The sequence below is a fragment of the Anoplopoma fimbria genome, chromosome 23 (genome assembly GCF_027596085.1).
Source record: "Anoplopoma fimbria isolate UVic2021 breed Golden Eagle Sablefish chromosome 23, Afim_UVic_2022, whole genome shotgun sequence".
Lineage (NCBI taxonomy): Eukaryota > Metazoa > Chordata > Actinopteri > Perciformes > Anoplopomatidae > Anoplopoma > Anoplopoma fimbria.
The window spans coordinates 7,992,226-8,136,404 of NC_072471.1; the positions used below are offsets into that span (position 1 = coordinate 7,992,226).

The 144,179-nt window shown below is 40.7% G+C and overlaps 5 protein-coding genes across 6 annotated transcripts in view; 1 reads left to right on the forward strand and 4 right to left on the reverse strand.

Annotated features, from left to right (window-relative positions):
* Positions 1–8,650: 8,650 nt before the first annotated feature.
* gnai1 (guanine nucleotide binding protein (G protein), alpha inhibiting activity polypeptide 1) lies at positions 8,651–24,783 on the reverse strand. The gene is made up of 9 exons (XM_054624480.1): positions 24,533–24,783; positions 16,243–16,285; positions 14,937–15,078; positions 14,458–14,615; positions 13,077–13,205; positions 11,566–11,695; positions 11,225–11,378; positions 10,294–10,523; positions 8,651–9,928 (listed from the first exon to the last, which is right to left on the reverse strand). The coding sequence occupies exons 1-8, from the start codon at positions 24,648–24,650 to the stop codon at positions 10,333–10,335; spliced, it is 1,065 nt and encodes a 354-aa protein (XP_054480455.1). The 5' UTR covers positions 24,651–24,783; the 3' UTR covers positions 8,651–9,928; positions 10,294–10,332.
* Positions 24,784–32,104: 7,321 nt separating this feature from the next.
* cd36 (CD36 molecule (thrombospondin receptor)) lies at positions 32,105–37,516 on the forward strand. The gene is made up of 12 exons (XM_054624479.1): positions 32,105–32,227; positions 32,620–32,780; positions 32,906–33,050; positions 34,933–35,088; positions 35,205–35,296; positions 35,537–35,586; positions 35,710–35,779; positions 36,072–36,259; positions 36,378–36,496; positions 36,584–36,657; positions 37,179–37,233; positions 37,343–37,516. The coding sequence occupies exons 1-12, from the start codon at positions 32,105–32,107 to the stop codon at positions 37,514–37,516; spliced, it is 1,407 nt and encodes a 468-aa protein (XP_054480454.1).
* An 889-nt stretch (positions 37,517–38,405) lies between these two features.
* On the reverse strand, positions 38,406–87,786 carry sema3c (sema domain, immunoglobulin domain (Ig), short basic domain, secreted, (semaphorin) 3C). Of its 2 annotated transcripts, none has more exons than XM_054624476.1 (18): positions 87,733–87,786; positions 71,067–71,228; positions 57,319–57,479; positions 56,600–56,662; positions 53,513–53,632; positions 50,848–50,938; positions 49,717–49,836; positions 49,440–49,582; positions 49,239–49,353; positions 48,612–48,681; positions 47,296–47,440; positions 46,645–46,867; positions 44,776–44,864; positions 44,147–44,188; positions 43,758–43,915; positions 42,749–42,816; positions 41,274–41,404; positions 38,406–40,331 (listed from the first exon to the last, which is right to left on the reverse strand). In XM_054624476.1, the coding sequence occupies exons 2-18, from the start codon at positions 71,194–71,196 to the stop codon at positions 39,906–39,908; spliced, it is 2,295 nt and encodes a 764-aa protein (XP_054480451.1). In that variant the 5' UTR covers positions 71,197–71,228; positions 87,733–87,786; the 3' UTR covers positions 38,406–39,905. The 2 variants fall into 2 exon arrangements, with proteins under 2 accessions (XP_054480451.1, XP_054480452.1); XM_054624477.1 differs by lacking the exon at positions 87,733–87,786 and adding an exon at positions 75,753–75,797.
* Positions 87,787–100,499: 12,713 nt separating this feature from the next.
* Positions 100,500–107,120, reverse strand: LOC129112397 (protein FAM180A). The gene is made up of 3 exons (XM_054624481.1): positions 107,045–107,120; positions 101,166–101,263; positions 100,500–100,829 (listed from the first exon to the last, which is right to left on the reverse strand). The coding sequence occupies exons 1-3, from the start codon at positions 107,118–107,120 to the stop codon at positions 100,500–100,502; spliced, it is 504 nt and encodes a 167-aa protein (XP_054480456.1).
* Positions 107,121–140,324: 33,204 nt separating this feature from the next.
* Positions 140,325–144,179, reverse strand: part of mtpn (myotrophin) — a 12,286-nt gene continuing 8,431 nt past the window's right edge. Inside the window, exon 4 of the mRNA XM_054624482.1 lies at positions 140,325–141,700. Within this exon, the coding sequence (XP_054480457.1) occupies positions 141,614–141,700 (87 nt within the window). The 3' untranslated portion in view covers positions 140,325–141,613. The remainder of the gene's footprint in view (positions 141,701–144,179) is intronic.

Sequence of the window (144,179 nt, forward strand, 5' to 3'; positions counted from 1 at the left end):
GCGATCACCGCGCATTGCATGCTGGGTAGATTTTTTTTTTTTTTTTTTTTAAATTCACTAACTTTATTGAGACATTTGTTCATACATATAAAACACAATATATTTATATATATATATTATTTAAATTTTCAAGTTCTTATTTTTAAGATCTTAAGTTGATGCCACGAAGGCTGCAATATCATCTATTATCTTTATTTAATGTTTTATTTTCTTTATTTAATGTTTCATCTTTATTTAATTAATGTTTCATTATCTTTATTTAATAATTTTATTTTCTTTATTTAATGTTTAATGTTTCATTATCTTTATTTAATGTTTTTTCTCTTTATTTAATTAATGTTTCATTATCTTTATTTAATGTTTCATTTTCTTTATTTAATGTTTCATTCTCTTTATTTAATCTTTTATTTTCTTTATTTAATGTTTTATTCTCTTCATTTAATTAATGTTTCATTATCTTTATTTAATGTTTCATTTTCTTTATTTAATGTTTCATTCTCTTTATTTAATGTTTTATTATATATATATTTTTTTAAATTCACTAACTTTATTGAGACATTTGTTCATACATATAAAACACAATATATTTATATATATATGTATATATTTAAATTTTCAAGTTCTTATTTTTAAGATCTTAAGTTGATGCCACGAAGGCTGCAATATCATCTATTATCTTCATTTAATGTTTTATTATCTTTATTTAATGTTTCGCGTTTGTCACAGTCGCGGTGCAGTGACGTCACGTCATGATGTTTTCACGGATGTTTATCTGGACGGCTCAGCCTCCTGTATACCGGTGTGCCGGATTACCGGCGTTTTTCACGGTACCGGTACCGGTGGACCGACCGGCTCAACCTCCTATAGCTAGCATAGCTAGAGGAGGTTGAGCCGTCTGGGAGCTAGAGGAGGCGTCCCGGTAGAATCCCGGTGACCGGGAAATAGGTTCCGGCGATCACCGCGCATTGCATGCTGGGTAGATTTTCTTTATTTAATGTTTCATTCTCTTTATTTATTTTTTTTATTTTTTTTTAAATTCACTAACTTTATTGAGACATTTGTTCATACATATAAAACACAATATATTTATATATATATATTTAAATTTTCAAGTTCTTATTTTTAAGATCTTAAGTTGATGCCACGAAGGCTGCAATATCATCTATTATCTTTATTTAATGTTTTATTTTCTTTATTTAATGTTTCATTCTCTTTATTTAATTAATGTTTTTAATGTTTTCTTTATTTAATGTTTCATTTTCTTTATTTAATGTTTCTTCTTTCTTTATTTAATTAATGTTTCATTATCTTTATTTAATGTTTCATTTTCTTTATTTAATGTTTCATTCTCTTTATTTTTATTTAATCTTTTATTTTCTTTATTTAATGTTTTATTCTCTTCATTTAATTAATGTTTCATTATCTTTATTTAATGTTTCATTTTCTTTATTTAATGTTTCATTCTCTTTATTTAATGTTTTATTATATATATATTTTTTTAAATTCACTAACTTTATTGAGACATTTGTTCATACATATAAAACACAATATATTTATATATATATGTATATATTTAAATTTTCAAGTTCTTATTTTTAAGATCTTAAGTTGATGCCACGAAGGCTGCAATATCATCTATTATCTTTATTTAATGTTTTATTTTCTTTATTTAATGTTTCATTCTCTTTATTTAATTAATGTTTCATTATCTTTATTTAATGTTTCATTTTCTTTATTTAATGTTTCATTCTCTTTATTTAATCTTTTATTTTCTTTATTTAATGTTTTATTCTCTTTTATTTAATTAATGTTTCATTATCTTTATTTAATGTTTCATTTTCTTTATTTAATGTTTCATTCTCTTTATTTAATGTTTTATTTATATATATTTTTTTTAAATTCACTAACTTTATTGAGACATTTGTTCATACATATAAAACACAATATATTTATATATATATGTATATATTTAAATTTTCAAGTTCTTATTTTTAAGATCTTAAGTTGATGCCACGAAGGCTGCAATATCATCTATTATCTTTATTTAATGTTTTATTTTCTTTATTTAATGTTTCATTCTCTTTATTTAATTAATGTTTCATTATCTTTATTTAATGTTTCATTTTCTTTATTTAATGTTTCATTCTCTTTATTTAATCTTTTATTTATTTTCTTTATTTAATGTTTTATTCTCTTCATTTAATTAATGTTTCATTATCTTTATTTAATGTTTCATTTTCTTTATTTAATGTTTCATTCTCTTTATTTAATGTTTTATTATATATATTTTTTTTAAATTCACTAACTTTATTGAGACATTTGTTCATACATATAAAACACAATATATTTATATATATATGTATATATTTAAATTTTCAAGTTCTTATTTTTAAGATCTTAAGTTGATGCCACGAAGGCTGCAATATCATCTATTATCTTTATTTAATGTTTTATTATCTTTATTTAATGTTTCGCGTTTGTCACAGTCGCGGTGCAGTGACGTCACGTCATGATGTTTTCACGGATGTTTATCTGGACGGCTCATCCTCCTGTATACCGGTGTGCCGGATTACCGGCGTTTTTCACGGTACCGGTACCGGTGGACCGACCGGCTCAACCTCCTATAGCTAGCATAGCTAGAGGAGGTTGAGCCGTCTGGGAGCTAGAGGAGGCGTCACCCGGTAGAATCCCGGTGACCGGGAAATAGGTTCAAGCGATCACCGCGCATTGCATGCCGGGTAGATCATCTATTATTTTATTTTTTTTTTATTTTTTTTTTTTTTTAAATTCACTAACTTTATTGAGACATTTGTTCATACATATAAAACACAATATATTTATATATATATGTATATATTTAAATTCCGGCGATCACCGCGCATTGCATGCCGGGTAGTTTTTAAAAAAAAAAATTTATTTTAAAATTCAATAACTTTATTGAGACATTTGTTCATACATATAAACGAAAGATCATTATCTTTATTTAATGTTTTATTCTCTTTATTTAATGTTTTATTTTCTTTATTTAATGTTTCATTATCTTTACATTTCTTTATTAAATCTTTTATTCTCTTTATTTAATTTTTCATTATCTTCATTTAATGTTTTATTCTCTTTATTTAATGTTTTATTTTCTTTATTTAATGTTTTAATCTCTTTATTTAATGTTTTATTTTCTTTATTTAATGTTTTATTTTCTTTATTGTTTTATTATCTTTATTTAATGTTTTATTCTCTTTATTTAATCTTTTATTTTCTTTATTTAATGTTTCATTATCTTTACATTCTCTTTATTTAATGTTTTATTCTCTTTATTTAATGTTTTATTCTCTTTATTTAATGTTTTATTCTCTTTATTTAATGTTTTATTCTCTTTATTTAATGTTTCATTCTCTAAGTGCTCTTGTGGTGTCATCCGCAGTTTTAGTTGAAAACGCTCATGTGACCGGGCTCTGGACCGGGCTCTGGACCTCGACTGTTTCTCAGTAGTGGGCATGCAGGAATGTTAAGATGGTTGAAATGTGCTGTTTAATCCCAAACATCCTTATCAAAGCCTGCAGGGCTGCTTTAACTGGACCATTGTTCAGACTGCGAAGGAGGGAAAAAGAGAGCATGGGGGTAGAACTGCTTTGAAACTCAGTGTGTCCTTTACTTGTTATAAATAAGAGAAGCAGTTAAAATAAATACATGTAGACCTGTTGCAAAGTTGTAATGGCAATGTTTCCTTCTCAGATTGTGTCTTTTGAAGATCTAAATCGCCTGATATTGCCTCACATCATTATCCAGTTTGACAATGATTCCATGTTAGCCAATTTACGTGTGTAAGGCATTGTTGAAAGAAATAACACACTGTTGAATTGATCTAAAAAGCACAACAACAACCTGTTAAGTTGTTCCTAGATCATCCATACTGTGGTTGTAATGGATTCTGGCTCGCATAAATGACACCTACATTCAAAGAACAATGAACAACAAACATTTCATCGTACTTTCTTTCACATTCATGTGTTTCCTTAAGTGTTGTATTGATTTATGGCGTCTTTTGTTGGTTTCTTCTGTCTCTCAATGCTTCACCAAACACCGACTCTGTTGCGTGGCAATAATAAAGTATCTCATAGAATCTTGCGTAGAAATTTTGCAGCCGAGAAATCGTCTGTCAGTGAACACCAGAGATATTTGAATTGCTGCAGAAATTGAAAAGGTCTATAACGAGGCCAAAAACGATGCAGTATTGAATATTTGCTTCAAAACGCAAAAATGTGACAAAGGTCAGAGAAAAAATTCCATGTAGCAGAACTGTTTTTTTTTTCTTCGTTCTTTTTTTTTTTTTGTTAATCATCTTGCCACACCTCAGATGTGTCTTGTGACGCCTTACAGAGCTCCTGGGCTCCAGGCTTCAAAAACACTGGTCTAGACATGTGAGAAACACAATCAAGTGACTTCAGCTCAGAAAGAGACGCTTTCAGAGAGACTGCACACCAAACTCAATGCAGGCAGGAGTGGAATCAAAACTAATCACATGAATACAGAACAGGGAATGATTGAGGACGAAAGGAAGAATAATGAAAGTTATTAAATGAATGGGTATCCATGCAGCCAGTGAAGCCATTTTTAGCCCATTCATCCTCCCATCGCTTTCTGCTCCATCACATTCATAAAGCTCAAAAATAACAAGCCTATTTATGACGAAAAGTTCCTTTCTAAAAGAGCCAATGGACGACTGGCGTCACTCTGAGTGGTTTGAAATAGCCACTTGACAAAGACACAATGTTCCCGTGTGAAACGCCTCATCCCCGTCGAGCACCCGCGCCGCTCCGAGACCCACCCACCTCTCTCGTCGGACACCTAGAAAGATCAGGAGCTATTTATAACAGCTCCATCCCATCACTATGAAGGAATATCTCTCTGTTTTGCTTCACCCCCCCCCCCCCCCCCCCCCCCTTTTCATCCTCGCTCACTGTTGCCATGGAGCTCGGAATCAATGACATCACGGGGAAGAGTGTGTGTGTATGCTACTGCTTATGTGTGTGTGTGTGTGTGTGTGTGTGTGTGTGTGTGTGTGTGTGTGTGGAGATGAAAGCTGGAATCTGCTCACTGAATGAACACAGCCAGCGAATATCAGGTGACGAGCAGGAGCACAGACAACAGGCTTCCAGCTGAAGCGTGCACACACACACACACACACACACACACACACACACACACACACACACACAACACACACACACACACACACAGCATCCTGCACGTAACACACGGACAAACACACACTCTGTCGGTGGCACACAGACGTACACACATCAATCTCATGCAGCCTTCCACTCGCCCGCTCGCCAACCCACTCAGAGCCGATCTGTCACACACTTGCATGTATGAATGTGAAAAAATAACAATCTAATTGGGTTAATGATAATGGCTGAATTAGCTTTTTCCCAAAATGGCTGCTCCGTCGTGTCACAACACAATTCTTATTGGTGATTACACGGAGCACATGCATAAGGTCTTCAGCTGCGGTCATTTTCCAATAATTTGCATGACACAGAAATGATAAATGAACTTATTAGACGTGTGTGTGAAACTATATGGTTAACTTCAGTGAATGGACTCTTTAAATATCTCAGACAGGCCGACTTTAAACATCACCAGCAGGGCGAGAGAGAACACTTCATAGATAGAGGAGCTATGCGATAGAAGAGTCAACCATAAATAATCATCATGCGTGCTCGGCCCCAGACACAGACTGCCGAGCGCCGACGCATGACGTCTACTCTGCTGTCAGATATCCGGCGTGTGGAAGAATGTGCAGCACAGACCAAATGTGTGTGTATGTGTCCTTTAGGTGTCACAAAGCGTCCTGTTCAACATGGCTGCAGAGCTGATAAGCCAGTCTTATCTCTGTTGCCAAATAACTGCTGCCCCCAGAGTGACTGAGAGGAGAGCAGACAGTAAACACGGCGATTGGACCAACACTGAAATAATGCCCTCCATTGTTCCATCTATTTACACCCTCCTCATCTCCCATCGCACACACACACACACACACACACACACACACACACACACACACACACACACACACACACACACACACACACACACACACACACACACACACACACACTTCAACCCCCCCATCTGTTTGTTGCTGAGAGAAACCTCAACAGTGTCACCCGTGTTGCTTTTACACTGCTACAGCATGGCCGCCCCCTTGTTTACTCCGTCTTCTTCTCTTTCTCTCATCTTTAAAAGGTGCTATTAATACAGCATATGCCCCCTGCAACCCACCCAACCCACATACACACCCTTCAGCTCCTAGAACTGGTAGCACCCCCCCCACCCACCACCACCACATCACACAAACCCAGCCTCTTTTTCTCTCATTTATCTCCCTCAGACTTGCTCCACCTTTCTGTCGAGCTGTGACAGGAGCTCAAACACGGGGATGCCAGGGTTAACGCTGCTGTACAGGAGTGAGCCAGACGCACATGCAAATCAGCAGCATTCATGTGTGCAGACAGCCCCACTCATGCAAAGTATTCGTGGTGCCAAAATCACTGAAAAGGTGAAATTCAGTAGGGACTTCCCCTTATGGAAGGGCGGTGTTTGAACACTATACTGTCTTTATGTTTCTCAAACAGTGAACTCTGAAACTTTCTTTGAAGTGAGACTTCGTTACTTACACACTGTTACTCTTACAAATAAAAGTTGGATGGATAATTAATAACACACATTACTAAATTAAATATACAAAGTTGCTTATCTAAATTGTGATTTAAAGCTGCTTTAATCCTTTTTTTTTTTTGCAATAAATCATATTGTAGGTGTGCATAGAGGGGGGCCTACACCTCCAACACCTCTAAGAGTGTGCATTTAATTTCTTTATATATTTTTGCAACTATCACTACAATGTTTTGTTAAAATTGCACGCACCAGCTACACACAAACTGAAGAAAAATCCAAATATCTGATAGCTGCATCATGGCAACACTAACCATGAACATATGCTGTTTGCAGTCACACAAACCGCAGCCACATACGTCTGTGGTACAGATACACAGGTATATAAAGCCCCAGCAGTAAAACACAACATAAACCAGCCCACCTGACTGGCACAGCGGCCAAACGACCTTATTAATCTTAGGATTAGATAGAAATCGGGGACCCAGTTCTGAGTCAGAGAGTTCTTTATGAACTTTATGAATATATTTCAGATTTACAACATCCCCATGGGCACAATGTGAAGGACTTGCTAAAATTATGCAACTCGGAGTATTGCCGCCCCAGTTTGCAGTTCTCCGCAATTTTTTTGTTGTTGCCTATTTTAACAAATTATTTTGGTATTTATGGCCAACAACTTAACTGTTTTGGTTGATCTTAAATATTAAAGTTAGCAGTTAGCAGTTAGCATTAGCGGATGAACACAGTGGGGCATTTGGCAGTTTACAAACCAGACATTTTAATCTATAGCAGATGGTATGGATGAAAATGAATGAAAATGGAGAGTTAATATTACACTAGGTAACCAGATACACGACTCCAAACGAATGATAATGCAGATTATAACTGTGTGCTAACAAAATCATCTATATAAAAAGGTAATGGACACGTTACAGCTTGTTCCGCTGCACTCACGTGGCCCAAATAAGTTGATGCAAAATGGTGTGCATTATAGATAGCAATATAATTGTCCCTTTCATTTTACATAAGTTGAAGGTCACCACTGAAGAGCCATTGTTAGAAAGGGCATCCGAGATGACACACACATATTTACAATGCAAATTTTGTTAGGTGGACACAAGTCAAAGACACGCATCGATGAGCGGAGACAACCTTATGAGTGCTTTAGGTCACAGCCATTAGCAAACAGGGAAATTAAACAATGGTTTCTATATCGGCACGTGCAAGTTAACCTTTAAGGTGTGGCCAAATGTTCATACATGATACATTTTCATCCAAACAAACCTTTTCTATTGAGTCCTACTGAAGGTAACGCAGCCTTAAAGGCCACGGTGGAACACAGATGTGATGGAGGTCGTGCGCAGAACTGACATTTTCTCTAATTGCGTCTGCCGGACTCCCTGTTTGGTGATCTAAAGGTACCTCGCGTCATGGGAAATGCATACACTATGTACTATAACAGTACTTGCTCTGTATGCCAAGCTTGCCATTCATGAAGATGTGAAGAGGAACTCAGTCTGAATACTTTCCGTACCCACTAACAGTACTTGCTCTGTATGCCAAGCTTGCCATTCATGAAGATGTGAAGAGGAACTCAGTCCCGCTTCACAAACAGAAGCATCAAAGCAAGACCCATTACTGATAAAAGCATCTTCAAATGAAGTGGAATTTGCATTTCAGATCCATGATGGAAGAAAACAATTCATCTTTGAGCATACACAAAGAAAAACCCTCTCAGGTCATTAACACCCATTACATTACAGTCTGAGGTATTTCTGCATTAGAAGAGCATGTGATAGCAGCGGGACATTAAAAAGGAAGACTGGAGGGGGGGGGGGGGAGCAGAATTAAACAGATTCATCCTGCTTTGTGCTTTAGCAGCTAATTATAATAGAGCAGTAATTTAGTTGTACTTGGTGTAAAGATGCTTCATTAACTGCCGAAGACACACATATGACACAGCAAGGCCACATGGTTTGTAAATGGTTTTTATTAGCAAAATAAGGGAGATGAGTCTACAAAGGTTCTCCATCCGCGGAGAACATATACACACACACATCGACAATTGTGGCAGTTTCTTTATATGAACAGATCCAGGACCATATTTGTCACTCCTGTTGGCAAAGTAGTACTGATTTAAAAAAAAATCACAGACCAGGCTCGCTTGACCGTCTCAGTTTCCCTTCACCTGACTGAAAGGCTTCATGGATCCTCGAGCAGCGCCTCTGCTCTCAAATCACCTCTATACAGGACCCAGAACGTCGTCTGAACCTTCAAACATTTCAGACCTCATCCTCGCCTTTACAACCATCTTTCCTGTGGTTCAGTTTTTTCCTCACCTTAACGCCAAAAACTCGCCTCCATAAACATTTAAATATACATTAAAATGTGCCTACCTTGGTTCTTTTGTACTTTAAACACTTGAGCGTATTACGAGCTCAATGCCTAAAACTAACCATTTTCCGAATTGGGAAGAATGGAATATTTTTTGTACAGTTTAAAAACCAGAACCCCAGATCCGCGGGGCAAATGTAACAATATACATCTCAGTATTGTACAGCGTGATCGGCCAGAGGCCTTCCATTGTCATGGCTGGTGGGGGGATGGGGTGGGGTGGGGGTATGGGGGACTGTGGAGGCTACACGTTGGTCACCATGGAGACCCATGTACCTTCAGACCAGAGGGATATCTTCCTCCTCCCGATAGCTCAGTGGTGTGCACATAGAAGATAGCAGGGACACTAAACATATGAAAACAGTTTACCTCTTTATGTTAAGAACAATTCAGCAGGCAACAGAACAAGCATTGGGACTACGGCCGCAGTAAAAGGCATGCGAAGGCACAAGTACCAACAAACTGGACTCAAAGTTTAACCCCTTTTTCTTCCCTTTTCTGGTTGAAGTGAAGGAAGAAAAGAAGTATTTTCCACCAACAACAAAGTTTCCTTTTCCAGAGACGGCGGCAGAAGGAACAGCAAAAAATAGGAATTCCTCCACCTCCTCCTCAAAAAATAAAAAGTAAATAGAACGTTTTTTAATTTTTTTTGTGTGTGGAAAATGTTGCGGTGACGCTCTTACAATGATACAAACATCTTACACAAATGACGCGACGCTAGTTTAAAATGTCCCGAGACAGAAAACATAAATAAAGCTGTTAAAAGTGGCATATAGTACAGCACTGGTCCGTGACTGGTCCTCCCGACTCTTCTCATCTTCCCCACCAAAGATGCACAATAAACTGGCTCCACTGCCTGAGGACAGAAGAGAAGAGAGAAAGAATGATTTTACCAATTTAATTATGCATTTGATTTTGATGGATAACGCTACATCTTTGTGGTCAACTGCAGCTTTTCTCCTCCATGATTCTGAATGCTTTCGCTCTGGAAACTAACCGCTTGAAGCCAATTTGTTAGACACATTCAAAAGAGAAAAAAAGCCAGAATGCTGGCACAGACTGGAACCAGGCTCCCGTGGTTTCCTCATGTTATGGTGAACACACATTCAGTCAATGTGCATGTGCCCCTATCCATGACGCAGAGCCACACGTTTATTCACTCATGTCACACGGGAAAGGTTTAAGGATTGATGATGATGATGATGATGAGTAGTTCCTTACCAAGAAAAGAAAATAAGGTAATCTTCGTAGCCATTATCCTCAGAAGAGGCCGCAGTCCTTAAGGTTGTTCTTGATGATGACGTCGGTGACGGCGTCAAAGACAAACTGCACATTCTTGGTGTCTGTGGCGCAGGTGAAGTGGGTGTAAATCTCCTTGGTGTCCTTCCTCTTGTTCAGGTCCTCGAACTGACACTGAATGTAGGCAGCTGCTTCCTCGTACGTGTTGGAGCCTGGAAGGCGAAAGAGTCAGGAAGACAAAACAGGAAATTGTTATTTTTTTCTTGTTCTTCGTCCTGCTAACTGGACACTCTGCTTGTTCTTGTGAAAAGGAGGGATTAACAACTGTGTGAGCATTTCTTCTCATCATATTGTAACATATCAAAGCTAAATGCTTACAGTTATTTAATGGATCTTGTTCATACTAAAAACCAATATTTAAAATAGAGGGATTATGCAGCAAGCTTTGTCTTGCTCTCTGTTGAATGAATGTCAACACGATGTAATGTTTAGACTGTAGGAAGACACATCGCTCCATAAAACGATCTTTAATAGTTTTTTTTTTTTTTTTTTTTTAACAGATTAACAAATGACCTACAATACGATCATAAAAGAGCTCTAGAGGGTTTGGACAGCAGGATTTGTTTCCTTTGGACAGAGCCAGGCTAGCTGTTTTCCCCTGTTTCCAGTCTTTATGCTAAGCTAAGCTAAGCTAAGCTAAGCTAAGCTAAGCAGAGGCTGTTGCATTATATTTAGCAAACAGACATGTCAACGGTATTGAGGTGTCTCGTCTAACTCGTCAAATGTGTCTTTAATAGCAGAATGTTCACAACCAGCTCCACATCACCATATATTCGTCATTTGCAGGCTCTCATGTTGTTAACAAACAAACAACTAAATGGGCCATTTTTCTGTAAAAGGCTGCCAATCTTACCGGCGTATTCTGGGTAGCAGATGGTTAGCGGACTCTTCTTGATTTTCTCCTCAAACAGGTCCTTCTTGTTGAGGAAGAGGATGATGGAGGTGTCCGTGAACCACTTGTTGTTGCAGATGCTGTCGAACAGCTTCATACTCTCGTGCATCCGGTTCTGAGGTGGAACAAAAAAAAAAAAAAAAAAAAAAAAAAAAAAAAGGGAACGTAATGTTGATTACTGTGCTTTGGCATAAACACGGGGAAAAAAATATATCCTCCTCTGACCCAAAGTTCCCCGCTGTGTACGAACACAGAGTGCCTGCTATTATGTTATTCTGTGAGTCAGAGGCTGAAGCACTCACCATCTCCTCGTCCTCAGCCAGCACCAGGTCGTAGTCGCTGAGGGCCACGCAGAAGATGATGGCGGTCACACCCTCGAAGCAGTGGATCCACTTCTTCCTCTCGGACCGCTGACCGCCGACATCAAACATTCTGGAGGGAGGGCAGATGTTCACATGACCTCGGTGTTACAAACGTACATACACAAAACACGCAGTGTTTAGGAAACCCGAGGCTAAAATAAATGGAACCGAGTCGCTGTGGCTGCTCTGGTCTCGCTGCAGCGTTTGGTGATGACAGTAAGTGACAGAGGGGAAAGGAAACAGACATTTTTAGTCTATTGTTAATAGAAAACAATTTGGATAAAATCTAAGCTGCGCAGCGAATACTCAAGTGACCACTGAATGCCTCTACTGATTGTGTAATAGCAGAGGGAAAACAATTCAGAACTGGAGCAGACTTTTAGCTTTCACACTGTATTCCATTTGCTCAGCCAAAAGGTTTAAATGTGGGGCATTTCATTGCTTGCTTTAAACGGTTTAATGTAGGGCCATTCTCGCTAAATGCCCACCAAAGTGGCATGAACTCTACAAGTTAGACACAGTGTACATATCTCTACACATTTCTCACATTAAGAAACTATTTCCAAACAAGCAAACCAAAACAATTTAGAGCACTTTCAAATCAGATTCCAAAGGAACAATTGTATAAAATTGCATGCAGGTGAGGCAAAGGAACCAACAAAAGCCTCATTTAGCTCCTGTCATAGCTGCTATTGGATCTGGAAATGCTATTGTTTATAAAAGGCAGGACTGGAGGGGGGGGGTTTGTTAAAGAAAATAATGAATGTATAATTGTTGCGCAAATAAAATAAATAATCCCATTTTATCAATCAAAGGCTCTAAAAGGTCTGCCCCTTCATTCGGTTTATATCCGTATACAGTGATTTAACTGGAACCATGAAGAACTAATACTTTGCTTTTGATATTTCATATCGTTGATAAGATACTGCCGTGTCATTCCAACTTTAAATTGAGCAATGGCTATTTTACAGAAGTACTGTCATGTGTTGTAACACACAACTGTGTCATGTGTGTGTCATCATGAAATCACAAAAACAAAAGCAACAGAGTAAACACAGAGACGTTACTTAGGCTTTGCATTTGTCTGTGTGTTTATGGACAATATCAAAATGTTTTTTTTCTGTTCTGGTTTGTGGCCCCAACAGTTTTAATGAAACTCAGTGACACTGCCAAACTAGTGCTTTCATGATAACATCAGGCCTGCAGCCTCCAGTTCCTGTCTGTTTTTTTTCTATTTTTTTTTTAAACAGAGGGACCACAACTGACTCATCGTAGATGCGCACAACCCTCACAGTTTGTGTCACAACATACAGCTGTGTGTACACAAAGGGAATTTCTCTGGGAGTGAATGAGTCAGTGACAGGAAGCAACACTAATTATGCCATCGTGTAAAAAAAACAAAAAAAACCGCTTTGAGGCCAGGCGAGTTGTCGCGGTGAAGAAATTCTCACTTGAAGTGCAGGTCCTTGAATGTGAAGTGGGTCTCCACAATGCCTGTGGTTTTGACGCGAGTCCTCAGGACATCCTGCTGGGTTGGGATGTAGGTGGCCTGGGATATCCTGTCCAAATCGTTCAAGTAGCTGAGAGGAGGACACAAAGGAAAATGACATTAGGAGGGTGAAAAAAAATAATAAAAAACATCAGGCAGAGAAGAGAGTGAGAAAGAGAGAAGGAGGGGAAGCAAGTGGGAGAGAATGTGTCAGAAGTATCAAGGTCGAGCGTGGAACTAGCAGTTGAACAAACAACTCACAACGCGTTCTCAGTGATAAACCAGGTTGGATTCCATATTTCAGTCTGTTTGGAAGAGAATGCTTCTTTGTGGAGCACGACTTACAAGTTCAGCACATATCAGATGACTACACATTAGGATAAATTAGGACATACGTTTGTAAATTGTGTCATTTTATGAAAATGTATTTTTTTTTTAATGGGTTAAAAATGCGTTCTGAACAAATCAAATCTTTTTCGATTTCCAGACTAGTTTGTCAGACTAGAACCTTGTATTAATGTTGAAATATGTATATGTTTGTTGTCACAGTATGGCCACATATGCTGTATGTCACACATGAACCTACTACCACTCTGTGTGTGTTATGAACAAAGCAAATACCTCAAGGTTATTGCTGATAAATTACAGTAGAAAAATAAGAGATTAGTGACCTCTGCATTGCTAGCAGACAAACACAAGTAATCTCCCCTTCATTCAAACAAGCCTTTTGTTTGTCTTCTAAGGTATTATGGGAAGTTAAGAAAGCCACACACAAGGTTTACGCAATGGTGTTTTCCTATTCATGAAAAGCCCCTGGACAGCAGGATTAGAGGGAACTAATTAGAAAAAGGCCAAATGACTGCAGCTCCCCAGGCCTGTGACGTAACACAACAAGGCAAATGGCTTCTCTCCAAGCAAAACACCGGAGCTGCCTTGTGATGATATCATTTGTTTCAACGCCAAGGGGCTCATGCACAATAAAGAAGATTTTCTCTGTCGTGATGACACATGGCAAATGTTCCTGTGTCGAGGTGTAAGGTCAAAGATTAAGTTGTGTTTTCTAGCCACCGCTCCACAGGCCTGGTAGAGGAGGGTCAATATTGACAGAGTGAAAGTCCAGACAGATGCATGGTGCCGTTAGCTTCCTGCTCTCTGGCTCGGACAACTGGTGTTTGGCCAGTGGAGGCTGCAGCTTTCTGTGTGTTTGCAGCGGTCATTTTGGGCGTGTGAGGAACTACTGAGTCCTTTCAGCGGATGGCTCATCATTTCTGAGAACCATGCAACTTGTTACCTCGGTTGTTTGTGTGTGCGTGTGTGTGTGTGTGTGTGTGTGTGTGACTCACTATGCAGCCGAGTCATTGAGCTGATATTCACGGGAGCGGCTGAAGCAGGCATGAACACCTCCGTCCTTCCACAGCCGCTTAATGACACCGGCCAGCTCTCCCGTCATGAAGCCCTCCTCCGCCGAGCCGGCCAGCACAAACAGCTGCCGCGCATCGTCCTGGGAGAGGAGTCGAAATTAGTCAATATCATAAATCAAACAACCAAGTCATTAGACCGCCATTAACCTGCTACCAGGCTGCCAGTCGCAGGGTCAGAAGGACCCTGCGACTGGCAGACAGCCGCTGACCAAATGACCACAATGATTTGTTCTCAGGGGGGATATTGACCTGAAAATGCCTCGGCCTACATCCAAAGACTTCTTTCCCACGAGTGTTTGCTGACAAGACTCTTCAATGTTTTCCAACACCACATACTCACTTCAGGTTCCTACTCTAACAACACCAAATGACACCCCTCTCTCTCTCCCCCCGTCACTCACAGCTCTTGCGGCATCGCCAAAGTCGATCTTGAGGCGCCCCATGGCTCTGATGATGGCGATGATGGACTGGATGGTGTTGCTGTAGACCACGGCCTTGTACTGCTTACATTCCTCTTCTGAGTAGCCGGCCTCATGGATGATCCTGCAGGGGAAAAAAAGGGGGGAAAAAAAGAAACATGGTCAGCAGCTGAGCCATTTTCCAGCACTGTAAACGCTTGCAACACACAGTAACCAAAATGAAAGCTCATCTTCTCCGAGCTGAATGAAGTCAGCGGTTTCTTCAGCTTTCTGAGAAATGAAATATCTTTTCTCAATACTCCGACTTTTCATGCTCATTGTAATAACTTGATGGTCAAGCTGCAACTCACAATTTTTACCATTATCGATTAATCTGCCTATTATTCTTTTACATTAACTGTCTGATTTTTTTACTATAAAATGTCATAAAATAGGTAAAAAAAGCATGTCACGATTTTCCAAAAGCCCAAGGTGACATCCTCAAATTGCTTGTTTTGTTCAACTAACAGCCTGAAAACCCTTTAAATTCTATTTCCTACCAACATCTTTTTTTAAGACTTTGTGACAGTAAGAAAAATACAGAATATCGACTTTTCCTTTCATAGGGTTAGCTGTTGGGTTAGTTGTCATCAGCTAAAAACATGTTAATGTGATCTGCCGGCTGTATCATGCAACAATACGTATAAATCATTTCCTTAAATCAGACGGATACTGTGCCATGATTACTCAGCACAATGTGATTCCAGTGGATTTACAACATAATCATTGTGAGTAATATAACAACACTTCTGGAACAGTGTTGTCAAAGCTGTAAATATCCGTCACAGGTAAAAAAAAGAAACTATAGAAAAAAGCAATTTCATAGCTGAACAGCTGCTTAAGAAAAAAACAAAGAAAGAAGTGCATCTGACGTGTTTGTTTGCTGATTGATGAGTGTATCCATGGGGGTGCTTATTAAAAACATTATTCATGTGTAGGGTTGCATGTGGATGAGGTATAGGCAGAGCTTACACCAATGTATTCTACTTGGTTGTTGTCATGATCTATTATGCATGGTACCTGCTTCTCATGCGCCTCGCAGAAAATGATATTACTCAGAGAGACGCCATAAAAGCATGATTGGTGTTTGACACTGTTTGTGTTGTGGAAAATGAATACTCTCTCTCTCAGTGCCATTATGCATATCTGATGAGGCAAGTCATTGTTGATACACTGGAAGAACAAAAAGAAAAAAAGGTTTGTTTTGATTGTTCAGTGTGCAGAATGATCAGATGCAAAATTAACTCACTTCATCTGCTTGACAATTGTACTTTTCCCTGATTCGCCAGCGCCTGGAAAAGACAAAAGAGAGGTTTATTAGAGAGTGTAAATATTTCAAGGAGGTTTATGTTGCCTGTGACAAGTTTTTTTTTCCTCATTCATTTTTAATCCTTAGGTCACTCAGCTCACTTCCTTTATCTGCATTCATAATGTTACTATGATCTACTGTGGCATTACAAGGAACCATGAGTGTGAAACCTGAGCAAAACCTCAACCAAAGGAGAACTGTGAGACCACAGTGTGTGTGTGTGTGTGTGTGTGTGTGTGTGTGTGTGTGTGTGTGTGTGTGTGTGTGTGTGTGTGTGTGTGTGTGTGTGTGTGTGTGTGTGTGTAGCTTGTGCTGTGTATGACTTCAGTGTTCGAGTCTTTAAAACTTATGTTTGATATAGAGTAGAAGTACAACGGACATTTCCATTCAAATCTAGGTGGCAGGATGGTCAGAGAGACGGCCATCTTTATTTGGCCTGTTGTCCTGAAAACCATTGTAGCGAGCTAACTTCCTTATAAACCGACTTTCCTAGAGTCGGAGACCGACTCATGCCGGAGTGACGTGTAACACAACAGCGTCATTTTCTAATCTAGTCAAATGACCACTACAACCAGTTCAACGTCCGTTCTACTTCTATGGTTTGGCCTCTCCTCCATACAGCTCCTGATATACTGATTACTCAACAGCCACCAAGCTCGGTCAGATGACTTGCTTGATAAAGTTTGCTTAAGTTTAGGGTTACTGAATCCGGCATCGTATAAGGCAACTGTGTGTTTTATCAGCGAAAAAAAAACACATCATCAAAAGCTCTTGGCCTTAATGTGGCGCACAGCCAAGGAAGATATGGATTATTAGTGACAGGGCTGTAAACATGCCGTCACCTCAGGATGGGAGGTCGCTCGCTGCCGGCGACTGATCGGATTGACAGCGCTGTAGTTGGCCGATCAGACAGTACTAGGATGACAAGAGCCGGTGTCAGACAGGGAGAGCATGCTGTCCGCACGCCGTTTTGTCTTGGAGGATCTCTCAAACGTCACAGCGCCATGGCAACTGCTCTCGTTTTAATCATGGACATCTCTGGTGTGAGGCCACAGTCACCTGAGAAAGGCTTTGTGGTTGTGATCATGTGTGTGCACGTTGGCCTCAACTGGCACCACTATGTATTATGCAAGCATGCATTATGCTGCTCTTTTCCCCCCTCAACTGTAACCAGTCACTTGGAAGTGCCCTATTATTAAAACATGTATTTTCTTACAAATCAAAGCCAGCTGTGATGTCCTCATAAACCACATTCATCAGACTCTGGTCCTCTAATGGGTATTACCGTTAACTACATTAGATCTACTAATGTACACTCTTATAGGAAGACTTATAGGAAGGTTATGGCGAGGTAATTGGACCAGTTGTCGCTGACGTAGCACTTCTCTGACACTAGGGAGGATCTTTAGAGCCACTGGAGAGAGGCTGTTCTCAGAGTAAACACCCCCGGCTTGTCTCTCAGCTCTAGAAACATAATAAGAGGAACTGAAATCATGTCATGAAGTCTACCATTATCTTTTACCTCGCGGCCCTGTAAGCAGAGACAACATGGTTTGCTCTTGCATAATAAAGTCGTCGGCTTAATCTTAGTTCCACTATCCCTGATGTTGCATAAAAACAACAAAATAAGAAACTTTTGGACATTTTTTGACAAATGCCGTTAGCAGCCGAGGCCGCTTCCCCCTGATAGCCTGAGCATTTTTGACACAACACGAATATGTAAACATGCATCCCGCTGCAGCGTGCACACTCTCCGTCTGCATTCCTATAAAACTTTCCCTCGGCAGTAACCGCATGCTGATGGTGTACCCCTGGCTCTCCGCCTTCAGGATAATTGGATGTGATTCACCTGAGGACCCATTATTTTAATTACGTGTCACCTCTCGGGTGCTGGAGAGCCCTGGAGGAAGGTGAAGGTAACGTGGCAGCTCCCTGTGCTCTGAGGCCAAACACTGGCTGTGTGAATCCCTGAGGGCCGTGAGCACAGACGCTGCTCCCGGCCGGCCGGTGAGCTGGAACAGTTGCAAAACTTTTCCTACGGCCCAAGAGCCATGCGTTGGTACGCTTCACATACCAACGCAGCGTCTCTCTATGGGGGGACAGATTCAAATCCACTTAAGGTGGGCTGTGAGCTCACACTTAAATTCAAAATAGTAACTTTTTTAGCTAACCCTAGTTGTGTCACTGCTCAATGGTTTATGACATTTTTTAATGTCTTTGTTTGATAAAAAATAAAATAAAACTTGTACATAAAAATGCAGGAATTATACATTTTTGAACACTCTTTTGAGAATTGATTGATTTTCTCAATCATTTATCTTGAAACAATGCCAAACATTCCCTTATTTTAGCAGCACAAATGTTCTTCACATCCCTGTAACATGACGAGACGTGTGAAGATGTCACCTTGGATTATTCTTGGTGGTTACTATGAGTTTTTTTCAACGTCTTTTGACATTTCATAGACCCCATATTCATATAATCATAAAACGTATGTGAAAGTGATCGTTGCAGCCCTACTACTCACATCAATCTGTACAGTTATGTTACAATTCAAAATCAAAATTCCTCTTCGTCATCAGTTTCACTGAACTGGCAAATAAATTCCTTACATTTAAGAAGATAAAACTAAATAAACTCAAATAACTTGATGGCGTTTCAGTGATCTGTTGCTTGAATTCAATGAAAATCATAATGGAGAATATACTTGTACGTTGTGATCACCTTTTATCACAGTGATTGAATAAACTGGGTTTGATGAATCACTGTGGGAATCTGTTGTGGCAAGTTGTGTCAGAGAAATCGTTTGCCCTCATAGAAAGACCAGTTTACAGAAATTAAAACCAGAGGCACGACTTCTATGGTAACACGCCTACTAATTCTGAGCGTACATGGGTTAAAGTTGGACTACTGCCATTAATTATAGGCAAGTCTTCATCAAAAATCAACGGGACGTGAGCTCTCTGTGCTTATATAAGTGACTTGGCTCTGGCCTCTCCACACCAGTGATATCATTGGGGTGTGGATCTTGTCAGAGCCTCCAGGCCTGAGGAATACAAAACACAGAGTTGTCCTGATTTGGACTCACACACACACACACACACACACACACACACACACACACACACACACACACACACACACACACACACACACACACACACACACACACACACACACACACACACACACACACACACACACACACAAACACACAAACACATACATACACAGACCTTTAAGGGTTATATGGCACCACAGGCATGACCTATCGCTCCTCATGCAGAGTCATGTTACACACCCACAGCTTTGATACACCCACCCCATAACAGCTACAGACTCAAAACCACTGGAGCAGCTGGTTTCTGTTTCTGGCGGTTCAAACTATTTTAGGAATATCCAAGCTTACCCTTCCAGTGAAAATGGAGGGTTTTTTCTTCTTCTTCTACTTCAACAGAGAACAAAGCCGTTTCTATCTATCTATCAACCGCAAACACATATTTTCTCTTGGAACTTTGGTTGATCTTCCCAGGGTTTGAAACAATCGCAGTATAGAGACGAATATGATTAAAATGGTTTCCATGCCCTGGGCCTTCTACATGTCTAGATCAACCATATGTCACAGCTAATTTGTTGGTCCGGGATGCACAAACAGGGATTTATTTAATCGTATTAATTCTCATAAGGATTTAACCAAAACTAGGTTTTAAATGAGTTAATCCAGACTTTAATTTAGCCAGAGCTCTGTTGCTCAAATAAAAATGAATCTAATCTCTGAAGTCCAAGTTTCAACCATATTTAGATAGCATTTGATCAATAAAGATAAAATAGAGAACAGGACAGTAAGTAAAAAAACTTTTTTCACAGTACAGGAAAAAGAGACGGCCTGTCGGTCCAATCTTCCTGTTCAGCTCCATAAATGTTTCCTTGCTGAACTGGTGTCCTGAGAGAAATTCAGCAGCAGCGTCGTTAAACTGGATTGGGTTCGGTCTGCACTTAACTTTCTCTGAGGAACTTGATTATTTGGCCCAATCAATAAAAAAAAAAAGGCAGCCAAGTTGAACCTCCTCAAGTGTAAGTTTAAAGTTAATACTGGAATACATCTTGAATTGGAGTTTAAAGCTTTGGTGCAACAGAGTAATAACTAAGCTGAAGATTAAAGAGAGGTTTAAATTTAAACTTTTTAAATTCAAAGCTAGTTTTAAAATTAGTCAATGATTTAAAAATTGAATCCTTATTGGTGCAACCCAGACTTAGAGAATAAGCAATGTGTTCTTGCATACAAACAAAAGTTAAAGTAAGCAAAGGTGTCTCCTTTTCAGACACATTTGTTGCCGGCCAAACACGTCCACACTTTAAAACATTCTTGTTTTAAAACGCAAACCTCTGCTACGCTGATGCCGGCGTTTCAGTACCCGTTAAATGGAGATCTTTGAAAAAGCTGCTGAAGCCATTTTGGCTTGAAAACTCCTCGATTGAGTTTTAAGCCCTTCCCATTTCCTCTGCTCTATCGGTTCTCATGAGTCATGAAGTGTCCATCACTGACTTGTCACCTTCTCATCACATGATCCCTTCCCCCAGAAGAAAACAAATGACATCAACCTCGACTGTCAGTGGTTCATTTCAACACGGATAAGGAATCACAAGTGCTGCTGACCTTGTGGTCTTTGCTAGCAGCTGATGCAAAGTTAAATTCAGCATTTTGCAATGGTGCTACTGGCTACACGCGCAGGAAGCAAACTATGATTAAGCACTTTGCGACAAATCCGTGTCCAGCAGCAGCATCATCATCATCATCATCATCGGCCCTGGTCATGTGCAATGCGTTTTTAGGCGTGGTAGTAAAGACAGAGATTATTTCTGAAACAGCGCTTAAAACACTTGTATGAACAGAAAAAAAAAACTATTTTTGTTGTGAAACGCTGTTTTAAAACGAAAACCTAGCAGTGTGGAAGAAGAGTGCTTGGCTCAATTTCCAATCCGCATTAGTGATGCCACATTAGCAGCAGGAGCCCAACACCCTCTCTCTCTCTCTCTCTACTCTTATTCAATCACACACATCCTTCTTCCTCTTTTACATTCTCTCTGTGTCCTACAGTCATTTTCCCATTATGATATATGGTTCCTCTCACTCACCAGCCACTTCCTCTTTCTTTTACCCCCCTCTCCCTCTGGGGCGGGTTTAAGTATGAGTCACTCACGAAGGATTCCAGGAGCCTCCGAGCAGTGCTTCCCACTGGGGGAAACGACCAGAGGGATCGATCTGCCAACAAGCGGATCGATGGCTAAAAGATTGTTTCCCACACACACACTGACACCGAGCGAACTATTCACAGAGACGTCTAATGATGCTTACAGCGGTTTCGCAACAGGATTAATTTGCTACTTTGATTGCCCCCCCCCCTTTAAGATTAGAGTAACACAGCCACGCTGAACTACTTGTTCGGCAAAGGTGGTTACATAATTTTGAAAAAATTGGCTAACATTAAAGAGGGAGCGACGGCAAATTATAGACAAAGGCGAAGGATTATTAATAAAAATCTTCCCACAGTTGCGCAACAGCTATAGAAAGAATAATTAGGCTGGGGAGATTGTAATCTATTTTAGCATGTAGATATGAATAGGAGGATAATTAGGTCCTGGAGATAATGGACAGAAAATGAGAGCCAATTAAAGACTGAGAGCTAAATGAGAAATATGTTCAGTTTTCAGGGGGGAAAAAAAGAAGATCACATTCCCTCTCCATACAAAGACACCCGAGCCTGACAGCTAGCCTGGATTTGTACAGTGAGCACATAGACTCACAAAGATCCAAATGACTTTCAAGCAAATTGTGGAGTTTCTTTTTTTTTACGTCAGCGTAATGATTTCACGCCGGTGACCAGGAGCGCACATGAGGAACATGTGCACAACACAACGCTGGAAAACCAGGTGGTGAACACATTAACCTGCCGCTAATCACATCACCAGAGCTCTCCTGCATACGCAAATATCCACACATGTGTTCCTGGTCAGCTCCATGTGACACACACAAATACTTTGTTTTTCATTCTATTTGCATACTCTACAACCCAGCCAGCCGTGCACTTACCACGCCACATGTTTTGCTAACTTTTTATTTATGTTGACAGGGTCTGTTTAGAGAAAAGCATTCTCTAAAATTGCTTGATTGACAATTCCAAAACAGTATCTTTCCAGTGTTTGTATCAGCAAGGTAAACAACTCGAACTCCTAACTCAGGCCTCCCTTTCATTCTCTCTGCAGCAGAGCTTTTTCATTTTTAATGCCGTAGTCATTAGCGGCGTTCTCGTCTTACGGCCCCTCTTTTCCTTTCTCCTGGTGTCACAGGCCACCGAGTGGCTCAAACACAATCGGCAGGAAACGTTGCCAACCGAGGCGACCATGCGTGGGGGCCAACGCGAACTGGCGCACAACTGTCATGAAAGCTACTCTAGCAACAAAAAAACAAAAAACAGAGCAGGGTTAAATTGTTTGTGTCAGAGCAAAAACGTATGAAAACTCATATTCCAACCTGCAAGCAGCATAGCAGAAACTTGACCTAACTTGCCCACTTCAATCAGCAAGTCCCATCTGGCCTCCAAGCACCTGAGGAATGTGGTCTACCTTTAGCAAAAAAAAAATGTGTACATACTTGTTGGAACGACACAATACTAACGTCACACAAAAATGTATATGTATATGGCAAGAAATGTAAAGATTGTGTCCTTTTGATACAATGAATACCAATGAGAGTGGTGGAAACGGGTGGTGCTAAATTACACAAAGAACATGAGGAAATATTTATCTTGCTTTGGCTCACAAATCTGTCCACAAAGCCACTAACAGCTCTTATTCTCTGCCTTCTGTCAGATGTTTGCCTGATATTGGTATTGGCTTCAGACTCTGTGTCCTGGTAACCCACATACCATGTGTGTGCATGTCAACATTTCCCAAAGCTAGCCACCTAAGGGGTTGATGGAAAAGTTTTTCACCTCCGCTCTCTATTTACAAGGATAACAGTGTTTCCCAATATGTAAGTAACACCAGTAACTTGCACATGGCTGGTTTCTAAAAGCAAGCAGTGCACACGATTGTGCACATATGTATTGACAGAAGGAGGAGTGACGTGACAAAACACATGTAATGAATGCAAGACATTACAATTAGGAAGTATAAAAGTCTTGGATGAACTGAGCCATTCATAAATCAATATCGTGGCTGATTTTAAAGGGATATATCCAAATAGGAAAATAATGGCCTATGATGGATTCTTAAGCACTTTAAATACTTAAAAGATCAGTCAAAACTGGCTACTACTACTTAGACTAATGAAAGGGTCATGAGGCCACTATATTTACATCGGCATGTCAAGTTTATCGATGACAATTGACTTTAAATGGCTGCGATTTTAACGCCACGCTTGTAATGTTTCTAACTAAATTACACTTAAAAATTGTGATTTCCTGCATTTGTTGCGCAACATGTTTGTCTCTGTATGTTTCTCATTACTGAAACAAGAGAGGTATTCAATTTGAACTGGATTTAAAAGCTGCAAGAGGACAGAAACACATGTTCAGCCCCTCATTAAGGCTCAACTGTGAATCAATAGGACCTTTAAAACACCCAATGGTGACTGGACCCAACTAAGTTTTCAGTGAGGCCTGGGCCCCCTAATGTGCCAAAGGCCTCTTTAAACTGCACTGCACTGGACTAGACGAGAGGAAATGAGCCATTGTTTGAAGGGTTTAGTCAATACAAATGGTCTGCACAGGCGGCTGAATGGAACAAATGCCAACAGCAGTGGAGGGGGAAAAAAGAAAGTAAAAAAATAAATAAAAAATTGCCATGTTTTAATTCTGACTGAAAATTTTGAATTCAACGGTTATTTTTTTTAATATTTTTGAATATGTCGGTTAGAAACGTTTGGTACCAGAGTTGACAGTTGACGGTTAACTACATAGCGATGCGGGATTTTGGAACACCCGTTACACTTCCCAACTGACACCACCTGGTTTAAAAAAAACTGACCGTTAACCAGAGAAAAAAAAAAGAAAAATTCAACCGACACCGACGCTGTTACCATGGCAGGCTGCTTTCGCCGCGTGTACGCTGAGCGACCAACCAAACCGCCGTACGCGAACAAGCGAAGCGAAGCGAAGTTCGTCCAGCTACCGCGTCCCCCCCTCTCCTCCTCCTCTCACCCCCTCCTCCTCTCCTTCTCCTTCCTTACCGAGCAGCAGCAGCTTGACCTCCCGGGCCGCCTTCTCCCCGTCGTCCCGCAGATTCCTGTCGATCATTTTACTGCGCTCCACCGCCGCCTTGTCCTCCGTGCTCAGCGTGCAACCCATCCTCGACTGTGTCCTTCAGACCCAGGTGGTGTTTTAAAAAATAAAAATAAATGATATCTAAAACACCTTATAGACCCACATGAAACGGTCAAAAACACCGCCTTCACTCCGCACACACGCCCTTTTTTTTTTTTTTTTTTTTTTTTTTTTTTTTTTTTTTTAAATGACAGGCGAATCGATCTGTTCGGACGAAAATAAAGAAAAAGGGAAGCGACTTTTTTTTTCTCAAACAAAAATGGTGTGGCGCTTCTTTCTGCCCGCTTGACTTTTGTCCGGTTAAGATCCCACTTGCATTCGAGGGAACGATATCTCAACAGTGAAACAATTCATCAGTGATGTCTCCTCCATTCGTTGCGGCGACGACTGCCTGTACCGTGTGTGCTGCTTCCACCGGAGAGAGGGAGGCTCGGTGTGGTCCGTTAGCAGCGACGGCCGACCTCCGCTCTGGTTCTTCACAATAAAGGAGTCGTTTCTACAAACCTTAACTAAAAGAAACTAATATCAGCAAACATTCTCTCTCCAAAATGTTTAATATTAAAAACTGTTTATAGTTTATACTATACTATACTTACTATACTTACTATACCTTTACTCTACTATACTTTTACTATACTATACTATACTATACTATACTATACTATACTATACTATACTATACTATACTATACTATACCACACTATACTATACTATACTATACTATTCTACTATACCACACTATACTATACTATTCTATACTATACTATACTTTACTATACTATACTATACTATGCTATACTATACCACACTATACTATACTATACCATACCATACTATACTATACTATACTATACTATACTATACTATACTATACTATACTATACTATACTATACCATACTATACTATACTATACTATACTATACTATACTTTACTATACTATACCTATACTATACTATACTATACTATATTACTATACTATACTATACTATACTATACTATACTTTACATTTATACTATACTATACTATACTTTACTATACTATACTATACTATACTATACTATACTTTACTATACTATACTATACTATTTACTATACTATACTATACTATACTATACTATACTTTACTATACTATACTATACTATACTATACTTTACTATACTATACTATACTATACTTTACTATACTTTACTATACTATACTATACTATACTATACTATACTATACTATACTATACTATACTATACTATACTATACTATACTATACTATACTATACTTTACTATACTATACTATACTATACTATACTATACTTTACTTTACTATACTATACTATACTATACTATACTATACTATACTATACTTTACTATACTTTACTATACTATAGCCCAATCCTTCTCAAAAACTGAAAATGTAAAATATATATATAATATAAAACCCAAAAAACAAACAAACTTATATATAGACAATATGTAAGCGGTCCAATAACAACAACAAAAATCCCAGCAGGCCGATGGTACCAATGCAACCTTTAATAACAAAATGACTTTAAATGGGGCCCTTTGGTTAACTAGTGTAACTGCAATGTCCCTGATTTGATTCTGTCCGGGTCCTTTGTTTCACGTCATTCTACCCTGTCTCTCCCCTCATTGTCTGTCACCATATCTGCTGTCCACTGTCAAATAAAGGCTTTTGACAGTGTTGCGCAAAATGCTCCAAAAGTATAAGCAGAATGAAATGTGAAAAACAAATAAACAGGGCAAATATATGACAAAATTGTTTTCCAGGCCTTATCTTCAGTCCTCTTGACTGTCGTGGATCAAAGAACACTGTACTGTGTTTTTGTACATAATGTACCACATGTAAAGTATAACTGACTTGTACAGTCTGGTATTTTATAATCAATAAAACATGCTTGACTGCTCCTGCAGGCTTTGCGTGATTATATTACATAATGCATGCAAACATTGTATGATTTGAATTGTTACAGTGTCATTTTTCGGCCATTATGTGCAGTTCTTAGGTTCTTATGGGTAAAAAAAAGAAATATTCTGAGGCCTTTATTTTGGAGATAGACCCCTAAACCGGAAATGTATCTACAACGGGACGTAATTCAACCCTGCACACCAATAGCTTTACGTATGTCAGTGTGAAACACGTTTAGCATGTTTCCTTATTGATTTCTTATTTGAAACAGACCTTGTAATGTTTTCAATTAGATTAGCACTCCTGTTGCTTCACCACGCAGAACCCAGTGCTCCTCAAGCAAGATACACTAACAATATACCCTACATAATATAATATAATAATATAATATGAATATTTAAATAATACAGTAGTATAGAAGTTTTTGCATTTGGTATTAATCCCCAGTTAGACTACTATGATTCACTTTTCAAATAGCTGGCCTTTTGTAAACTTACCTTATGTTTTCAATCTCACATGGTCCTCCAATTTCCCTCTCCCATATCCATCAATCAAATATCAGATGAGCTGCAAGAGTAAATAGACAGGTAATAGTCAACAGATTCACAAAGCCTAAAATAACTCAAGCCTTCATTACGATTTTATTAGTGTTTAGAAGTTTAAAATATGCACTAAAATCCACAAAAATCTCTCTTTCTTATTATTGTGTAATGTTAACTTTATTTTAATAGCTCGTACTGGAAAATTAATATCTTCATTTATCACCTACAACCACAACTCTAAAAAAACACACGCCTCAATGTTATATTTCGCTAATATTATATAATATTTATCATTAACATAAAATCCTGTTTAGAAGCCGTTTCCCCTATCAACAACGTGAACACAGCATGTGCCTTTCATGTTGATACACAATAAAGAATATAACTTTTTACCTTGTGAGTATCACTTAGTGAGTTTAACAAAAATTCTTAGATAGATATATTATAATAAATTCCATTTAATCCCAGTATTATACACATATATTATAACTTCTCTGATCAAGTTAGCCCTTATGTTATACTGTACTGTGTAACCTACATTTATAGCATGTATTGTTCCCATGGGAACCGAACCTTTGCATGTGACAGTGTTAGTCTCATCCCCTACCCGTTCAGCTGTACACGACCATTGTTTGTGGTTTAAATAATTCAGCCTGTCGGACGGAGTCAAGTGTGAGTCTTCAAAGTCAACAGTCGGTCTTAACGTTGGTGGTGTTCACCCAAATCCTTGTGGTGTCAACAACCTTGTCTTTTCATGCAGTTTTTATTTTGAACGTTGCCTTTTTGGGAGTACATGCAAATTTTGTGGCGTTAACCTTTCCTCTCTAATCCTATGCTGGCTGGAGGTCTCCCTCTTTGTCATCCGGGCCTCTCTCCAGCTTTGAAAAAAACAAGAGCCAGAGGGTGTATTCATGAGGCAAAAAAAAAAGGTTATGTCAACACAAGAAATTCCATGTACATAAAATGCATTCATTTTCTCTGAAAAGGACAGTGTTTGCAATAAAATAAAAATACTTATGTATACTACTGGCGTATTTTTTGATTCCACTTTCATCTGATTACTCTCCAATTTTTTTTTTTGTGAGGCTATGTGTGCAAGTACATGAGGTTAGAGGAAACATCGATATCTAGATGGTAATATGCTGTACAGTTACTGTTTATTTATTCAATCCTATGAATATAGAAGATGGCATATCATCTTTTGTGTACACAGTGTTCTGTCCATATGAAAAAACAGGTTTGTTAAACATACATTTAACACGCAGGAGCAGAGATACTGGAAATATTATCATTTTTAAGAACATTACTTTACATTTAACATAATAAGACACAGACTAAAAATGTCAATAAACCTTTTTTAACCCCCAAATTAAGCGTAAGGTATTGGAAACAATAATTATGTTTCTTAAGAATGGTGGTCAAAAGAAAATATTATTTTTTATGTGAAATAGCCTCAGAAGTATCATTAATCATTACGTGTTTTCAATAAAGACATTACATAAGCTGGCAGAGAAACTAAAAGTGTATATGGTTTTAGTCTCTGCCATCACAAAGTGAAATCCAATCCAAATGTTGTAGTTGGAGTTGTAAAATCAACAGTAATGTCAGTCATGTGAGATTGAAACTGTTTTGACAAGAATGTTTGTTTGAACAGACAGAGAGTGTATTTGGCACAGAGACTAGTGGGACGAGCCACATGGGCAGGCCTTCTGTTCTCAACAAGCAGTGAGTGTTGATGGAGAGCTGGTGCTGCCCTCCAATGGTGATGATATGTAACTTCACAGTGCTGCAGAGCTGTATAATGGGCTGGAAATACTGTTGATCAACCCCCCACAGCACAGTGTTGTAGTGTGCAATGATTTCACAGGTGGGCGAGTTTACTCGTCACAGGGAGTCCAACACAGCCTGTGAAAGCAGTTTCACTTTTTTTTTTACGAGCTTTGTGAAGTTGGACAAAAATAATCCCTGATAATGTCAATGTAACAACAATAATAATGATAATTTAATATATAAATAAATGAACAAGTAAATAAATAAAAAACATCAAATAAATAAATGATTAAATGATTAAATGATTAAATAATTAAATGATTAAATAATTAATTAATTAATTAATTAAATAAATAAATAAATAAATAAAAATTCAAATAAACAAATAAATTATTTTATTGTTATATCACTTTTCAAGCTGGAAGCACAAAGTTCTCTCCGTAGAACATATTAAATAAGATAAAAACCATCAAGCACAAAATAAAAAACTGAAACAGTTAAAAGACGGTACTAAAGAAATTTACAGTTAAATCATCGAAAAAGGTAAAACAAGTGAAAATTTATGTGCAATCTGTAAAAATAAACAGAGTAGTAGAATGTAAACAAATAAGACTAAGTCAGTTAAAAAGGCAATTCTGTCAAAACATGTTTTAAGACATTAGAAAGCAGAAACAGTGTGAGCAAATCAAATACTAACTTAAAGACTGATCCAAAGCTGAGGTGCCAGTACAGCAAACAATCGTTCACCCTTCTCGGGCACTGAGGCGGGTAAACAAGGTGTAGCGAGGTTGGAAAGGCCTGAAGTGACTAACAACCCGAGACATTCATTTCCCCCCACTCTGATATTTCATCTCTACAGAGGAGGTTTCAATACACTTTAGGAGAGACACTCCCAAAAAACCCCACGCTATAAAGGCGTCAGGGCTGACACTCCACAGGCTGAGAGGAAGATCTCAAATCAAGATACGAAGTCAGCCTGGAAATTCCGAACAAATGAATAACCTTCGTCCTCTCCTCCCCCTCTTTTTTCTATCTGATAACTGAACATCTGGTCTTCCCAGGTCACATCATAAACTACTTGAGCCAAGGAAACAGGAACTGACCCTTAGTGTTTTGCAAATATTCTCTGTAACTCGGTATAACACTGTATACATCTTTGGAATATTCAATAACCCCAATCAAAGTGTTTCACATTTGATTTCCTAAAAAAAAGTCTTTCTCCCATAATTGTGGAGTGGAAAACAGAGTTAAAATCATTGTCAGATATTTCGGATCGGATTCATCATGTGACCATACTGCCCTCCAGTGGTCAATTGGGAATAAAACATATCTGACATGCATAACCCCTGTTTAATTCTGTATACCAAATGTATGTAACTGAAATTCCATCTCTGTATCCATACAAATGTGTAAGGTCTGTTAAGCTCATAGTGAAGAAAAGTATGTGGGATATTTGTTTAAATGTTAGATTAGTTAAGCTACCAAACCAGAACACACCGAAACTAGGAAACAAAGGAATCCGAAATCTGGGCAAAAACAAAGACATAAAATCAAGCCACCCCCTGGGACCCGACACCTATCCTGAACAGATAAAACCAGGTTGATTTCCTTTGTTAGCTCTCTTATTCCTCTTATTCCTCTTATTCCTCTTGTCTTTTTCGTTTTTGTCTGTCTTAGGTGTGTCTGTTGCATTCAACAGGGTTAGATTTTTGGGAGAAAAAAAAAAGTTCTGGTTTGTAGAAATCAAACTCAATGACAAAAGCTCTCTCCGATGCACATTCAACACCCCATTTGGAGGCTATTGATTCTCAGGGCTTCCATTTAGGATAAACTCTGCATCAGAGGTTTTCCAATGGACGATGAAGCAGGTCATTGAAGGACTTGATGGTGTGGAAACAAACATTGATGACTAAAGAACACAAGATGAGACCAAAATAAGTTTTGGACCAAGCCATAGCTTAACCCTGGTTTAACCCCGAAAGCTCACCTGTTCCCCATTGACACACTTGATTATATCTTTTTTCATCTTTATTGACAAGAAATTACATTCAAACAAACATCGTCGTTGTTAATACAGAAAAAACAACATCAGAGCCAGGGCGAATCTTTAAAATAATCTAAATTGACATAAACACTGTGGTGGAAATGTTCCTCTAAATAAAATATATAACAGAGAGAGAGACAGAGAGCGTGTGTCTTTCAGAGTTTTATTGCAGTTATAAGGTTCATAATTACAAATATGGATCTCCCGTCTCACCTGGCTTGGAGTATCTAGAGATGGCCTTCAAAATGAAGTTCAGATTAATAAATGCAGTTTAATTGTGATTGAAGGAGGCGGTGCTGACGGAGAGAGCAGGATAGTGCCAAGGGTTGATCCTTGATATCCCAGATGTTGACAGCGCAGATGAGGGTTTAAATTGATTGAGATAAAGGTCAATTCATTTTTACATCTCTTACGCAAGCACAAAAGCAGATAAGCTTTTTTTTTTACCGTCTCGGCGCAATAAGGAGATACTTCATAATTTATATTTTTCTCTTTTTCTTTCTTGTAAGCTTGGAGATTGGAGCAGAAAGTGGAGGATAAACAAGAGATGAATAGATAGAGAAGGACAGATAAGAAACAGAGCAGGAAATAACAGAATATAAATATATGAAATCTCTGTGAAGGTTGTCATCATCCAGGTCTTTGGATATCTAGAGCTGATATCTCACACCCTGATAAATCCCCCTTTGATGTGAATTCAAGTCTGTGTGGCATGTTCCGCCTTAATGTTAAGACTGCTAGATGTTGAATGATAGAAACCAAAAAAACCTGGCTATATAGGATCATAAATTACCTTTATTTCATGCACCACCTGTGCGTGTAAGCCAACCCCTTCTTCAACCTTTCTCCCCAGCCTACTATAGCCGTTATCACCTGGTGAGATACCTTCATCTGAACCTCGAACCTCTCTTGTAATTATATAACTTTAGTTTTCTATTTCTAGGAGGTCCATGGGTGGCTGCCAGATGTGTCTGTGCCTTTACCTGGCCTCGGCAATGCTCTGTCAGCTCCTCTGATGTTACAGCCTGTCTGTGCCACTGCTGCTGCTGCTGCTGCTGCTGCCGGGACACCAACACAGACAAGCTGCACATACTAGCACCCACCACAAACACAAGAGACAGAAGGAGAGAGAACAAGACTGCGAGGCAGACAGACGGACGCACAGAGTGACGGGGAAAGGAAACGCACACCACCATGGGCTGCTGCAACAGAAGGAGAGGGCTGATAGCCGGAGCTGTGTGCGGGGCGGTGGTAGCCATCCTTGGAGTTGTCCTTATCCCACTGGGGAACAGTATCATTCAGGGGACAGTGGAGAAGGTATGTTGCTCTGGGGGGTGGGGTGGGTGGGGGGGGGGGGGGGTTGGAGAATAGGGAGTGATAAGTGTGGGTGAATACATGTGTGTGTATGGGAGATCAAGGTGAATCAGGAGAAATGAGAGGGTGGAGGCGTGTGTTTTTGGAAAGCTGCTAAAAATGGTAAACAAGAAGCTGTGCAGAAAAGACAAGTGTGCCTTTTTCATCCTTTAAAAGATCAGCGTCTGTGATTTTAATAAGCGACTGTAGAGAACATTTCAGCAGTTTAGACTTTTTTTTTTTTTTTCAAATAACAGAGCATCCACCCTTTTTTCTGTATCAATGGGGCAGCTGGCCTGCTGGCAGTCTTGAGGTGATGTTATAAATAGACCGTCTGTTTGTCTTCGGGGGTTTAGGAATCCGTCATTGAGCCTGGAACGACAGCTTATGACAACTGGGCTGCTGCGGGAGCATTTGTGTACAGACAGTTCTGGTTCTTTGACGTGCAAAACCCCCAGGAGGTTATAGAAAGCGGGGCAACTCCAGTGGTGGTGGAAAGAGGACCTTACACGTACAAGTAAGGTTGATTTGTTGACCTCTTTTGTAACATTTTGATGAAAGAATGAAACAAAAGTCCTTTCCTAAACCAAAATATCCTCTAACAAAACTGAACATCTAAGTCACACCTTCTCCCCCCTTCAGGACAAGATATCTGGCCAAAGAGAACGTCACCTTCCACCCCAATCATACTGTCTCCTTCCTGCTGCCCCTGGGCGCCATCTTTGAGCCATCCATGTCAGTGGGACCCGAGGAGGACAAAGTCACCTCCCTCAACCTGGCTGTGGCTGTAAGTGAGTGTCACCACGCTGTGCGGTGATTCCTGACTTGACTCGACTCATCTCTGCTGTTAATAGTTACGGTACCTCTGTTCCAAGGCCAGGACAAGCCGGGCCAAATCAAGCTGTGCTGCCCTGTGGTGGGATGCTTTGGTCTGAAACAACTCATTTTATTTGTGGTTCACAGCCGCTTTTGGCTTGTGACCCTCTCTGATAGGTTGAGTGGCTTCCCAGGTTGATCCTTTGAATGTTTTTTTTATAGCCTAGGGCTGAAAACTATCCAGTGATTCACAAGAAAAGCAAGGATGAGAGAATATTTTGTACAATATAGACACTTACGACAGCAGAAATGCAGTGTTTCTTCTTTCGATTCTGTTAATCTGTGCCAACTGAGAATTAACTTGTGACCCCATGAAGGGTCCGGACCCCCAGGTTGGGAAACATTGCACTTTATCATAAATAGTTTTTTCATATGGAAATAAACTAAAATGTCTCCTTTCATTTATGAAAAAACTATTGAAATGTTAAAAAAAATTCAGGTATTTTTCAACCCAGGTTTTATTATTCTCACGGCGACCCAAAGTATAACACACTTAAACAAATCTGTGTGCGTGGATGAATAAGAAGCTAGATTGATTAACCGGCAAGTTTCCTCAGAAGTAGTATGCGGTAAACTACAATAATGTACTTTTTTATACGGCATGCAGAGCATTCATTTAGCTAGCTGCAAACAGCGAATTGCTATGTAAAGATATAAATCAGTAATGTCATGCTGAGCAGAGAATGAAGTCGCTCTCCCTCTGTGTGTGTTATTATCCAAGTTTCTCCCTGCTTTGTTGGCATAGCGGCCCGGCTGAGCATGATGTTAGGGCGGCTGTGGCGTAGTGGAGAGCAAGGTAGTTCTCCAATCAGAGGGTCGGTGGTTCGATACCCGGCTTCGGCAGTCGATGTGTCCCTGGGCAAGACACTTAACCCCAAGTTGCTCCCGAAGGCTTGCCATCGGTGTGGACTGGATGTTGCATGAATGTTAGTTAGAGTCTGATGGTGGCACCTTGCATGGTAGCCTGTCATCAGTGTGTGAATGGGTGAATGATATGTAATATACTACTGATTGTAAGTCGCTTTGGATAAAAGCGTCTGCTCAATGACTGTAATGTAATGTAAAATGTAATGTTAGTGTATCCTACTGGCTAGCTCAAGGCTGCTGCTCTGCACTGCTCTCGTATAGCGCTTACAGCTAATAACAACCACCCCAATTACCAGCCCAATTACCCCCTATTACTGTTAGCTGCAAGCACTGTTAGCTGCAAGTATTCTGACAGCTCAGCCATAGCCATGTTCAGATGAAATAGAATTGCTCCAAATCTCGTATTAAAGCGCCTTTAAAAAGCTTCTGAATGCGAATGGCGCTTGGGGTAATAGACATTGCTTTGCTGAAGTCTGTGTTTCTTACAACGGAGCTGGTAACTGCAAATGTAGCACGACCGACGGTCACATTAGGAGCGTCGAGAATCTGCTAATATTAACATTGGTGCATTTATGATGTTGTGTTAGAGCTTTGAAATTATGATCAACTGGGAAGTCATAGTTTTACAATTATGGTTTGTTTATGGCCACAGCGCTCTTTCTTCCAACTTTGATAAGGCTTAAACGATGACCATGAGCAATTTCAACTCTGTTTGTAAGTAATCATACAGTATCACAGTTAGGAAAGAGGGTTATTTTATGGCTTAACTCCTGAAGGCAACTGCAGCAGTTGTGTGCACAGCAGTTTTGCTCGTGTATCATGATAGAACCATACTCTTACCTTTTATAATTGACACATCACTGATCATTTTTATAATCTAAAGATGAATGTTCGCTTTTTTTTTTTTTTTTTTTTTTTTTTTAAAGGCAGCCTACTCACTGATTCCAGAAGGCCTTCACATTATGCTGGAGAATCTGATAAAGTCAAGCAACTCCTCCTTGTTCCAGCACCGTACAGTCAACGAACTGCTGTGGGGTTACACCGACCCCATGTTGAAAAACAATCTGGGCCTATTTTCCCCTGTAAGTAAACAGATTTTGCAGCCTTACACTTACACATAACAAACACAGAATAGACTAGATCTGCCCAGTAACACACGATTTTTATAAATATATTGAATCAAATTTGTTCTCCCTAGTACAATGGTACATATGACGGTGTCTTCAATGTCTACACTGGAAAGGATGACATCTCCAAAGTGTCAACAATTGACAGGTGGCGAGGAGAGAGGTGAGTCTGATCGTGAACAAAGTGAAGGCGATACCGAGTTTGCTTTGAGACCTTGCTCTTTTTAAGTGAGAATCCAGTTTTATTTTCTTTCTAATTGTGATATTTTAGGCTGTTTAATCAAATCGGGTTAATCAGATTGTGCAGATTCTGACATGAGAATTCAGCTTTTCTTTTGTAAGCTGTACTCTTCTAGGCTGTTAAATCAAATACTTTATCTGACAAATACATTTTGTTCAACAGGAACCTTACTTTCTGGGACGACAAGTACTGTAACATGATCAATGGCACAGGTGCGGCAAATGCAGCAGTGTCTTTCTTATTTTTTCTCCACCTCACTCATAACTTTCACTACTGCAGCTCTGAATGCAGATGAGTCACCTCGCTGACCTCATTTCTTCCCTCCTCTTCCTCAGATGCTTCTTCATTCGCTCCCTTTGTGGACAAGAAGACGCCGCTCTATTTCTTCTCATCAGACATCTGCAGGTGATGATGGGTTTCATTTTGTGGGATCAATGACATCTGAGGCAGTCTGACAGCTTTGCTAACATTAGGGTCGGGCAGTAAGTGTCATCAACAGGAGATTTAACATCTTAATTTGAGAACTGTAACCATATGGACTTTCCTTTCAGTAACCACTAGAGGTCAGAGCTTTCCAATACCAAAACCACACTTATGTACTGGAGGCTGAATTAAGATGCACCATGGATTACTGGGTACATGATGTTCAGTGTCTGGAAGACTTTTGATCTGACTTCCTTGTTGTTTTTGTCTTCAGGTCTGTGTCAGCTAGCTTTGAGGAGAGCCTTGATCTGAAAGGGATTGAAGTGTATCGCTTCGGCCTCCTGCAAAACACCCTGGCCTCCCCGATGGTCAACCCGGATAACAGGTGTTTCTGCAGAGATCTAAAGAGCACCAGGAATTGTACCATGGCAGGAGTCCTGGACTTGAGCTCCTGCCAAAATAGTCAGTTTGCATTTGTTTTGTTGAGCTCAACATAAGAAGCTCGTGCTACTTTCTTCTACTGTTTTATCGTTCTGCTCAACAGCTCTGTATTTGGTCTGTTTCTTTACTTTCTGAACAGAAAGACCCGTCTTTATCTCTCTGCCCCACTTCCTCTACGGCAGTCCGTACCTACAAGATGCCATAAAGGGCCTAAATCCCAGCAAGGAGCACCATGCCACCTTCCTGGATGTGGAACCTGTAAGAGCTTATTACCTTTGTGATTTTGTTGACTTTAAGGGGCAGCAACTCTAATGCTATTTATTTTTTGTGTTATTTTTCTACTAGACAACCGGGTTCACCTTGAGGTTTGCCAAGAGAATTCAAATGAATATGATGTATGGACCATCAAATGTCATCACGTAAGTTCTGATTCACCTTTTTAAAAGGAAAGGTTTGTGTGGAATAAGTTTATTCTCTTTCTTGACGAGAGTTAGAGACTAAAGATTAGTAGTTTAATTAATAATAGTTCAAACAAAAAAAGTTTTAGAATGACACGTTATTTTTGGCTTCGTATGGCCTGCTAAGCCAACTGCTAAGCTAACTTGCTGCTAGCAGTGGCTTCATATTTACTCACAGACAATAATAGTGTGGCCCTCACTCAAGGTAGATACCACAGCTATGATGCCTTGCATATCCACATTTTAATCTAACACTCGGAAAGAAAGAGAATGCCGGTGAGCGTTAATTTTCCAAAATGTCAAACTATTCCTTTTAGTTTGCATGTCATCCGCCTCTCTCTCTCTCTCTCTCTCTCTCTCTCTCTCTCTCTCTCTCTCTGCATTCCCTGTCTGCATCTCTTCTGTGATGTCAAATGAAAGGCAAACATTTTTTAGACACCTTCTCGCTTCTGAATACCAAGTAATGAAGTCTTTCCATGCAGGGTGCTTAAGAAAGTCAAGGATTACACCATATTTCCTCTTGCTTGGATGAACGAGGTAAGATAAAAAGCGGAGAGCACTGCAGTCATGAAGTGAGGAGTCTGTTAGCATGGGATGCATGATAATCAGTCCCTCTTTCTTTCTCTGTCTCCATCTACGTAAACAGACTGCTTCGTTGGATGACGAAACGGCGGCCTTGATTAAAGGGGAGCTGGTGTCGCGTATCAAGATGTTGGAGATCCTATGGAAAGCCCTGCTGGGCTCAGGTGTGGTCATCTTTTTGCTTTGTTCCATCTCCTACTGTATCGTGGGGAAGAACAACCAAAGCAAGTTTGTGTGAACAGATCATGCAGCAGTGTCTGTCCGGTGTGAGCTGCAGAGCACAGTGAATTTAAGCTGCTACAGGACATCAAACCTTTTGATATAGAGTTGCACTTTTTTGTAATTTCAGTGTTATTTATAACATCATACTTCCTTTGATACCAGGGGAAGGAAAACTGTGATTTTGTAAAGCTCAAGAGCTTTGCTAAGCATTATTTCAATTGCAAACACTGTAACATTGACTCAATCAGGGATCTTAAGAGGGAGGGCAGACGGAGAATCCTCCTAACTGTAAGGTTATTAATCCGCACAAAGAAGGGTTTGGTTTGTTTGACAGTCTGTAAAAGAAACGTACATGAATCTAATCTTACGCAAATGTTTGTATTCTTTGCTTAACTGTTGTGTAAATGAATAAAAGCTGAAACGGAGGTATAAATACTCACTTTTTTGTCAGGAGTTAGAGCAGACAATCCCTTTCTGAACGGTGATTGGTTACCTTCAGACAGAGCCAGGGTAGCGGTTTCCAGCCTTTGTGCTAAACTAAGCTAATGTGCTATTGGTGTGGCTTCATATTTACACTACAGACATGAGTGGTATTGATCTTTTTTTAATCTAACTCTCTGCAAGTAAGCAAATACGTGTATTTCCCAAAATTGTGTTAAAACAGTGTGACTGTTCCTTTCTAGCAATATAATAGGCTATCATAGTATATCAGAGAATCTAGGACAGGGGATGATGAATTGGCCGGTAACAGAAAGATTTAGTTCACATTTGAGAAATTATACTAATAAAAACATCTGACAATAAAATGCATGTTTTTTTCTGTAAAATTAAGATTCATCGGAACAGATTTATTCAGGTTATCACCACATTAATAAATAGAAATACATACGATTCATAACACTGAAGTTACACTAAGTTGGAGTTGACATGATGCTGGTCTCACAGCTTTATTTAAATGCGGAGCAGAGATAAGTTGAGAAGGTACAACTAGTCGTTTCTCAAAATGAAAATAATACTGTATGTCTCTGCAACTTGCAGATAGTCATAGCTGGTGAAATATGTTGAAATTATATACACATTTTCACAAACATCTGCACAACATTAAATTAAAAGGATGAAACAAAAAAATATACTATGTACACAAGCAACAATTAATCTCTATCTACATTTACTACGCCTCTGAAAAAAAGTCTATTCACAGAAGTCAATTACTTACTATTTCTGAATTAAAAGTGTCCACTTTGCTGTCGACAATGTGAAAAAACCTATTGTAACGTTTCAGCATCCATCTTAAGATGCAATCTATGCTGTCAATCTAAATTGTGCGAATCTGCCAGTTACTCAAATTTAATCCAGGCAAGGATTTAGATACCTCTACATAGCTGATGCATTTCTATGAACATGCTTCTGTGCCAGAAACATGAGAAGTTTGATACAATATGCGGCTGAATTACACTGAGCTAGATTCATGAAATGTCTGAGTAATAGGAATAAATACAGATAAAATGTTTGCAGCAGCTCACGCAGAATTTCATGTGCTTCTCTGTATTCTACTAATATTTCTGTTTGTGTAACATCAGCTCTGGATGTTAAGTTTGGCCTTTGAACTAACTCATTTTTTTAACTTACACAGCGCTGTAATGTAACACTTTTTATTGGAACCACTTGCCATCTGTGCTTTGTATCAACAGTGCTTTTGTAGACAGTATGAGTCAGTCGACCCATGAGAAAAAAATAAGTAGTTTTTTTTTCTCACAAATCGACTTTTTATCACCCTATGCGTGCCCACAAAGCCATTTCAGTCATTCCACTGAACAGAGACATATTTGTTAGTTTAAAGTAAATAGAGAAATGTGAGTAGAGTCTAATAAAATACTAACATTATACTTTGAAGGCGTTCGCTCTCAAGCATGCATCTGTCTCCCTTTTGTCCCTTTTCAATCTCCTCCATTTACGATCATCATTTCGAATTACCGCTTCTTTTTGGTGAACAAAGAACAAATGCATTGTGAGCTAATATCCGGCCAGTCTAGTTTCCTCTCTAATATCTAAAATATGATACGATCACTGACCTCGGCTGCATCTCAAGGTGTATTATCATAAGCAATATCAGCTTAGACCACAGTGTATTACTGCCATTCACAGCAGGGCCACCTCAGTCTGTGTTGCGACTGCGACGGCAAATTAATTGCTCGTGGGTGCATGTGGGTGTGTATGAGTGGATGTCACAGCCATCGGGTCACGGTACCTACCTCATGCAATAAAAAAACAAAAAGAGATATTGCCGAATAACAACTCCCCACACCCACCTCACAGTGCAGCTTTGAGATGAGATTTGGAAAATCAAAGGTCTGGGTATGGAAGCAGAGGGAGGTTGTTAGTGTCAGTTTCTGCACCTCCCTGTCTCAGACCTCTGGTAGGTGATTGCGCCGGTTGCGGCTCTTCCTCCGGTCCAGCAGGGGCTTCAGTTTGGCCAGGTCCCCCCTGAGAGGTCCAGGCGGCTGGATCTGTTGCTGCTGCTGCTTCTGCTGGAGGTTCTGGAGCTGCTTCCTCTCTTTGCAGTACTGTTGCACGGCAAGGCTCTCCGCCGGACTGAAGGCCGACAACAGGGCCTTGGGGTGCAACGAGGTGGCCCAGGCCCACGGCGACTGCTGCTTGTCCGTCAGCACGCTCACCATCGCCTCGCTCAGCACCCGCAGGCGGATCTTGGCGACGGTGCGCTTGAAGGTGTTCTCGGTGGTCAGGCAGTAGTAGAGGCCCTGGTCGGACAGCTGGACGGAGCGGATGAGGAGGCCGTGCTCCGTGGAGAGGACGCGGTCGCCCAGCTTCACCTGTGGTTGGCACAAATAGTTTATTTATTCATAATAATGCAATCTGCATGGTCCGTAATTTTTTTTTTCCGATAACCAGTGCGTGAAAAACAAATATATATCTGAAGGTTTATGGTTTACACTGACTTCAGGACTTTCATCCCTCCAGTATAGTTACACTGGGTTGTTATTGGAATAAAGAAAGATGGACTCTCTTATTTCGTTTTTTTTTCTTGTAGGTTAGAAAAGGATAGATTTTCTGGAGTAATTGCATGGAAAATTTCCCGATTGAACAATCCAAATAGTTGAAATACTGAAAGAAGATGAAATAGCAGTCAAAGCGGTGCTGCTGAAAGAAGTTCCTTCGTCGCCATGAATTTAAAATAAGGAGACTAAACTGATGCTGACACTCTAAATGCAACAGTTTATTCCTTTTCCAGCAACTACTTTAAAACCAGCGAGGCATCGGTTTGGAAAAAGAACTCCAATGATTACATACCATAAAACTAAAGTGATTTATTTTTAAGGCCAACTTCTACTCTCGTGGGGAAACGGCTATAAAACGGCCATTACTCTGAGTCAACTCCACAGAGGTGAGAGCTTAATCCATAAAAGATTTTTCATGCGGACGCACTCTTGCCCAGCTTTATTTAATCTGTCACAGCCTTTCAAGGGGTTAAAGGGGTGTCAAATATTTGCAAAACGTTTCACCGCTGAGAATCCAGCCATTAGTCAAGGTCCATATCATGTTTGATCTATATCACCGCTCATAATGACACCCCGTGTTCTCCTCAGGCGATACGAGCGTGTGAGCTCATGTGATTGCTATGACTTGTTTAATATTTGATGTGAGAAACGGACATTTAATCAGTTATATTTTCATTGTGTCACGTCAACTTGTTGCACACGAGCACCGGGCGGGCTGTGAAGTTGACCTTTGACCTCTCTAAATGTCAAACTGACCTCTTTCCTCCTGTCGTTGTCCCTGTGAATGAGCCAGCGAATGGACGCCTGAGGAGACTTGGGAAGGCACTCCAGGAAGGTGGTGTTGTTTTTCACGCCGTACTGCGTCATCTCCACTGCGTTTCTGTAGGCTGTGACACACACACACAACCACACACACACACACACACACACACACACACACACACACACACACACACACACACACACACACACACACACACACACACACACACACACACACACAGTCAAGGGAGTCACGTCAGACGTCACTTGCTGACAGACATAAACCCCACAGATGGACTCAAATCTGTCTCAACTCCCAACTGTGAGAGGGAAATGTTGACACAGAGCTTAGTCAAACACCTGCAGCCCAACCGATCCCCACCCAGACTTACTCAGACTGAAAAAAAAATACCATCAATACATCATTTACCGCATAGTTTCTTTTTTGTTGTTGCAGCTAAATGGTTCATCACTCAGCTGGATGTACGACGGGGGTTATGACTAATTAGTGGTAATGGCCATATGGTTGGTTCCCCAAGCTCGTTTTAATTTAGAGAATGAAACTGTTCGCGGAAATGGGACACTCTGGGGAGCGAATCCTCTCCTCTCATTAAAGTGCACCCTGCCGGTACTACTGGGTGAATTTTTCGTGATGGATGTGGTGCAGTACCTGGACTCACAAAACAAGCAAAAACACATCTGGACACACAGAATCATACAGTAGTTGCAGCTACAGCTACTGTGAAAACAACTGCAGTGTTTTTTTCATTGGTTGTATTTACAGTTTTGTCCATCAAATGTGGATTTATTTTTTACAATGACAGTTAATGTGTCAATGTCTGTGTAAATGTGAATCAGTTGTGGAAGTACAGTAACTGATTTGACGAACGTCCTTTTAAGAATACAAGCATAGGACAACATTTAAATGCATATTGCTGCATACTTTAGTTTTTTGCACACTTAAAACGGAACTTTAAAACAAGCTAAAACCACAACGTTAACATATTATAACCTTATACATTTCTTAGGGCTGACATGTGAATGCTGCTTACACGTAGCAGCATTCACATTCAATAGATATTTCGGTCCACCTGATGAAGGGGAGTTCAGTTTTAAATATCTTTATTTTTAGCCAACTCGTGAGAAAGATATCTTCCTTTAAAGCTGATTTTCTTTGTCAGCTACTTGCTAATTTTGTCTGCTGTGTGGTGCTGGGCAGGTAGCTTACAATGGGTTTTATCAGAGCTGAGAACAACCCGCCTGCTGTTGTGAGGCTGACGGCGGTGTAATTTGTGGGCCGTTAAATCGTAACAATGAACTAAAAGAGGCTAAGCTCTGCAGAGCTGAGGGAAAAATGCAAAGACGGATGAAAAATGCTGGTTTTGTCCCAATGAGCTCCACCTTTCACAAAAAACGGTCATTTGATCCTTTGTTAATATAAAAATATCGATCAGTGCAGCTCTAGTTACCTTTTAGATTGAATCCTCGGCATTGAGTGAGTGGATTCCCATGCATAATGTCCTGCCTTCTGCTTCTCCTAAAAAAGGGAAAGAAAAATAGCTGGAGTATGATTACACTAAAGCTAAATTCAGAACAAATACACAACCTTCTTCCTCCTCCTCACATCCGTCTCATTAAAACTGTGGAAGTAGCTGTCAGTGCCAAAACAATATGACAATCTGACTGTTATTCCTCTCAGTGGTGCATACTCATATAGAACAGCTTGAGGAAAAAAGAGCTCGTAAACCGCTGACGCATTTCAGACACATTTTCCTGCAGGAGAACAGTTGGCTGCTCTTTTGTTCTGAAACCAAACTAGACTTGACCCTACGTCTGACTGGAATTTCAAGAGATGACGCAGACACGGTCCTTAAAGAGAATAGAGCGGTATCGGTTTAGAGGCGAGGTGTCGCTCATACCTCCTCGTCTGTGTTATGACTAGGCGGATGGAGGGGAAACAACAAAGGCAGAATTAGCGACATACTTACAATGAAGTGTGCACTGAAGGATTCCAGTCGTGTGATCTTTTTGCCCTCACAAGTTGTCAGCAGCTCTGTTCTGTTCTTGTTTAACATATTGTTGCGCATCATCCGTTTCCCACATCCAATATGGTTTAATTGATTTCACATTTGTTGTATAACTAATGAATACCACTTCGGTTGCCTATTGGATGTCCAAAAGCTCACTAGATTCTCATTGCAAATTGGGAAAAAGTGAACGCAAGTGAACCGGAATACTGTGTGCTATTCAACTATGCTGATGTTTATTTAACACTTTGATTAACACATGTCAGCACTTATTAACACTGAAAAAGACTTGTATGGGGGCTTAAAGGCTCCTGGATAGTATTTTCCTTCGCTGCCATGAGAACAATCCTTGGGGCGACACTTAATACTTCTTTGCAGGAAATTTAAAAGATACTGGATAATGGCACCAGACCGCAGTTATGAACCCTGAAGCTGTAAATCTTTGTGTTACCTTTTGCCGGTGGGATAGAAGCGTGAGCAGCTAAGCCCGTCCCAGGCGCAGTAGGGGTCTCTGGCGAGGCAGCAGTCAGCGCAAGCCGAGCCGTAAGCGTGACAGCGGTGAAGGGAGACCTGCGAGACCCCGAACTCGGAGCTGACGTACAGCTGTTGCTGTAAAGTAAACAGTTCAAATATCAGCCGCCCTGTTTGTCTTCATAAGTGGCCGGCTGACAGGAAAATGATGCAGAGCGCCGAAACAATTATGGCTTATTATTTCCTGGCCTTTGGGAGGCGTATGGTGCACAGGGGAGCTCTGTTTCATGCATTACATAGCAGCACCAGACAATGAATAACATATTAAAACAATAAAACTGCACTTAATAAATGAGGTAAGTGGCTTACCTTTTTTGAGGATATTTTCAAGTTTGTAACAGGAGCTTGATTCTGAAAAAAATAGAACATACAAGAACCAGGTCAAGAGCTTTTAGAAATTATTCACAGTTGTTTATATCAAAGTCTTAAAGGAATAGTTGGGAACATGTTGGGAAATGGGCAAATAACAGCTTAGAAGACTTTTATTTAATAAAAAAAACAGTCTTAGCAGACATCTAGGATCAGCTTTTCTCCAGATGTATCTTTTTTTTTTTTAAAACTATTTTGAGAATAAATCTCCTCTGATTGAGGGACCGCTATGGTGCAGCAGAGGATCAAAGCAGAAGAGGCCTTTATATCTGATCACAGGTTGACCACACTTTTCGTGATTCGAGAAGATAAAAGAGCATGTGCGAGTTTCACTCGGGGCAACAAACAGACTCTTGCGGTATGTTAGGATGTTTCCCATCACTCTACGCTGCACTACTCTGCAGAACATCCATCTCCTGAATGCCACCCTGCTTCTGTCTGTCCGCCCCTGGCCTTTGTGTTGTGGCCAAGCTCGCTCGCTCGCCCGCCCCCCCCACTGCCCTTTGATTATAGGGGGATGAAAGTAAGAAACATAATGAAAGAAAGGGGAGAAAAAACAGACAGCTGACCTTAAACACTTCCAGCTCCTCCAGGATCAGATCTTCATGCAGGGATTGATTGCTTGGCAGCACAATCACCTTCTGTACTGTACCTTTGTCTGGGGGCAGAGAGCACACATGTCATGAGATGTAACTACAGGCACGCATGAAAACAACCGTGTGAAACAGATAAGGCTACTCAACCCAGACGGTGAAACTAGAAGGCAACGCATGATACCCACGACCAGTTTATAACAAAATCAACTGTGGCAGGGGTGGGAATGGATTTTTTAAAGCCCAAGCAATCGAGGACAAGGGCCACGCAAAAGGGCCACGGAAAGGTCAAAATGCAACGCAACCATCATTAATAAGGCTCTTTTTATCCAAGGAGTTGGATCGGTGGAGCAGGGAGACGGAGTTTCAGTAACAGCTCCTGGAAACGCCTGATAAGAGCGTCTCCCCCTCATCCTTGAGACAAAGCAGCGTTTCGGGGCTCAGGAATGGTCAGACAGCGCTGGCTTCTCTTCAAGAATCCAGTCAGGAGAAACAGAAAGGAGAGGCTGCCTGATAAACACAAGCAGCTGTGAGAGACAGAGAGAGAGAGAGAGAGAGAGTCCCAGAGCTGCTTGCTGAATGCAAACATGTGCACAAGTGGACACACACAGGCTCGAATGCACGCATTGTTATGTACGCAAGCAAACACATATTATTCTGTTTAACCACCATGTTGTGAGAACAGAGACAACAGATATAATTTATATTCTACCCTTGTGCTTTCTGGAATGTTTAATATCGTAATCAGTCTCACATTTTTAAACTTTAACCCACCTGCAGGCTTTCGGATATGATTTAATAAAAATAAAACCATGCAAGGAGGAAGTTCTCTCCGGAGAGGACCTTATCTTATCACACTGTCTATGATCGCTTTATGCTACATGCTGTGTCATGCTGTCCCGTCTGTGTTTTCAAATTAGCCACCACACCGACGGTGTACTATGCCCTCTGTTATCTGTTTTATCTGATTACCAGATGTGGCAACAGGACTCCCCCAAACAATCATTCACTTATTAAACACCTGCAGAGAAAGGTTCTAATCACTGTATATTTGTTATCTTATAACAGCCTGGTTACAGGATTTAGTTGATAGTTATTGCTCCATAACATGCTCATTAGAGCTTGAATAATAAATCTTCAGAGCCAATATTACTTCATATCAGATGCATCTGCATCAGCGCATATCTTAACTCATAAGGAAATAGAAAAAGCAGCAAAAAAACTGCAAAGATATAAGATAAATATCCGGCTTAGTACATACGTTCACAAGTCTCTGAAACAATTTGAAGGCATCCTAAATGTTTTTTTATATATAAAAGATTTGTTACAATTTCAAATATTGGTATGAGTATCCGCCTCAAAAATCAAAAAAGGAAAATGATTTTGATACGAAAGTAGCACCCATGTCTGCTAAAAATTATGTTCCCATACAACTAAACTGCATGCTTGATTAAGTTTCATGGGAAACTTATTTTTTGGGGGATCACAGTTGAAGTTTTAAACATGTGGTTAACGTGAATTGAAACAAAACAAGAAACTACTTGGTTAGGTTTAGTAAAACAATAGTCTTTTGGCTTAAAATAAGTTTCAACACATGAAAAGAGGTATCCCTGGTGAAAGTCCTGTGTTTATTTGACCCATCTATCTGCCCAAATATCCTCCCTATGTGGCTTTTCGTGGACTTTGATAAGTTTTACTTGAAACATAACCTAGAATGCAGTGTTGTTTTGTGGGAAATGTATTTTCAGGGGACCAGGCTTAAAGGAGTGATCTCCCATTTCATTTTTAGAAAATCAAGTCAGAGTATATAACAAAATCAACCGGCGGTCCTGTCTACATTCATACCTGTGCCCAGGAATAGCACTTGGTAGTTGCCGTCAGCAGCCATGACCTGGTCCACTGCCACTGATGTGTATTTGTAGTCAGCATTGGTCCGTACCACCAGAGGTCTCCGTCCCACTGGGTAGATGGGGTTGAACATGACTGGGTGGTTGCGTACAAAGGTCACCACGTCGTCTGGAAACTCCTTAGTTGTGTGAATGTCAGGTGTGAAGGCTCCTCCAGGACACTGGAGAAACAAAAGGAAGTCTAACGTCTCTAATTTACAACAGTTTATACATGTGCATATTAAGATAATAGACAATATGTACAGCTGATAATTGAAATAATTGCATGAAGGTTAAATATGGAGTCCAAGGGTCCATATTGGGGCCTTTGGTATTTTATGTATTTATTTGTATATGTCAATTTGAAAAGTGCCAAGGATGTCGCAGTTTCTTATATCTGTAGATGGCAAAAAAATATTTTCCTTTTCTTTTGGGAATGTTATGAAGTTTACTAACAGGCTGGTTATACAAGATAAGTGTTCTCCCTACTCCTTTTTCTGGCTTCACATATTTAAGGAGCTATAGTTAAGATTAATATTTTATGTGAAATTTAGTTAGGGAATCATGAACTGAAAGTATGAATGAATGAATGGCCCAGAAATAAACTTACAGTTCCAGGCCTTGGGTAAGGGATGCGTCCCTGGAAGGCCACCCACTGGAAGTTGGGCCCCTCTCTGTGAGCAAAGGGCCCGTTGAAGACGGTGAGGATGTCGGCCATGCTGTACACACACACTGCCGAGCCTTTAAACACGGAGCTGAGGAAATGAGATGCATACTTTCAATTAAACACAACGGTGGGAACCTACTAAAACCCACAACCTCGAGACCAACCCAGCTAAAGTATTCTGCACTTGTTTATTAAGATCTCTGTTTCTAAGGGTGTGGAAGTTATGGCGTCTGGGTGGAACCAAAGCCGCTCTCCAGTGGGGACAGCTCACCTATTTCCCCCTCAGTGATCTGCTTGGCTAAGTCATTTAAAACCACACTTCTTCACACATAAAAGAGTCTTTGTTGAAAAGGAGAACAGAAGCAAATTGTGTGAAGTGGAGACGGAGGAAGAATCACAGAGTGGAGAAAGGAATAACATCGAGCGTGAAAGACCTCAAGGACCTCACTGTTTAGTTTGGCTGTGTTCTTTGAGCCGGGGTACTCTACTGTAACCTTTCTATGATCCTGAGCTAACAAGTGGATCCAGGGCCCTGTGGCAGGATCTGGATCAAGTGACCATTCCTTTAAACCTCCCAAATTGCCGTGCAACCCTGCTGACTGGAACTTTCGGCTGATCGAGATACGTTAAATCAGCACCAAACACCAAAAAAAACCGCACAGACAATAACAAAACATGTGTCTTGTATTGTATTTGTCTCTTTCACTTTTACTTTCACTGGAGCTGGTTGGTCTAAAGTGTAGTAGGATCATTTTTAAACACGGCATACATAAATGACTTAATACAAAGTACTCTAAGATACAACTAAAAAGAGAAAGGTGACCATACTCCTTCTTGTTTTCTCTGAAATCCATCAAACAAGGCTTATGTTTTACCCATCTGGAAAATGCAACAGTGAAATTATCTCTGCACTCAAAAAATCCTGCTGTGTAGTATTACTCCGTCCAACAATATGTATCATGTAACATATTCTGTACCAATGCGTACTATTAATATATGTCTCGCAGCAAAACAATGCACTGCTTCTTACAATCATGAGGACCAAACATCAAAACGAAGGCCATATGGTGGAGCCACCAGGACGTCATAATTGATGGTTCATCATCTGAATAAGCCGTTCTGCAACATGACATATGACGTCTGGATGTATCAGGCCCTTTGACAAGCACATCCCCTCCCGCTGATATCCAGTCAGTGATTATCATAACCACTGAGGCCTGCAGGAATGTTACACTTGGCTTCATCGCCGCCGGCCTTACCTTGTGGATGTGAAGACTCCAAACACCAACAGGCCCTTGGGCTGATCGATTTCCAGCAAAAACACACTTTCTGTAAGGGAAAACACAAATGTGCACACATGTGTAATACTTACAGTACCTTCAACTAATTCCCTAAATCCCAGATCACCTCATCCTGCAGGCGAGATTGCCAAAAAGTGATGGAGGCATGAATTAATAACTGCACATGTTGACAGATTGACTGGTCCGATGAGCTAAATGGAAAAGCAGGTTTGCGAGCTGGTGTTTGTAGTTTTCAAAAGGTGAGGCTGACCAATAATGTGCTCATAAACCAATACAAGGTAACCAAAAACAACAGAACAATTGTTATGAAAGTTGATAAAGGGCTACAGCCCTAATCCAGACCAAACATAGGAAGTTCCTTGGATTGTTTATGGAGAAAGCAATCACTTGAAACCTTGGAACAAAAATAAAGAGCTTTCGGGAATTAGGATGGTCTCGAATTCTCTAAAACACAAAGTTTGTTTTAAACTTGTTCAATGGAACATGAATAATAAAAATGGAGCAGGGAAGTCACACAACCAATAAAGGAAATATTTGACATGTAAGAACAACACAATAGCGTTCCTGTTCCTTCATTTTACTCACCAAGTTCGTCAAAATGAGTTTCTGTGCCGTCCTCCTCCAGGACTGAACAAACCATCCGGGCCTTAAGGAAGGTGGTCCATTTGTTCACCAGGCTCCGCTGTCCTCCGATGTCACTCTGAAGACAGAAAGGTCCACATAAGCGACCTCAAAACCACAAAACATACAGTGTCCATCTATTTAGGCACATGCAAAGGCACTCACCGGACACACTCTGGCCACCATGGTGTGGATATTTTTTGTATTTCCACTGTTGTCGGTCAGCCTCTCACGGAAGAAAAAGTACAACTTGGCATCATTGGGGTCTGTTCCATCTGGTATCAGGTGGGCGTCAATGAAGATTGGCTCTGAATGGGAAAAAAAGGAATACACTGAGACTTTTAGAATGAACAATTAAAAGAAAACCACATTTTATTTGTGTAAATCAGTCTATGTATTTATGTATATACATTCAAAATCCTTAGAAAATGTTTGTTCTCACCACTCAGCCACTTAGAGTTGTGCTGATCTGTTCGCACTGCATTTCTCTTGGTCAGGCTCCTGAAGATGGCAGCATCTGTCCCCATGAAGTCAATGTACATGCCTGAGAACAGCTCCTGGTCTGGAGGAAACACAGAGCAAATAAACTATATGCTACTGTATCGCGCTTCTAGAAATCAAGGAAGAAACTTCCAAAGACATTTAAGATAATATCGATAAAACACACCTATATTTTTTTCTTTGACTGATAAATAATGTTCTATGAATGGGTTTAAAGTCGGTGTGTGTTCTGCTGCTACTAAGAGACTTTGTGCTCTCCCCAGCTGCTCATTATCTTTACTTCACTCTCACTTCATTATCCACCAGGTCTGTATCATATGTTTGCAGGATGTAGGACAAATTGGGGAAAGATTAAAGGAGTGTGGCCCGAATCCAAGCTGGCTCGCTAAGGAGGTAGTGTTGACGGCACGGACGGCCACAGAGGGTTCAAAACATGCGGATGGGAAGATGAAGAGCAGATCTTATCCAGCCAAGACACTGACTCTGATTCTCTGAGGCCTCGGAGAGCCGCATCACCGCTCCACCAGCCTTTCCCCTCTCTGACCTCCACTCCATTTGGCAGAGCACCCCTTTAGGTTATTCCACCCTCCCCTCCTCAGGGCATCTCTGAAGGCGCTCACTAGCTGGCAAAAGCTGCTGCTGACACGGCCATGCTCAGGTGTCAGAAAGCAGAGCTGGGGGTGCAATGCGTCGCCTTGGGCCGTGTCAACAGGAAACCCAACACTCCTCCAACCAATCAGAGAGAGAAGGAAAGAGAGGGCGGGGCCTTGGCCTGAAGGAGCGGGTGCTTTGGTGGTTTGTGTTTGATGTGTATTGAATTCAAGTCCTCATTTTTTGTGTGAAGATATTTAAACTACTATGATACTGGCATTTGATGGCTGGCGTTGCTAAGAGATGCTCTGCAGACCGGGGCAGATACTGAGCCAATCAAATTACAGTACCAACATTGTCACTGAGAACTCAAACACAAATGAATGGGCCCTAAAAATATAGGAAAAAAGAACAATTTGTTCTTTTCAGGTTTGTTGAAAAAAAAAAAGAAGTCATGAAAGTGAAGGTAGGAAACACCTACTGAGCATGACGGAGACTGTATTCACTTGAGGGTTGAAGGAGCACCTCCCTTTTCCAGATTCGGTCCTGGAGTCGATGTGAAATACTTGTTCCTGTGACGGAGAAAAAGAGAAAGTCAGAGATTGTGGAGACAGTTTTATATGATAAGCCATTCTGTCCAGTGGCCTCTATCACAATAAAACCTCAAGCAGGAGCATACTGAATGTCCCAGTAGGTAGCCCTGCTCACTTTTTCCCCACCCTTTTGGGTTCTAAGGCCAGAACCGGTCCTGTGTTAACTGGCCCATGTGGAGCAGTAAAAAAAATAAAAAATAACATTCCATTTGGAAGGGATTTCCTTTCAAATTTTTGTTGGATAGCTATCTCTCCATCTCAGGTGGAACGGCAGCCAAGTTTAAAACCCCCTCTTTGCGGTGGACTGGACGGTCCAAAGGCCTTTTACAGTATAACTTGGGGAAATTATGGAGCTTCCTGTCCCATCCTATTAGGTCTGGTCCTCAGTGGTGGTGGTGATTCCTTGAATGGAGATGAAGTGACATCAGCCAGGGGGAATTTTTCCAGGAAAATGTGTCTGTTCGCCAAGAGTGTCTGGAAGTGGACTAACTCCATCTGGTAAGCCATTTATTTAACCTCTACACTGTAAAGAGTATCCCTCTTAACAAGCAATTTGATGTTTTAATGAACCTTTAAAGCCCCCCCTCATGCATTCCGAAATATGTTTCACTTATTGTTGATTCACCTTGATGTTTGACCTTAAACCTGAAGTAAGTATGTGCAGAATTTGATGCTAAAAGCCTGTTTTCACATTCGTCTGCAGAAGAAGGGAAGTTTCATTGCTCTACTTTAATCTTAGTTTAATTGGTAGTTCATTGAACATTGAACAAAAAACTCCCTTACACTGTCTTCTTCACTTACATATAGATATATTTACAACAAAAAGTACTGAAAGAAGTTTTTTTTTGTTTTATATTGTCTACCTTAAGTATTCTCCTACGCACCTGTCGTCCTACTGGTGTGCAAAAGTTTTGCTCTTTTTAGTTTATTGAACATTAAAATCACAAAATCCGATAGGCATTAAAACATGTCTGGGGGAGATCTTTAAGATAATACACAAGTGTAATTGCTGAGTGGAGGTATCACACACTATAAAAGATTTAAAGACCAAATAAAAGACCAATTAACTCAGTTAGATGGCCATTTATTGCTTTTTGTATAATTAACTATGCATCCAAGGAGCATGTTTGAAAAACAAGACACAAAACCTGTGACTCATGCATATAACCTGTCTTTCTGCTACAGCCACTCCATCCAGTCTGAAAACAACATAATAGTCTTGGGCACGTTCTCCCATGGCAGCTTGTTATACTTAACAGATCCCTTTTCTTGAAACATGTTTGAGCTCTGAAGTTGCAAACAGAGCAGTCAGCCTTTCAAACAAAACCCCCCCTAAATGACAAAAGGCACCGCAGTGCGGAAAGAGCCTGGTCGGTGAAAGCTCACCCGCTCTGCTTATTAGTGTTTGGCAGCAGTCAGCAGTCTGTGGCTAAATGCTGTTCACTCAGTGAGCACTTTTCTCCTGGAGGGCTTCTACGCTTCCCACTTCCAGAGCCGTGAGGCCGGAGATGAGAGCGCAGGGCCCAGAAATCAGCCCTCCATGCCTGACACTAGAGCTCCATTTTCACCCTCTTATCTTCAGCAATCTCCTCTCATGTGGCACGAAACTGAGTATGTAAAAAACTATGCTAGTATAAAGTTATGGAGTCTATCGTTTCGTATGGTGATACTTCAAAACTCCTGGTCGCACAGTAAAGGAATATGCTATTCTGAGATACAATCGCTATCTGATGCCGGCAAGAATTTAATTTCAAAGATAAACTGTGATGAGATTATAGCAATTCAATATACACCGGTTGTCAAATACTGCATACATTTCCATTTCTTGGTGACTACTTGGTGATTTACGGCAATATTGTACTCCTTCCAGTAGAGAGTGTTCTAAAGAAATTATATTTCTTATTATTGCTGCAATCAATCAATATCTATAAATTATATTTTCGTTTTAAATCTCTAAATATCACATCCCTGGAGATTGTTTCAAATACTTAATGTCTTTCTCAGAATTTTTTTTGTTTACTTGCTCTGGGTGGCAGTATTCCCACTACTTTGACTTACGCTCAGGGGTGACATTAACAGTCAACACTATTTTTAGGGAATAACAAAGAATGAGAGTAATTAATTACTGTCTCAACCGAGTAATGAGCACATTAATTACACTAACTCAATTAGGTTAATGTAATTAAGTTTATGTTTAAATAGCCACAGGGGAACCACTGCATGTTGTATTTTGCTCATTATTTTTAGCTTTCCAAAATGTCCCACCACCAAACCACACTTCACATTTTTTCTAATTTTAAGTATAAAAACTTAGAATTTAGGATAAGAGGTACCAGATGTTCTTATTTTTACATTTTTTAGATCATGTATAAGTGGTGTAATATCATTCAGCAGCCTGCAGTGTATCCTAAAGTATTCTTATGGATAAGCAGAGGGAATAAACTACAAAACAAGAGGCCGATTTTGGTCTCTAGATTCTCAACTGTCACAGTGTTGATCACCAGGCCAGAGTTTGTATACATCAGTGCAGTGAATCCGTCGACATGTTCCCACCTCTGGTCTGCGGCCCCGGTTGATGTACACACAGACGGGACTGTAGGCTCCGCTGCCACACATGAACAGATGAGTCCTGTTGTAAGGCTGCACCACCCGGATGAAGTTCCCACAGCCATGCTGGAAAACACCGATAAACAAAGAGAGACACGTTCAAAGTTCAGTAAGTGAGAAACAACAATGAAAAACATCCCTAAGATGAATTATAATGAAATGTTAAACCTGCAAATAAACGTTATAATTAAACTTTTATAATGTGTTGGACTCTCACATCACTTCATGTAGCTTTTGAGAAAATAAATAAAACTGTTTTCCTTGCACAAAATACATGGAAATTTGAATTCTTAGCCAAAAAACCCCAGCATTCTTTAATTGAATACACTCAGAGGTTTTGCTGCTACAGCCTAATATGGTAATGATGGCTAATGTTTGCTAAAATACTGCTGTATATCCAGACACTTCTTAATTTGAAGTACTGTTAAAAGAACGTAGCATTTCAGTTTTACTTTTTACTTCAGTTTTACAGCCAAAGAAATAAGTACTTTCATAGTTTCTTGATCTCAGCCATGACTTAATGCATTGAACCAGACACAACAAAGGATAAGGTCCATTTCCTGAGAGACAGCCAACGTGAATACCGAATCCAGAACTTGTTTATCTCTCCTGAAGTATCCTATTCCATATGAGGGAGTAATTCAAACTTATCTCACTTCTTATGATGGTTATACAATCACACGCTGCACAATCAAATAGTCCCACTGCTCACTGGTCTGGTATTGAGGCCAGTGGAAAAAGAGTGTCAGTGGTATATGTGATGTATCTAGTTAAAGGCGGATCACTGATCCATCTCTGCTTTCACTTCCTGAACACGAATGGCAGCAGCGGTAACGCCAGACTTTGTGCCTAATTAAGCCTTAGCTTGCAAGAAAACGAGCAGGAGAAAGGAAGAGAGAGAAGAAAGGAATGGGGAGGAGAGTGAAAACACATCCAGGGAGCCGTCAGGAACTTGGCCATGGCTGCAGGAATGGCAGCTGCTGCAGCTCTTGGCCGGTGTGCGGCTCCACTGGGAGCTATCGACGAGAAAAAAACTGAATTTTCACCGTCACACAACCATCTCTGTTATTAATGTTCCTTCTCTTTATATCTCTCTGTCTGTCTTGCTATCTCCTCACTTTTATCACCGATTCATCTCATCACACCCTTCCTTCAAACCTCACATACCCACCTGCACCCATACCTAATGTCTGGTTTCACAGAGACACGTAGGAAATGAATAGGACACGCAAGAGAAAGATAAAAAATATGTAGCTGTATCCTGTTTTATTTTTCTCTTATGTTTCAAGCGCAGGGAGGCTTCCTGGCCCGTGTCAGATAAACAGCATCCAGCCAACCTTAAATTTAAGTGCTGATCACATTGAGTTTAAAGTGGAGGCAGCAAACAGACTTAAATCAACCTGGTTGGTCTATATTTTCTCCTTCTGTGGCATCCTTCGGTGCAAACAACGTGCGGTCGCTTTCTGGAACCCCTTATGACCGCAGATTGTATCGGGGAAGAGTAACTGAATATATACAGATGTGTAGGGTAACCATAACAGAGAGAGCTCTGATTCAAATGAAGAAACCCATGAAAAAAGGAGGAGAAAATGAAATATACTGTGGTGGGGAAGAGAACCAAGGGTTGGAAAATGTGACCAAGGATCGTGGAAAAAATAGAACGTCGAAAGAGAAAGTTTAAGAAGAGAAACAACTAAGTTGTGAGTAAAAAAAAAATGGATGACAGAAAGGAGAAAGGGCTTCTCAGTGACTCCACACAAAGATGTCTCACCCAAATATTTGTGGTAGCCTGTCTGCAGCAGGCGGGCTGTGACTCAGAGCAGCAAATAAAAAAAATAAAAAAAATCACTCAGTGGCTGGAAACAGCTTCCTCTCTCTTTCTGCAACAGCGTGTTGTACAAAACCCTGGCTCCATTACTTCAGCTGCTGCCAGTGGATGGAGAGATTGTGGAGAATGTGGGACAAACGGGCAATGCTGATGCTTTTTGATGGTAACTTGTACTGTGACTTTGAAAATGAGGGGTTCAAGTGATGTAAAAAGTTGCACAGGAGATTTTGTCTTTCAAAACTTCTCTCCTCTGCACTGCGGTGTCTACAGGCAACTGTGCATACTTATTCCAGAACAACCCAATTAGAGGAAAACAAAGGCGGAGGAGGAATCAGTCTTCTGAGTCCGACCGCATGCCTTCATTAAATCTCTTTGCAGCTAACAAGTGCAGCTCAGAATCAGGCCGGGTTATGAGATCTCCGCGTCAATGAGCTGCGTCCCATTTGCGAGCTCTGCCTCTGGTTTGTTTTCTCTGCAGCGCTCCGTGGATTCCCTCCCACGCCTCACTCTCGATTCCTGACAAACTGTGCCGATGCCAGGAGGACTCCGGGCCGTGTCTGTGACCCTGTAGACATCTGCTGCCTGTGGTTGGACCCTGACACAAGCTCTCACAGATGGAAGAAAGGGGAATCCCAGTACAGCAGAAGACCCACTTGGAGGAACGGATCTGGGAACAGCTGACAAGACCTATAGTCTAGATCTTGTTCATAATGGCAGCGACATCACTATTTACAGTATGTTGTCAAAAAGTGACTGTTAATGTCGCTGGTGTGCTGCAGCTAGATATTCCAGCCCTCTAGTTGAAGGTGCAGGTGATCAGATACGATGAAGAAATAACTTTCCACACACAGAAAATGTGCAATTAACCTATTTATCCTCCTTAAAGTTTCATACATTCAACTGTCGACAAACAAAGAACCACAACCCACTTCCGCTTTACTTTGTGTTAAGTCCTAATAAACTAAAAGACTTAAAAAGATGGTGAACATGGTAAACATTATACCTGCTAAACACATACACACAAACTGTAGTTTAAGACATTAATGATATTTAATGGTGGCAGAGTAACTGTCATCAGCTTCATGAGCTGACATGAATATTCATATCTGAATCTCCATTATTATTATTATTCATTTTTTTGGTTGACCTCTAAAAGGCCTCAGGAAATCCAAGAGGAGGGTTTTGAAATGTTGAGGGTTTCTTACCGTGGGATCCTTTCCTGCCATTTGGCATTCCTCTATCTTGCTTGTAGACGCAGGCCAAAACACCTGGCGGGTGAAAAACAGCACAGCATTCAAATAAGTGACAAGTGGGAAAATGAGCCCAGTAAGTCAGTAACAAATTGAGAGAGACAAGTTAACACAGACAGAAATCACAGGGAAAGATTTGCGGAAAATTAACAAAACAAATGTTAAATTTTCAGTTTCGATAAAAGTTTCTTTGTCAGTGTTTGGAGCGAGCTACCGTATGTGAAAAATGTGAGAGTTTTCAAACCTGGGAGAGGTGCTTGAAGGTCTGGCCGTATGAATATATCAAGCAATTTACTCGGGGAAAAATGGATGCGGTGCGGCGCTCCCTGGGGGAACCTAAATGCTTTCCCATCTGTTTATACACTTCATGCCTGTCAATTACACTGAAGATAACTCCTTCTCTGCATACAGAATGAGCTATCAGAGAGCTCGGGCATGTTTCTGCCTCGTTTGAATAACCCTAAAATTGTTCTGATGGCGTCAAATGTATGGTCATTTGCATATCATTGCACATATTAGAATAATACCAGTGCAGCAGTTTTATGATGTGCCTAACATACAGTTAAATTTAACAAACATTTTATTTTCTCCTTTGTCGTGACGAGTGAAGACATGCCATTATTGCATTAGAACAAAATGCTAATCATAGATCCTGATAATAAGCATCTGCTGACCTTAAGTGTGCTAAGGGTGATGTTGTTAATGTCCATGGAGAGGACGTTGTCTTTGCAGCCCACATACATCCGGTCCTGGTCCTCGTCCATCTGCAGGATCCTGTAGTCCATGGCCTTCTCTGATATACTGTAGTGTTCAAAGGACTGGGAGGCCTGCAGGTCTGAGATACACACAGAGAAAAAAAAGATTTAAGAAAAACATACAAATATTTTTTCTCCTACTTCTGCTTAATTAAACCCGAGAGAGAAAGCTACACACAAGACTAGTTAATCTCACAAACTCTCTAAATGAAGTCTTAAATCTCGAGAGATCTCAAAATAAATCTCAATAAGACTAACTTTTAGGATTTGGATGCGCCTCTTTTAACACGGCAGTTCAAACATTCTCAAATTTCCGATTGATTGTAACCAAAGTTGTCCAAAAGTCAGTATCAAACCTCAACGTTTTCGGTTACAAAACAAATGTTTGCATTAAATACATGGTCAGATGTGTGTTTAAGAAGTTTCCTTAGTTTGTAGTTTATGTATTTGTACTTTGACTTAATTGTTCTTGATTTAAATCATATTATTGTATTTAATTTAAACAATGTTCTTTAACAGTGACTTTGTTTTAGACATTTGAAAAGTTAAGCTGCTTTTGTTGAATGAGAATATTATGATTCCTTAACAATTGCAACGCAATTTTGTAAAATTCATGCAATTTTTAGCATGAAAGCAGACGACTGAATTACTATGAATCATCAACAAAATCATAATTAAATGAGGAGCATAATAAAATGCATCTGGTATTTATATTACAATGATTAGTTGCTAAAGATAAATTTCGCTTAAAGTTACAATCTTGAAGATGTTTTGCTCTCTTTGGTGACACCTATGGCGATAAGCGGTAACTGCAGGTGTGTTTTTTGGCTCTCACTTCCCAAAGGTCCAAAGAGTGTCACCTCTCCCATGATTGTCGCCACAGACACCCAGTTTGTTATACTACATTTTAACACTAGGCCATAGGATCAATCATCATCAGCTCATTCAGCAATAGTGACTCAACAGACATTCATTTAAAAGGAAAACTATCGAGAGTATTACTTCAGCTTTCATCCAGTCAATAAAAGAGAAGCTACGACTACAGAGTACTTGTTCATGGGAGACACAGTATGAAAAAGTGTTCCTTCAGAGTCTCTTCCACTCATTAAAAAGCGCATTCTGTTCACACACAAACACATTTCTCAGACAGTTATTTTCAGCCTATTTGCTCCAGAGATAGAGAACTCTCAACCATACCATCAAAGGCCCTCCCTGTCGAAGCCAGACTCATGCATATTTATCACTTTTTCAATCTGTGCTGAGAGCAGGGGGTGTGGGGGGGGGCAAAGTAGATGTACACCCTCCGTTTCCTCCCCTCCATTGACCCTCCCTCAGCTCTCTTTGTACTCCCTCCTCTAATCAACAAACAGGTTGCCTGCGTTTTGCCTCTACGCCTTGGGCTAAAGTCACATTTTCATTACTGTGTGACATACGCCATTGAGGCTGGGGTCTTTTATCTTGAAGAAAAGTGGCTTTTCTGTGGCACCCCTCACTCTGATCACAGGCTGTTGTTTGGGGCGTTCGCCTCGTAAAGACTGGAGTGTTTAACTAGAAATAAAGACGAGTTAACCACTTCAGTCACGGTAGAGTTTCCCACGATTCTCCACTCTCTTCATCCACCGTGTTTACCTTCTTTACCTTATATAGTTTATATCTCCATAATCGAGAACAGAGTATTTTGTAACTTTTATATTATCCAAGGTTAAAGCATCATGTGGCGCTTAATGAAGAACATGCACACAAACACGACTCTGTTTCTACCTGACTTGCCAGGAACAAAATCACAAGGTGAATGGGTCCTGTAAAGCAGATGTGTGTTTAATAAAGAGAAAACTGATCGCCTTCAAAGCTGAGGAGATAGCATCTCAGACAGCATCTCAGAGAGAAATCGTGCAGAGACAATGTTTTCCTAATGCTGAAAAGGTTTAAGGTGATATACTCCTTGCTCTGCCAGAGTGAGAGCTACCAAGGGTGAAAGACTCACCAGCAGCTAATTAAAAACATGCAGGGCTCAGAATTCTGCAAAAAAAATAAAACATTATACATCTTCCCAACAAACGGTCTTGGACGGGATTCAGGAAAACCTTTTGGACCACAATATTTTACCGCATATTTACACAGAGGTAAATCTTAATTTAAACACTCTTCCAGCAGATTTTTCATAGCTTCTTTTTTTTTTTTTTTTTTTTTTACAGTTTTTTTATAATGGATCGTCTGAGCAGGAGTTTTTACAATCGTACATTATAGCCTAGAGCCTACAGGCTCAGTGGTTGAGTTACCTCAGTGGGTAGGAGACAAAAAAAACACAGCTTTTTGAAATATGTAAGATTGGGGTGAAGAAAAAGGCAAGAGGTGAGAGAAGACATACAGTATATGAAGCATTTGCTGTACTGATTACAAAGTGTTATTACATCACAAAATGTCACAAAGAACTGTGGTTGTTAATAGACAATAGTTGAGTAAAACAGCATTAATAATCATTTTCAATTTCCACATTCTGAATTTAGGATTCAAGCCTAGTTTTTTTATTGTAAAGGCCAAAGTTTCCTTTTGCCATTCAAGTTTGTTTCATTTATGCTCTCCAAAATAAAGATTGTCTGACCTAACACCCTTCTGTTAATTGACTCGGACATCATGGTTCACTCCCGTCTTTTTTTTTAGCTCTTCTTCTGACAGCATCCCTCCAGAACATTCCACAAGAGGAACAAATTGTTCAGAGGGGTGTGGTGCAGGGGTGAAACAACCGTTTAATATTATGGTGACCTTTGTATTGTTTTCTCAGTGAGGGGAAAATAGGAGTCTTTCATTTTTTTTTCGTGAAGGTGGAAGGCCAGTTAGGCCGGGTGTTCTGACTGGAGGCAGTGGGGGTGTTCCACATGGATCCCGCTAATTCACTGAGAGACAAATCGAAACCCTCTGGAGCCCAACATACCGTCGGATCCGGTATCTTCTTGCTTTCACTCTCATACAAACATATGAGTCACGCCTGCACTGCTGCAGCGTTGAAGACCAACATCAAAAGTTCATACTGCCAGATGGTGCACCTGCTCCACCATGGAGAGGGGTGGGCTGCTTTCAACAATCGTCAAGGTTTTTCTGAGTCATGTAATATATCCAGTGGGACCATGTGTTTACAGACTCAATGCCAGCTCATAACCTTCATATGAGGTCTATGACTGAGACTGCTACTATTTAAATTCACTCCATCAATGGCAACTAATCAAGTTTTTTGGCACCACCACTTCACATTTATACTTCTTAATAAATCAAAAACAGAAAACAAAAGATGCAGCACATTCATTTTTTTGTTTTTGTGTCTGTGATGAAGAAAATTCTCTGGACCACATGCAGTTTGTTAGTCTGGATTTTATATGCATTCCTCGTTGTTGCGATCACACCACTTCCCCAGATGGAGGAGTGACAAAAGTGTTTGTGGACATCGTTGCTCAGGCGAGCAGCATGTTGTGGACAGTGTTGTTTTTGGGATGGAGATTTAAGCATTTTGTGGATACTGAAGGACAGAACAATAGCTAATAGATTAATGTCCAGCTTTACGGAAAAAAAAAAAAAAGGTTCTGCAGTTCTAGGGTTGATATTTTGTGTAAAGATACAAAGGAGGGGACCGTACACTTGATATCAGGATTGGGAAAAGCTGAGGTAATGTGAGTGACAAAATGTCTTATTTTGTGTTGTTGTGTCTTTCTAGCTGCTGTCATCATTGAGGGTGGAGAGAGAAAGAAACTTGAAAGAGAGAGAGAGAGAGAGAGAGAGAGAGAGAGAGAGAGAGAGGAAGCTAGGGTTGAGCATTGACAGTTGGTGGGTTTTCTATTATGCATGTGGGCAGACTGGCCTTACACCTCCCTGTGAGACTCAAAACAGTCCCCAGTGTCCTGCCTTTGACTTTGAGCTTTGACCCATACTGCCCCAGTGGTCAGATGGCAGACCAATGGGGATACAATCCGCCCTAATCCCTGGGCCGGACAGTGGGGTTAGCGGTAAAGGGCAAGGTGGCGTCTGGAGAGCCGAGACTCTCTCTTTGATGTGTGTTTTTTTGTGTGTGAAGTGGTCAAGCGGAAGAAGCACAAAAGCCTTTTGTTGGGCAGTGAAACGACGGTGGTCATTCAATATTAAACAGCAGGTTGCTTTCTTTGCTGCAGACGAGATCCTTTTAGCCGAAAACTTTCTTCCTCACATTTTGGAGGATGGGCTCTAATGCAAATGTAGAGAAAAGGTCAAGTAGATTGTAGAAAGTTTCTTGAAACGATTAGTTGATTAATTGATAAAATGATAGAAAAACCCGTCAACTATTTTAATAATGCAGGCTCTCTTTTAAAAAGAAAACCCTGTTGACAACATGAGGCTTATTCTATAAGAATTTAAAGTGCTCCCTTCAAGGCTACAAAAAAAAATCCTCCAAGTTTTCATAGAATAAACTGGCCTTTTTGTGTAAAATTGGTGGACTGCCCCTTTAAATCCAGCAAAACATTTCATAATAGTCCCTATTTTCAGCTTCGTAAATGTTAGATAATCAATTTACAATCATGTGAAACTAATAAAATCAGAAAATCCTAAGAGAGCGTCACAACAAGGTCCATTGTTGGCTATTCTGGAGCTTTCAATCGTATCACCTGACCTTCCTTGGTAGATGGAGTTTGTCCAGTTGTGAGGGAATTGTAGATGGCCTAAACGTTTAGATTATATTAGTATATATTGGTGGGTTCTGGATCGCAAACAGCAATAGTAATTTAATCAATACTGAAAATAATCAATGGTTGCAGCCCAAGGTCTCAGTCAGATCTGCAAATATGTTATGACAGGTGATGAATACACGCTCATCTTTAAACATGTATCCCATGTCTATTGATCCCCAACTGACATCCTTTATTGGAGTTTCAAAATGAAATACAGCCCTTTGGCTCCTCAAAACTGGCCGTGCTTTTTGTAAGTGCGGTCACTACAGCCTTGAAGAAAAGACATGTGAAGAAACTACAAGCTGTTATTATTGTTGCGGGTAATTCAACCTTCAGAAATCGTAGAGGAATTGATTGTTCATGGGTACAGACTCCGGTGTAATAACACAAAGAGACAACAAGTCACAGAGACTCACAGACAGAAAAAAACAAAAACAACAACATGCTCTTTTAATGTTATTATGGTGAAAAGAAGAAATGGAAATTACATGTAGGGGAAAGAAAGGGACCTGTTTTTCTGCCCCCCTGTTTGTCTGTCAGCAATTAAAGGAGATTGCAGTGCTCACTTTGCTCTGTTGTGAATATATAGCCAAGAGAGGAAAGGCAACAACCACAGGGAAGCTTCCCATCAGGTTTTCAACCCATAAGACTTTCTGACAGGCTCGGCTATTTGATCAGGCAAACAATCTTTGGAGGCCAAGTTCCACAGCAATGCCTCCGGCAGTAAACAACGCCTCCATGGTTCTGGTTTGGGATGTCCATACAAGGAGTGGTTTGTTGTAACGCTGCGTCGTAAAAATTAGAGATTCACTGTCACTGGAAAGTATTTGGGATCTTTATGAGAGAGGCAACTGTAGTTTTGGACCGCCCATGGCTGAGGTTTCGGGAGTTCGTGCCACTTCAGCAGCCTTAGGCTCTTCTTCCGACTTGATGGGAGATAACAAGGTTTGAAGAACATGAGAGGAAACGGTGTCGCATTGTGTTTCATTTTGTAGGAAAATCTGGTAAAAAATGAAAAAGATTCACCTAATGAAATCCATCAGACTTTTCTGTCTTCATAAAAAAGGTGATAAAATCAGCATGGGGCAACAATATAGTTTTATTTTGTCAGAACATAAGCTTAGCCTTTGTGAAGCACGGATGAGCAGCGTTAAACAAATTGACTGCATGTCTGGAGTGTTGGGTTTTTTGATTAACGCCAGTGTCTGAACGCAAGCCAAAAGGTCCCTGCACCTAATTAACACTTGAGGGTTGGACATTGGACCAATTACAAACCAACCTTGGTGTCTCCCAGGCAAATGCAGCCCTCATCAATTGGCTTTGTACCTGAAAGGCCAGCATGAATAAATTAACTCCATGCTAATGGGGCTTGCTTTCCATTCAGCTCAAGGAGAACCTGCTCAGGCGGTTGTCCGGGGCAGCCGGTGGGAAGACCCCAATCACCCGTCTTGATAAATATTGAAGCAGGGGCTTATACCGCCCCCTTGCAATTCGTCTCTCCTCACAAGATGGACTGGGTTTCATCACGGAGGCCTGACTTCAAACCTGGTGCCAAATACCATTGCTCTTTGTCCCAGACAATGCTAAGGGCTCTTCTGGTTCGGTTTCTGGATGGCTGCACTTACCTAACGCAGTGCTGGCCCACTCACGCATACTGCACCAGTAAAAGGCTTTATCCTGGCAACTGACAGGCCCCTCTAGATTTAAGTAATGGCTGTTGCCCGAACGAGACTACTATCCATTCTCCTTGGGGACCTGCCTGACGGTCTACAGTAATGACTGGTGGCGTATACATATAGCAGAGGGGAAGTTAAGGTGTCCTTCCAATGCGTGGAGACCACCCAGGGCGTCTGGCTGAGAGAGTCGTCCGATTGTCTGTCCAGCAAACATACTCCACATTCTCAGGCAGGCTGTGCTCAGCACTCCAAATGCAAACAGCATGCACAAACTTACTGTACAGCAACTACTTGTCATGGACAGACGCCAGCGTTGGCTTATATCTACTACGTCTCATTCATTTTCCAATTGTTGTCTGTCGCCAATTATCTATATCCAGATATTTTAATGGGAATCATATGGCTGGACAGAATGCCTGAGCTCTGATGTATCCCTTCTCTCACGCTGGCTTTCCAAAGCAGACGGCCGCATCTAAATATGACATGAGAGCCAGGAGTGTATTTTTCTCCCTTGGCTAAGTGCGTGTGTTAGCGTGGAGTGATGTTATACAGCACCAATGTCAACTGCTGGTTTCATTGCACGGCTGACCTGCTGAGGCATTGGCTAATGTTCCCAGTAGGAGCTGAAACCTGAGATGACAACTTGTCCATCACGCTGCCCCCGCAAGCCAGCTAGTTTGCGCTCCCCAACGCTCCAATTAGCACCTGGCCTCCCCTTCACATGTCAGTGGCGACCGCTCCTTCGCACAGAACCATCCTGTACCACCAGCCGCCTCGCCTCACGGCCGTGACCTCTCACCAGCCCACACCAGGAGCCTCTGGTTACTGCTAACCTCCTGCAGACAGTAAATCTCTGTGATTTTACAGTCAGGGAGGCTCTCGCAGTGACTCTCAGAGTCAGGGGAGGCTTGCAGGAGATACGGGTGAGAGGATTCTCAGAGTTGATGTGTTTACTAGTCATGGAGGACGGCCAAAGGATAATGGAAAAAAAAAAAAAAGGCTCAACCAGGTGGGACACCTCTCTGCCATCTTGAGGGTTGAGAAAGTTATATTTCCTCAGTGACACGATGTCTCTGAGGTCGAGGGTTTGTTTTTGTGGGGTTGAGTGAAGGTAAAGGTTGGATTTGAGGGCAACAATGACAAATGTACCTGTTAAAGCTTTTTCAGTTGGCTGTAGACTCCAGGAAAAAAAAGGTTGCTTAAATACTCTCTTGATCCATGTGCTTAAAGAAGAAATCCATTCAAGTCATAGAATATTTCTTCTTAAGCAGTTTATCTTTTACATCTAAAACAGCCAATAGAACAAGCTTCAATACAATTGTAGTTATTGAACAACTAATTAAAATAAGCTTACAAAATACACGACACAACAAAAGAAGGGGTTTAAATACATCTGCATAAATAGTTTCATCAGAATAGCTCATCGATTTGTGATAATGTCATCCTACAACTCAAGGATTTTCCAGTTGACCTTGGCTACCCTTGAAGAGACACCGTCTTTGTTGGTATTGACGGCCATTGATTACCTTTCAACATGTTTCGGAGGGGGAATAATAAAACATTCAACAGGGCTAACAAGGTCAGACACAGGAATGGCTAAACAGGGAGAGACGGGCTGAGAAAATACTGACGGGCTGATAGGGGAGCTGTCAAACATCTCACACGCCGCCAGCCCCGAGGCGGTGCAAGCTGGAGCTCACCGCTCTCCCTTAACCTCCTGCAGAATATGTCGATGCTGCAAGACATGCTTCTGGGAGACATGAAGTAGCTCCCTTCATGCCATGTAAACACAAGTATCCAGCCTCAGAGGACACGCACACATGCACCGCTAACCTATAGCTATTTGTAGCATGCCTGTGTCGCCGACAGATTGGACAGGCCTATGCTTTGCCCTGTCAGAAATTCCCTATAATCACAGTGCATCGCTGATTTCACTTCACAGGCTTTATTATGTTCACCACAGGAGAGGTGGGGATGCTAATGTGCAGGTCTAATGTGGAACAGAGAGAGGAAGCTGTCCTACGTTGAGAGGAATGAACATTTAGGCACAGACAGACATCCAGGCCTGCTATCACTATTGTTCTTTGACATTTTTACCTATCTTAAAAAATAGGATGATTTATCAAAAGCAGTTAAAGGAATAGTTTAGTGGGATTGTATGAGATACTTATTCATAGTCAGTGTATTGAGAGCTGTAGGAATGAGTCCCAAAACCAGGAAATGAGTCAGCATTTTTACACTTCCAGTTCTCTCATCCTGAAGTCATTTGTTTTTTTCATGGCTTTTTGGTTCGATGCCTGAAATAAAGTCTGTGGTTAACACAAGATTAAGAGATTTTTAATGCTCTGTTCTATGATATAAAACCTTTTTTGTGTCTTAAAAAAGATGAAAGCTATTCAATGAGACTACTGAACGTCATCCCGCGTCATCCCAGAGTTTTATGGTGGTGATGAGAAGTCATATGACCATGGTGTTGTTTGTTAATGGCCTAACTTTATACTTCTACTGATTGTAATGTTGGTGTTAATTTGTGAAGATTATCTTGCTGAAACATATGTCTCATAAACTTATGTTTGCCTCAAAGTGTTTTTTCTGCAATAATCCACAATTAAATAGAACAATCCCATTGGCTTTTTGTCAAGAGAACCAGTGCGATGCTAACTTTCGGCCTGGCATACAAAAATACATAAGTGTACACTTTAATAGAACACTTGTACCACTAAATCTTCAGCACTTTCCGACAGGGAACTGAACTGAAATTGAAACTTATGCTCTCATCAAATTCAGCACAAATTAGTTTCCCTTTTAATTCAGTTATCCGTTGGCAAATATTAAATATATTTACTAAATATAGCATACACTTAAACTTTTTCTTTTAGGTGTCTAAAATGCATTTTACTGCTTTCCCAGTCCGCAGCAGTACAATGCTTTGCTCCTGTGCTGGTCTGCTTTTTCAAGCTGGGGGCCTGCTGACCGCCTACTTTTCGTCATACACTGACTATGGTTAAGTACCTCAAACAACCCCACTTATAATAATTTGAGCTTTCCTTTTACACCTCAGGCAAAAGAAGTCCCTGAGCATCAAATTATTCTTCCTTCAACTCATATTGGATTTAAATCTGACACATTAGCCTTCTTTACAAGGAGTTACTGTAATACAGGCTCAGACTGCTCAGGCTGATGTTCTCTCGAATGGATTCATGAAACGCAGCGCTGTTCAGACCGATGAAAGCCTCAAAATAGTCCTTGGGCTTCGAGTATTTAAGGTATCCACTTAGAGACATATCCTGTAGATTTCCTTTCATAACTTGCAAAGCTGGGATACCACACAGTTTATAACAATGATTCAGCGGAAAGTTTTGCCACTGAAATCCAATAAAGTCGAAGGAATGCACATCTAGGCACTTACCACGGACAAACATACACTCTTTCTCCAACAGAGCGACGCACACTCACTTCTGCAAACCCTCATCACCAAGTAAACACCCTTCAGAGACCGACATCCAACTACAGTGTGTGAGCCCTATCATTGCTCTATGAATAATGAGGGGCGGGTGAGTGGAGGTGGTAATGAGGCATGATAAAAGCGAGGAGTAATCTGTGGAGGCAGAGGGACCTGGTGTATCCGATGCCTGGGTCCTGATCTCAAAACCTGGTCCTGTTCAGGCTGTGAATGAAGCCCATGTGGCTCGTACCGGCGTGATGGAGCGCTCATTAAACTTCAGCCATCATCTTAATCAATCTCTCCTACGTCTCAGCCAGGCTCTCTGCCAAACATGTGTGGGCAAAATCTACATCATCCACACGAAAGCATGCGCAGGCCGGTTCACTTTCAAATAAACATCTTTCATTGGTTCTGAGTTCATACTGTATTGAATACTGGAGCTTTGCCAGAACAGAGTGAGACCGCTGATGAGGTCAAATGATCCCGATCATAAAGACAGACCACTACACCAGCTGCCGACCAGAGGGGGAAATCAGGCCGAATTTTATATCCCACCATTCCTCAAATGGCATTTTGGCAACGTCTGACACAGTAGCAGAACCAATGAGCAGCATATACAACGTGCTGGGTTTCTATAAACTCTTCTTCTAGTTTACAGCAAATGAAAGCAATGTGAAAAGAACAACTTTTTAAACGGTACATTAATTCCCTTGATGTTGTTTTTTGTCTTTTTCTAAGCCTGACCAAGTACTTTAGTTGATTAAACATAACTAAGTATTTTTAATTTAACCTTGATATTAAGTTAACCTATGTTGGAAGTTTATTTTGAAAGGTAACATTTAACGTCATGAGCGGAAACTGACAGTCCTTGAGTCCATAACTGACGCTGAAGGGGTACCAAGAGCGTTACTGTTTTAAGCGTATAGCGAAACTGACCAAGCGTTGGTGTACGAGTTTGTAGTGAAAAGGTGCTGACGCAACAATGATCAGTGTTATTAAGTTAGACCATTTTGATTATTAGTGCCAATACCATGCCAGAGTTTGGTACGGATATAAAAGGATAGATTTTCTGATACCTAACACTTGAAGAAAGCAAGCATGCTTTTCTACAAAACCATTTTTAAATATAAAAAAAAAAGTCTTAATGTTAAATGTTGTCTAACCACTAACAGCAGTTAAATAACTTTTTGACTAAATTAAAATCCAAAGACAGGCTCAGAAATTTCATGCATTTAGCACGACATTTTTTGATACTCAGTGTCACAGACACATTTGAGATGGTATAAAACGTGTATGAGGGTCAATATCAAAACCCTAAATTGGTTTTGAAAATATTCATGTGCCTTTTGTTATTTTTGCTAACGCTAACCAACACGTTTGTTTTCCACAGTTGCAGATATTAAAATAAACGTTTCTGTAAAAGATTCTGCTGCAGACATCGATCAGAAAGTTTTAACTTTTCTGTGCACAGCTGCAGTGGAACTTTCATGATCTGTTTTAGCACAATTCTGACAGCAAATACATCAGAACAAGCCCAAATAAACATTGAGAGGACAGGGGATATTTAAAGCACATGTAGAGGAGTAATTACTGTATCTTTAATCACACTGGGTTTCCCTAAATAGTTTTTCTCTGCAAGGAAGGGGGCCTGTGTTTATTATCCGAGTCACGAAAGAGAAAAGCACTGCTTGAGGGTTTATTATTTGGGTTAGCTGCATTTTTCGCTGTTTATTATGCGGTTTTAATTGTGGTTGCCTGAGGAACACACGAGTAAGCAGGCTGAGGGAGAGAGGAATGTCAGAGTGAGCAACTTTCTACGCAGGACTTGAGTCGACGCCGGGAGTCCCGTGAACCTGCCTCACCCCCGGATTGGATTTCAACAGTGACACGAGGAGGAAAAAGGGAGAGGACACCCAAGGGTCCAGATCTCCGAACAACTTGAACGTCTCACTCACTGGTTTATTTTATTGATTTAGTTTGTTCCAGCTTGTGATAATAAACAGGCCTTCTCATCTGGGAGCAGAGGAATCCAGACTAACCTTTTGGCCACCCAGCAGGTGCCAAACCACCTGCACCTTCTTCCCCTCCAAGATGTCTCTCCTCCAGTCTTCTTCTATGACTCTTCATTCATCTTTCTGGCTGCTTTGGATGGAGCCCAAACTCCCTGAATTCTCCTCTCGCTGAGGACTTTGCAGTGTTAATTAGAGAAAAGAGTCTCCATACATCTGGTGCTTACCCCTGCAGTGGAGAGGGAGTTATGACCCTCATCTTTTCTTTGTTCAAAATTATTTCTCATAAAAAAACAAAAAGGTGCATCTACTCTTAGCACCCTGGTGTTTTAAGCTCAGGTGCTAAATAAAAGCTGGAATGTAAATTCACACCTACGGTTGGCTGCTTAGCTTCGAACAAACGTCCTCCCCTTACCTCATAAATTCAACATAATGTATCCCGGGGTAATTATAGCACGAACACAAATATCTGCTTCATCATACAGATAAACATTTAAGAATAAAGTCCAGAGCCTTTTAAAGAATTAGTGCAAAGGCAAAACTCTCCATTTATGGTCCTCCATTGCGGCGAACACAACTACGGTGTCAACACAAATCTAATCCCCGCTGAACGGGTATTATGCGTTCAAGGATTACAGGGATTGGCTCATTTTCAGCGTGGCCACCTCTGACATTTTAAGCCGGCAATTTGGAAACACCGGAGGTGCGCGGGGGGAGTGAATAATGTGACTTGAATGGTCAAAAAACCAAAGATAGTGATTGTGACGTTTCCCCAGTGTTCGGTAATTAGTTTGGGCTTATTTTTTCAACCTGCCATATTTAACTAAGACAAAACCCAAAGCAGAGACAGACTGCAAGCTGGTTCATATATTTGTAATGGAACAATAATAAGAGAAACCAGAAAGCATGAAAGGAAAGAGTAAGAAAGAGAGGAAGAAGGAATGAGAGTGGAAGATACAAAGAAAGAATGAGACCATATTGGGAAAAGATGTGGCACAAGTGAAGCAACTTTAGCCTGAGAGAGAGAAAGAAAAAGAAAAACACCTGCTTTAGCCTCACTCTCTAAGGCTGTATTAACTCAGTCCGAGTGCAGAGGCCTTGCTGACAGACAGCCTCAGCTGCTCCGGGACCAGCTAATCCACAGCGAGAGGTAGTGAAAGGTGATCAAACATCTCCTTCAGCCCCTGCACGGTATCCAGCCACCGCCGAAAGGTTACTGCACCGCTCATAGCTTGGGGGCCATGAGTGATGGGTCAGCTCGCTACACTCACTCAGCTCACAAGCTCACACGCACGCACGCACGCACGCACGCACACACACACACACACACACACACACACACACACACACACACACACACACACACACACACACACACACACACACACACACACACACACACACACACACACACATTCATAAAATAATCTATGTTGAGGAAATTAAATAAAACAAGAGAATCAATGCCCACAAGGCTGCAGCATGGAGGGGTGTGATTAAAGTTTAAGAGATTCTTGGGCCGTCTGCAGAGGTCTGACACACAGCAGGTCAACAGATCGACAAGGATTTTCCACAAATGGGCAGGAAGCATGGGATTTTAATTTTTATCAAAGATGAATCTGATCCACAACAGCAGCATAGTTGCATAAGATCTGCACAGTCTAAGTGTATGGTATCGCCCTGACCTAGACTTGATTATTTACCATTTGTTTAGCATTAGCGCACTGAACACATGACATCAGCGCAACCTCATTACATCTGCATGCCAATAAATCATTAAATTGAAACACAAGTTCCAAGGTTTAATTTCAGTTGGGGGGGTGCATGCTTGTTATTTTCTTCTTACCTTCAAAGGAGAGGAAGACTCTTGGCAGCGGCTGTGGGAGGCTGCAGACCCCCGTGGAGAGGAGAGCGAGAGCCAGGAGCGCCAAAGCTAACAGCAGAGGTGGCCCGGCCGACCCCTCCGGCCTGCCCATGACTGCAGGGAACCCCGACCAGTCACCACTGCCTGTTGGAGGGGTTTGAGGGAGAAGAAGATTTTGAGTTTTCCTGTAATTTTGGAAATCTGTAATATGAATAAAAAACAATCTTGCTTTTGTCTGTTTGGCCATCTAGCAAAAGCCATTTGGTTGTTATTCCCAACACACTGCCTTTTATGCTGCTGGCAATTAAAAGCACATGACTGCTTGTAAAGCCTTCAAGAAGAGGTTTCTTGAAAGGAATCTGCTTGAAATGTGACTCACAACATTTCGTTGTTTAGTTTTCCAGCTTGCTTGGATAGTATAAAAGTGTTTAAACAGCATTGAGCATGTTGAAAGATAGTGTCACTTTTTGGCCAATGAGAGCAGTTGGAACAAACTGTGAACACATTGCCAATGACACATTTACGCCTTAACACCTGAGGTAATACTGTGCTGTAGGAATGAGTCCCAAAACGTTCCTCAGGTCAATGAGCATTTTGATGGTTAAACGCCTGAAATAAGATCTGTTAACACAGATTTTAACGCTTTGTTGTACGACATGAAATACGTCAGTTAGTACCTCATTCGTGAATTTTGAAGCTTTTATGAGTTGCTAACAGGAGTGCGTAGAACTAAACGTCATCAATAGAAAACTAGTCTGCCTTAAGCTCAGTGGTGATAACGTGAAATAATGCGACCGTGTTAGTCTTTATAGTCAGAAATTTGCGTTTTACGTCTGCCCATTGCATGTTTTGAAAAATCATGTGAAAATGATCTTCCTGTTGGCCTGCAAAAATAGTCATCCCTGCGCCACTCTATATAGCTAATATGGATGATTTGAAGAAATCGGATCGGTGCCACCCAGTGGTGGTACCTACAAATTGTGAAGGGTGAAAATGACAAAAAGACTACTGTTTGCCTTAATTTGCCATAAAAAAATATTAGGATTAAGACAATACTTGTGATTGCATAAAAGTTCTCCGTCCAGTGTCTAATATCTCCCAAATCAATGCTTGCGGGGATGCAATGGTTTCAAAACAACACAATGTCTCTGATCATATTTACTTTACATATCTAAATACTATACGTTGCTATAAGGATAATTAATTCAGCAAGATAACAGAAATAACACACAGAATACACATAAAAAACATTATTTACAGTTAAATCATCAGTCTGACAGGTCCAGAAATGCTGACTTATAAAGTGAAGCGCAGCACAAACTACGATGAACGAAGACATGGATGAGAGCACAACATGTCAGTTAAATCCCATCACTTACTGTATCCTCGCAGATGCACATCTCTTAAATATAGATGAGTTAAATCTGCACAAAAGAGCTGCTGGAGAAAACTCTCCCCTCAGCCTCTTGTTCCCTTTTCATAACAGGACAAGAGCAGCTCAATAATTGATAGAGGCAGGTACTGTACTGGCTGCGGGACACTAACTCCTGCAATGCAAAACTCTACGGCTGTGCGTAAGACTTGGCCGTGTTTTTAACAACCCAACCCGGCTTTAACACCACCTGTGTGCTAAAAACACACTGCACTAGATAAAGAAAAATGTCCCTTTTACATGCAAAAAGATAACACAAGAGGGTGAATCTCTGCTCTCATGGCTTATAGATGTGCAATGAAAAATTGATAGCTAGTAGATGCATGATTGCAATGAAAATTTCAGTTTGGGGTGTAGCGTACAAATAGGTTGAGATATGTGCGGTGGAGTGAAGCGTGACTGATATGAAGCTGAAGGTGGAGTTCTGTAAATCAGGTGCATAAGGATAACAGATGGAAAACTGCAGAGGAATGAGATCTCTTTGGCTGCACTGGAGAGAAATAAAACAGCGAGCGGCTCACCGTCAGCCCCCGGCTGCTGTGGTGCAGCCCCTCTCTCCTGCTGCACCATCCACTCACACCCTCCCCCCAGAGCCGGCCTCAGCTCGGGCATCTCCCAACACTGTAGCCTGCAGGCGGACGGCTCTGACCCTTGTCCTTCTGCCACTCTCATAAAGGTTGGTTCAGCCAAATTACAAAAAACGATATAATGTGTATTTTCTCGGTTACCTGACGTGGTATGTAGCCATGCAAATAGTTTTGGTTTCACTTGCTCAGTCTGAAATTTCAGTCTCAATCACAATACAATGTAGGTCAATGGAAATGTCATTTGAGACACTTAAGAGTCTCAATAAGCAAATAAGAAGTCAACTTAAAGACTTTTAAGTCTCTGAATGCTGACCAACAATAACGCTTCCCTTCCAAAGCTGTCTGAATAACCAAGCAAAGTTATTTAAATGCATAATTACATTTCCAAGGTGTGTGGCAGTGTACGGTCCTCAGGACCCAGGACTAAAGGGGTCAAAACTTGAGACTAATGATTTGACTTTCCACCTTTTTGTCTACAGCTTTGAGAGTAAGGCGACTTTCATTGGTGCAACATAGTTTAAATGTGAACAGCTGTTATCTGTGGATTATCCACAGTAATAGGGATATTTTCTAAGTGTAAAAAACACAAACAAAAGTATTGTATTGTATTTGGGCGAGGGCAGAAATGTCAGACAATAATGTTTTCAAACTTGGGCTATAAAAGGAGCTAGATACCCAGCCCATTATCCAAATATTGATGTCCATAGTATATAATTCCACATGTAATGCCATTGTTCTGTGCCAACGCAATAAATATTAAGTATTTTATTTTTGCGAGAATGAGAGTAATGTGTGGAGCTCTGTTGTTTTGTACGCAGTAGACTGGAGTTTGCGCCCCATCACAGACCAATTAACAAATGCCTTTTTATTAGCCTTAACCACAAAGTCTTTTTTTTTTCTAAACCTAACCATACACGCATAGTTTATCGCCATAACTATTATATTCCCTTAACCTAAACCGCACTTTAGTTGCAATATGCAGAAATTGCATAGAGACAAAATTTTAAAAAGCATTGGAAATGTAAACTGTGGTTTTACAGAATCGTCCAATACTGGCATTCTTGTGTGTCGTTAGGGTTGAGTTACCACTAAGTGAGAATAATCGTTTTAGTGAATCGACCCTTTAACTTCCACACTTTCCTCTCCCAGCGTGTTCAGAGCGATGGGTGATCTCCCGTAGAGAGACTCCGGTCTTTGGAAATGTTGGTCTCACAGCTGCTAAACTCATCGTCAGGGGAGTTAGTCTCCTTCTGATCATCCTATGACATCACAGCAGCTCAGGTTTAGACACTTCCTTCATTTCCTCCTTTGATCACTACTACTCTGAGACATGAATGAGATCACTAACAGCCTCCCTCGCACTTGTGGAGCACCGTAAAGCTCGCCTGGATTAATAGGCCACCAGTAAAAAAAAAGTGCCTTAGTGTTGCCATGAACAAAAATAATAAATACTTCAATTAATTATGTTGAGCTCTCCAACGTCCAGAGATTCCTGTTCTGAGTGTGCCAGGAATCTCTGCGACGGCAATTGAACGTCTCCACAAAAGGAGGTCAGCCTGAATGAGCACAGTTATATTTCCAGCGGGGTGTGATGATAATTGTGTTTATTAGGCATTCTTTGGCTGACAGCCTAATGAATTTTCCATCTCGCTATTTCAGAGGCACTGCTCAAAAAACTAATATTGACGAAAGCAAAAAAATGCATTGCTGTACAAGAACATTTATTTTCCCCCCTCATCTTTCCAAACTGGGTCTGTGATTGTTTGGCTCCCATCTGGTCCTGTTAATGCTTTAAACACATGAACACTATTTAACCACGAGGAACTGAAAAGCATAAAGTCCTACCATCTGGGTTTGCATTTGATACATTTAATTATTTAGTATTTTGTTCAATTTTTTTTCCTGGACTGGAGAACAAGAATTCAAATTGAAACGGTAAACAACTTGCAAGTTGCTCCGTCTGTCCCGGCTCTAACAGGACGGTGTGTTCATACCACACCCTGTCATTCAGTTGTCAGCAGCTCGGTTACAACCACACGTTCCTTCACACACGGGACTTAAAGGCACAGCTATGAACAGCAAAATAAGTGCATAATAAGTATTTAAACTGATTAAGTAACACCTAAATCTTGTGAACAGCAGAATTCCGACCCTGTGATTCTGGAGAGTGTCAAAAAAGATATAAAAAAAAAAAACAGTAATAAAGAAAGATTTGTGAAAAAAGACCAGAAATCTCTTTTGGGTCAATAAAGTTATACTGAAATATTAACACAACCAAATAACCATTTAAAAATGCTCAATTTTATCAGCTTCAGGATAATACAGCAACTGCAACAAAGTCATGATTCATATCCTGGAAATGTAGACTGTATCTAAAATAGACAGTACACCTAAAGCATGTGAGGGAAATGAAGCATGCCACAGTAGTCCGATGTAATACTACGCAAGATTCAGAAGGAAGAAGTTAACTTTAACAGTCAGATTGAGTTTTACTTCCAGCTATTGTCACTGTTGGGACTCTGCACCTGTTAGCCTCCTCCCTGCATCCATTGTGGGATCTGTTCCACTCCAGTCTGGTGCAGTACAGCAGGTACACTTCCTCTACCTACAGAGACGGGACCCAGATCAGTCCCTGGTCCAGTAACTCACCTTTTTCCAGGAGCTTCTTCCTCAGTGCTCGTCCCACTTGAACAAGCCGGGGTATCAAACCAGATCTTAGTTATCACCCCCTTAAAACAACTTGTTTTCCAGTTTCCACCAGTGACACCAGTGAGGAAAAAATGCTGCTATTCCATCTAAGTGCTCACAGAGCGGGCTTGACTGAGAGAGCACAGGAGAGAGGAGAGAGGAGAGGAGAGAGAGAGGGAGGGAGGAGAGCGAAAAGACAGAGAGGGCTGGTGTCCTATTACACACTCTCCACTGAAGGCCCCCTCCCCCTTCCCCCCTCCTCCTCCTCCTCCTCACCCCTCCCGTCCACGATCTTCCCCCTTCCCTCCCTCTATTAACCAGACAGCAAACTTTAACCTGTACAGCTCAACACATCAGAGGAGTGGAGGACTCGTACCTCACAGGGAGAAAGGGCAAAGCCTGAAAAGGTCAGACACATTCGGGACTGAAGCTGCCTTTAATTTAGCCGTAAGAAGAATTATTACATTTTCCCTCCATGATATGACTGAAAACAGACACATTTTCCATTTGTTTCTATTTTCATCTGCATATTAAGTATCATCAGTGTTTCCACAATTATGAATAAGCTTCTAAGTATTTGCTGGAACTGTTTTTAACAACCAGGCTATGTCTTCTTACAATAAATTATTACTCAAACATGAAGTGTGTGAAGGGTCATATAAATGACCCATTTGTGTGTTGTCATATTTGAACTTTGACCCTGCATAAAATAAGAATAGAAGAAGAAGAAGAAGAAGAAGAAGAAGAAGAAGAAGAAGAAGAAGAAGAAGAAGAAGAAGAAGAAGAAGTTTAACGGGGTAAAAGAGTGGTACAATGGCAATGTCCTTCTTCCCGCAGCTGTCTTTTGGTCTGATCCTAATTTTCCAAAAGTTGATTCTGTTTCAAATGTCCGTGGTAGGACTGCTGCATTTTCCTTCTGGCAACCACTATGGTCATCACCACAGCCTAAACACTATACACACATCCAGATGATCTGCCGGACTTTTGTTTATGCCGCAACACCTTATTTGATGTGAATCCAGATTTTAAAAGGTCTACACCCATGTTAGCCACTCTGTAAAGTTGTGCTTTGAGATAAATTCTCATATCAGAACGCTAACATGCTCATAATGACGATGCTAACAAGCTGATGGTTAGCAGGTACGTTTACCATGTTCAGCATCTTAGGGAACTCCATATTCTTCAAAGACTGTTTACAGGTCTAGGGCGGCATCTTTTTATGACTCAAGAGGGGGCTGCTAGAAATCTGATGAATTGCCTCAAGTTATGTCACTTGAGTCAGCATCGGTTGGGGCTAAAGACTACAAGTCAGAAAATGGCCTCAGGCTAGCGGCTCAAGGCTACATTAGCTGCGTCAAGCATGACACCCGGTCAAGTTGCACAGCTATAGGCGCAATGACAAGGGTCTTACAAAAAACGTTAAGTTGCATTTGTCGTGAATGTCTAGTGTGGCTTAAAAAAGCGGACTTTTTCCTTTTTCCTTTGCTGATGCATTCTTTGTTTAAACTGCCCTAACCATTCCACATATTAAAATATCCTCCTTTGAGTAACGTTGCCACAGAAGTGATGGATTTCATCATCATAATAAGTAGTGAAGTAAAGTAATAACATAGGACATTCTTCATCCGATGTGGTGAGCCATAAAAAAAAAAAAAAAAAAGCACACTCCGTTTCAAACAAGGAGCACGCGAAACCCCCGACTTGTAGAGAAGGAAAAACTAACCGTTAACACACTTCACACATCACTTTTAATGGGCTCATTGGGGGAATCTTGCTCAGCACAGGGACCTAAAAAATGCTATGAAACGCTATAAAAGTATGCCCAACACTGCATTAACACAAACGCTTATCCCAGGACAGATTGGTACCTTCAACACAAACCCAAACCAGACGAGTCAGGAGTCTAGAAAGACTTGGATATGTTAGCCACAGGCAACATGTATTTAATTTAACTATATCCATTATAAGCTCCAGAGATGGAAACTATGCTCTGTGTGCATTTTCATGAATGGATGCATTTGTGTTGCTCCCCAGTGTCACTTTACTGCAGGTATGAGCCAGGAAGTGACAAATTTCACAATTTACCACTTTAGGCTTTGAGGTAGAATTAGAGCTTATTGCTCAAATCACAGCTCAGGAAAGAAGGGAAAGGGAGTGTGTGTGTGTGTGTGTGTGTGTGTGTGTGTGTGTGTGTGTGTGTGTGTGTGTGTGTGTGTGTGTGTGTGTGTGTGTGTGTGTGTGTGTGTGTGTGTGTGTGCACGGTCTCTGATGAAAGCGTCTGACAGTGAAAGTGAAATGGGGGAGGAAAGAAGGGGGGGGGTCGAGACAGGAGGAAATAATTACCCTTCTCCTGACAATGGAGCCTGATTTACGCCTCTCAAATTAAAATGTCAGGATAGCCCACTAGAGCCACGCAGTTTTTTTTCCCCATTGGAGCCCGATTGCACGCTCATCATTGGTGGAGAAGAAGAAGAATGGAAAAGAGGTGGTGGAGAGCAAAATAGAGATGAGGCGTATCCTTTGCTATCCCCACGACAGAGCTTCAGCTGTAAATTAACTTAATGAGTACGATGAACCAATGAGAGTGTAGCCGGCTGACAAACACGTAGACGTAACGTCTGACAGGAGACTTGATTATAGGGAACTACTGTCTTACAGTAAGTGATTGTAAATCCTAAAAAATAGATAAAGAAATGTGTGGGAAAACTGTTTGTTCCAAAAAGGACGAGACGTCTCACAGCAGGAATACAGTCCGGACACGCAACATTTCTGTTACACAGTTTGCAGGTGGCAAGGCTTATGGCGTTGGCGGGCGCTGTGCATGCAATGCTCCTCTCTCGCTTGATCTCCTGGCCACACACACACACATACATACATATAAACACAACCTGCCCCTTGTTAGCACTGCAGATGTTACGCATTCGTCACACTGACGTTAAATGCGCAGGCCAAGGTCGAGGCGGGCCCTCCTGTGATGCTCGCCGTATCACCAGCACATGTATGCACTTGGTAAGATCACAGGCCCAACTGTAGCATGCTAATATATTATCACCACTGCTGTTATATTTCCTTAAAGGTCACTGCTCACATTTTCTTTTATGGTTTTGCTCATTCCTGTTCACCTAAGAGTGTGAGAAACATGATGAGCTGAGGGAAATCCATTTGTTTCCCATAAAGCTGATAAACCAGGAAATCTCACAAATGTGTTTGCCAAGAAACAAATTTGTGGTTTGCATGTTTCTTAGCTTTCCAATGACCAAAAATTGGGATTTAAAGATTTGGTGGGGTTTAAACTAATGATTATTTTGACCTAAAAATGTCAGAAAATAGGGTAAAAATCACAATTTCCCAGAGCACAAGACAAAATCTTCTTTAAAATGATATTTAAAAAAAGCGACAAGTCTTTACATTTAAGAAGCTAAAGCCAGTGAATGCAGTTCTTGTGCTTCACTCAAAAGTCCATTGTTAGAGTTGACAGATCTATTCTGAAAGACTTTAATGGACTGTCAAACCCTCTCCAAAATCTTTCTGAGATCTTGTACAGTAAGAAAATGTTCAATTTAATCCATAACCTGATATACTTACAAAGCAAGCATTCATACACATTTCCAGTCAATGTAATGAAGAAAGAAATAAAAAAAGATAAGGATTATTTGAAATATCAAAGAGACAAGCAGCTTGTCATTTTCTGACCTCTAGCTGATTGCTGTGCTGCACATATTGTTTCTAGATATAAATCCAGATATTCCCATCAGGGCAGCTGATCTGACTTTACAATATATGCATTCCATCTGTGCAGCCAGTGTATGCTTGTGGCTGACACTTCCGTAAGCCCATGAAAGTGTAGAAAAACAAAGAAAAAGGCAGAGACGTGAATAATGGGATTGCTAATTAGCTGCTGGGCTACAAAGGGCAAATCTGATTAATGCTAAACAGGAATAGGCAGCGCCTTTCACTTTCAACAGCTAACTCTGAGAGATTAATGGAGTGGTTCAGCCACCGCTGCAAAAAAAGGTGAGGAATTCTGCCAGAGTCACGCTCCATGTCAAAACAGCTTGAGGGAAATCTCCTTGCACCTCTTTCTCAGCGTCTGAAGTCATCAGCTGGAATCCATGCAGTACTGTAGCAGTACAGTGCTGCGTGCTGATGGAGTCTGCACCGCTCTCTGCTCCGTAATATGGAGTGACTGGGGCTGAAAACAGGAGATGGAGTGTGACTTTCTCTGTGAGTGGCTTATTTCCATAATGGGAGGACATCGGCGATGCACGATCTCACGCTGCAGACGCAACATAAAAGCTTCAGCACAGATATGAACATAAGGGGGGGGGATAGATAAAGGTGAAAAACAGAGGACAGAAAAAGCCAGACCTACCCGTTATTGCTACAAACCTGGATCTATACCTAGTTCATGAGGTTGCAAGCTAACATGTGGCTGAACAATAGTGGTTCAGACATCGTTTTTTTCAATTTTCCAGTCTTAGCTACGACTATACACACACATAGTACACAATTGCAAAAACAATTGACCCATAGATTCGAATGAAATGGTTTCAAGATTTTCTTCATTTTCAGGCTGGTGTTATGGATTAGGAGCTAGTCATGGTTATTGTTAACGTGTGTAATAGTGATACTCGTTACCCGGAGAGGTTAGAACCTTTTTTCACTGCTGAATCAGTTTGACATCCTAATATATCCTCCAAAGCATTCCGTCTGCTTCTCTCTGAAAATTGCCTTCACCGCTTCCTCTCTACCTCAGTCCCACTTGGTGCGGTCCTGATTGCCTGGACAATCAGGAAACATTGGCACCTGGTCGATCACAGAACCGTCATCCAAATCATAGCAAATAAAAAAAAAAACGCTCTGTCAGGAATCATCATCGAACAACTGTCATTTTTGCATCTATGAAACGCAAATGCACCTTTGGATTGTAAGCAGAAAGTAGTACTATGGTGCACAGTAAAGTGCATAACTATAGTGAGGAGTGATTTCAGACAAATACTTGAATGAAAACATCTAAATTCCTTACTTGGTAAAGTCTGTTTAGCTTCTCCGATCACCTTGACTACCACCACCAGCTCAAAACCACAACATGTTGTATGTCCACAGGAAATGCCTCAACACGTCCCCACTATTAGTGAAAAGTAATTTTCAGGCAACATGTACACACAGGTTGACATGCATATTGATCCGCATTCCTGTTGTTAACCTTGTCATACCTCAGTCTTCAAACGGCTGTTTTTGAAGTCTGGCAAAGGGTGAGGTAATAGGGGGTTACTAGTGAGAATCCAAGTTCTTTGAAACCAACAAATATGTTCAGATGTAACCCCTGTAAACTTGCAGCACTGTGCCACCATCTTTAGCAGGAAGTAAGAGCATTTGTGCTATTTTTGTCAAGATAATCAAATGCCATGGTTAGACAGCGGCCGGTGAGGAGCCCATCTGTCCCTGTTTTACCTGACACACTATACTGGTACTCTCATGTTTGTCTCCTCTACCATCACTGCACATCATTTCCTGTCCTCCTCACTTCCATCTCAGCGGGTGGGGGGGGACATAATAAATCAAATTAAAAGTTCCCTACTCGAGCCATCAACTTCCAAAAGGGGAATTATAGGAGTCTGGCTATGATTTATCCAACTTCCTGCTTGTTGTGTAGCTGCTGTACCGCATGCAATATGGTGCAGGGCTCCACACTTACATCTTGATAGATTTAATGGAGAACGCAATCCACAAGTTTATTAGTCTGTCTAATAAACTTAATGAACTTACACATAAAACAGCCACTGTTCCAGTAGTTGTGGTTTCCAGAGGCAGCTTTACAAGCCTGTTTGATTTATATGTTTCTCACTGCGTTCTAAGCAATTTTCCAGATATCAAAAGCTCTATGTCAGGACAGAGCAGTGTTATGTGTTGACCGTTTCTTGATGCATGCTTCTTATTTCCTGACACAGACATTGGAATGCTTTAGGTTATACGTATCTGCCTTTAGGGATCAGCAAGATTACTTCCAAAAGATTACATCCAACCACATGAATTTAGTTTACCTTCCCATTTTTCTTCAGACTTTGTTTGTTCCAAGGCATGATTGATAACTTGAAGAATAAATCAACGTGTCTTGTACACCTGTTCATTGCAGTTCGGTGTGCAATATTTGGTGTTTTACGTAAACTTTGGGATCTTGCCTGGAGTTGAAAATGAAGTTCTTTGTGTTTGAGTTATAGACCTGATGACAGATCTGGGAAAGAGTTTATTCTACACTGTAACAAACCTAATGATGTCATTAGTGGACAACTACCCAATGGGCATTGTCTCCTTCAAAGTGGGACAGGAAATCTTCCACACCTTGGCAGATAAATTGTAACAGAATGTACAAATGATTATGTGAAATATATGGAGATAATGAGACGATGTGTGAAGAGATACTGATCAATGCACAATACAATAGGAGGCTGCTAAATTAAACCTCCAACATGAATTAAAGCATGAAACACTGTGGCATTTCAAAAAGGCTGGACTAACACAATATCAGACCTGGTTGTTTTTTGTTTTGAAACAGTGTATTGAGAAGACCACTGTCGAGTATGTGGATTTTTGGCTCTTGAATGATCGCTTTGGGATTAGACACGATGAGACAACCGGCCCCAGAAACTGATTTTTGGATGAAGCTGCTGCATTCGGGCGAGTGACAGCTGCTGGGAGGAGAGTCCTGGAAGCAGATCGGGGAATAATGGACTTGCTGGAGCGAGGAGAGGTTGTGAGGATGATGGGTTTGGGAGTGCTGTTGGCCACCGAGCTGGACTGTAGTGTTGGGGATTTCACGCTAGAAGCCAGTGGTGGCCAGAGAATTTGGATGCTTGGAAGGCTGACGGTGTTGGACACCATTCAGGTGGTTAGACACCATTCAGGTGGTTAGACATCTGATGTTTGGTAGCTTCTGAGTCAGTCTCTCAAGTGAAGAGCAAGAAAAGAGCTTGGAAAGGACTGAGTGCAGAGAAGGGTTTGAAGAAGTAGGCAGCGGTGTTGCCCCAATAAAAGCTGGGAATAAAAGAATGTCTGCCAATTGTAATGGAAATTTGGGAGTATGAAATAAAGGAGAAGTAGGCAAGCTGAGACAATGACTATGAGCTCCAGATTGTCACTTGAGGAAGCTTGTTCCTGCCAGGTAATCTTGGAAGAAGACAGAAATAAGCTTGGAGATCATGGGGCTGGCATATGTTCTGGAGGATGCAATAAGCAGCAGGTCTTTGGAGAGGAATGATGTATCAGTGTTTAACTAAGAGCACCACAAGGCAGTCTGGTAGTGATGCTGAAGAGGATATGGATATCGGTCTAGATTGGTGGTGCGCCAATTTATAATCTTATCAGCAGATTGAACGGGAGTTATGAGCAGTTATCAATACCATTCTAATGACTAAGGCGGCCAACCTTCACCTACCATGTTGTGAAAGTGAAACATCAGGTTGTGAATTCAAATAAAACCACTTTAGGTTTAGGCCATACAAACTGCTTTGTTAGGTTTAGGAGAGTACCTTGGTTTAGGTTAAAATAATTACATAAGGTACATAACCAAAGTATGATAAGATACTGTAAATCAACATTATTGGTTTCACACAAGACACAAACAGTAAAATTTCTATGTTCATTCAACGCATCCTCATACAACAGCTCATATGATATCCGATTGTTACATGCATAGTCTTTTCACAATAAACTTCCTTCTTCACAAGAAACTAGGTTCAGGAATAGATTGTCGTTTGGATAAAAATAACCTTGGAAGTGCGGTCTCCTGGCTGAAAAATCGCTGTTTGTTGGACCCATCCAACCCCCCTCCCACCAGACCAGTGTGTGATTGAGAGATCTTTATACGTTATTGTTTAAGATTCCATGGATAAAATATAAAAAAAAATTAGAACCATGGCGCATTATTTTTCATAGCTATTGCTACGAATGCTGGTTGAGACCAGACTCATTCATTTATCCCATCCATCACCCGCTCTTATAACTATGTCACTTGACTTCCTCTTTTGCTCCGGTCGTAATTACTACGTCAACTAAAGGTTGATGTTGTGTTCTTGTAGTTGATAATGACTAGAAAGTCTAGCAGGCCTATTCTAACCCATACCTATGAGGCAGATAACAACTGATAACACCCATTCAATCAGCTGATAACAGTAAAATTAAAGTGGAAAACAGTGGTATTAAATTGAGGTCAACATGGATTATTGGAGGAAAGATTGGGGATTGGAGCCAGCTTCTTGGGTTCTTGATGGAAGACGACATGCTCTAGTAGAATAGAAGTTACCACACCAAAGGATAAGCTGAAAGTGAAGAGTCTTTTCAGAAGGGAGGCAGTTATACTGTAGGTCTTAAGGTCGCTGATCCCAATTTTGAACGCCTGGTCCATCCAGTTGATGTATTCATCCAGATTGTCAAATCAAATCAAGATTTGAAGACATGATGAAGGAGAAGACAGCAGCTATTTTTCTCCACGTTGTTATGAATGATAGTGAGGCCTTTCAGGATTTCTTGAGCATGCAAAGAGTTGAAATCGGTAAAAAGCTTTGGAATCAGTGAAATGAGGTCCAGCAGGTCTGTGATTAGTTTAGTTTACAGACATCAGCTCTTGGTTAAAAAAAGCTCCATCATTCACACTTGAGAAAATGTAGATTGATATATACGTGTTTCTTGCTGAATTTTTTGTGTGTGTAATAAGTGTTGGGCTGGGGTTATCTCCAAATCTATGAACCTATTTGAAATCACTCCATCCTTCCATGCGCCTCATAATGAAAGACTGCCATTCACAGTGCAAACACATAGCCACTCAGCAGATGCTATCAGCTAAATAAGTTATTTTAATGACGAGCATGCCGGAGAGACAAAGACAGACTTGAAGACTGAGCAGCATAAGATGGTACATTATGCTGCATATAAAATACCTCCACCCGTCGTGCTGCATTCTCATTCAACACCATCATCGCGGAGGCAAATCCATTTTCGCCTGTCAGCTACAGCTCATTAACTTGCCATGCCAGTTCCCATCTTGTTACTGTACCTTCTGCTGCATTTTATTGAATTTCATCCCTCATTTCCCTGAATTGTCACTGTGTCCATCTTTTGTTTTATTACAATGGAAATACTATCAAACATGCATCCTAAAATTGCAAATTGTTTGAGATGCAAAACATGCATGGATTCTTTCTTGGAATAAGCTAATAATGGGTAAATCTAATATGTACCTAACTGTTTGACCCTCTAAAAATAGCTTTGAGCCAAATTGCCTTATAGGAGAAGTTGTTTTTCTTATCAGTTGATTTTTCTTCCTCTCGTCAGGAACATGTTGATTTAACCTCCAGTTAAACTCTCAGATCGGCAGTGTGACTGATTTACCCAAACTTTGATAAGATCTACAGTGATTACTCTGACAGTAAACACCCTCAGTGATTGATACTGATGAGATAATACATATCAATCGGAGACAGTCCTCAAAAGGAAAAAGAAAAAGCCTGTTGCAACAAGCACATTCCACCCCAGTGCCGTTTATCATAATTTACATGACTCCAGCCAATAGTTTAGGATGGAGACAGTGATAAAAAGTCAGCTCGTTTTATCTTCTTCATCTGGATTCCTGTAATTTTACTGTCACTGTGGATCACCGCTGCAACTTCAGATCTCCACGCAGCCCCCCTAGAGGAATTTCAATCAGGTAGAGAGCGGATTCTCTTCTCAATCGCCTCAGAGCTACAAGGTCACTTAAAAGTTGCCATTGTGTTCAATACGGTTGATGGCAATATATATTCTGTGGGCGTTCCTGGCTTTAAGGAGATCATGTCACCGTCAATTCTGGAGGGTCATGATTGTCCGATTGAGCCTTCATTGAAGGTCACAGGGTCACCTGTCTGTTACGGTCCTGGTGTCAATCACAAGATGACCTCGCTGACCGAGTCGGGAAATGGAGAAGATGCAGATTTTCTGCTGTCGCAGTAACTCCTTCCACAAGTCAAAACGCAGCGACTGTCGATGTTGTGAATGGTTTTAATCAACAGGGCCATGAGAGCATGAAGAAGAATAAAGAGGCCAAGGGCTCTGTCAGTTTCACACGTAGTAAAAACTAGGAACCAAAATGTGCTCAACCCAAGGCCGTAAATATAATATAACATCAACTGCATTATAAAAAAATGACTAAAATGTCCCCACCACCAAATTATTGATTAAAGATATTTAAAAATATTGCTATGCCACGACATGCAACATTGAACAAAAGAATCATTAAACCTAACAAATTGCCAATTTTATAACTGCAGTTCTGCTTGTGGTCAGCACAAGTGGTGTTGCCTTACCTACAGGAGAATGAAGATTTGAAAACAAGAAAGAAAGCCTGAGAGCATGGCTGCATTATATTTTGTTATTTTGAATAGTCACCTGCCGCCTGAATTTTATGTTTCTTTTCATAAATTAAGACAATTTCACCATGATTTCGTGTAAAATAATTCACCAGAATGCACAAAGTGTTTGATGCTCAAATAACCTGAGAAAGGACCCCCAGATCCCCCTACTTAACATGTGTCCCCCTGAAATGTTGAAAGAAACCTACACCCTTGGCTCCACCAATTTAACATTGCCCATGACATTGACATCCAGTGGACAACAAAGCCTGTTACTGCGCTGTCAGCTCTCTGAACTAGCTTCACAAAAGGCCCTTTTTACAGCAGCCATGTTGACATGTCATTGCAATGTTAATGCAAGTGTAACTAATAACATTAATTACTGCCCTGATCCATTAATGTGGGTCAGAGCCCTGGTATTACACATACTGTGCTCACTGGAATGACAGTGACACACTAAATAGAACAGGACCATTATCCATTTTATCCATTACAGCTGTGTTCACCCTGCTATGACTGCTGCTACTAGACTCTCACGTATAGACCAACCACTGCTTCCAGCACTAACAGGAAGACCATCAAAAATTACCTCTAACCCTCTGCCAATGAACCAGCGCTTTGTTTCTATAGCTGATGAATATGTCAACAAATGACACCCAGTCCATTAGAATATTAAAAGCTTTTATGTAGACGGGCACATTAGTTAAAACGCCACCTGGTTTCACCCTCACAGAGTCTTTGTTTTGTCTATTATTTTAATCAAAATGTACAACTAACTATAACTATTCTACTTGAATAGTTTTCTGTTCTCTGGCCAGCACTATGAGAGAACATAGCAGCAAAACAAAAAATGAGTCTGCACACAGAGTGTTTAAGCGAAAGGGAGCTAGCGTCATCCGTCTTAGACAATGTAAACACCTGAAGTTCCCTAAAGGTTCCTTTTCCACGATCTTTTCAAACACCAGCGGACAGCTAAATGGGACACTTTGCAACAATCGTGGCATTGTTTGAAGTGTAAAGATGGATGGATTCTTTATGCACCAACAGGGCAAAAATAAACCCCTTGATGTATTGGCATTTTCTCCCATCTCTAAATGCATCTCATCAAGATTCTTTTGGGTTTTCAAAGGTTCAAAGGTGAGCGCTGTCTGCCTCAGAGTGGCTGAAACTCAAAAGGATATACAACCTCATTAGGCTGAGAGCCAGGGTCTCTCTGGAAGCACATGGCTCAACTGCCATCAATTTATACACATCAGCAGATTGTTCGGATTCACAGAAGCCGCGGCCCCAACACACTACCTGCATTATGAGCAGATGTGCCAGGAGCTGCAGTCCCCCGATGTGGAGACGCATGACGAATGGCTGAATTTCCCCAAAGGGCCAAGGGTCAAGCCGTATCCCTTACCCGACCCTGGCATTAGACACAGATGCATGATGTCAGTTCCCATGTGGTGGGACTGAAAAGGGGACTGCAAGCCCTTTGACACACCTTACACTTCCCCACGGAGCTGCAATCCCCGCAGCCACTCACCATGAACCCTCATTTCCCAGATACCCACCTCAAATTATCCAGTCCCAAAGGAGCTGCACGCTTTCTTCCATTCACCTTCACCCGCCATTCCCCTCCACCGACCAGCCCCCAGACACCCACCAAAGCCGTTCACCTGTGAAAGGAAGCACATAGTGCAAGAAAAGGTTCAAGTTTTGTCTCAGCCTGCAGGTCATGGTTTCCTGCATGTACTGGCCTTGTAACTCCTGGTGTAAAGCAGATTTTCTTTTTATAATTTATTGAACACTACACAGACCCTCCACTTAGTCAATATGCTCCAAAAAAAAAAAAAAAAAAAAAGGCACTGCTGCAATCTTGTCCTTCCACAAGGATAATCATCATATGCCTTTTTTCCCCCCACAGTGAAATTGAAGAACTAATCCAGCAAGTACTGATATTTTGTGCTGCGGTCTAAGGATGAACGGAAGGCAATTTTGCATTCGGCAGGTGATGAATGTAACAATGTGTTATCTGTGGCATTGCCGCATAAAAGCTGATTTCATGCAGCTGTTTTTACTCTGGAAACACATTCAGACTCCGCTCTAAATGTAATGTGTTATTCGGAGATAGTCTTTGCAAAAAGGGTGGCTTGTTTTTCCACTTTATTATAACATTATGGTTTTGCATTTCCTCTACATTAATCTCAACCGTATACCAGCAACCGCCATTCATGAATCCCAATGATATAAAGTTTTGATATATGTGTATCCAGTTGAGAATATAAAAGTCACTTTTTATAGATTCACCTGATTAATGTCAGTATTGCTCATGACTTTATTTTACGACTCTTCTCAATGAATGTATAGACTCAACACAGAAGACTTGATGTATAAATTCTTGTGAAACAAAGGCCCATTTATCAGATTAAAGTGCCTGGATGGCAGCAACGTGGGAGGGTATTACTGGCCCTGTGTCACCCTTCACTTATAAATTGGGGCTTGTGTAAACTTCTTGCTGTTTTCATATGCTTCCTGAGGTCAGGGGTCAACTGACGAGCATGACTAATCACAAGATAAATCAACGACTGAAAGCATTCTGTCATAGTAGAATTCGATTGGCTTTAATTCATTGTAAAGAGCCTCGATTGGCCCTGTTGTTACTCATTTTGATGGATGTTGTTTTTAACAGCGAGCTTACATATACATACTGCAGACACTGCATTAGCTGAAAGTGCTGAAATGTAAAACTTGAGTTAGATCATAGTTTAATTAAGAATAATATACCTGTGCATTCAGTTTAGTTTTTGGGGGGGTTCGTACCTGTAAGGGGACATTTTTAAATCACTTTTGAGCAGGTGTGTGTGCAGGGTTAGAGGGATTGGACCCAAATGCAGACATTGAATAAAATTAGATTGTTAATACAGTAGGCTTACATAATTGTGAGGCAGGCCAGAGCCAACACCAAGAATGCAGTTCATTCCGGCAAAAAAATCTGACAAGGGGATGGTACGCAGGCTGGTAATACCAGGTCTAAATCCAGGAGATAACATGAAAAAAAATAGGAACAGACCCAATACAAATAGCAGGAACTCATAGTTGCTCTCTGAGGTACATAGCAACTATGATGGTTTGGGAGGGAATGAAAGGAACTGGGCCGTATATGTACTGAGAGGCTGATGAGGGAATGAGTTGCAGGTGAGCAGGTGGGTGGGGAAGGTCAGGTAACAGGTGTGTAGATGGGTGGGGCAGTCAGGTGTGAAGGAGAAAGGAGGGGAAGTCTGAGGACATCTAGTGGATGGATGGATGGAAAATGGCAATAAATGGACCTGGAGGAACAGAGAGAATGACTTTGACAATCACTTGACAAATTGGTGCAAAGTGTGCAGATTGTGTAAAAAGGCAAACCTATGGGAAACACTTCACAGGTGAATAATATGTGACATGTTCAGCGTTCCCCTTTGCCTCCAAGTGGCCAAAAACCTGTAAGGGTTAAAGTACTTGCAAAACTAATGACATCCCCATCTGCCTCAGCTACATTTCGTGGTTAGTGCCAATTGTTGGCATGCTAACAAGCTAAGCTGAGAGGGCAAACATGGTAAACGTCATACCTGCTAAATATCAGCATGTTAGCATTGACTCATGTGAGCATGTTAACATACTTGGTTCAAAGTGTGACACAACAAACACTTCATATTTATAAAAGAGAGAAGAGACTTAAAACAAACCAGCAAAGTATCCTTAATCTGGCATATTTATGAAATAATCCAGTTTAAAATGTCTCATCACACCAAGATGAGGGTGCAAAAACTTTAAAAGTGCATTCCCCGAAAACGCTGCTGGTTCTTGTCATGCTTTATTATCATGGCTAAATGCTTTAGTAGCCATTATTTATTGGCGCTCACATTTCAGTCTGGGGCCCCTAAAGACCAAGCCAATCAAACCCTGAGTGACACACTGACTGAGGCTCAGACAGTTTGATCGATACGTCCTGGATTAGTAGTAAAGCGATGTCATCTGAATAACCACTACCTTTAATTGTCGTCACTGCTTTGCTGGCTTGACCGAGGCAGTGCTTTTAAACAAACCGGAAACATTGCCAAGTCTATTTTCTCTCTATCAGTTTAGAAAAAAGAACAAATAGTTTTCCTAAATGTTATTTCTGGTGCTTCAAGAAATGACACATAATCATCTAAGAGCCAACAATAAGATGTGCAGAATAATTTAGATAGTCAGTTTTTTCCTCCCCCAGAGTGGTGCTGCAGCGTGAAGGCAATGCAGCAGTTTATGCAGCAAATCTTTCCATTTTCCTTATTAGTGATTCTTCTAAGCTTGAAACTGGAATCACATGGGGAGAAGATTACATTATAGAAGGAGGCTACAGCTATGACTTCATTCTCATATGTGCAGGGGCTGCTGCTGTTTCCAAGGTCAGCCCTGCTCCGTCACAAGGAAGAGCCTCATTACAGCAAACAATCAGGCCATCACATGGATTATAAACATATGTGAAGAAGAGGCAACTTTAAGGTATCTTAAAGGGAACTTGGAGGCTATTCAAAAAAATTTGGAAGAAAGAAACTCACTCATGAGCCCATCTCCTATTAACAGTCAGTTTTTAATTCCAGCACCAATCGCTGCCTGCAAATGGAAGACAAGTATTGAAATCACTCATGGGTCCTCATTCTGACCAGACCCTCCCCCTCTCTATATCACTTTGAGTTGTGTGTCGCTTGGTCTGCCACACAACAATTCAATTAAAATGGGGTCTGCAACCTGTCACTCCCCATTTTCTTGATTGCTTCTGCAGGGTGGCCCCCCAACAGACATATAAACATTGAAACGGAATGACTTCAGGTCCGGATCAATAATCAAATCCAGTGCGTATCTTAAAAGAAAGAAACGCCCCGCCCCAAACCCCCACAGAGTCACTCAGACTTTAAATAAATGAGGAGTAGGGTACCGCCAAGGGTCCATATAGAGCCAAGATGTTTAATTAGTTTTATCCTGTGAGTGCCATGGGACTGTCCTCACCCAAAGTAGATGAATAGTGCTAATTAGCCGAGTGGATGATCAGGTAAATTCAATTCTCTGATTGATTGGGTCAGCATTAACCTGTGACTCATTTTCCCAGGGGGTTTTCGAGGCAGACATCTTTGTCTCAGTTCCAGATTGGGTTGGACGTCCATCTGCAACAAGTGGGTCAATCACAGGAAAGCGGTCACTTTGTAGTGGCCGCTGTAATCACAGAGCCAAAGGTGTGTTTTAACTGGGTGGGTTTGAAGTGGAGACAAGAAGAACAGGGGGGAAAGCAAGAGGAAGTTATAAAAAGAACAACCCTAAGTTTTGGGGGCATTTCAAAGTGGCTGTGCTACTGCACTGCCCAAGACTTACAGTGCATTTAACCTTTGCAGCATTATCACAAAGGTGACAGCTGCTTGTTGTCCAGTTTTAAGAAAATAAGTTGATGTATGCCAGTAGAACAGCTGTGATATATGAAAATGCATCTACTTACCAGCATTTGGCACTGAAACCTCATCAAATACGGCTTGAGCCGCAATATTTATATTTCAGTGATGCAGTCATTAATTGTATGACTGTTTGAATCATCTAAGTGAAGTTAAACACTAATAATGAATATTCTTTGTACACTTTTGGAAGAGAAAAGCAGCAGTTTTTATTTAAAGGGTCCTCAACGTAATTTCACTATTTACTCTCAAGTAATTGGCCACACACTGTGGTATAGCAATAAAACCGGCAGCAGCCTCAGAGTTTACTGACATTTGTCAAGCACATACATACCAACAGAATAGAGCCAAGATATGGACTTCATCAGTTGCAGCCGCCTGTTGTTGGGACAGCTGGACAGAAACTCTTGCTTGAAGCTTGAAATGTGTATTTTATGCATTATCAGATTCTGTAATATAGACTGAATTGATTGTGGAATTATTTATGGAGATCACTTATTTAGGGCAAGACCTGCAAAATCAATGCACGTAGTTGCATCGACAGATCAGAATTGATTACATACACAACATTACCCTTGGCAGACTTAGCCAGCCATGCACATTATTAGAGCTCTTTGAAATAGAATGTAAATGAACTACACTCTTTATGGGGTCAATGCTGAAAACAAACCATAAAAGTTATGTTAATTATTCAGTCAGCTAATGTAAGCAGTTCTGTTTTTGTTTGATTTCATGCAAAGTATTCACGGCTGGTGAAACACAGCATGTGCTGTATTTCATGTGTTCTGGACTCTTCATGACTTTGGGTAACCCTGGCAGCGCAACCAGACACGGATTTCCTGGGTAAAGTGGGCTGGATTTGCAGGAATGCGATCATGTATTCTGGTAATTTGAAGGGAATGCCCACAAGCTACACATTCCTCAGCTAATTAGGCATCAATTATAGATTCTTCTGGATGAAAACATCCCACCTGTTCACTCACTGTGACAGTGAAGTTCAGTTAAAACAATTCAAATCGGAGTTTTTTTAAATGAACATTCAGTCCCACATGTCAGCGTGTGTGTCTGTCTGCTGTGTGGTGACAGGAGCTTTGCTGTCCAACTTGCAAACTGAAAGCATCTGCAGAGCCACTTTGTGACTACATCCACATCTGTTTCCTCAAATTGGACTGTTGTAAAAATGCAACTCAAGGGCAATGAATCATTTTTGTCTTTGTTTTCTATAATTTCTTCTTTGTCTACATGCTTCTTTTCTGTGAAGGAAAACAAAGCCCTTTCCAAGAATTGGGAGTGGAAGGTCAGTGTGAGGACAAGGACATTTGCCACTTTTGTACCTCAAGAGTGTATACAGATGATATACAAATCAGGTGGAGAAATGAGAGCGTAAGCAAAGTGTGAGTTAACGGTGGGTATACGACTCCCAGGGGCCCGGTAGACTTCTTCACACTCAGTTTGACACCAAACACATAATGAGGCAGGCAGGCAGGCAGCCTCTTGGGAAGTGGCCAGGGCAGGAGTCCTCACACACACACACACACACACACAGACAAACACAGTGCATTTCATGGTTGCTCTTTGAGAAACAAACTGCCATTCCCCCGTTCTGACGCTTCGTTTCCTGAGCGTGTTTATGCTAAAACACGTGTCCATTAAAACCAATCCAAGATGGCCACAGTTAAAAGAAAGCCGGCATGCTGCTGAGCCTCAGAGTCACTTAATGATAAATTCTTCTCTAAACAGGGAAATGCGCCAGAGAGAGGAGCATCTTGGAGTTAGATTCATTTACACTAAAGTGTTTGAGCGTCTGCCACCTGCTGCAGCTGTATCACTTACCAATGATCACAGACTTCAACAGAAGCGAGGCCGAGTGTCAACAAAAAAAGGGGAAATCAAATGTTTTCCTGTGTTTACACAATGGATTACTACCCACGAGTCCACCTGTCCATCCTTGTCTGATTACTCATCACTCCTACAGGCAGTATCTGGTTCCCCGGAGTCCCGCCAGGGTCTATCTTTGGTCCATGAATAGTTCATAAATCTCTGCCAAGGTTATTTAGGAGGAATTTTGCAGGCCACAATTCTACAAATGAGAGTGCTATGTAACATTATATGAAATTTTATATCAAAAGCATCTGCTAATGCGTCCATGTGAAGGTAACATGCAAGGATTCATTACAGGAAATATGGAAAAATGAATGGAGCAGAGGATATGTGATGCAGAGATTAGGATTGTGGTAAGGGTCAGGAAAAGCTTTGAAGTGCAGTCATTTTGGGGTCTCACTGTCTCCCCCCTCTACCATAACATTTCATCACTAAGCTGTGGTTTTGAGCATGACAACAGACATTTGATTGAATCAGCAAACCCTCATTATCAGGGCAGCTCAAAACTACTCAGACTTGTAACACATCTGAAGCAAATCAAAATCCCCAAAACAATCTTCTGGTTGTCCTTTCTGTTTAAATTGCCTCTGTTAATCCTATATGTCTTCAGTAAATGACAAGGCCAAGAGCTGTGTGGAGAACACGAGATGGAAAATGCCATTTGTCACGGCTAACATCTCCAGCAACGACGACGATTTAAAACGTGAATTTACTGCTTTCATGGCTTCATTCCAAGTGGGTTCAATGCTGTTTACTGCAAGGAGGGAAGAGAGGACTTCTCCACATTCTCTGCAGTCTAGTGAATACTGTGAATACTGCTGTAGTCTATTTAGAGGCAACCCCATCCACATGTACATTACATGCAGTAATTTTACCTATTTCAAAAGAATAGCTCCATATTTTGATACCACTTTTATATCTGTCAGCTCAATACAAAGGTGAAGCTAGGAGAGAGTTAGCTTAGCATTAACCCACCTGACCGTTGGCTGGTTTAGGGTTAAATGAACAGTTAATGGTAAAATGTTTTATCGTCATAATGCTTCAGTATGTTTTCTTTCCAGTGTCACAGAGGTGAGTACAAGCAAATGACAAAGACTGCATTTTGATGTCTATAAAATCTTTTAATAATCATTCCAAACATTGTTGATCATCACTTAACCCTAACACCTAAATACTGACCTCTGACACGCCAGCAGGCTGGTGGGTTTTATGAGGTTAAAGGTGCCAGAAGACAACTTGTTGTTTTTACAGACTGAATAAATGAGATATAACGTGTTTAATTGTGACCTTTGACGTACTGGTAGGTTAGTAAAATCCCCTTGTTTTCAGTCTTCATGCTAAGCTAATGTATGTAAGAAAGCAAACAAGTGTACTTCCCCAAAAATGTGAACTATTTCTTTATTTTTCAAAAAGTATTGATCTCATCGCTTTAGACTCCTCTGGAGGCTAAGTCTGTGAGATAAGACATCCATAACATTATCCACACACAGCTGCATTACGAATCACCCATGGGCCCTTTGCAAACGCTCCACCTGTAGCCGGACTGAACCGATCCAAATCCAATCAGGCACCCAGGGAGCTCTGTTGAAACCACCATACCACAACTCCCGCACCTCTTCATAACAATGTCTGATAAGAGTTCAGTAGTGAGTATTATCCTTACTTATCATGGCCTGCTCACTTTCTCCCATCGCCTTATCAAAGACTCATACCAAACAAATCGATTTGGGTGGAGTATCCCACAGCTGGGATGGGTGCTTGTGCGATTTGCACAACATAAATGAACAATATTTATAATTGTTTTGGATTACTTGAATCCTGTATCAGGACAATAGGAATCCACAACAACAATGTTTCTTCTGTTTCATTCGTACTTTGCGATTTCCCCTGACGGTCTCCCAGCTGTTGTGATGTTTTTGTGAAATACTTTGTTGAAGCCAGAGAGAAAGAGAGGCAGAGTTTTGAGGAGGCTCCCTGCTGTTTACTCACTGTGTGTAATAAGTTCTCCGACACAGCGAGTTATCTCACTCCCTGACTAATGCATCCCACCTCCCTCCATACATCCATCTATCTCTCTATCTACCCATCAATCCCTCCAACTCCCTCCACAGTTTCCCCCGCTGGCACCGTCTCTCTTCCAGGCTCAGCTTCTATTATACACACACCACATTTTCCACATTAGAATAAAAGGGCTGCAGAAATGACAACGACCTGTTTCTAGACTTTGTGGTTTTCAACAAATGAACTGTTAAATCCTTTAGAAGTTATACTAGCATAACTTTAATATCCAGACCATGCAGGGCGGAGCAAGAAAACCCAAAGCAAAAATCACCCATTCCAGACACGCAGGACACTAGCTGACAGACACATGTCCACGACTTCACCCTGTTTGTGGCTGCAGCTCATAAATCACCTCCCAACATGTAGCTTTACATCTGGATTTTTTTTAGCTTTCATTCTGTGTTTTATTCCAACTTGGAATGTCAGGGATTTGTCTTTTAAGAAACTACATTTTCCACATGGACATAATGTGTGTAAAGAGAAAGGAATGTGCCCTGTTTGGGCTGTTGATGATTTTTGCCCGAGGAATGTTTTTAATGGTGTTGCCGTAGCGTTTGATGCCTCACATCCTGAATTATTTGCTCATAGTATCCGGAGAGTTTTTCCCCCAAGTCACATGAGTGGCAGACGGGGGAAAAAAATCATTTCATAAATGGAAAGGGCATTGAGTTGTTTAATTTGGTGCAGAAAACAATGTGCGTGCGTATGTGACACATTGTGATGTCTCATCGGTCCCTCTCTGCCAGCAGAGCGAGACTTGAAGCATGAAAATATGGCTGACAGCTGTTGGGGGTGAAAAAAACACATGCAGCTGATAAGCTTCAGTTAAAACAACTGGGTGTTCAGCTGGAGGTGATCACAAAGTATTTCTACCAAGAAAGACGCATTCCAGTTTTGACAGGATTCAGCTCTAATTAAGGCGCCTCAAACACACCCAAATAAAAAACACAGGAAAAAGAACCGCAAATCAAATTATGAATTCGACTTTCGTTTTTGTTTGTGTCTGGCAGCGGCCCAGGTCTTATGTCAGCGTAACAAAAATATATTGTAATCAGTTAAAGAGCTCTTACAGCCTGCATGTGTACACAACATGAACTCAGGACAGAGAGTAAGACTATTACAACTTATACTTGTTGTGCTATTACTTTAAGTACAGTTGTATTCATAAATCTTGACAAAATCTGCACAAATCAATGAAAAATAACAAAATCGTGTCTGATGAAATGAGTAAGGCTCCAACAGGGAGTAATATTTGGAAATGCTGCCACCTAGTGGGCATGTTTATGTTATAATTAAGAATATTTACACAGAGATAACATTCAGCTGGCACATCACTGATGGAAACAGATTAGGTTTAATGGTCTCCCTGGAGAGAAAAGACATGTTTTTAAAGTAAGATTGAAGGTGAAATCCATATAATACTTTAAGGGCTGTGATTTTCAGCTAAATGATCATTCAACTCTGATGGTTTCTTTTGATTGGATAATTGTAAAAGACATACGTTGTGTGAGGAAGATCTTTTTGTTACTTGAAGAGCTTAAGATAAGATAAGATAAGATAATCCTTTATTAGTCCCGCAGCGGGGGAATTTGCAGGATTACAGCAGCATAGGGTAAAGTGCACACAAGATACATAGTAAAAGAAAAACAAGATAAAATAAAAATGAAAATGAAATAAAAAAAAAAAAAAAAAAACCAAAAAACAAGTATTATAAATAAGCAATACAAAACAGTAGAGATCAACAATAACTGAAATATTATATTTACAGACATAAAAAAAACCCTATTATAACTATAATTGCACAGTGTATTTGTATTGCACAGGTTTTTAGTGTCATGTGTCATGTGGTCTGCTGGGAGCAGAGTTGGTTGTGCAGCCTGACAGCAGCAGGAAGGAAGGACCTGCGGTACCTCTCTTTCACACACCGGGGGTGAAGCAGCCGGTGGCTGAAGGAGCTGCACAGAGCTGTCAGGGTGTCCTGCATGGGGTGAGAGGTGTTGTTCATCAGGGATGACAGCTCCACCGTATCCAGTGGACACCCCAGCACACTGCTGGCCTTCCTGACAAGCTTATTTAGTCTCTTCTTGTCGGCTGCTGAGATAGAAGAGAAGAGGAATCAAAGTCCTTTATTTGAAAATAAATGTTGTTTATTAAAAGTGATGTCATTTTTTGTGGGGATTTACAATCTACCCAGCAGCATGTAAAGTAAGTACAATTAGCCCCACCTTAACCAGCTGCAACATTAAAGTGATGTACATATTGATGGATGATTATTATAATCCTATTACATAATAGACATCACATCATTCAAATAAACCATTCTGCATATTTATTATTTTATACTTTTTTTTCACTTAAAGTAGACTTGGATGATAATACTGCATGATAATCATTCATATAATAAAGTTAACTACAACTTTAAGCGTATGCAGTTTCAGATTGAGAACTCCAACACAGCAGTTCTGTTTGCAGCCACTTGGTGCTGCTCTCTCAACATGAATTATGCTGCCGTGGGTGATGCATGACATTAAGGGATAATATACTAAATGGATAAAATGTCCACACTCATAATTCATGTATACTGATAAGTCAACAACCCGGATAAAAGCCTAATTTCTTCTTATTAAATCGGCCCCACAATCACAGAGGAGGAGATGGGGCGATAAAGAGAAGCTATGCAGTTAGTGAGTCATTTTGAAAACTTTCTGACAACTAAGGTGTAATTTATGCCAGAAGTGAATATAACAAAACCATCTAAAACTACCCAGCATTACAATGTGGGAATTGTCAAAAGGAGCACAGAGGCTCGGGTGTGGGAATGCCTTAATGGAACTGTCAGGGTCGATACTGGGAGCAAAATCCTGAGCTTAACTGTTTTCTTCAATATCCAGGATTCTTTACGCTCCGTCAAGTTGTGCCCAGAACCAGCCAAAAACTCATCATCATCATTAGAGCGGTGCATGGAGTGATTGCTGATCCTGAAACTTCACACCACAGTCCTCACCTCCTCATCAATCAGTCCTTCCCCAGTCAGCGCCAGAAGCTTGGGCATCGGATGAATGCTGACACGCAGAGAAAAAAAAGAAATAAAATCCTGTGATATACAATTTCAGAAAATGAGGAGGGACATTCAGCTCTGGCGGCAGGAAATTACAAACATTGGGAGACCAACATTTCCAAGGCTTGAATTAAACCAAAAAACACGAAATGTAAGCATATGTTAAAATCAATTCACTCAAGGAGGGAAAACAGCACAAACCAGATATATATGTTTTCTATCCACTCCAAGATAAGTGAACGGCACGAAAGCCTGTTACGGAAAGTACCTATTTCCCAAGATGAGTGGAGGAAATGGGTAGCTTTAAAGCAAATATCTATCAAACATTATTTCAGTTTGCTTCAATGAGCAATCAGGGCCATTGATGTACGCAGACTCTTAAGTACAAATCTGTGGTTTTCATTCAAAGGGCTTTTACTGGCAAATCAAATGAGCTGAGCAGTCTTTTATAGACGGGGCGAAGCATCTTTTGCCGTCTAAAGTAATTTGATGACATCAAACATGTACACAGTCAGCGCAGAGGGATGGAGCTGACTCTGCATGGAGTTCTCAAACTAATCTTCTGCACATAGTTTGATTTAGCATATTTTTAAAGTAGCTCAAAGATCAGCATAATCCGAAAAGTCTGCATGCATAACTATAGGTCCATTACAATACTAACACGATTTGCGAGTATCCACAGTGCCCACAGTTTATGTGGGCTCAATGTGACACACTTGATTAATGAGGGCATCCTGTGGCTCGCTCAAATACATGGCGCACAGACGCTTTGCTGCTTTTATTTCATTTCCACATAATGAAGAAATAAGTGGGATTTAGCAAAATGCATTACAGTTCCAATCAGAAGAGAACCGCACATTAATGAGCAGGGTGGAGTGATACAATTGATAAAGCAATTAAATCAGATTCTCCTGGTGGCCTTATGTTGTAAGTCATACTCGTCTCCCTTGACTGCTTCCTATCTTCATCTCTGCTGTTACTTCCTTATACAGGAAATACGCCCAAAAAAGCAACTAAATCAAGTTATCTAGAAGCATGTAAATGTACCTTATTAAACATATGTATTATCTTGGTTTCTCTCTGGTTAAATCTTTAGAGAAGGAACACATTTTTAGTTGTTGACAAAAGGATACAATGTTTCAAATGTCTTTTGACAATGTCAGATATTCTAGTCTCATTAAGAAAAAAATGTTTATTATCAATGTATACTCATATTCAAGCTGAATCAAGCATAAACTTTAACTTCTGCATGTTTGTCCCACTAGACATTGAGAGGGATAGCTCTGCTTCAAAGTGGAATAAGATTTGTGAGCATCAGGTGTTGGTTAAGTGTACCATGTGTTGTAATTGTTCACACACGGGACACGCTGGTCTAACATTTGGTTAGTGTGTAAACCTGCACCTCGATGCTCAGGACTGCACGTTTGGGTATTGGGACAGACACTAAAACCAGTTGGTTTCTGAGTGCTGCTTCTGGTGCTAGTGTCCCATAAAGCATTGCATAGAGGGAGTGGAGGAGATGCTGCAAAACATTTAATAGTCCATAGTGAGACGACCGAAGATCGCTGAAATGAAAGAAAAAGGAGGAAATCTTTGGGAAAGAATATTTTTTGCTTTCTCTTTGGGAAATCCAGAGTTGAAGTTTAACTTGCAGCTCATGTGTTGCATAATTTGTTACTACAAAACAGTATAAGAAGTGTTGTTATCGGAAACACTTAAAAAACTGATTTCTAACTCTACAAAAGTTTGTATATACTGTATAGAATTATTATGTAGGGTCTGTATACAACTGAAACAAAGTTAGAGTCAATAATTGCAGTGTAACACCGTATATAGTGAAATCACCACAAACTAAACTTCATCTTGTGATTCTTCCTCATGAGGGTCGGAGGTCTTTCTGAATGGCTCTGAACAGCTGCATCACAGCGTCCGTCCACGCCTCCCTCTGCGGCTGGCTGCTGACTCCAGCCAGCGTCTGAGCGGCGTACACCAGGGTCAGCATCGTCCTCTCAAAGTCCTGCCAGCTCAGAGGTTGCTGGCGCCGGGCGAGCTCCGCTGTCAGGCGGCGAATGTCCGAGAGCCTCTTGGGCAGGACGTCCTCACAGATGACCTCCAGCTTGTCCACGCTTCTCATGGAGGCCAGCTCCTTGTCGGCGATCAGCATTTCGTGTTCCCCACCTTGGATCTGCATTCCAGCTAGCAGGATCTGGGAGAGTCCATTCAGGAAATACTCAGAAACTATCAAGTTTCACCATAAACCAACTAAATATCTAAGGTTTTACCTCCAATCTACCAAATAAACTATTCATTGAAATCTTTGTGAAGTGAAATGAAGACCTCACAAGAATCAATGTCAGAAAAACTTTGGGTAAACACATTCTTCACATCTCTGCACATGGTTAGCAGAGGAAGATGGCCCACAAATATGTGACTTGGACAGATCTTTTTGCACATTCTCAACATATTTAAATGGTTTCCAGTAACTGAGCGCTGATCCATTAACTATGTCAACATAGTCTAGACTGAAAGGATCTAGACTGACCTCAAAAAGCAGGTCGACATCCTCCTTCGAATGTTGGAACGTGGGGTTGACCAGCGAATATGCCCCGCGCTTTATCCTATACGCGGATGGATACAAAGCTAGAACACATAAGTACAGGAAATTGGATTAGAGGATTCTCCCTCGCATTCAAGAAAATTAGGCACCACATTATCCATCGTGGCATGCATGTGGGTGGGCCAGAGGTTGAGAAAACACAGCTACATTACTGCTCAAATATTATGGAGGTGGGATAGCTGCGGCTCCAGCTGGGCAGAGGCTAATTGGTCTTCGACCCGAGCTACAGATGCTCCTAGTGGCAGTTGCCGGAGCATCCAGAGGTGAGATATCCCCGCTCACAGAGGGGCAGGTGTTGCCGACCTCATTTGGTCAGATTTCAAAGTTTCGGTCCATATGTGAAGCAGACCAGAGACCCCGTAATCTGAGCTGTCCAGATAGAGCTGGAACGAAACCTGTTGCTGCGGCCAAATCTCTATGATAAAATACCTTGAAATCAATATTTCACTGACGGTGACTGACAAAAACAGTAATCTTTCCTTGCAGAACACTAGATAACACATACAACCCCACGTTAAACAAATCTGAACTAACCCTTTCAGTTATATGTTGACTAAACTAGTGCTAGTGTTCACATTATTCAAAACTTTATTGATTAGCTTACTTTGGTAACCTACGTCACTGCTTTTTACTAACTGCTATAAATTCTGAGTGAGTGTTTCATTTAAAAACTCTGGAAAAGAACGCAGATGGATCATCTCTTTAAAGGATTTGACAACTTATTACACCATCCATCTTATCCCTTTAATCTAGTAGCACGGTCTCTGAAAATAATAAAAAAATTCTTCATACTTTTTTTATATGAAGACAACCAAAAGTTGGACTTATTTTAGCCTCTGAAAAAAAGTTGTTTATTTCTTGTTTTCTCTAAATTCTTAATGAAACCAGGAGGGCAAATCTGTGTACAAGGAATGATTTATGATCTAGCCTGTTCGCACAGCACCATGTTTGCGTTCTCATTTTAGCATAACAGCCCTGTGTGATAGTGAGCAGATATTCTCTCTGGTAATGGAAGGTCAGGTCGAAATAAGGCTTGACTAGGAAAGCAGAGGGGTCACACAAGTACTATTGCTGCCCAGATGCTTAAAATATGTTCATATTATCACTCCATCTATTGTGTTAGACTCCAAGACCAATTTGCTGAGTGTTTCAGGAGGTCGAAAGTGAAAAGCAAAGTTTATTAAAGCTGAAAGTGGATTCACAGCAAAATGAAATAAGTTAAACCTGCTTTTGAGCTTCTCCAGACTTCCACTCTTTTTTTCCCACTGCATCGCATATACCATTGCCATCCAGTGCTTGGCTCAGCGTGTAAGCCAACACACAGATCACAGAACAAACATATCTTAATGAGGTATACAGTATGAACACTGGGCATTGAATTTGGATTCAATCCACCTCCCACCCTACAGCGGCGTCTATGGTGTGCTGCTTCGCCAATCCTGCAGTAATGATCAGCCCCGCTGCCCGGAGCCGCTCCGGCCAGATGCATTTAGGCTTTATAGCATTTGTGAAGCGAGCCAAAGCCACATGCGCTGGCTGATCTCCCCGTGTACCTGCTTCCTGCTTGGGTGACTGCCAGTCTCAGCTCCAGCTTTGCTTTTCACAATCAAGCCACCATTCAGAATGTAAAGAAAATCTGCAGCTCTATGTTCCAGTGTAAGAATAATAACACCTGCCAATTTGGCACATTTGCGTTATCCTCAACATATTACCTCAAACCTTTCACCTCTCAAATCTGAGCCTAGGCCACAGTAAGGATTTTAGAAATACTTAGGTTAAGAGAGTTAGGCTTTTTTTTTCATCCAGCCACAGAAAAAACGTTGTTACACTTCAGTTTTGTATTTATTAAACAAATGGGATATAAAGTTAATTAGTGATCTTAGGAGGTGCTCCTAGGTAGATTTTGTTACTTTTGGACAGGGCAAAGCTAGCTGTTATCCCTCTTTCCTGTCTTTATGCTAAGCTAAGCTAACCATCTGTGGTTTAATATTTGCTATACAGATACAAAAGCTGTATGAGAAAATTAAACCACCAAGTGTTTGTGATAGAGGCCAAACACTCAACCTGTAAAATTCTAATTAAGGACCCTTTATTGACGCTCTCAGGAGCAGTCAAGTGTTTTGCTCTTGGCTTTCAGTCTTTATGCTAAGCTAAGCTAACCACCCTGGCTTTAGTTTCAATACAGACATTAGTTGTATCATTCTGACCATGTACCTCTCATCTAAAATCTGGTTGCTAAAATGTTTTTCAAGCAAAAGGTGGTTTCAAGATCCTTCTCCAAAAAAAAGATCAGAATCAAGAATGAAAACCCTTCCTTATGTTGTTTCAAACCACCTTAACACTGAATAATAGTCCTGAGGATATTTCCCTTGATACAACACTGACATGCAGCTTTGAATGCATCACAACTTGTAGGGGAAGATTTAAACTCATTGTATAAGCGACTCCCGAAAGCAAGGCCAGCAGCGGAGGAGAAATGCGTCTGCAGTCATATTAGATACTGAACAAACACTTCAGCTTCTGTGGGACATTGTCGATGCAAACAAAACAACACCCAAAGGACGACGTGCTCATTAGAACAAGGGTTATGTCGTTGAAGGATCAAGGAGCTGCAGGGAAATGACACATTGTAGGCCAACCCAATGCTGATTTACATTTAGAATGATTAATATGTGATTTACATAAAAGTTGTCATTGTTTTGCTGTACTCAATAGTACTCTGGCACGCAGTAAAGCATGTGTTTTATACTTCCAGCAGGGGGAAACAGCAGTTTGCAATAAAATGTTATTGCTGGTTAACGCTCACATGGTTGGCGCAGCACTGCAGCAGAGACCAGGCCGCGTGTCTTATAAAAAAAATCCCTACAAGGACAACCTGATCACTTTTATTTTAAACAGGAACTATTATGCTATTTTCCGGGTGCATATTTTTTATCTCAAGATAAGATAAGATAAGATAAGATAATCCTTTATTAGTCCCGCAGCGGGGAAATTTGCAGGCTTACAGCATCATAGAGTTAAAGTGCACACAAGAGACATAGTAAAGAAAGACAAGATAAAAATAAAAAAATGAAAAATAAAAAATAAAATAAAAAAACAAGTATTATAAATAAGCAATAAAAACAGTAGAAAAACACAATAACTGAAATATAATATTTACAGACAGAAAAAAACTATTTTAACTATTATTGCACAGTGTTTTTATTGTCATGTGTCATGTGGTCTTACAGTTACAACATGTTTACATGCGTCAATGCTCATAATCCACCTTGTTTTTCTCATCCTGGCTGTCCTGCAGCACCTTTTCTCACCCTCTCTCTGAAATGCTCCGTTGTAGCGCTTGCTCCTCCCCCCAGAAAGCAAAGTCTGCCCTGATTGGTCAGCTAGCCCGCTCTGTTGTGATTGGTCAACGTTTCACATTTCAAAAAACTCTTCCTCCGGAGCTTCAGCTCCGTCTCTCTCTTTTGTTGTTTGAGGGCGGGACAAACTAGCCGGAAGGAGTTTTACATCACTTCCGTAACATTATGACCTCATAAAATTACGGAAGTGAAGGAAATAATTTAATCGATTTCGTTTTATACTCTACGGACCTTTTACATGTACAAAAATATATATAACACACTAAAGAAGAGGGAAAAAGTGGAAAAGCATAACAGGGCCACTTTAAACATTTGTAAAAGCTAAATAAAACAAAAAAAGGACTCAAATGTGCAACTAAAAGGTAAGCTAAAGGCAAAATTTACTTTGTAGGTGGTCAAAAACAGGGTTCGACAACAGGCAGGACAGAGGAGCAGAACAATACATGGTAAGGCATGCTGTCTAAAAGAACAGGGAAAGAATAATAACAAGAAAGGCCGGCAGACAGAAGAAGGCTGGCAGCGAACTGAGGAGCTGATGAGAGCATTGGGGAACAGGTGCACAGCTGGGAGTGGAGGTCAGGTAATGATGAGGAGTGGGAAAAGCTAAGGGCCACTGCCGGGTAGAGCGGGAATAGGGAGGGACTTTCTAATGCAGACGTCCCTCCTTACAACATCTCAGCTTACACAGCTGCTGGTTCTGAGCCTTGTTCATTCCTTAATGCTTCCCCTCCCTCTCTCCTCCAGTGCTTCAAACAATCAGTGTTTGGATGGGCAGGCTTCCCCCAATGTCATTACGCACAGGCAGGGAACTTGTAATCTCCCGCTAACTGCTTGCAAGGAGATGAGGGAACAACAAAGATCCATTAATTAGCAGGGCTAAATGGTATTCCTAGCTGGAAGGGATGTCTCGATGAGAGAGGGAAAGAGAGAGAGAGGGGGAAAAATAAACTAAAATAAAAACAAAATGGACGTCTGGATCCCTCCGGCTTTCGGTAAAAAGGGGTTGAAAAGGACACAGGAGGGAATAAAGTATTTGCCGCAATGGCCAATCTTCTGCTTAGCATTTAAATTCTCCTCCAAATGATGTTAAAATCCAAACAAACTGGATTTTGTTCTAGCAGCTCAGATCCAACATCTACCATTTGCAATGTAAACAGACTTCTCCTTCAATATTCCCACTGTGAGACAAATCTTTAAGAGGCTAAGCTGCAATAAAGTCACTTAGTATTGCCAGGAAAGACGAGACAGTATTTGACAATGTGGAGACACTGGAGAACGGTCACATATGTCAAACGTCAGCCCAACCAACCCACTAAAAAGTGTCTTTAACAATGAGGATCATTCAAGTTTAGCACTTTACAACCAAGACCCCTTTAGGGTTCATCTGCCCACATGAGAAAAGTGCTTTCTGTGGGTCAACCAGTTGATCTTTTACAATGACCAGATATATTAGTAATGTGGCAAAAGGTTATGTTAAACTATTATTTAAATTTTTTCCCATTTATTACACAATCTAAAGTTACAAATAACAGGATCTTTTAAGTCTTTATTTTTTTAGACTGAGTGCATACAAGACTCACTGTTTTCAATAGGTCAAAAACTATTTGTTATGTTCTTCCTATGGATCAAACTAAAATTGATTGTTACATTTTGGTCGCCTTAAAATGTCTAGTTGGTTGAACTCCACCCTCTTGTGTCACTTCTGGTAGCAAAAAACAAGATGGCGAAGGCCAAAATTACAAACTTGAGACTTCAAAATGCTAGTAAACAAACCAATTGGTAACATCAGAGTGACTATGTGAACTTCCTATACACAGTCTATGCTTGCACATAGATTAACAACAATTCCACAACAGCACTATGTAGAAAAATTTGCTTCCTGGCAGTGGGGGGTAAACTCTTAGTTTAGTTTAGTTTATTTGCTATGAACATCACTGTAGCATTAGAGTTGTAACATACATTTATTCACATTGACTGGGTTTAGTGCAAAACTGTTTTGAAGTAAAACTCTAAGACAGAACTTATTATTAGTCAAAGCATTATTAAAGCCCTGTCAATGCTCTCTCCTGTAGCTGGCTTTAACACCAGATATTTTAAGCCATGTGAGTGTTGAGAAAGGCATTTCCTCATCAAGTGGATCCAGGAAAAGGCCGGTCTCTTTTATGTGGATAACAATCCATTGACGTCCTGCATGTCGCAATGTTCCCGATATCACCAGAAGATAAATGCATTCCTTCACAGACACTTACATAAGCAAACCAAGATTGAACCATCATGAATGTTTGTTTCCAATTTCTATTGGGCTAATATTTAAATCAGGATGCAAATGGTTACAATTAGTGTCTAAGGGATCATTCAAATCTGCTTTTTACATGATGTTGACATTGTGGACTATGAATGAAGATAGAGATGTAATGCATGCATAGAGTCTGAAGGTCCACCTACCTTTCCTGTGGTGCTGAGCGGCTGCCAGGTACATGGACAGGTAACCAATGATGAGCAGAGGCCACCACTGCGCCATGTTGATCCTCACACACACACAGATCGACACACACTCTTTTTCCCGTCTTGCACTGTCTCTCTCAGGGGACAAACGTCACAACAGTGGATGAAAATGTTCCGACTGCTGAGTTTCTGCATTTCACTTGCGCCAGTTTCCTGTTCAAGATCATTCCTTCATTCGCTGCATTCATTTTTTTTTAAAGTTACCACCTCCTTCCATCCAATCCTCTCTCCCTCTTATTTGTTTTTTTTGCTGTGTGTGTGTTCTCCGCTCAGGCCTGGCCGTCTGGGCTCTCATCTGGAAATCATCAGGATTTCTTGGCTGGACTTTTTCCTCACAGCTTCTGGCTGGCTGCTTGGCTGGCTGACTGTCCACGGTTCAGTTACTGTGTGACTCTCCAATTGACTGGATAAATAGGAGACGGACTAACTGGATGAGCGGCTGACTGGCCGATGGATTGAATGAACCTGTTGGTGTAGGTTTTCCTTAGAAAAGGGTTCTAGCTTGATCAAGCATGCCAATCAGCTTAATGGGTAATTCTGCTTCTTACAATTTAGATCTTATTTTCATTGTACTGACCATCAGTTCTGATAACATTGAACACACCAAGATAACTGCTAAGATCTGTGAACACAGAAACACAACCGAGTCCTACAGACAAGAAACGAGCAGTCAGGTGATTTGATAGATTGGAAATAAGCCGACATTTTGATGGATCTACCTTTTAATATGAAGGTAAAACAGAAAGTTATTGTATACAAAATGCTGGTGGTAATCCATCATTGCACAAGTCACACAACTTTGTAAATTGACCAAGTTGATTTGTAAACTGTGGTGGATGTTTACAACGGATACTTTTGGTAAGAATTTGAACGTACACATTCGTGTTCTATTCCAAATTTTTCCACCACTTTTGTCCAGACTATATACAGGATATATCTTCACATATTGGATGAGATTCATGGTCCTCAAAACATTTGCGGTCCCCAGAGGAATCCTACTGAATACTTTTGAGTTTGGTGATCCTGATTTCCTCTCGCAACACTATGTGGTTGACATTTGTGGTTTTAAGTAAAATGTATCAACAACTCGGATGGATTGGTTTATGACCAAATATAAAAGAACCTGACATTTATCATAGATTTGAGTCTAAATGGGACCATGACTTATTTAATGAATATCATGCTGTATTGAAGATGACTTGAAACTAAAGATTGGGACCATAAAATCATGATTACAATGTTTACTAAGGTAATAAATCAAGTGAGAGGTAGGGCCATTTTCTCATAGACTTCTATAGAATCAGACTTATTTTTGCAACCAGAGGTGCCCCCATGATGGCCTTTAAAAGGATGCAAGTTTAAAGCACTTTTACTATGCCTTCCCTTTTCAGAGCTGGAGGTTGCCGCCTGGCTAAACATACAATGCTGTACCATACAATGTAATCATAAAACAATCCAGATCTTACATTGGTTTATTTTATAAATCACAGCAGGATCCAAGACTTAATATTTTTTGTTTCCACTTTAATGTATTGTGTCAAAAAAATGGAAATAATCATTCTCCCGCTTACACAATAATTTCTTTGTATGTGTTTTTGTTTCAAATTCAAGGTTAATTAACTGAAATTCTGCACCGCAAAGAACAAAGTCCCGACTATAAAGGCCCGTTTGATGGTAGGTAGCGCGCAGTAACCAGACGGAGATGAAACCCAGACTGAGGCAGACGGAGACAAACAGCCACGTGTCAACAGTCAACATCAACAACGACATGAGGACCACTCAAAGCAGCTTGATTCAAGACCGTCAAGACTCTTTCCCGGTGTTTACGCTCTCTCCTCCACGGTGTCTTCTGCTCTTTGTTTTCACAGAATATGTGCATTAAACACACAGTCCCTCTTCTACTGCCAAAGCACATAATAGGCTGTGTAGGTGCTCTGGATTTCAGATGGTTTGCTTTGTTGGCTCAGCCTCTGAGGCTGCATCTGCTAATATATAAAACACAGACACTATTCAAGTAATGGCCTTGTGTAAAAGAAAAGCACTTATGTTCAATCAGTAGATTAGAGAGCAACGTTTAATTATTCAAATAGAGGCTGCAGATATCAAACCTAACTGTTTATTCTACGAATGTAACGGCGATAAGAGCACACTACTCTTTATCATCGCTGTGCCGTTAGAATAAATAATGACGTTTTGTGTCCGTGTGCAGTTTTAATCATACGGCACTACATGTTTTCAGCTAAATATTCCTTGTTGACAAAAGCATCAGCAGGTGAAGCCACAAAATGCAATCATAAACGGCAGAACAAGACGAGTGGTGCTCGTGCTCTCATTTCACTTCTGTGGTGATAAAAATATTGAGTATACACTTGGGTGCCATAACCCCGTTTATCTGGATACTTTTAAAGCACTTTGATGTCTCTGTGTGGGAAAAAGGTTGTCATCATCTCTGGATGCATGTGCTCCATTTCGACGCTCCAAAAACATGATGGGGGTAAATAAAAGTGAGGAATGGTGGCGGAGGAATTTCACAAAGCAACACAGCAAAACAACGTCTCTTGCCAGCCTGATGAGGAAACATAAAACACTGTCTTGTTAATCCAGTCGCTTACAAAGGTTTGATTAATCTACACAGCGCTGGATGACTTTAAGTGATGTAATTTCGCTCTCATGCCGCCATATGTTTGATTGAATATTTGCTCGCAGCAGATGTGAAACCAAGTCAGGGATCCCTTTTTTTTTTTTTTTTTTTTTTTCTTTTTTAAGCTTGCAGAACATAAAAACACATTCACATGGATGAGGAAGCTGGAAATAATAAACGCCTGAGTGCACAAGCTGTAGCTCTGCATGTGATTCACATGACTAACACATAAGGCGAAGGCAGATGGTATTCTGAGGGGGAAAACAAAACCCCCCAAAAAATGGCCTCTGCTGCAGCTCACGTCTTCTGTTTGCCTGCAGGTGCGAGACAAGAAAAATGCTCCTGACCCCTGAGTGTTGGGGTCATAAACACACAAACACTCCACAAACACTCCACAAACACTCCACACACACGACGCACAGTAGAAAAAAACCTTCTTTGGTTATGACCGTGAGGGGGCAGTGTTACGACACTCAACCTGAGAGATCCTCAGAACTTATCCAGGATGCTGCAGTGATTGCTGCTGCTGCTCCCAAACTCTTTACGATGATGCTGCATGAATTCAGAAATAATTAAATTCTATTCAGATAAGGTCTGACAATATGAATGCAGCCACTTAACAGAGATCAAAGGGTTGTTTGAGTTCAAACCAGGTGGGGACCCCTCGAGACATCCGTTAGTTTAATTGCTTCTGTGCTATAAATCGCTGGAATGTCATAAATATGCAAATTGATACGAGGTCAGTGAAGATCTGAATTTGCACGAGGCTTGTTTAATAGTCAAAATGCCATCATACAACGCTGTGTGTCAAGGTATTGATAGGTAAACAGCAGATCTGAGACCTGTACAAATATAGAAGATGTTGAGATTGTCAGTGCTATGATATTGTACCTTTTGATATTGATATTGAATAGAGTTTCTGACAGATTGTAAGAGCTGAAGCCTCAAGGCCACAGCAGGAGACGGCAAGTAGAGGATGTAAAACACACCACCCTCCTGGAGGACAGCCTCCAGCTGTTAACTGCGTAGTATGTACGCTTTTGCTATATTGTGGTTATGAGTAAGACATTTTAATTATTTTTAATCCCCAGCCAAAGCTCTGCTGAGAAGCTTTTGGCCTTTGTCAGGCTTTCAATGTAAATGAGACTTTGTTCTCTTGATCCAAAAAGTTGAAAAGGTAAAAAAGAAAAGAAAAACATAGAGGTAAGTCCAAAAAAATATGTTTGTTTTGGAAGGTTATATTTGTCATAAATGAGTTTGAGCAGAAAATGTGGGGAAAAGCAGGAACACAGGGCACGAGAAAGGTGTACCATGAGGATAGAGAAGATTATTTTATTTTCTGTCTTTCAGAAAACTGGACAGAGAGAGAAAACTTAAAAAAGTTTGAGAACAGTTGGAAATGAACTCTTTGAAAGTTTAAAACCAAGCCCTATTGATTAACTATAGTCACTGGCAGCATGGTGGCCTTCACAACAAGCGAGGCTGGAGTGAGAACAGGCTGTCTGGCACATCCCTTCCTAGCTGGCAGGAAGCACATCACGCATCAGAACAACTCCGCAAAAATACTGTGTGTGTGAGTGCTCAACCACAATGCCTAATCATCATACCTCAAGCAGAATAATTACCTCAACCGTCACACCTCTGCAAACAAACTCGTCAATGCTCATCTGAATATAAGCGCAGCCGCGGCTCGGTGTTGAGTCTTTAAATGGAGCTGCCATGTCTTGGACAGCTTGCATTATCATGGTTGGCCCTGGTGGGTGGAGGTTGTCTCCTTACCCCCCCCAAAAAAAGTAGCTATCTGTCTGCCTGAAGTACACCACACACTGGAGAGGAGACAGCAGCATTCTAGTCTTAATAGACCACCTGTCTCATTACTGTGGCATCCTCTATGTATTACCATACAGCACCTAATTAGTCATCAGAGTAGATAAAGCTTTAAAACTGTTGTGAAGTAAACATCTTTGTGAAGTTTACGTTGCTAATATCCTCCTTTGTTTTCCTGCTTGTAATTTTTGACCAATTAATTCATAGTGACCTGATTCATGGTCCAGATGGCAGCCAGTGTTACAATGAGCGAGTGTGAACTGCAAAACAAAATAAATATAATTATGTCACAGTTAGCGACAAGAGGTGCAGCATGATTTGTTTATATCATACTCATCGTGCCTTAAGTGCTGATTTTGTTTTTTACAGTGCTAGTTATCATCTCTTGACAGATGTCCAGTCAATTCCCTCTATATTGCTTGTTGATCTTTCAGCCCCAAAACATGGTCTTCATCAGGACATGCAGTTTGCTCATTTGTCATGGAACCTTCCATTATTATCAGCACTTTTAAGACTTAGCTTTGCAGTTCATTCTTTACCTCCAAAGTTAGCAAAACTATCTCCAACTGGACAAAGTTGGCAAGCTCTCTAGGCGCCAGACCTTCAAGGGCCACAAGGTTGTCTATGCAGCATTTACTTTGTGGCAATTTGATTACTTTTGTTAGAAAATGTGAAGCACTACAACACAAGTTTAATTATGGTAAATGGTAAAGGCAAAGTAGCCGATTTCTTGGGCTCTGGATAGGGGAGGGGTTGTGGCCTAAATAGGGATTCACATCTCTTAACTGTGTTTTTAAGTGGAAAACCAGGAATACTGATAAAAGGTTGTTTTCACTAAAAAGCACCTTACATACATGAGTATACATATGAAATGGTTGCAGACCGAAATATTCGGACAAAAAACCCAATGAGTCATAATGCCACATTAAAGCACTAAACATTGTTCATTCTAAATTACAGATGCCCTAATCATACCATTAACTATATAAACAACAATAAACTAATGACTCATTAAATCTTTAATATGCAATGCCTTTAATTTAATTGCAACCTCAGGGAACAGCTTTGTTAGATGTACCTTAAATTATGATCTTAAACTCTTAAATAGTGAATATAAGATAAAGCTAAGCAACACTAATGAACAGTAACTGTTTTACTTCTTAAAAGGTACTTTTCAAACACTAATTCATGCAAATATAAGAGACTTAGAGATATTTTAAGAGTACTTATGGGATTGTCTAGTGAAAAATAGTTTTCTCAGGTACTCTCAAGTTGCTCAGGGACACTTCGGCAGGTCGAATACCTACTGACTTCTTGGTCTGAATGTGAAAGGAAGTCTTTCCCCTCACTGTGTTTCACCCAGATGCGTAATAATTAGAATAATGATGGATATGAATACTTCATTTCCTGTGTAATCACTGCAGCTCTCATGCTTGAGTGTGCGTCGGCGGGCTTCTGCATGTTAATCAAAGGTGCTTATGGAGTGGTGAGAGGCAAACACACAGACAGAGAGATAACATCTGTCACTGTGATCATGACCGATGTATGAATAGGACTCACGATTTACAGTTAGCATCATCAGCTGGTCAGAAGTAATGAGGATGTGTTAGCCGGCCTCGATCATCATTGCCTCCGAATTAAAAACACCCAAGAGGGGGAGTTGTCACGACGCGAGCCAGAGGCAGCCAGTCAGACAGGGCCGAGGCTTGTGCTCACATAACGAGGTAATGAAAAGGCATTAGTGATATGAAATATGTTTCCTTTTTTTCCCCAGGAAGTGATTGCGTAACTTTATTCCAGGAAGTTCCAAGAAGTTGGCCAAAGAAGAAGAAGAAGAAGGATGGTTCAGACTTTTCTCTCTGTTTTTAAATGAAAGGGTTTGTCAATGTGGCTGTTTTTCTTTTATTTCTTTGGTGATATCTGTCATTTTCACCTGGGTATATAAGTGAGAACAATTTGGATCTTGTACTGTAACTTTCATTTTCAGAATTGAACTGGGAATCCATTCATTCAAGACCAATGTTCCCTTTATCCTGATTCAGTTTCATGACATATGACATACGAGTAAAAATACTTTTTGACAGAGTTTGAAAGTTTTCAGTTTGCCTTTCCTCAGTTTGATACTTTTCATTACATTACATTACATTACAGTCATTTAGCAGACGCTTTTATCCAAAGCGACTTACAGGAAGTGTATTCAACATAGGTATTCTTAGACTGTACTTGTACAAAGAGACATATTATTAATAAATAAACGCCCAGGTTGCTCAGCAGTCTCGGAAACGTAACTTTAAATGTATTTATCATAAATATTTAGTTATCCATACCGTGTATACCTGCAGCAGGGGTGTGTACTTTTTATTTTTTTAATGTTGTGGTCGGAAAGAACTGTAAGAAGTGAATTTTTTACGGGCGGCATAACTGCATATAAAGTCAAGTGTAATATGCAAATGACCACATAAAGACACAAAGCTGCCTGGGGGCGAAGCAAAGTGAGATGAAGACACATCGGTGCAAGTTGAAACTGTTGAAATGAACTGATCTCGGAGCTGTATGACTTCAAGCATGTACAGAGATGAGGAAAGGGAAGTCTGGAGGGAAATAAGTGAACGAACTGAAGTTCCTGATGAGTTCTGAGATCATTCAGAGTCTGAGCTTTTGAGCTGTTCATGCAGAAACATGAATTGTTTTTGGTTTTGGACTAATTGTTGTCCTGCTTGCGGACCACAAACAAACAATTCTCATAGGAAGCAAATGTTTTCTTGGACTTTTAATGCCAAACTTAATAAAATGTATATGTCGTTTTCAGGGCTCATCTCTGCAAACATAAAAAACTAAATCTGCACTTTATTTCGGTCAACTTTAAAGCACATGACTTTAAACTCTGCATCGTTCTTTATCTGACACATGAGCCCCTTGCGGAACCTTCCTCAACCTCAGCGGGCAAAAACTTCCCTGTACCTGGTTCACAGAACAAAGTCGGCTGCTCTGTGAGGCATTGTGTGGATGAATGAAAGATGGAGCCCAGAAGACCCACGCTGAACCCAGCAAATGAGGTCAGCTCCAGGTCTGGGGGCCTGTGTGTGTGTGTGCGTTATTATTTGTGTGTCAGGTCTTAGACTGAGGTGGGAGGTGAGTTTGGAGAGGACGGTTGAGGTGTTTTGGCCCTGAAATGGAGAGCTGTGCAACACATCAAAGCCTCTGCAGACGCCGAGCCCAGATGGTTAATAGCAGGATCAGACTGAAGCTTTCTGCAGATGATGCAGCACTTCAGTGGAAACAGGTGGAGGTGCGGCTCCATCCGACTAGACACGAAATAGGCATGACGAAGGAGAGGAAGTAGGAAAAAACATGTCTCAGGGTTATTTGTGTTGGTATTTTGAAAGAAGATATGCTGGGAAAAAGAGGGCCATAATCATATCATGGCAATATAAATTAATGCATAAAACACCTCCCATAGACCCTTTGATAGAAACACACTGACACATTAAAGTTGGACTACAGAGATGTGGAATTTCTAGTCTGTGAAGTGAAATCTCAAGATGCTGACATAAAAAGGCCAGGATAAAGAGTCAAAGGAAGAGAATTTAAAAGAAGGAAATATGATGAAGCTCTTAAAAGGTGTCATCACTCCGACCTGCAATGGTACGGATGCAAGACTAAAGAGTGTGATTTGTGGCTCAAAATATTTTCATCATCAGAAGGGGTTTGCAGAAAGCTGAAGAACCACTGCCTTAGAGTGCATATCTGTGCTTAAACCACAGCAACTAATCTCCATTTTTAAAGCGTTTCCCACGTTCACACAGCAAATATCTGTACACAACAGCCACGTAACAGTGCGAGATATTGGCAATTTCTGTATCAATATCCAGAACAGTTAGGAAATCTCCAACGTGTCAATATAACAAACATAATTCACAACAAAACAGCACAAAATAGCTGCAAAAACAGCTTCATTCTAAATCAAATCTGGCATTTACACCAAGAGAGTAGATGCAGCTAATTAGAACCGAGCTATAATGCTTGAACGTTTCCCTTGTTAGTTAGCTAACAGCTATAAATATGTAACACAATACAAATGACAAATTTAGGTTTAACTTTCATTCATCGGAAAAGTTAAGGATGTTTGAATGCTACATCCTAGCCCACTAAGGTCCGTTTCACCAGTGAGTTAGCTGTTAGCAAGTAGCAACTGTATCAGCTTTAACATTTACCGTGATGGCCGGAAGAACGCTTTTAGGTGTGATTTTTTAATACTAATGATAATCCTACAATTTCTGAATGAAAATGTGTTAACTTGTCATCAGAAATGGGGAATCACCATAAGGAGGATGAAGTGATAGACATACAGCTGAGAATTGTTGTCTGAGCAGAGTGAACGATAAAACCCATAAATATCCATTACACGCCATTACTCAAAATCCAATTTCACCATGTGACCTTGCCACCTCTATTGATAAAAAGGCATGTTTCATTAAAAACCTATTAAACAAGGTGGATCATTGTTAACCTACACGATTAGGCGAGGATGCACAATGCTGTAAACAGCTGGGAACGAGAACACCGTCTCTCAGAAAACATGTCATCTCTCGGCTTGTGACTGGATTTGGGCTTCATCTTTACAACCGCCGACAATGTTCAAGCTCTGACTTTTCTGTGTCTGATTTTCAAAACATCTATAAGGGAGGGAGCTCAGCTTGAACCTGCCTTTCTCTCTTCATTGTGCGCACGTCTTTGTGACTGTCAAGCAGTCACAAAGCCGCCCAAATCCAAATCTCTCCCTTGTTAAAATCTCACACTCCTTTTCTCTCCCCCAATCCTCTCAAAGCCGCCTACCGCGGAGCAAAGTGTCTTGTTAGATCAGATCTGTCGCTGGTTATCCGGCAATATCCCCGTCGCACAAAGTCTGGATATTACAATTAAACTCGGCATCTTTGCATTTCAAAGCAAGCCCTCATCAACGCACAAACACACAAACAGAGGCACTCAGATTCATGAAAATATGCAGATACGCCTACACAAAACATGCACATGTGTGTCCTAACCAGGTACAAACAGCTGATAATTAGTTTGTCATCATTGTGTGTCCATAAGCGATTCCTCTATTGCGTTTTTTTCCTCTTTTCATGTTATTTACTGATCCCTTCCTCTCTCCTCTGCCGCCTCATTCATTCGTCTCATTAGCTGTAAAGTCAGCCCTCAAAGCTTCCTCCGTCAAGGCTTTTTCCTCCAGAGCAGACTCGCTCTGGTTGCTTTTCTTAGTTCCCTCACACCTTCAGGACCAGTCAGTGACAGCAAATAGCCTGGAAATCTGCCTCGCTTTCATGGCTACAGCTCTGCCATAAAAAAAAGAAACAGCTCAGTTGTTATGTCCAAAAGTTAAGTGTTGATTTCCTTTTCGCGGTGAATGATTTTTTCTCTTTTTGAGGGCTCGTTATGGGGAAACAGGGACCATCCTACAGAGCGGTAACAAGTCCAAAATGTCATGAACTACAAGAAACATCTTTAGTCGCACAGACGCTGCTGATGAATCAGAGCCTTAGAGAGCTTTAAACTTTGACTTGGCTTGTATGGACAGAAGAACATGTTCATGGGAAAAAGGAAGTGTTGCATTGGTTCTTTGTGTTAAAAATGAGTCAGAAAACTTTAAATAAAGTCTTCGCCAGATTGCTGGGAAACCCACCGAATCTTTTCTGGTGTTGGGAGTTTGAGGGACTAGCCTATTTCTGACAATTTCTGTAACGTTTTGTAACTGTTGATCAAACAAGCCCTTTGAACACACCTCCCTTGTTGCTAAAAGTTGCAGAATGATTGATGAATGTCTGTTATGATAGTATTGGTTGAAATAGATTAGTACTAGCTTACATAAGCACACATCTTGTTTTGATTTAAAGGAAGAAAAGATGATTGGATTTGGATATAAGAATACCTCCCAAAAATATTTTTTGTAAATATTTTGGATTATATGGTTAAATAAGTGCACACAAGACCAGGGATGTGATGTCAATGGTTAAAAAACAGACCTTTTCTTCTAATCTAGGCTTTAAGTCTTTGTTCTTGGTGCATCCCCACTGGCACAGGATGTGAACAGACAATAGATGTGTAGATGTGTCTACCTCTTTTGTGCTCTGGGTGTAATTACAACGGCTATGATATTTCTCAGTTAATATTTAGGTGTTTTTTTTCTGGGTTTCCCTGCCAAATCAGCAAAGTGATAGGAAGGAAGGAAAAAATGCTGCAGAGCAGGGTGTCCTCATGTCCACTCTCTACCAGTCTGAAGCCTCCACATCTCCTCTTCACATTTAAAAACACAGCCTCCGAGAGTTTTCTTCCCCTCTGATGATCCAAAATGATTTTAAGATCAATTGTTGTGAAGAATAAGCTTCACTCTGACATCCGCCTCCAGCATCTCATTTAACTTCCCTTACATCACTGTCTTGGGGATGAAACACCAACACAATAAATAAAGGGACTTAACACAAAAAAATTGAATTTATTCATTCAAAATCCTCAAATTGTGGAAACCACATTTTTTGTTTTTTTCTATATAATCTTTTGAATTCATTTTAATCTTTCTGTGACCCAACTTTGTGACTAACCCAGATGGTGAAAAAGCTCCGTCCTAGATGTGTCTCTCCTCTCCAGCAGTCCCTTCTGTTATTTATCTCCCCTTGCTTTATATCTGTCCATCTTGCCTACTCATAACTTATTCTATTATGTCTCTCTGATTCCTTCTCGCTCTAACTCCCTGCGCCCCTCCCTCCCCTTTTTTACATCCTTTGTCTTTTCTGTCAATTTCCCTCACTTTAATCCTCCCTCTTGGTGTTAGGATGCGCAGTTTCTCGCTTGCAGCCTCAAGGTCAATTTTCCTGTTTTAATCAACGACTCACAGATGTAGGCTAACAACTGTAGCGGTTGCCCAGCCTTGAGCACAGCGGCGTCAGGAAAACACCCTGTAGATCCACATGCAGGTCAGGATACTGCCTCCGCTTTTGTCGAGGTCACGCGAGGTCATTCCGCCTCTTCGGCCATGCTGCTTCTGTGTATGTTTGTTTTGTTTATCATCATTTGTCCTCATCATTTGTCACGCCCCCGCGGATGACCCCTGGGGTTGCGTTCATGGGCCCCTCCGGCGATGACCCAGGTATCCGGGCAAAGACATGGCACCACAGCCACGCATACTCAGTCCCTCATTTACATGTGTGTGCTCAAACCACAGACGTAGTTTTGTGTGCCTGCATAGAATTTTCCATGCAAGCGTGTACGTTTGTGAATAGAGAGAATGAGGCCACCAGCGGTGTACAGATCTTTTTTTTTTTCCTCTGCTGATACTACGCAGGCGAACGCTGACCCTGGCAGCTTGCTGGCAAGCCGCGGGCCTCCATTGATCACGTCTCACACAGTAAACAAGCAGAGTCCTCCATGCTGCCACCCCATCATCCCTCGCAGCATCTCCGAGGCCAGCGACAGACTCCGGGGCACAGAGGGAGGGGCAACACTGGGCCCGTAATCCTGGATCACCCAGCTGAAGTTTGCTTTGCACTGATAAAACTTTACTGCGATGTATAAAATAAATCACATAAAGTATATTTATTGAATCAGAGGTCTTATCAGCCCTGGGCACCTTCAGCCTTAGAATACCAAGATCTTTTTTTTTTTTTTTTTTTTTTATGTTGCAACAGAAGAGAAAAGATATAAATTTGAAGAAGAGTAGATCTTATTCATTTATATATATATATATATATATATATATTTATATATATATATAAAAAATCTGTTAAAAAAATCTGTTTCGCCAATGAAGTCAACAATTCAAGTTAATGTTTCTGGCGTTATGAGTTCTCTTTACTTTCTGCTCTGCAACAAATTGTTAGGTCAAAGGCTGGACAATTTCAAGAGAATGATTTTTATCCAATGAACCTGCGTTCTGTGAGATTGCATAGGAACGCCAGTGGAGAGTCTTGTTTTTATTTGAATGACCTCGCAGTTTCTCCTCCGGGGGGCTCCCATTGTTCAAGGAATTGGCAGGCATTGATTCAAACCTCCCACCAACAGGTAGGCAAACTCCTCCCCGAAGACACCACACTCTGTCCAACACATAAATATTGACTTGTGTTGAGCGCAAAGGCAGAAACTCCAACACTCCCTGTTCAGAACACTTCTACCCGTGAGGACCAAATTAGCATTAAAGTTCTGGGAAACTTTTCTCAAAGATTGGAGATAAACACTCCGTATAATTAAACTCCAAGTTGCTGCACCATAATTAAGAGCCATACTATCAGTTTTCCTTGACAACATGATGCACACCTTTTATTTTATAAAACTAAACAATACAGGAGCCACATTCTCTTTGTGCGGCTCTATTTCAGGCATGGAGCAAAATATAGTTTCTTTATTTTCCACAGTTTCCTGATTGCAAATGAGGTGACAATGTTCTTTGTAAGCTCAATTGCTTCCTGGGTTGCTTATCCCCCCCCTCTCTCTCTCCTCTCCCAGCGATGTCTCCCAGCGATGTCTCCCAGCGATCCAGACGAATCAGCCAGCCGCTGTACCATTCACATTATTTGCACTCGCTTCTGTCTTACGTTTGACAACATAATTACCAAAGCCGAGGCCCTGTGCAATTAAAAGCCAGTGACTGCTGACAGCGAGGGCTTGAGCAGAGAGAACACGGCAGGGATGAGACGGGATGTCAGCAAAAGTGCTCTTAGAGAGCAACTGTTTCCACGGCGCTGACAGGAGCGCGTGGAGGATGGCGCACATCGGGTAAAGTTTTGCCGTCTCAGCAGAACTTACGAGAATGACACGATGATCTAGATGCCCTCGAAATGGCCCCGAGGGGAGCAGGAGGGAAGGCGCTGAGGAGTCGTTTTATGGGATATTTTGGGAAAGTACTCCGACCTGTGGGGTCAGGTTTACCTGTCTGGAGTATTTGGTGCGTCTCCTGGTGCTGGATCCTGTCCAAGTACGTCCAAGGCCAGACCGGAGGATTTGAGCCAGATGGTGGAGCCTCAAAGAGAATTAAGCTAATGATGCATTCAGGTGCCCCTCATTAACATGTAGAGCTAAACATTTCCACGTTTTCACTTGGGCACTTCCCTTAAACAGCTGATTAAATGTAAATGGGGACAAATGTAATGGTACGTGATATTTCCTTGAATTCATTTTCCTCCATTTTCTTTTGAAATTGTGACCAATTTAACCTATTCAGACAACTAAAAAAAGTATTGAATCCTGTGATGACGGTTGTTTTAAGGTTTCATGAGCCAAAAAGGTTAGTAACTGAATTATGAGTTACTGAAGTCATAACGCTGCACTAGTTGAAACTTTTACATTAACAATGACTTGATGTTATGTAGAAAGGGTTGAGGAGAATTTATATTCTACTTATGACAGCTACACCACAAATATGCCACACGAAGACTGTAAGTCAGAACTTGGTCAAAGGTCATCGTGGGCTGCTTGTGCTTTCTCTGAAACATTTCTGATCACGACCGAGATTATTGAGTATGAATAAAAGACTCAGTGGTCTCCTCCATTTTCAGTAACACACCTCATCTAGCAAAACCTTCTGTTCTCTGCGACGGGTATATAAATACTTCATCACAAGGGTGTTCAATTGTGTCCTCCAGTTAAATGAAGCTGCGTTCATCAGACGCATGTGGAGGAGCCTTTGTAATGAGATTGACCTTGTTGACCCGTCGTGATGTATTCAGTCTGGAAATGCAGACATTAGAGCATCCAGCCACTGTACTGGGATTCAGCTGTGGGAAACTACAGCGTTGTGTAACAGTCCTGGATAAAACATCAGCAGGACAGTCAGGATCTACAGGTCACATGACTCAGTTACCAGCTGAAAGGAAAAGCCCCTCGAGCGGGGAGCTATTTAGATAAAAGCACACATAGACACACATGATCCACACACCGCGGCTCACACACTCACACACGGTGAGTGCATGGATGCATGGCCGGAGGGAAATAACTGTCACCTACAATGTGTGTTAAGTCTGAATAATTGTCTCCCTGCATCTATTTTTATGGTAATATGTGCAAGCTTTCTGTGCATTCAACATAAATCAAAAATGTAATTTTTTCCACTTTTTAATGAAGAAAAATTACCAACTTGTGGCCGCACAGCTTGTTAGACAAACAAAATGACTGGAGTTCCCGTTGGGCAACATGGCTCCAACCTTTCCAAATGAGCTCTCCATCACATGTGATCAATAATTGTCAACCCTCGTTCCACTCAGAGTGCGGTGGCTTTCGAGTAGTCGAAACTTTGTGCTGCTCTGCCAAGCCAACTGTTACCGCAGCTACAGATTAATCAGGGCTGCTTTCCGCTAATTATTAAATTGCACACTCAAAGTGACAATATAACAAAAGCTTTGGTGAACAAAACACCTGCTCCATACCACCCCCACCAAAATCATATTGATACTATCCCATCTGTAATTACAAAGTAATGCATGCATGGGATGCTGAAACTTTGCATCAGAGCATTAGCTGTGCTGTTTTCATTATTATTTACGTCAGTGCAGATTTCACAATTTCACACAGTCACAACACAACAATCAGCTCTGTAATAATATAAATTACAATGTTTCACCCCTTGAGCACTGGCTTATAAATGTAATAGCATTTTCATTAGAGGGTTTATTTGTTTATTGGCAGTTTTCGAAGAGATACAATATTTGTTTAATTATGAAAAAGCAGAAAATGGAGGTTCGAGAAATGAAAAGGAAGGCAGTGAGGCGTTGAGAATAAAATGTTGCCGCTGCCACGGTGCATAATCATCCCCGATGGAGTCAATAGAGAAAACGTTCTGTGAGCCTCTTAACTGTTGTTAACAGTCTTGGACAAAACTTGCACAAAATAAAAAAGAAATAAACTATTTTCTTTTTCAATACTTACTGCAGAATTATGTAAGCAAGACCACGGATGATTTGCTCAACTTAGAAGCAGACTTTCCAAACTAAAATCCCCACCGAGACCCATAACTCCCCAACAGTTCAGACACGTCGGCTATAATAGATGCTTATTTTTTATCCAGTGGGGGACTCTAGCCAGATCTCTATAGAAAAGCGTTAACCACAGGGCAGCACTGAAAATCCCAGCAGTCAGGCTCAGCAACACTTCAGGCTGGAAGATGACACCCGCTGCTGCTTATAGAAAAGTTTACGTCCACTCCAGAAGAAGTGATAAACACAGCAATCAATGACCTTTCCTGTGGAGTTATTAGAAACTTTCTGAGAGGTGAACGTGGTCAGCTGAGAAGTACACAAAGGATTAACTGAAAATGATGAAATGTCAAATGGTAACAGGTACATATACATAATGAGATAAAAGAACACATTGACTATGTTAAATTTGACCGACACTCAATTCACAGCTGTTTATGCTACACTGTATCTGCCAACAATCAGAAACCTGCCCTTTGTAGAAAAAAAACACAACTGAAATATAATATTTACAGACAGCAGAAACCTGACAAAAAAAAAAAACTGAAGCAGCCGGTTTAACCTTTATTTATTCAGGGAAGTTTTGCAAACTCAATACTGTCAAAAATTCACACCAGCTTCCCAGCACTACCAATCTGAGTCCCTTATCACTGAGTAGCTCCACTGGAGACTTTTGGGGGGGTACAGGCTTTGCTCAAGGGCACGTCAGTTGGGTGAATGATAGAGGAAAGCACTGCTGGTTTATTTTACCCACTCAAATGTATCGATTTGATTGAATCGGAAACATTTCAGGCACCTACGCCTTCTAATCTTAGAACCAATGCCTGATTTATTATTATGAATATTAGGAAAAATATATGATGTTTTTAAGTAACATTTGCATAAACCAGAAGGTGCTACATTTAGAGCATAAACATAGCAGCAAACAATTTGTTTTGTTAGAATTTAGAGGAGGAATGTAAACTGTTAGCTCTGTTGGCACTGTTGTGCTGCAAGCGCTGTTAGCTGCTAGCCGTGTGGAGGAAATCCACAAATTTATCAAATTGAATTAACAACAACATACAATGCCCTACTAAAGGAATAGTCTACAGCAGCTCTGTTAAACTGTGCTTAGTCACAGCAGTCTTTTGAGCAAAATGCTAACATGCTCACAATGACAGTGCTCGAAGTATTAAAAGAATTGAGTTTTTGACCTGATGATGGCAGTAGATGATGATGAACTCATCCTGATGGGGACAAGAATGCTTATTCCAAATGGTCATGGCCAGCCATTAAATAATTCCCTTAAGAAACACAAGTGTCAACCTTATGGCGGTGCCAGAGGAAGCCAGAGTTTCATCAAAGTCAGTATAATTCTTCCTCCATGGGAACCATGAATCTCTGAACAAAGTGTAGTGACAATCAATCCGGTAGATGTTGAAATGTTTTAATCTGGTCTTAAGTGGCCGGCCGATTGACATTGCCATCTTTTCTGATGCATTGCTAAAAAGAAATCAGTCAACAGAACAAGCAGCATATCGGTTCCTAAAATGGCAGCTTTCCCTTTAACAGTTTATCCTTCTCCAACACCTTAGACAACTCCAGTCCAACTTTTTACATCCCTCCTTTCACTTTCCCTCTATCTGAGTCATCACCTAAAAGCCACCTGTTCCCTCTCCCGGTTCTCCTGCTCTTCTGTCAGCACTTTATCCGGTGACCTTTGAAAGTCAAAGCACCAGATTGTTTCTTTTTAGATTGCAAACATCTGTGTAGCGGTGTCACAAAAAGCTACTGTATATCTGTGTGCAACTCCATCACATATCTACAAAGGCTTAAAAAAGGCTTACTTGTGTTAGAAGACCCCAACTGAGAGTTTCTTTTTCCATTCGTTCAGTGCCAAAGCAACCTGGTTGTTTGAGAAATGAAAGCAATTTAAAACCAATTACCAATAGAGCCCCACCTAATGTCATATTGATTTATAAATTTAGATACTACTTTTTCTGTCATTTCTTAGGAATGTGGAGAGAGTGAATTGCGGCAGTTCTTAAGCACGAGAAAATCTTGCAACTAATCATTTTCTACAACCAATTCAATTTAACACAATTTTTAGTCTCATGAGATCCTACCTATCCATAGTCATCAGAAATGATATTACTACAACACCTCCTCCTCCTCCTCCTCCTCCTTCCCCTGCTGCTATCTTTTTTCCTCACTTCCTCATGTTGATCACTAAAAGATTGAAACCAGTCTTCATTTCTGTCGAAAGAGCCACTGGCCTCTGAAGCAAGGAAAGGGGAAGTGAAGTGGAATTTTTTGCCACCGACTCCATGAATTAAAAGTCAAATGTTGGCATCCTCTACCTCTATAGGCGTCCATCACATTTATCCAGAGCTTCATGTAAGTTTCAGTGCAATTTGTTTATTCCTGGTAGTAGCATTAAATGTGACAGGTATAAGTCAGAGTGTCGGTAGGGAGGGCTATGTGACGGTTATAAGGTCTAATCAGCACGTCATAGGTCTTGCAGATAGAGAAGAAGGCTGATGATCACATATTTGGTTTAATAGCCTATTATACAGCAGTATAAATAAGTGTGGATTCAAACTTCAAACACTAATTTGAGTGTGCATTAGCTTCCAAAAAATTCGTAAAGTTGGATTTTCAAGGAGTGCTAAATAAAACCCCACAAACCTATGCCTGCTGTTCTGTTTTCCCTTCCTTTTATAAAGATAATAGCCAGATGGCAGGACCACAAGGAATTAATGTGAAGTTATTTTGGAAATTAATAATCTTAAAAAGGAGGAGGGAAAACAGTCTCATCCCTTCTGTCAGTGTCAGTGGAAGCCTTGCACCAACCTAGGTAAAAGTTAACAAAACAGCAAGAAGCAGGCAAAGAGAGAGAAAACACAGTGAGAAAGTCCTTCACAAGCGCTCTTTAAATAAAGGTCATCCGCGCTGCTTCTTGGGCTCCTGTCGGAACCAATTAGTTTCAACAGCGATCAATACAGGAAATGTGGAATCTTCTGTCAGTAGTCCTCAGAAGTTTAATCTGTTGTTTCTCAAAAGTCTCATCAGCCTTAAAGAGACTTAAACGAGATGGAAAACTGACTCACTATTTCTGGTTGTTATTTGATGCTCCCCGGTCGCGGATATCCTGTGAGACTAAATAAGTTTCAAAGTCAAACACAATTAATGTTTCAACTTATGGCAACAGATGAGGAACACTTTTCTACACCAAGTCAACCCCATTCTGAAGTGACACCGGTGATATATATAACTTCATCACCCCATGTGACAACCATCTCAGGTGTCCTTAATCAAGGCAATCACTGGCATTAACAGCTGTGTCCCAGTTCCACACAGCATAAGATGGTTTTTAGAATGTGTTAACAATTGAGACGTGACAAAAGTACGTCTAATCAAAAAATAAAAGTCAACATGCATTCTGAAATGCTTGATTGATTTTGTTTACTTTTCTCCAAAAATGCAAATCACAAAAATAAATGATAAAGGCTACTCACAGCTGCAACACATGACAACCAATTGTGGATAATGATGGTTCAATTTTACAAACATCTTGTTCAAGACAAAATCTATGCCAAATAATTATATATATACAGTCAGTAAAAAAATATGAAGAGCTCTGATTTCTTGTAAACTAACTGCAGGAAAAGTAAAATATGACAATAACACATAAATCCACAGTGGCAAGTTTCAGCAATGTACTTCCAGCCTCAAGAGAAAGTGGCAAAATCTTGTCATTAACTTTGCATTTCATGTCTTATTCAACACGGTTAGAGTGTGGTGCTATAAGTGAATTAACCTCACATCTCATTGTGCTGCTTTTGTGTTCTTTCAAACAACCGTTTCCTTGAAGTCTTTTCTTCATAAAACATATTGCAATTACAAAGAAGCACTTGTTCATGAAATTAGAACAGGTATTTTATGCTTGGCACACTTTTTAATGCTTTGAGCGGAGTGTTTGATTGCCTTTTTTTCAACCAGTTTCTGTCAGAGAAAGTAGTATGACATAAAATGTTTCTCTCAGGTCTAGTCATCATTATAACAGAAAATGTACCTGCACTAGTACAGGGGGAGAATATCTAAAGAGAAGTGAACACACAAAGGCTCCATTTCCAATTTGTATATCATCCATTATAAAGTGATAAGCAATTTTGAAAAGCCGCCATAACAATAATAATACAATAACACTCTTGAGCCCCAGTGATGATAACAAGAGCAAAACTCTACAAAGCAATGTGATTAAAATTGGCTTTTAAAATTACACGTATAAAACAGTAGCAAAATGTTTCCATCCAGCAGCCCAAACCAACAGATTTATTCTATTGGCATCACACCAAACCTGAGGCTCCATGTGAAGCAGATGTGCTATGAAACAGCTGACTTGACTTTAGTTGCCGAGCAAAACATTTAATTTCTACCCTGCAGACCACCTCTTTCCAATCAGTCGCTTATGACAAATGAACCTTTGCATATTCCACTGAAGACATTTTTCTATTGTGCCTCAACATCCATTACAGTACAAGACTGCAATAATGGCAAACACTGAGGATGCAGCATTGATATTCATTACATTACATTACAGTCATTTGGCAGACGCTTTTATCCAAAGCGACTTACAATAAGTGTATTCAACAAGAGAACTACTAGTATTCATAAAGTGTGCAGTAAACGACTACTGAAAAGGTTAATGGAGGGCACATCATCTGTTCTCTTCAAAAGATTGCAATTTAATTACCCTCAAAGCCTGCAGGAAAAGCTGAACTGTAAGTTAAAAAGATCAAAAGGGAAAATTAAGGTGTGCCGTTAGTTGCAACTCCACCACTTTGCACAAAGACCACTGGAGCGAGTAAATACAGTATTAACAACATCCTTTTTTTAAACCAAACAAATTCAGTGATTTCTCTTTATAAATAAGACATATATGTGATTCGTATATCATGTAATGTTCCTGTAACTTTATCAGTTACCAATGATACATCTCAATACTAAACAGGAAAATTTGATTTTCTTGTCAAATTGGAATAAGTCCATGTGGCAAAAATAAGTACACTCTCCTGAAAGTCCCCCAAAAAAAAAAAAAAAACACAAAATAAAATGTGTAACAGGTGTAAATGTTTGACAATTAAAGTGGTACTTAACTCAGGGGCGGAGTCAGACGGTTTGAACATTCAGGCTTCAGCCCAAACCTACGTGCGGAGATTATGAGCAACCACATTTTTTAAGACACGTAAAAGCTTCAAAATTCACGCCTTCGATATTTACGTATTTCTTTATGTAGTGCAAAACTGTTCAATCTCTTAAACTTGCTTTAACCGCAGTCCCTATTTCAGGCATCTAACTAGAAACCCATTGACCTCGAAATAAGAAAAACTGGGAGTTCAAAAGTGCTAAACCATTTTGGGGGTTTAAGGACTAGTTCCTGCAGCACTCCCCATCATTCTAAAACTACAACACAACAAATATTGAGAATGACAAATTTTCACTCCTGCCACCTAAAAATAGGCTAAATTTGTCAATATTTTTAAGTTACATTACATATATAGGGTAGGAATTTGGCTTAGACAGCATTACTAATCTTGAAAACTAAGTTTGTTGTACTATGCTAGAGTAGAGTTCACATAATGAATGTTTAGCTGTAACATCTGCTACATTTCAATCCAGATGCCCCAAAAATCGAGGCTGCTCTAATTGCAAATCCATCCATCCATCCATTTCCTCCGCTTATCCGGGGCCGGGTCGCGGGGGCAGCAAGCTAAGGAGGGTCCTCCAGACGTCCTTCTCCCCAGCAACACTTTCCAGCTCCTCCTGGGGGACCCCGAGGCGTTCCCAGGCCAGACGAGATATATAATCTCTCCAGCGTGTTCTGGGTCTACCCCGGGCCTCTTACCAGTTGGTAAATCAAGGATCCCCAATAGGGTATGGACTTTCATACTCTGTATTGAATATTAGGTCGACAGAAGAACATTTACTCAATTATAATAGATTTCTTTAGGGATTTCTTTAGGGAATGGCATAGATTATTTTCATGCAGTACTTCATTTGATCCTTTCTTGCTCTTTCCTTATTAACTTCTCTTACTCAATCAGCTCCATTCATTCCACCTTAGGTCCATAAGCTAGTTATCTAACTAGCTAGCAAGATCCACTCGCCAATGAAAATGTTAGGGTGGACCTATGGATATAGTAATAAAACTTTTGCTCCATTGATTTGCCAATCCGGTCACAGAAGGTGAGGGGAAATGACACAAAGTTGAAGGTATTTTCACCCCCCCTGCTCTGCCGATTATTTAACCCAATGAATCACTCTCAGACCCTTGCTGACAAAAAGTGCCTGGAGATTTGAGAAAGAGAATTGAAAAGGAAAAGAGGATACAGGAGCAAAAGTGATACAGAAATCCCAAAAGCCAAGACTTAAAAAAAAGGATGGTTACATCCAGGTCCTCTGTGTAATCTTTTACTTCCTGATGAGCACATTTTTATTGAGAAAAGTACAACAAGGCAAGTGCCTGACAGTTCTGGCAAAAGCTAAAGAAAGCCAAACTGGAGTGACTGTTACATGTACAACGAACACTGCATAAAAGTGGAATGTGGTTATCGTCCAAGCAGGAAGCCACTGCTGAAGCAAAAGCCAGTTAAGCCTTTGCCAAGGACCATATTGACGAAGGGGAAGAGTTTTAGGAATCCATACTCTGGTCCGATGAGAACGAAGTCAATCTGTCTGGATCATCCAAAATGGATTACGTCGCAAAAGGGATGAGTACAGTGAGAAGTGCTTAGTCCCCAGAGTGAAGTATACTGGAAGTAAAGTTCTTATATGGGGATGCATGAGTGCTGAAAGGGTGGGGGAATTCTCCTTCACTTCAGATGAACTGCAAGAACTCCAAAGAGAAGATGGTACCCTCCACACAATGGGTTGTTGGGCACTTTTTCATCATGAAAATTACCCCCAAAACCAATGCTGCATTTTTAAGTAAGAACAAGGTGAAAGTGCTTTAATGTGTGACCTGACTTCAACCCTAATGAGCACCTGAAGAGCCAAATTGAGCAGTACTCCCCATGAAATGTCAAAGCACTCAAGGAGATCATCCCCCAGGAGTGGAATAGGATAGACGGGACCAAATGTCGCAAACTTACACACCCATGCCAAGAAGGGTCAGGGCAGCACTTGACAGTAAGGGAGTACATACTAAGTAGTAGAATAGTGCATACTTTCTGGATTGAATTGAGGGTGTACTCTGATGCAAACAAGCACAATCTGTCCCCACCGAGAAGCTTTCGCTGATGGGTTCAACAAGTGCCATTGCTGGCAGCAGCCATTAGCCACTGCAGCTAGTGCAAGCTCTGACAGAGTGTGGGGATGTTTAGAACCCAGAGATAATTTGACAAAAGCCCTATAATTGGCTGCAATATGTCTGACAGCTTTGAGTGGAAGTCCCTGGGGCCTCTATATCGATGAATCCTCCTGATTTGTAACCTCACTACCTTCTGCTGGCAGTATAGGGGTCTATTTCAGCAATCTAATGATCATTGCCTATTCCTCAGATCCTTTAAACTCAGGAGATACTGTGTATTTGAATAGTGATCCGAAAAAGTTAAACAACGATGGACTGCAGGGGTTGTACTTCTGGGCAATTCAGGCACAGTTCTGCTACAGTCACCACGGTTTGCCATACCTGGAATTGATTAGGTGGTACATCAACTTTCTCGGTTTTCTTGGTACAATCATGTAGCAGTAAGTTGCCTGTATCCATATGTTGAACAAAACCCACATTAACCCCGGACTCAAAACAAACCCTGATCAACCAGCCTCTGTAATAATCCTTCACGATGTCTCTCTACGAGTCGGTGACGAGTTGTCCCCAAGATCCTCCAACTCCCTTTGTATCTCTTAATAACGCATTGCAGGATTTATATCCAATGCTAGCCTTAAGTGTCACTGCATGGCATAACTGCACCCGCATATAATAAGTGGAAAGTAAAGGTATGAAAGTCAGGATGGGAGTGCATGTAGCGTGTCCCTATCCCCCAATTACAATGTCAGATGTGTGATGGGAGGGAGTTTCAGACGTTGTTCGGACGATCCGACAAGCACTTTGTTTGAAGCACACTGACAAGTTTACCATAACCAGACTAGAAACTTAGAAAACACAAATTTCACTGGGGTGTCCATGGGCCTGCCAATCCTGAGGAAATCAAGCAATCTCAGACATTTTTTATGTCCTTCCTGTTGTCATTGTAGATAAAATCATCCACGTAAACATCCTATTACTCTCTTGGAAGCTACTTTAAAGAGTGCAGATGTCAACACATGCACAGGGAGAAACCACAACCATCCATCCACAACACCACACTGCCCAGACTTTGGCAAGATTCCCCACAACTGCAACATCACCTTTCCTAGCTTTAGGATTACTTTGAAATTGAAAAGTTGCTAAACCAGATATGAACGAGTGTAGAAGTAGTATATTTCAGGAGGCGGAGTCTCCGAAATAGAGCATGATCAGATAAATGGGGGAAACGGTGGTGTCCCACAACACGATAGCAGAGTGTCGACTGCTAACCAGATGACAAAGCACTCCTCGATGCTATACCTATACCTCAGACAGATCCTGGCCAGCGTAACAGGACCCTGTGCAACTGACATCTTGGCTTTGATACACAATAAAAAGTGGTACTCTTTATTAACAGAACAACCATGATAAACAACACTCCACTGACTTGTTTAATGACTTGATCAATGCGTTGATATACAACCTGTCTCAGACTGCCAGGAGGATTCACTGCTGCATAGAATTAATAAAAAACACACATACTGTATAAACACTGATGAAGCTGTTTTCTTTCAGCCCCAGGGGTATGGTTTTAAGCTTTAAGAATTTTAGTGGGATATAACTCTGTTGTGTTGTCTATATGTTGATTTATTTCACCTAAAATATTTTGTGCAGGCTTTTTGTGTTTGTTAGAGTGTCCCATTACACATCTGCTCCTGCACCACTGTATGAGGGAGTGTTTGAAGGACATTAATGTGCTCACTGTTCTGCTCTTAATGAGGCAGCACTCTGCCACTGAGGCCACAACGGTCCTTGGTGATTAAGCGTCGAAAAAGTTCTCTCTGTTTTGTGTCATTAAGAGTTCTCTCTCTCAGTTGTTAGGAGTATCATACCAATTGCTTTGTGTCTTTCTCACATGGTGAAGACCACAAAAAGCAGAAACTCCCATTAAAAAGTAAGGGAGGACTGTGCGGGTATGTGAATTAAACACAATGGATAACAGGGTAGAGAGATACAGCGACTGTGTCCCTCTTATTCAGTCCATGCTGGCTAGGAGGGGATGGAGACGAACTGTCATCTAATGCAGAGAAGAGAGATGATCGTAACGCATGGCAGCATGGCAGATCCCGACATTAGTCAAAAGGGGACGACACAAGTTGAGACATCAGCCCCGTCGTAATGGACTTGGTCTTAGCCTCAAGTCCTACCTGTACTATTAGTCACCCAGTTCCCTCTATCACTCTGCCACGGACAGACAAACAGTGCCTTGAGAGAATAAATGAATCAATAGGAAAAACAAAGGAGATCTCTCAAAGATTTCACGGCACCACAGGCCACTACAGAGCACTCCATCCGAGTACTCCGAGGGTACGGTGTCCTCGTTAATTTTGAGTAAGAGAAATGGCTGAAATAAGTTTTTCTTAAGTTGCTTTGAGAGGATTTGGTACAGCAAGTTGGCCTTGAAAGTTTGCAATGGCTGTAAAATACTCGAGTGGGCAACTTTTTAAAGTTGTGGCCAATGGAGAACAGAAGAGCTCTAAATCAAGCAAACAGATACAGAGTCCGACATAAGGGTAACGTGTTAGCAAACAATCGTGTACTTACTCGTCCTGCAGAAACTGAGCAACATTAACCTCTCATTGGAGTTGTGTTTCTGGACAGCTGATATTGCAATATTTATCGTTCTTTTAGATCTGTTTCAAGTTCTTAAATATCTGCCTCTTTAGCTGCTAGATGTTTGACTTTTCTAGCAAGCTAGCAAGACAGCTAGCTAGCTTTCTACCATTTGGTGCTGGATGAAAATGGCTGCCTTATTCTGCCTGAACTGGGTGGATAAGAATGCTGAGACTGAACCATGAAGTTTCATGTGCCATAAAACAAACCCAATGAGCTAACACTACTCTGTATAGCCACAGAGTTGGGAAATAATCTCTAGGAGATGACCCCATTGAGCTACACATAGTCATTTCATTTAAGGTTATTGTATGTTAATGTTAGTTTTTGCGACTGGCATGTTCTCAGGAACATTTTGATAACTGGGTGGATTTTCTCTCAGAAAGTACACAACTGTAATCTGTGGCCATAAAGTGAAGGCCCCAGGTCAGCTACGATGTCAGGGTTTCTGGCATGTCCGTGGTGTACAGGCACTAGAGGATTTAATTAGTGCTAAGAAAAGCAACACCTTTACAACCAGCATGGTTGGCACCAGACACAGTAGTTCCAATTTTCTTCTATTATTTTTATTTTTTTTACAGTTTACACCAAATTCTCACCTTGCCATCAACATGTCAAAACACAAATATGTGGACCAGGCAGCACTTTTCCCCACTCCTCAAATATCCAATTGTGGTGACAGGACCGTAACTTTCTGAGATGCCTCTCTGCACATCAGTGTTTCTTCAGCATGTCTGTCCCAAGTTATCATGCTATGGTCATATGATGCTCATTTTCATTTCATACTTGTATTTGGGGTTTTTAATAGAGCATGTTTAAAAGCTTTAATGTTAAAAAAAACATTCTTTTTTAATGCCATCTGTCTGAATACCTGTACTCACCCTCTGTCTTATACACTTTGTTTTAAGACCTACAAAATACTGACTCAATTTCACACTCCAGATACCAAAAATGTATGTGCAAAACACTGAAAAATTAAGGCTTTCATTATATGTCCCCTTTAAATTACACACCCTGCCCCTTCTAACAAGTGCGTCAACTGCAACTAAACATGGTTGCCCAGTCTGCAAACTTAATATAGGTGAAACAGTCTTCAGGAGTGAGCAGTTTACCAAAAATCCTAAGAGTTTAGTGGAAAAAAACACACACATGCTCTACTGTTTGTTTGACATGGAACTTATGTGAGGTCTAAATCTTTCACCTCTACTAAATCAAGTAACAAAACACCTAATTGCACATTGCATCAACCTATTGGTTTGAAAATTAACCTGATACATGGAACATATTGTTATGTCCCTTTCAATTTATTACAGGAGCAGGTAGCACAAAGGTTTCAGAGGTTCATTGGCTGATGATTACCTGCAACACAGTCTTTACCACGGAAGGCATGAGCTGAATTTTGAATCAGTGCAAATTACTATGGATTAGTTATGTTGAATAAAAAAGCTCCTGGATGATTTATCCTCAAGTATTCATGTTTATTATCTATTTTTAATATGAATTATCTACCATTATGTATTCATTTTTATTTGTCAACCATTTATATACTTTATATCTTTATTTATATGTTCATAATCTGCGCAAAAGAATACCTCTCTCTTTAGTAGCCTGCAGATGATTGCTTCTAACACCATGTGCATTGGGTGCCAAAATGGGCACCTGTTTGTTAAATCTCCATCTGGCTCTGCAGAAAAGGTTTAGAAATAGAGTTTTGTGGACAACATATATTTTTGAAACAGAAAGTCAAAACGCAGTGCAGGAGCTGCGTCTTCGGACAAATTACCCAGCCTTTTTATCTGAGTGCTCGGCAATACGCTCCCCCATGGCTGGCAGCCACGCTGCACTCGACGTGCTCAGCCGTCATAACAGCAATAATGAATCCGCTTTTATATCCAATTAAAATGTCCCTAATAGCATTGTGGTTGCATCGATTTCTCCACAAATGGCTGTTCAGCTGAGAACATTTGCACCGAGATATCTAGAGGGATTTGGATCTGGCTCATCGCACACTGGCTCAGAGTACAAACAAAGAGGGACTGATAAGTAAATAGCCCGTAAGACATTTACGCTTATGCATGTGTATTTGAGCTTGTCACGGTACAACTGCCTGCTTTTAAATGTCTTGTACTGCCGTCTATGGCCGCTCAATGGACTTTGGAAACACCGATCACGATGTTAATCTCCAACCCAGTCCATTCTTTACCTTTCTCAACCTGTCTCTCAACCACTACTCATAAAACGACTGTGTTGCCCGAGTGTGTCATAGTGTTATAATAAGACATTGTGACATAAACAGTTTGACAGGGCTTAATCAGGTAGTGACAGAAATATACTAAGTGTACAGTACACTAAAGCCCCTTTCACTCATGCACTGCAATTCTGAACTTATCTAAATATAACCGGGAGAAGCTGTATTGGAGAACACAAGTGTCCCAATCAGTTGCTTTGGACTTAAATAGAAGTTACCCTCTGTGGTGTCCAATTGAGCCCAAATATAGAAGGTCATTGTCTGGAGAATTCACAGCCAAAGAGTGTATGATGACATTTGCATGCACCACCCTGCACCTAAACCATTTGGAGTATTTCCAGTAGGTGAGAAGGCGTCTGTCACGGACATCTCCTCTTTGTGTCATATCCATTGAATGTGTTGTATCTCTGTTATGCTGTTCATTCTGTACACATGACATCTATTGCATTCTGTCCATCCTGGGAGAAGGATCCCTCCTCTGTCGTTCTCCCATAGGTGTCTTGCTTTTTTCTCCCTGTTAAAGGGGTTTTTTAGGGGAGTTTTTCCTGTGCCGATGTGAGGGAAGGACAGAGGATGTCGCATGTGTACAGATTGTAAAGCCCTCTGAGGCAAATTTGTAATTCTGGGCTATACAAAATAAACTGAATTGGATTGAATTGAATAGGGCAACTCCGAAATGTCATATAAAAAAACCCTGCAAGATACATATGCATTCAGAAGAACGTACTGCTCTGCTGATTCTCTACTAATCCATCATTTAAGGACCATGCACTATTGCCCTTTGTATTTGAGCTATACTGATAAATATAAAACAAGGAGTTGGCTCCTGTAGCCATGCAGGTTAACAGCCAAACTGTGCTCACTTAAGAGTGGGTGACACACACTACATAGCAATTATGGAGACCATGGTTTTTGGGGTTTTATCATAAATAGCATATGGTAGAATGAAAAACCGAAAGGAGAGGTTTCCTGAGGAAGTGCAGAGGTATTGTAGAGGTAGCATTACCTTATGTTGCAAGTACAAGGAACAACAAATATACATACATTTACTGCCTCATCAGATTTTTTGGATACACAGACTACAGCCCCACACATACATTTACTGCTTCATCAGATTTTTTTATATAAACAGACTACAGCCCCAATAAGTGATGCTCGATGCCCCAGTGTCTGTTTTGCTTTGGTAAAGCAGTAGACCACAGCTAGTGGCTTGTTGATGGTGGAGTATGTCATAGTCACCCTTCAATGTGCTTACTCAGTTGAACTGTGGTAGTTTGTCATCTGTTGATGTTGTCACTGTGAAAAAGTGGCACAAGACATTTGCATATGTATTTACTCTGGAGAGTACATTCTAAAAGTTAGTTAGTTAGTTAGTTAGGAAGAACTGTCTTTATTTGAGCATGTTTTGTAAAAAACAAGGGAATACTCAGTATTAATCTCCATATTTCCAGTATTAATTTCTAAACCACCAGCTAATTGTTGGATGTTCAGTAAAACACACACACACACAGGACACTGAGTGCTATTCCCCTCCCGGCCCCCTCGGCGATTATGCGTTTTTCCCCCTTCTCACTCCCTCTAGTCTTATTAAAACTGAAATACAAAAATACTAGATTCAAATATGCAATCAGAATACACATTTATGAAAGATGGTAATCCTTCAACATGTGCACAATAGCTTAGTTGTATTTTATCAAGTTTTAGAAGATCAAGTTTGTTATTATGAGGCTTGCTGACAAGTTAACATTGATATGGAACTGTTTTCTGAGTGGCGTTGGTGCTTTAGGCTATGATCAAGTCTGTAGGATATATATATATATATATATATATATATATATATATATATATATATGTCTAGTGCCCTATATAATAGAGTGTGATGCTCTAAACCCATACAAATTCATAATTATTTATTTTCTTTCTAAAACTATAATCATTTAATTGTATGTGTATACTTATGTTTATTTATCTGTTTATTCACTTATTTTACTTGCATAGCTTATGCCTTCTAAATGTTATTATGGGGGGGGGAAGGGGGAAATGTATTATTCCAAACATGTTTATACAATGAACAGTATTAAAAAAGAGAACTTTAATTAAAAGAAGAACAAACACATTTATGAAGTGATTTTTAATCTCCTTGGATTTAATGCTTGATTTCATGGTTGGTTTAACGGCAGGTCACGTGACTCCTGAACTAAAACTAGGGAAATAAGTTATAGATTTGTTGAAAATCCATCATAAGCTCAACTACTGCACAAGACAAGGAGTCAATAATAGATTAAAGAGAGAGGGGAAGAGGGAGAGATACCCAAAAGGCAATCAGGAGTCCATATTAATTATGCTAATCATTTGGATTTGCTACTTCATTAACCACCATTTTGAGCGGCTTGATCACAAGGGTAGCTCCGCATAAAGTCTTTGTGGCAACTGTGTGGAAAACAAACAAACAGATGAGACGCAAAGAGATTGTGTGCGTTTGTGTATGTGCATACGTTTCTGTGCATGCATGTATGTGGGCACATGTGGGCTAATTACAGCATCTGGTAATTACTGCAGAGACACTGGGCAATCTATTAGGTCCTATTCCTGAAACTACGTGAGGAGATGTGTGTCACAAATCAGCTTAAATAATCTTTTTATTTATTTCTAATATGTCATTTTTTATTTCTCTAAAAATCCTCAGATTCAGTAGATTATTTCCCCGCAGTTTTCTTAGTAAAACAGCAGGTGGGAGCAGAGTTCAGTTAAAGTTATGTATTCCTTCTCATTACACTCAGCTTTTCTGAAGACTGCTTCTCACATTTTTGCGACGTGAAGAGTGTTTTTGAATGTTTTTGGAGTAGAGAAAAGCGGTTTGGGACCCACTGATCTGCACAGTACATGACCAGAGCACTGCGTACAGAATGTAAACACGACGCCTAACTAATGAACCCAGGCAGTATTAATTCCTTCGGGAAAAAGCCCATGAATTGCCCAAGGAGGGCTGTGCAGCCTGTGGAAAAAGTAATTCAAGGACTAAATGAAAATGCATTGCCAATGATTCACTGCGCATTTATCATCAATGTCTCTCTTCTGCAGACATAACGATTATTTGATGGCTCGACAAAGACAAAAAGGGGAGAAATGGGGTCTTTTATATTCCTAAAATGTCACCGTCAGATAAGAGCTGACCTCGTTTTTTTTTTCCCTCTGTTGTTTGCTTTTTGTGTAATTTAAATGAGCAGAAATAAGATGGTGGGGTGGGGTGGTGGAAGCAGGAAGACGAGGCCGAGTCACTTTATCTTGATGTTTGCCCGTCATTGCAATAATTGATCTGGATTTGTTCTCCGGCTTGAGTACACAAACATGGCAAGTGGCCTGGAGAGTCCCGTGTGGGTCTGATAAACATCACCGAGCTCTCCACAGATCGTTCTCTCTGCGTCCCAGTCTGAAGCTTCCCTTCGGATATGCTCCTCTGACGGGACCTGATGCAGCTCTTTACCTCATGCTACATGCTTCTATTGATTTCACACCCTCTCCTTTACCCCATGGACCTCTTGCTAGGTCCATCGTTACCAACTCTTGTCATGTGGATGAGCAGCTTTATTTTAAATACTAGAGGAGATCCCATGGTTTCCGATGATTCGTAATGTGCCAGGGTGAGTGTGTGACTCAAGTGATTCAAAAGACATCTTTTATTTTTCACTCAACGCAAGTGTGATGGTATCAATGAATTGCTGGAAAAAGTAGATACAGAATACAAAGTTTATATGTACGTATCATTCGTTGAACAGAGAAGATAATATTAAATTGAACTTCAATGTTACTTAAGGGTTCAATCTTATTCTTTATTCTTATTAGTAGCAAAGGAATAAGATATTGTCTGCAAATGCATCATCTTCCAGGTGTGCAACTAGGATTTACACACTTGAAAATCCTGGGTTCCTGCAGGTATTTGTAGTTGAGTTGTTCGACTACTGATACCAGTCTCGGAAACGCCTCCGATACAGCCTAAAATGTTGGATTGAGTCTATGCAAAGGATCTAATATCACATTATTGGCTCATTACTGCTCGCTAACCGATTCTGTACTGCACATGTGCACACTAGCACTACACACCTGTGGTGAAACACCCTCGTGCACCCTGATAATTCACTGATAATGCAACATTGTGATAGACATATCCGTGTTGAATTCAGCAGGAGGAGAGCTAGTTAACGTTAGCTGTTAGCCGCCGGTGGGCAGCACAGTCCTGCTGAGCTAAATAACGGAGTTAACAGCATAAAAACTTTAATAAATACAGTTGTTTGAATGGAAGTTTTCACAGTCATAAAATAGAAATTGAGAGTGGGAATTATGACCTGATTCACTTTCTTTTGTTTTGCACTTACCGGTAATGGATCTGTACTAGGGAAAAAAGTTATTGGAACATCTATAATTTGTAGGAAAAAACAAGCAGATTTGGGGCAGGGCATCCTGGGAAATCCATGGATCTCATTTCCAGACATTGAAGCCAACATCATTAATCAGATAATGTAATGAAGAGTACTTGACCTCATCTGATAAGGCGTTGGAGGAATGTTGGACAAAAAAAAAAAAAAGCATTGTCAACATTGTCATGCTGTAGACTACTGAGAAAATGTGAAGTAAAGAATAAAGTTATTTACAGACACCTGAGAACCACAAAAGGAACCCTTGGCTTCCATTGACTCCCTACCAGGGCGGTCAGAGCCCAGAGTCATTTATCAGGTAGGATGATTGATTGTGTGATTGATTTTTTTTTTTTTTAAACTGGATGCTCCATCTGCTGAACATAAAGGCCACATCACACTGAGCTCCTCCATAATCGACAGGGCAAAACTCTTCACACCAACATTGATGTCCGTCTTGAAAACAATGGCGTCGATACAGCTGACAAACAGATGCCAAATACTAATGCTGCAAGTGGCACGTGATAATTAATTTCACAGAATTTTGTTTATGAGAGTATAATTATTGACGGCGCAATCCCTCACTATGGTTCCACTTCTTTCATCATGAGCCATGAGTTTAATATTTGATCCAGTGGTCACACAAAATGAACTGCTGAAAATAGCATTGACATTTCTTGGCATGATTGCTATAATTTTCTGTGGAGAGTGTTGTATTTTCTTTATTAGAACTGACTTGCCGATAATAATAATATGGAGCCAGACGTTCAGACAAATCTAGTGGGAGTCAAAGTCAGTCTGATTCATAATGGAACAGCTCGAGGCGGTAGATTGGTATGACAACAAAGATTACAGTGCAGACTTTTTTTTTAATGTTTGGGACAGAGTCGCTTAAGTTCACAAACACTGATTAGATGGCCCGAGGCTACCGGAATACCAAATTTGTCAAACAGCATGATGTCCATTGAAAGCTACCCGTTATTCATCTGATTCTATTGCACTGGAAAACAGCGGACTGAGTGGCAGTTCCATTTGTACAAGGTGGCAAATTGTCAGCTGTCAAATAACTGCGGCATATTTTCCCCCAATAGGATGCTTTGTTTCAAAATCTAATTTATTTCTTGGTTTACAAATCAGGCAACATTACGAACTAACCTTTTGGTTTACATTTTCAAAGAAAGTTCAGATGTCAGAATGTTTTATAGATATTTTTATTTCTGTTTTTACAGACTTTTTGTCACAACAAAGTCAGCAAGAGCGTTTTTTTTTTTTTTTTTGTCCATTACATAGTAGTAATTCATTTTTTGAAAGCAACCAAGTGAGGACCAGCGACCATTTCATAGCATAAAAGCAGAGGCAGTTTTGACATGCAGCAAAACAGGCAGGGCTTCTAACCAAATCCAAGGCAAGGGGAACGCCAACGCCCCCACCATCCAGCTCCAACCGCTATTTACTCATCGTACAGAGCCCCCAGAGCCCATCAATTACAAAACACAGAGAAGCTGCAACGGAAAAGGAATTATCGCTCTGAAAACTCACTCCAGGGATGAAAAAAAATTAGCAAATTTCTACAATTCCTTATTCTATTATGTGCTATTAATGTTGCTTCAAAAAAGGGATTCAGTAACAGATTTTAAAAATTGCAACATTCAAGTCTTTCTAGTTAACCAGCATGGTGATTCGTCAAGGAATATAGGTTATGCATTACCAACGCAAAGATTGGTCAAAAACACTGTTTGATATGTAAGTGATATGCCCAGTAGAAAAGGAAAACATTTCACCCCAGGACCTCTCTCAACCAACATTTCCAAAATTTCAAGATTGGATTGGAGGAACAGTTTGGTCTATTAAAAAAGGAAATCGAGGTGGAGGAAGAGGCCACAAATAATGAAAGGTAAATATAATGACACTTTACAACCTTTCTTTTCAGTTGATCTAGTATAATACAGTGCATTTACTGTTTATTTCATGAGATTAATTCCTGGCCATACAATACTTATATTGAAGTTGTAAAAAATGTTAACACACTACTGATCTATTAACATTTGACTTCCAAGAGAGAACTGCAAATGAGGTGTGTATTTATGTGCTAAGCTTTGCGTTTACATTACAGAGTGTGATTTCTATTCAGAGCAGTGATCTAGGATCCAGATGCGAGAGTGCTCCCCCAGTGTTTTGGTCCCTAAGGGAGACATAATTGACAAGTCCTGCTGTTAAATGGCTACAAACAGAGGCCAGAATCAGAGAAAAATCCTATCCCAAAAAACTTGGGGGAAAAGAAAAAAAAAAAAAAAAAAAACACGGTAAAAGAAAATCACCAGACAGACAAATGACCCTCCTACAAACAGACAAAAGCAGTGTTAAGACAGATGTTGATCGGGTTAAAAGGGGGCGAGTCCATCTTCTGTCAGGGGAACCACTGCATCCATCTGTCTGTCCGTTCACCCACCTGTCCAGCCACCTCCAAACACTGTGGTGTCTCACTTGAGCATAGCCTTTATAGCGGCGTCCTCGGCAGCTTCAAAGGCACTGATGCCGTCCGGTCCTTTTTGGTCTTTGTCAGCTCCCTGTGGAGGAGACGGGATCATGAATATTAAATATGCTTAGTAGGTGCATGGAGTCTCCCTCACAGTGTGATGCCAAATCCATTTCATTGAGTCAGGGGTTACGGTAAGGAGCAGAGACCTCAATCTATAGCCTCTTGTTTGAAAAAAGCGTCCTCTGTCCATTTGCAACCAAACAGAGCCAGGTACTGGACAATCATTCCCACCCAGTTTAGGCCCTGTCCACACTATGTCGTTTTCTCTGTAGCCAAGCAACCAGTGTACTTCCCGTTTACACCAGCACGCTCAGTGTTCGTGAATAGTCATGTGATATTAGTTTTTAGGGGAGCAAGTTCGGACGGAAATACTTTCGAAAACGATGCTGTAACGCCCGTGTGGACGGAGATCGTTTCCATTTTAAAACCCCGAAAGAGTGTGGATGTAGCCTTAGAATAGCAGACACCTGAACACATTTTCCTTCTTCACAAAAAAACCCTCAATGATAGATTAAGTTAAGGTAGCTCGAGGAACAGAGGACTGTCAGGACTTTGGTTGTCTATGTTCCCAGATACTACATTTAGAACCTGGTAAACATGCAGGTAAGGTTCTTGAGTTCTTGAAATTGTTCCTGGGCCACTGCTGGAAGGTCCTGGGGTGTTAAGGGTCTATACTGGGTGTTCAAACATGTGCCATGGAGAGCCAACAATCATGGGAGGGTGAGGTCTATAATTCGTCCTACAATTGTCTTGCCTATGGCCATATGCCCTTATCCAACAGCTATCCTCACATGTTAACAAAATATTAATGGTAAAACGTCTGTCACTTTCACTTTCCTCTAACAGTCATTTAGCACTTGCCTGTCAGTCTGTCTTTATCATAAATATAAATAAATAAATAAAAAGGCCACAGATGCAGAGACAAATTCATTTGAGCTCTGAGGGATAACTGGGTGAATGTAAAAGAGCTGTGAGTGGACATAATCTGTCAGATTACTAAGGACAAAAAACTGAAGTAAAAAAGAGAGAGAATGAGACAGGCAGCGTATTGAATGCACATGTTGTGACAAAAGATTTAATGGGCAACGGAGGAGTGGAGGGGCATGTGGTGGAGTGAACGTCCCTTTGTTTGGCTTGCCAACTTTAGCCTCTTAGCAAAAGGGCTTACAGAGCCAAGGCAGAGAGAGTCTATTGTTGCGTGGAGAAGCAGGGCATCAAAAACAAGGCGACACAGTTCAAGTGCCCGGCGTTGTGAGGATGGTTGTCTGGGTGCAAATTCCATGCCACGGGAGAAACAGAGCGCATCCCGAGCAGGAAGAGATTTACCAGGGATGAGCGGGTAACCTGTCAGATTTGCAACCCTAATTGGTAAGAAGACGAAAGACAAAGTAAGAGAGGGTTTGGTTAAATCACAACATGCTTCAGAATCTGGGAAGCGTGCACCTGTCAACACTTATGTTTCGTTACAGCCCGGTCGTGTAACGTTTGAACTATGGCATCTGGTGACCCAACAGGTTTTTTATCAACTGAAAACAGCGGTTTAAACAAAAAGGACCTCATTTTAAAAAGGGTCATACATGCATGTTTGATCCTTTAAAAAGGAAAACGTTTGTCATTCTGGACACACCTTTATTGGCTTTCTTTCCGAGAGAAGATTGAGACCAACCTCATAGCTGTACAGTAAACGTTAAGACCTCTAACGCGCCAGCTAACGACTACCAGAAAGACTTCGCTTGGCAAAGTGACTGGAAACAGGGCAACAGTTAGCCTGGCTCTGTCCAAAGGTAATTAAATCTTACTACCAGAACCACTAAAGCTCATTAGTTAACGTCATACCTCCCTTTTTTCAATCGGTCAAAAAAAAAAAAAAAAAAAAAAACGGGGGTTACTGTATGTGCCTGGCTATTTCTTGGTCAAGACCTTTACTTTCTTGGAGTTCTTCGCTGTTGTTTACTCATGTTTTGGAGGTGCACTTCAAATAGTTTTTAATGTCCAGGTCGTCCCATTTCAAAAAGAAAATTAAATGACCATCCTCCTCTAATTTTATCTGCAAATACACAGAGGGTTCCTTAATTGTCATTTTTCTTGTCAGAGACCAAACAGGTCAGAATCCAGAGAGTTTTTACGTTTTTCAGATAAAGTGTTTCTTAATCCATATTTAAAAAGAAATAAAAACATTGCTGAAGAAAAAGAAATATATATATATATATATATTTGTAGTAGTCACTTTTCGAAAAGCTGCTGAAAGATTCCTATTAGGTAGCTACTAAACAATGATTGTACTTTCTACTCAAGTGACTTCAGGGTCTGAAGGGGAGGACAGGAAGATGGGAGGTAGCTTTCTTATTTCTGCAGCTCAGGGGAGGTCATTAGTAGTAGCTGGTTGAAGATCATACCTAGTAACAGACTCTGCAGGCCTCATTTAGATGACAGGAAACAGAACTCACCTTACAGTGGCCCTTTCACCATCAATACTACGCTCGCCTTGGAACAAACCAGGCGTCTAC

What these genes read in the sequence shown, in the direction of transcription:
- gnai1 (XM_054624480.1), bottom strand. Translation starts at nt 24,650, where the DNA reads ATGGGTTGCACGCTGAGCACGGAGGACAAGGCGGCGGTGGAGCGCAGT. An exon ending in TTGGCGATGCCGCAAGAGCT is followed by an intron (nt 14,616 to 14,936) that starts GTGAGTGACGGG and finishes CTCCTCTCCCAG; the next exon opens with GACGATGCGCGGCAGCTGTT. An exon ending in CTGCTACCCAGAATACGCCG is followed by an intron (nt 10,524 to 11,224) that starts GTAAGATTGGCA and finishes TTCGCCTTCCAG; the next exon opens with GCTCCAACACGTACGAGGAA.
- cd36 (XM_054624479.1), top strand. Translation starts at nt 32,105, where the DNA reads ATGGGCTGCTGCAACAGAAGGAGAGGGCTGATAGCCGGAGCTGTGTGC. An exon ending in CCTTCCTGGATGTGGAACCT is followed by an intron (nt 36,497 to 36,583) that starts GTAAGAGCTTAT and finishes TTTTTCTACTAG; the next exon opens with ACAACCGGGTTCACCTTGAG. An exon ending in GGACCATCAAATGTCATCAC is followed by an intron (nt 36,658 to 37,178) that starts GTAAGTTCTGAT and finishes CTTTCCATGCAG; the next exon opens with GGTGCTTAAGAAAGTCAAGG.
- sema3c (XM_054624476.1), bottom strand. Translation starts at nt 71,196, where the DNA reads ATGGGCAGGCCGGAGGGGTCGGCCGGGCCACCTCTGCTGTTAGCTTTG. An exon ending in TCACCCTTAGCACACTTAAG is followed by an intron (nt 56,663 to 57,318) that starts GTCAGCAGATGC and finishes TTCACCCGCCAG; the next exon opens with GTGTTTTGGCCTGCGTCTAC. An exon ending in AGTGCTATTCCTGGGCACAG is followed by an intron (nt 44,865 to 46,644) that starts GTATGAATGTAG and finishes CTCTGCCCCCAG; the next exon opens with ACAAAGGTACAGTACAGAAG.
- LOC129112397 (XM_054624481.1), bottom strand. Translation starts at nt 107,120, where the DNA reads ATGGCGCAGTGGTGGCCTCTGCTCATCATTGGTTACCTGTCCATGTAC. An exon ending in CGCTCAGCACCACAGGAAAG is followed by an intron (nt 101,264 to 107,044) that starts GTAGGTGGACCT and finishes TATGTGTTCTAG; the next exon opens with CTTTGTATCCATCCGCGTAT. An exon ending in ATGTCGACCTGCTTTTTGAG is followed by an intron (nt 100,830 to 101,165) that starts GTCAGTCTAGAT and finishes GGACTCTCCCAG; the next exon opens with ATCCTGCTAGCTGGAATGCA.